Here is a 133,862-nt window from a genome sequence, read left to right as displayed (position 1 = left end):
GTTTGAATATGGAAATTTGTCTCTTAGGATTGTCTAGACTGTACATTAGATTTCCATTAAGTTAAAGTGGGTTAGAAAAAAATATTAAGGTTTAGAAATTCACAGTGGAAATTATTGAGCTTGCAACATCTATTTGCAATGCTATGCCCTCAAGTAGTCAACGCAAGTTCAAACAAATAACAGTGCTGCTATGACTTTCCCAATAGACAGCACTGCTGGAAACACTTCCTATACTTAATAAGTAAATGGGCTTTCCTGGGACCATAACAAAGCGTCTGACACATTTGTCTCACAGCAAGTAGCTGTGCTACAAGATGATTTTTCAGTTTGGCTTCTGTGAGCATAATAACAGCTCGGGAGTGCACATGTTAAAGTATTGCTGCAAAAAATAAATTCAAGAGTTTCTCTTTGAGAATGTGGGTGTGATTGCCTTTGCTTTGCTAGCATAAAGAAGCCATTTAATTGCATTGGTAACATTTTAAATTAGAACTATCCATAGGCATTTAGGTAGTGCTGTTGGACTGTGTTCATTTAACTGAGAGAAGAAAGAGACTCACTTTCTATAGAAGCCGAATAAGCCAAGTGTGTTTACGGGCATTCTGTTGGATGCACCAGGATGCTTTTCGTTGTCTCTGAAGTCAATCTTCTAAATAAACTGAGCAATGTCAAGTTTTACCAGGCCTGTACTTTTCTTTGGAAGTTAGTATAGCAGGTTTTCTCAATGTGAGCAAAAACCAGAGAAGCAGTACAGGGTTGCTTGAAAGACTACAATCTCATAGTCCTTTTAATCCCTCGATGTCTTTCACTGCCTCCCCCATGGCTACAAATATGTCCCTATTCAGCTGGGATAACAGGTGCTTAGCTTCGTCTGAGCACTGGAGCTCTCCCTCTGCAGGACACAGAGCGGTTCCTGAGGCTGAGCTCCATGGACATGTGTATTGGCAGCTGTTAAGAAGCAGACACAAGGCTCTTTAACAACTGCACATAATTCAGATGACTGCTCTGGAAATGTTACTGTCTAAATTAATGAGTTCACTTTCAGACAATGATAATTGAACTGAAATGGGAGAGTAAATATGTGCTAATATGCACTCTTATAACATCCTGCATTTACACTTGTGATAAAAAAAACCTGTAATTTCAATGGAACTTGGTAATACACTATTAAAATGTCCAGTTTTAGTGTATGCATGCTTCAGTAATAATGTGGAGACAAAGAACAGAGAAGTAACTGTCATGTTACCTGGAACCCCGAAGACAAATAGAAAAGTAGGTATAAAGAATATGAAAATATGGAAATGTTTCCAATTCCAGAGTCTGCTGGGGAAAAGGAAGAGAGGAGAACAACATTTCTCCAGCAATATGTGTCTGATTCAACAAAATACTTAAGTATATGATTACTGTTGCTTTCAATGACAATAGCATCATCAGCTTCTATTTGGTCATAGACTTATATTGTAAGCTCTAAAGCTCAACAGAAGTATTTCTGCAACTAAAATTCCCATTGAAAAAAGATGCTTTAGAATAAATACTTCTTTAGTATTTGAAAGCTCAAAAGTTTACAGTTAACCACTGAAACATCAAAAGACCAAACAAAAATGGAAATTTATTTGCTAATAAGAAATTCAAGTATAAAATTTGTGGGCGACTACAAAGAATATGTCTGGGTGTGGTAAAGTGTGTAAATAAAAATGGTGATGTACTCTGAGGTTTTGATAACAAACAGTAAACAGGAACAAACTATAATTTTAAATTGTTCTTCATTGATTGAGAGAAGTACTAAGAAACTTAAAATGCCTCAATTAATTCTCCCTGAAATTTTCATGGCTACAGCATATAGATTAACTTTGGAGGTAAAGTGGACGTCATCTACATAAATTCCAGAAAGGGAAATCATAAAATAAAACTCCATTTAGCAATACCTGTCTTTGTGTGATCCCTGAGGCAGTGTTTATTGGGAATATCATTTTCTTTGACAGCTGTCTCCCCCATTCTCAGTGGTTGATACTGTTCCTGCAAGGAAATCCTGGTGACTTTCCAAGCAGCAGCAGCCGAGCTGGTGATATTTACTGAATATGACAGACTAGAAGCTGGCTCATTCTTAGTATGTTCTGTAGCTGGGCTCTGTTGATACTCACTTTCCACACCTATTACATTAACAACACCATTGATTCATTGGCTTAATTTCAAGGGTCAAAAAAAAAATGAATCGTGTATCAGAGTTTTTCCACTAGCTGGCAAATTTTTCAATAAACCCTTTTATCATCCATTTTCCAATTCTATAAAATTGGAACTATTTGTCAAAAAAAAAAAGCCACTGAATGTGAGGCTAGGAAATTTTTATGTGTCTTAAATAGTTTACAATTTTATTTTCTAATAAAATACAGTTAAAACTATGTGGTGCTGCTTTTTTTTTTTTTTTTTTTAATTTGAGTTAATGTAAATTTGCCTAGGAGCTGTTCCCACAATTGACTTAAACAAGAGGAATACAGAAAACCCACCTGTGCTTTGTCATAATAGATAACAGAATTCCATGAGTAGAATTCTGGAGAAGAACAATGGGTGTCCGCTCCTCTAAGTAGAATGTGCTCTTTGTTTTGGAGAGCCCTCAGCTCTGATTGCTGAGATTTTGGGATACTTCAGTGCAACAATCAAGTCTTTTTCTAAATCAAGACTTAGATTTTGCTATGTTCTCTGCTCCCCAATTGAAATTTCCTGCGTCTCGTTTAACTATTTAACAGCGTTACTAACCATCCATTATATCCTGCCTTATTCTCTTTTAGATGAAAGACATGTTAAAAATAAAAAATAAAAAATGAAATAGAATTCTCTAGTCCCTATGACTGAATTGGAGAGATGATGTCAATGGAATTGCTGAATGGCCTCCTGTGGCTGTACAGACATCAAGGTAACACATTTCCAAATCCGAGGACATAAGTGTTTTGATCCTGTTTTGGGAATACTTCTTAATGCCTAAATGTCAATGTAGATTTAATATCTTGTGTGGTGGAGGATAAAGTTTAAAAAAAAAAAAATGGCAAAAAGAGTTATTTTGCTTATTTTACTTAGTTTCTGCTAACTTTAGTTTATTTGCTGAAGAATTTACATTGGCTAGACATGGAATGGATCTGTCTGTGCAAACACAAGTATTCTGAGGTTTATTTAAGCTGACCTCTTATTGGCAAATATATTTAACTGACAGCTCTCTTAAGGGACTAATTCCATTTCTGAAATAGACCCAAAAAAAGCTGGAGCAGAGCTGCCTTCAGGAAACCTAGGGTTCTTCAGCCTGGGGAGAGTTTGCTAGAGAATAATTGTCTTCTGCAGTAGCTTCATCCATTAGTACAACTTTCATCTCTGTGAACAGAAATGGATTGAGGCTTAAATACCTTTGGTATGTTGCTGGTTAAAACATTGGCAAGATGCAAGTTTCAGTTTAGCTTTGAGGATGGCAAACAAATCGTGAGACCAAGCTAGTCAGATAAATTTTTAAGTGTGATAATCCTGCTGTAGGCTCACTGTAACCACCTCACCTAATGTAAAAAAGAAATAACTAAATGAAGGTGTTGCACAGAAAGTGTTTTTATAAACAGCTCCTTACTAGCAATAAAAACCCGTATTTCTGCAAGTCTATTCTCATTTGTCTTCAGGTAAGAAAAAAAATTCAGTCAGAAAGTGCTAAACCAGAACCTTTAATCTAGCAAATTCCCTTCTGAAATACTATTTATTATGTGAGTTTTAATTCTCTGCAGTCACCTTCACTCAATGAATTACCAGGTTTGCTGCGTGTCTGATAGTCAGAGCCCATAACCCAGGTATTGGAACATGGGAAGTTCATCTCATATCGCCCCCGTTTACAAGGCAAAGAGAAACACAGCCCTTTCCAGCACTGATGTGACACAATCCCTCCCTCTGCCAGAGTAAAACCAGTTATGGAAAATAGGACTGCAGTTGGCAAAATGAAATCTGGCACTACTGTGAACATTAGGAATGAAACAGGAGAGGGAGGTATTGTCAGTCTCAGCTGGTTGTCATAAGAACAGCCCTGGGTTGTGCTCCCCAAAGGACAAGACCTTGTGGCACATTTGATGTTCTGCTTCTGGACTGCTCATGGGTAACAAGGGATAGAAAGTTGTGATGGAAGCAAGGAAGAACTGCCCATAGCAGGAGTTTGTCATGACATGGAAAATGCCTTAGTGAGACGTGAATACTGGGCATGAGTTAAATATATTAAGTGGACGTGATTTGTGTAAACTGAAGGCTCTTTTCTCCCTTGAGGGCTGTTTGCTTTCCTCTCTGCTTTTAGAGAGCTTCAGCTAGTAAACTTCATGCTTTGTAATTGCAGTGAAACTGCTTTCATCCATGGATCAATCTTTTGTCAGCCCTGACACAATGGCTGATGGCTTTAGTGTATCTCCACTGTCACCAAAAGGCGCTTCTTGGGAAATGAAACCCAGAGGCTCAATAATGTCACCTTTCCCATCACTTTAGCGTAGGGTTACAAGTGGGGAAAAGGACTGCCCTACCAGGCTCAGCAACATTCAGATTGCAGTCGCAGCTCTCTTGGGAGAAAATGGCTGATGGTTTATGAAACATGATGTGTGGAAATACAGGGTTTTATTGTTGTGAATTCTCAGGTAGGTACAAAAGCTGATGGCAGGACCCCTGAGCCCAGCAAGAGGATACCAAAGGTAGAAGCGTGCACAGCCTTTTACATTTCTATTCTCCATGGCATCTTGCCTTTTGTCCCTTCCTCCATCCCCTTTTTTCTTTCCTTCATTCTGCTTTTACTTTGCCATACGTTTCTCCCCCACCTACCTCCCATCCTTTCTTTTTTTCTAAACACAGGATCTGGACAAGTAAAAACACAGCTCTTATGGAGAACAGGAATTAAGGAGCCCTTCTACACTTCCTCTCTAGGGGTCTTCAGGAAACCTGTCCGCAGATGGCTCACAACACCAGTGCCAAAGCAGGCACCAGCCTTGCCATAGCTGCAGCTTTGGCCAACGGCAAAGAACACCAGTGCCAATGCCAGGTAGGAGAAAGTGGTCAGTCATCTGAGGCACCCAATACACTCATAATTTTTGTCACCTTAGATAGCAGTAGTGTAGTTTTTTATATACTGTGAGACCTAAACATGTAGCAGATAAGGGAAAATTTGGCATTATCACTATAGTTTATTTCCTGTTAATTGACACAAGGTCTCTGTTATCAAGTTTCTGAACAAAAGACGGGCCTGAGACAAAGAAAGCCCTTCTCAGGGTTGTTGTTGAGGTTCAAACTTGAGCATGGAAGATGCTTGCTTTATGCATTTCACTCAGTTTGCACCGACTCCCTTCTGGATGATCAATGTTTCATCTCACAGACCCCTCTTAAATAACTTGGGCAGATTTGAAATGTATCAATGCACGATGTGAACAAATGTCAAAGGAGAGGCAGAGCTATGGTCCCAAGATGAAGATGAAGGGAGTAGGTGAAGAGGAAGGCTTTGTGTGTTGTGTCAGCTGTCTGGCATGTTCTGTTGACAGCTGCACTTCTGTTTCTGCTGGAGCACAAGGTAATCTAGCATCAACCCCACAGTGACAGCACGCAGTTCTGCTCTCTCCCTTCATACGGACATCATTTTCCTCCTGGCAGCTGCTAGCTTCAGGCCTGGACCCTCTGTCTCCTTGATGCTGATGAATGTTGTACCACAGAGCCATCAGTCAATGAAGCTACTCTTAACTGCTCAAAGCTTCTGCCATGTTCAGTCCATCCCTTCTCCCTCCAGTTCACCTGTAGCTTTGATAGTAAGGCAAGAAGAATTAAGTGGGATTTTGCCAGTTTACTTTACAGCAGACTATCAGGAAGAAGCCCTGCCACTTTCCTGCTCATCTCTATGCTATTTTCACATATGTGGTTATGCATCCAACAGGGAAATAGAAGCGTTGCATTTACTGCAGAAAACTATTTTTAAAAAAAAACTATATAAACTATCTCTATATTGTAACCTCCTTAATATTAACATGTTTTATAGATGGAGGTGGCTGAACACCATGGTGTTCAAAAGAAAAGTTTAAGTGATACCAAGCAACTCTTAGGGGAAAGTCAGGAGAGAGGGAGAGCCATTCAAGTCAGCAATACCTCCCTTGAACGACTCCTTGTCAACGTGATGTGAAGGGAGGAGGAGGTGTATTTCCATCCTGGAGAGGATATACAAGGCAAAGAGGTCAGAAAGACATAGTGGAAGTAAGATGTGACCGTAGATGCGTTTTGATATCAAATTTTTGCCTCCAGGTTTCTAAACCAGTCCTTCCAAGCTGCTAACCATAACCCTCTATCCTGTCCCTTAGAGCACAACTGCTCTTTAAATTTTATAGGCTCCCTCTCGCCCATGAGCTGTTATTTAAAAATGAAGCAGGATACCAGCAACTTCTGCAAAACCACTGCGGACTGCAGGAATGCAAGCAGGTTTGATGACATTGTCCATTATCCTGATCGCTTATGTTGTCTTTGGCTTCAGATCATTTTGCATTTGGTACAGAAATACCAGCTCAGGTTCACGTGGTGCTGGCCAGCATGCATACCTGCACCCTACCCTGCAGTGCAATAACTGCCTTTTTATTCCCTGAAATGATCTCTGTGGCCATGACAGCCGAGCACAGTTCCAAGGTGACCGTTTTCATGTCCTTTTCAATCCATCTGTCTTTAAGTTTGCATGAGACAAAGGAACATCTCTCAATGCAGAGATGTAGGAGTATAAGTAGGAGTGAGACAGAGGTTTGGACTCTGAGTTTGCTTTAGTTCATTAACAAAATTGATCGTTTTTCCTACTTCAGATATAATAAAATAAAAAAATAAAATCCTGCAGTGGAATTTTGCCATGGCTTTGCCCAGTGGAAGCCTTTGAAACCTCAGAACTCAGTAGCTGGCTTTAACAACAACAGCTGCAAGGGGAGAAGCATCAGAGCATCCAGCCTGGCCTTCTGCTTATCACACACCACTAAATTGCCTTCCAGGGAGCCCAGTAGCTTGAGTTAGAATAACGTGTTGAAGTTGTCAGGGGGTTAAAACTCTGTGTTACTGACAAAACTCAGGAGAATATGAGGTGCTGTTAATGTGTACTTCCTTTCACAGCGATATAGACTGGAATTAGGTGAGGTAGATAACGAATAGGGCAGGCAGAATCCCATCCGATTATCACCAGGCTTGGCAGTAATTTTTGTCCTGGCTCTCTGCACAACATATAGGAACCAGGCGTTGTCACCCCACAGTATCTGCTGACATAGTGATGAAATAGTGCTGGGAGAATTGTATAACACATGGTGACTTTACAGCTGTTTCTAGCATGTGCTGTCATCCACCCCTTTTTATGAAATGTGGAGATTCCTTCTGAAAGTAAGACTAAAATATATGCTGCACGTTGTAATTATGTCTCTTAAAAGATGCTCTGTTTTATTCCATGGTAAAGCATAGTTACAAAAATAAGCAAGCCGGTGAGGTTCATTAGGGTAGAGTTAATTTTTTATTATCTCATAAGCCAGTGTATTTGTTTAAAATGATGGATTTGGTAAAGAGGTTACCTTTCTCTAGCACTGTTTGGGCAGTAATATTCTCTGATTTCAGCAGCTGATCTTTTTACATTGTCAACGGCTGTTTCTATGCGCTGCTTAATACCATCTATTTCTGAAAGGTCAGAGAACATTTAGCACGATTAAACATGGTTCTTTCCCTTATGCTCTCTCTTCCCCTATTTTGTTTCTTTTATTTACATTTTTCACCTTTACTTTTCATCATTCATTTCTCTGACTCCACTGATCCAACCATTTTTTTCTTTGTCCTTGTTTGTTTTTTTTTCTGTCACAGGTTACCCAACTGAAGATCAACAACAATGCAGATGTAAAAAGGTTTCTAGGAAAACAGATGCAGCTGCAAGAAGGTATCAGTAAGTAGTTTTTTAACTACAAGTTCCAGTTGTATCAAGCATCTGCTTCTCACTTCAGTGGAAACCAGCCACCATTTTACTTTTCCACCAACAGTTCCATCTGTGGTGGTAGGAGCACTGTTAGGGATGAGAGACAGAGGCAGTTGAGAGTGTTTTAAGACCACAGTCAGCAAGAAATCCGTAGGGCAGATTTGAGTTACAGCATGGTAAGAATGATGGTTCCTTTTTTGTGTTTGGGTTCCTTTTACTGATAAAACAGGCTAATTAGTAACTCAGTGAAGGACTGGTAGGTCACCAGGAGTGCTGAGAAAACAGGATATTCCCCAGAAGTGCAAGAGTATTCTCAACACTTTCCTCTGAGATTTTTTAGGATTAGCTCTTCACCACCTAGAATTCATGTGATGGGAGCATCATGGAATGGCAGTAAGATTAAATACTGAGTAGTCCTGTCATAATTAGCCTTTGACAGGTATATGTGAAACGTATCTAAGGATTTGTATATTAATGAGTCAGGGCTAATTTTATTAGGCAGGCTTGTTGGAACTGCCACTGTAACTGCTGGAGACTGAAGTTAGAGCCGTCTTTATGAATATGCCAATTATTTGTAGTAACTAGGCAAAACAGTGTGGACTTAATCTCATGAAACAGTGACCAAATTCATCTTTTGAAGAGTATTTCTGTGCCCCCTCAATGGCCTGACTTCCTGCAGCAGTTAGACTTGTGTGGCCTTACTGCCTTTTTTCCTCCATAATAACTCTTTTAACCAGGTTGCAGCCCAATTTGACAGAAGCGTAGCAGTCATGCAGAGGAGTTAGGTCCTACAGGTTTCTTGAAGATGCTGTGTCTGAGGGAATGGCTGCAATGTGAGTTACCATCATAGGCAACAGATAATCCAGACAGGAAAGCTCCTTTTTAAATGCCTCGGTCATGAGAAAATTGTCAGTAAAAGCTCAGGGTGGGCCACAAGGTGCACATTCTAGTGCATGTACAAGTGTGAATATTCCTTGCACCTTGTGATAATCTTTTTTTTTTAAAGATTAATAAAAAAAAATCTTTAAAAAGATTAAAAACAAAACAATTTGTTTTAGGAGGAAGAAACTGAGCAGCACCAATCAGTAAAGCGAGCTAGCAGTGAAGAGGAAAGCTCTGAGCTCCGTAGCGGTGAGCCCAAACCTGCACTGCAGGCATATTTAACTCTCACCAGATCTAACTCCGGCAGTAGCTCCCTGGAGAAGCTTAAACTAGTAACTACAGCATTAGGGGGTGGCAAAACCAGTAAGGCCATTATTGATAACCATCTAATCTGTGCTCAGAAGGAATGTTTGCTCTCAAATATAACTTCATTTCCTCCTGAGTATTCCCCAGCACTCTTCTTAGCAGAACATGGATATGTCTATTGAGTTTGCATTATACTGTTGTTTGTATCTACGTTTGGATGACAGGCACAGATTAGCTTGTAACGTGCCAGTCATTTAAAAACAGTTTTTCCAACACAAAAGCAAGGATTATGTTTTCAGGAATGGAACCTGTTATGTGTGCATTAGTGATTGCCAGGTTAGAGAGGAAAATAATTCTAAGTCATTTATTCATAAGTAGATGAAATCGAGTATTTTCAGTATCATACCTCCATTGTCCTCACTCCAAGTGGAACTCGTCTGTCTAATTGTTCAGATAGCTCAAAGCCATGGGTTGTCCCTTGGTCTCTCAAGGAACTGCAAACAATGTATTTAAATCACTCAAGTGCCTGATGGTTTTAACAACTTAAAAGCATTTGTCTGCTATAGGAGGGCTAATTTTTAATTTATTTTTTTAAACACATCTATCCAAAATGATGCCAGGCTTTTATATTCACAGCAGGGAGCATTGTGAGGTTTAAATATCCCTTTAATCACTAAGGATGTAATAAAAACAAGAAGAGTTCTTTGAGCTGCAGAGTGTTACCCAGGGAAAAATCTACTCTGGAGCTTACAAATGTGAGTTGAAGAGACAAACTGGGCAATAAAATCCACAACTACGGACCAAACCGGCTAAAAGTTGGTCTGTAGCTGCCCATCAGGAGCTGAGATTTGGAGGGGGGGGGAAGGCCATTCGGCACCTCTAGAGCCATAAGAGCCAGGTCATAAATGTTTCACAATCTGCTGGGTAGGGGGAGGGAACTGGGGGTCTGTGATCCTGCCTGGAGTTTGTACCCTGGCCCTTGGCAGCAACAAAGACTGAGTATGAGGAATTTGTTAATACAAGAAGAATGGAGGAAAATTCTAGACAAGTTAGGGACTGCAGAAAAATGGCTAAGAGGAAGCTGTGTTTGATCATGTAAAGTAGCGTACATTCATGACAACCTCATCCCCCTGCAGACTTGAGGAATCCGTGAAAACTGACAGGTGCTTTTTTTTCTGTTATTGATGATTTAGAAGGATTCTTACCTGAATCTGGCTATTGTGGACACCAGTATCGTGTTGCTACCAGGGGATGAGCAAGTTGGGTGAGAAAAAGTATGGTTTGGATTTTATCCAAGGACTTTCTGCTTAAAGTGGGTAGATATTTCCAGCTTTTTGTTACTGGCTTCAGACTTCCCTACAGATTACATGTCCCATCATAATACTCTATATCGGCTTTCAAAAACAGTTTTGCGGGATGTGCTGTGTGAATCTGTCTTGGTATTCACTTTGCTTTTATGGGAGATCCTATAAATAGCTCTGCAGGTTGGTTAGACATCCTGTGGGCCCTTCTTCCTGTGAGGTGTGGGCAGAGTAGTGTGCAACCTGTGGCTATATAACTTGTTATTTTTTAAGAATTGATAAATAATAATGTAAAGGAAAAAAATGCAGTCATAAAATACCTTAGTAAAATGAAACATGATTTGTTGTAAAATGCTCTGAATCAAAATCTTCTACATACAGTTTAATTGTTCTGTTCTCCAATGCTTTCTGTTGCTGTTCGTTATCTTTCTCAAATTCTCTACTCAGCTCTGTAGAGCTCACAAGTCTTTATTTTTAAATTCTAAAACCTTTAAATCTTCATTTTCATAAACTCTTTGAAGACAGTCCCTTTGATAGGGAATTATGCTCTGTTTACTGACTTCATGTTGTGATTAGAACCTTGCTATGATACAAAGTGTATGGAAACTTTCTTAGGATTCTCACAGAATAAATCTGCCTTGGCAAACCAAAATGCCTTGCAAACTGACTTGGATCATTCAGGTCGGGCTTTTTATCTGTTAATTTCTTGCCTTGATGAACACTTGCACGCCAACAGAAAGAATCCTTTGCAGAAACCAAAGCAGTATTACAGTGTATCTGCAATCTCAAAAGCCCAAAAAGTTTAGATACGAGCTTCTGGGTTCGGCGTGCTGCTTTTTCCTGTGAAGATCAGCTTTTTAGCAGACTGCTGAAGCATTGTCAGCTGGCCTTCCATTCAGCACAATCCATTCTGCCCAGGATTTTTTCCTGATCTCAGTTCATGGTTAAATTGAAACGCCAGCAATTTTTAAGCTCTGCCTAATGCTTCTCTTTGCGTTTTCCTGTGTATGCGTGTGTATCTGTACAAAAATATTTCTGCACGAGTGTTAACCCAGAGCTGTTCGCTGCCTGTTTTCTAAGGCTGATCCTTTATGCTTCCTTGCAGGGCCCCAGGTGTGCAGGGGCAGAGAGCATTCCCCAGCGCAGGAGAGGACGGGCAGCACTATGCAGCATTGTGCTTTTGGCACTTTCCTCTGCTGTGTGACAAAGCTGGTCTTGCTGCCTCTGAGCTGTAAAGTCCTTCAAAAAAGGTATCTTTTGTGGATTTGAGCGGGACAGAGTGCTGAGCCGCGTCTGGGAGACACAATGGGTTGACAGGAAAACAGTGCACCTAACATCAGGAGTCTGTGAAAACTTGAAAGAGCTCTAGACAGAAATATTTTGCATTTGACTCTGGACTGTAGCCTTTGAGGCCAAAATCAGCCTTCAGTGTTAAGTGGCTGTTAAGTATTTCCCTTCTTGTCTCAATGCTAACTAACTGCTGGGAGAAGTGGGTGCATATTCCAGGAGGGCTGGGGAGGGCGGATGTGATAAAGAGGAGACAGAAGAGCGTGTGCTTTTTAGTTCAGGAGCCACAGCTTTGTGGTCAGATACCTCAATCCACAAACCCGCGAGAGGAAAAGCCTCTGTTAAACTTCTAATGTACTACTTTTCATTTGCATGGGCAACTTTCACATGTTCCCTTCCCCAAAAGGTTCCCGGCACTGCTAAATGCAGCCCTCCTCAGGGTGGGCGCAGGCATGTGGCCAGTCCCCGCAGCACACTGCACCTCAGTCCAGAGACCCTGTTGTGAATTTAACATCGAGCTGTTACCAACAGGCCCTCTCCAACCAACTGTTTTGTTTTACCAAATGTGATTTTGCTTGCTGAGAATGCCGGGAAGATTTTGGGGTAATACAATTTGGGACTCAGCACGGGGCTTTCAGCCCTACAAAGGGCTGCCTTCAGTGGGGCCTCTTGCGTGGGTTCCAGTATGGGAATGGCTGAATGCAAATGCACATGTAGCACACCTTGAAGACAGACGACAGCTTTTACCAGGAAAAAAACATCCAACCCAGCTGCTTAAAGAAAAAAAATAAAATTAAAAAAGTACCATTTCTCACCATAAAAAGAAAATACTGTACTATGGGAACTGCTGTAAGGAACCAGGAAGGCACTGTTCCTTATGCCTACCACAACAAGAAATTTTAATTAATACTTTACCAGAGGATCTTAAAATACTTTGCAGGCTTTTACTGTTCCTGTAGCCTCCCCATAGAGAGACTGGCTTATAAACCTGCCTGACTTCAGACTGCCCATGCTGCCAGAGGCAGACCTCTCTATCCTGATAGATCCTCGTCAGTTCACTTAGCCAGTTCAGTGTCTGGTTGAAGTTGCACTTAGATCTCTTTCTGTATGCGATATTGGTCACTAACAAGGCCAGGGAGTTGCATACTTCAAGGCTAGCACAGCTGTAGGTACAACACTTCCATCATTTTTGTTTTCTCTGGAAAAATACTGCTTTTCCCCACTGCCCTGGGTGTGCGCAGTCAGGCCTCATTTGCTCTGCAGCAGGCTGAGCCTGTAGTTAAGGGACAGATTGGTGGGCTTTAAAGGTGACTGGAGAGTCTGAGGCTGCTTCAAGTTTTTAATTAAGTATGAAAATATGTAGCAGACTATTTTTTTTATTTTGAGTCCCATTAACGACACACTGTCTTCCCATATTTTCAGTACTCATCCTGTGCAGATGGCAGAGTACCCTTCGTAAAGAGCTGCCAAGATGCTCTGAGACCGTGGCCTACATGCACCTGGTAGGAATCTGCTGAGTTGCATTTAAATGGCAGAAAGGCAATCTTCATGTTGTAGAGGGGAGTATTTCTTAAATGCATTTTACGCATCTCCGTGTTACTTTATTTGGCTTGACAAACTCAGGCAGACACCACTGTTTCACTTAAGCCCACCTTTATTAAAGCTGTTGTGATAATGCTTTCTCACAACAGTGTGCACAGAGGGAAGCCTGAAGTGGCTGCGTTGCTGTCTGCCATACCAGGGTGCTAATACAGATCAGCAAGTGATCCAAGGCTGGCTCATTCCAAAGATTGTTATTACTAATCTGTTTTTTGTTGCATTTCAGCAGTCTTCTCCCTGAGAGTCACTTTCATGCCTTGTGCTTGAGCTTGTTCTTAGGGCAGAACGGTGTCCTGGAAATGCTGCCTGGATGGAGGTGGTGCATCCTGTGCAGCCACTGGCAGACTCGGATCCTGATAGCCACAGTCTGCAGCTGACACGCTGTTCTTATCTGTTCTGCGGTCTGAGAGCCCTCATCACCAGCCAGAGATGGTGAAGTGATCACCCTGTCTCAAAGAGCTCTCAGTTCAGAAGGTAGGAGTGGGGGAGGGTGTGTGTGCTGGCCAGTTCCCTCCCGGGCCTGTTGAGTGTGAAGGGTTAAAACTTCACGTGCAGGAGAAGTGCCAGAAAACATTTGCCTTACTACAAAACACAGAGGGGAATGTTTCTTTCTAATCACCTCCTCAAAGAGATGCAAAGCAAAAAGCTCTTGACTTCTGCTTTTGTCATCACAGGTCCCCTCCCTTCTGTGCTGCCCTAGCTCATCCCCTTCAGCGTAGCAGGAGAGCCTACTGTTAGAGCTAGGCAAAGCAGGATTTTTACCTGCTGCTTGTAAATGAGCTTGGAGCAGAGCTGTGTATGTCACTGGCTTACACATATCAGATCCACTCTCTCTCCCTTCCCTTTCCTCCCCCTATCCTTCGATTTGCCAGTGAATTGTTAGACACCAGCACGTTCACCTCTGATTTCCCAGCAAACTGCCCAGGGCACTCTGTGGGCAGACAGGAGGGTAATCTGCTACATCCCCCTTTGCTTGTGATGAATTTCATGGGGATTGCTCCTGTTAGCCACGCTTGCCAGGAATAGTAACAAATTCACTTTTTTTTTTTTTTTTTTTTTCACTTTTAAAACCTCTCCAGTGCAACTAGAATGGCTGGGAGAAAGCTAGTTGTTAACTAGTCATGGGTAATTAATGACTCCACCTTCCTCATCAATCAGCTGGGAAAAGCCAAAAGGATCTGAGTACTTGTAGCAAATGTGTGTTCTCTAGACATGCTGATCCGCAGTGTGCAAATGAAGTGGCAGCAGGAGACCATCTGATCCCCTTTCGTGGAAGAAGCAGTAAGTCATGATACACATCCCACGCTCTTGTCAGGTGAAGAGTCTGAAATTCCCAGCGCTGCTGCTGCTGTTGTGCAGATTCTAACTGTGTGGGATGTTGATCCATCTCACTGCTAGCTTGAATATGACCCAATTTTTGTTCCATTTTCCCTTTTCAGATTCTGATTATGGTCGTCTTTTCTGCTGTCTGCAGTTAAACTACTAGCATTACAAAAGCAGGACACAGGGAGCAGATTTGACGCTGCCTTCCCTTTTGTAGCAGAGCAGAAAAGCATTTCTGCATCCTGTTCAGTTTGTCTGGTAGTGGCTCTGCAAGTACAAGCAGAAGAGATTTGACCTTGATGCCATTTACAGTTGATCTTTTTCCTTCCAATGTATTTTTCTACACATGTAATAAATAATCTCCAGCTGAGCTACAAGTTGATGTTACCCCACTAGATGATAACTTCCTCCTCAGTGGTACTGAGCCCCTAGTTCTGGATGCCCCCGAGTTAGCTGAAGCTTGTGGTCTGCTGCATTATCCCGTAGTTTTAAAGGGTTGTCAGGAAGGCTGGATGTGGTCCTTCAAAGTTGCCAGGAGCCAGTGGACCATCTCCTGCTATAAAATCCTCCTCAGGACTTATCAAACTCTCTAACCCCTTTCTTTTAAATGTTCTTCCTTGCCACAATAAACACTGTCCTTTCTTGCCCCCATCCCCCACAGTAACAGAATGCCTAAAATTCGAAGTAATAGTGAAAAAGAGATGGGCCCTACTCTGATTAAATTCCTTTGTCCTCTTTGCGTGTTGTTTCATTGCCTGCTCCAAAAGGCAGAAAAAGTAGAACTAAAAGCATGTTCTTCTATAGGAACTGACTGTAAATAAATTCAGGATGTTTTGCCTGTCAGACTAAAAATCCGTCCCAATAATGTGATTCACAAAAAAATCCTGTCCCAATAATGTCATTCACAAAATAAAAAGTGTTTGTTTTATTGGGAGGAAAACTAGACCATGAATCAGCTGCAGCCTTCCAGCAATGCTCTTTGAAATGAAGAACTCCTAAATTTGTTGTGCAGGATCCATCTCTGGCCCATCGAGACTGATGTCCTGCTTTTGACCTCCTCTTTTTGAACACCATCTCGGACCTGTAAATGTTAGTATAGCCGTTTCTGTCCATGAATGTGTAGAACTCCCTTCTTCACTGAGGCGTAGCCACTGGTTTGTGACCTGAAGCATGAGGCTTGATTGCTGTCTCTTAGCACTTGTAAGCACTTGTAAGTACAAAAGCTAATGGTCACACTTGCTGAATAAACTAATTAAGGGAAAACACTGAAGTCCTTCAGCTTGTGCACAGCCTTTCGTTCAGTAAGAGCAGGCCTAAATAAAACCAGTGCCTGGTCCACACCTGAGACTTTTAGATCACTTGCACTGGTGCTGGAAGGTGCCAGCTGAAGAAATTTGCTGCCAGGAAAACGATGTGCTAGCATAGCTGTGTCATTAAAGCAACTGCAGCTTTCAGTGATGAAGCTCAGCAGAAAAAGGTATCGTGCAGAGCAGCCTCAGCTATGAGCTTGAGAATGTCTGATGCAGTGGTGAGGACCAAGCCAAAAAAAAAAAAAAAAAAAAAAACACAACAAAACAGAACAACAAAAAAACAATACAACAGGAAAATGAACGGTACAGTTAAAGTCTATGAATGGAGAGGTTGGTTAGGTAGGTAACACTGTACCATCACCTGCATTTCTGTGAGTGGAAAAGACATCTTTTGGTAAATGTATATGTTACCTCAGTATCCCAGATTTGAGCTGGGATAAAACTCTCAAAACTCAAGTTTTCCATGGACTGTTAATCACTCACTTGGGGAATAAACAACTCAATACAGTCCTGATTCTGATACCATAAATCAATGGTAAAGTGATTCTGTGCTTGGAGATGAAAATTATATCAAATCCTTGGAATGGACAAGAAAATTATATCAAATCCTTGGAACGGTCTTAAAATGTTTAAGGTTTTATTTAGTAGATAAGTCTTTAACTAATGTTTTTGGTTTTGTCTCTATTTGTTTAAAAGTGCGTTAGCAGTAAATCAAGGTGCATTTCCCCTGTAGGGTTTCCTGTATGTCAAAGCCATGTTAATTCTCTTTGATTTTCTTCCCTTAGCCCCAGCCATTGCTGCAGATCCTTCCTCTCTTTGTCCCTTTGGACATCAAAGGATTGCAAGGGGACAGCCCTGGCGAGAAGCTCCTCCCTGCTCATTAGCCTCCATAAAACAGGAACTCACCTTGGCTAGCTGTGCTTGGAGTCCCATCCTCATCTCAGTCACTCTTGACACTGGATCTCAGATGGAACGGCTTTTGCTTGCTGCAGGAAATCAGACCTGCTTTTGAACTGGACTATTTGGGCTCCCTTTTTACAGACTCTGGTGGCTGAGCAACTTCCTAGACTCCACAGTACATGGAAAAATGCAAGTTTTATCAGGTAGGTAAAGGACTCCCTCCTATTCCTTACTGCGTGGAAAGATCCTAGAGATACGCCAAGAATGCACAATAATTTTAGAAAGCGAACAAGCCATCCTGAAGGGATACCAGCATTTATAGTATGTGTGTGGCTAGAGATAATTTCTAAATTTTGTTGTAGGAATGGTTGAACAATTGTGGTTTTGAATGTTCTTTGGGAGCTGTGGAAGATCTTTTGCAGAGGTTCACTCACTCTTGTGCCCTAAACTCCCTTATCTGGGTCACCTTGTGCAATGTGATCATTCACTGAAGGATAAAGATGTTTTTTGCATATTGTCTGAAAAGTAGCACAATGAGTTCCTTTGGGTTTGAAGGCCATAGAAGGTATGGAAATATTTCATATGTTGCTAATAGTTCAGATGCAAACCGTCTGTTTTGCCTGCCCCTGTCTTTTTTCTGCCCTTTGATAATATAAACTCCAAGCAGACATACCCTGCAACTTCTACCAGCATTTTATGCCCAAACACAGCGGTGTGTTTTTTTTTTTCTTTTTCTTTTCCACAGGGTTTTATTTATGGTTTTCTTCATCAGTCCTTCTCACAGCAAGCTATTAACCTCTTTATTAACCTCTGTGCGGGGCATGATCAGTTGGGCACAATGGCAGATAATGCATCGGGAAACTAAGGACCAGTCCAGGGGCACTGAGTGTGTCTGTATAACCGAAACCCAGATTTAGTCCCATGTTTTCCTCTGTGCTGGAAGGAAACAAATGTTTGCCTAGTTTAGGTATGCAGTTCACCTACCCGTTAGAGGTGGCAGGGTATTCTCACCTTCTTTTCTCTATTGCAGTAATGAGTTGTTTCATAAGCAAAATACACGTACGATGACTTCCAACTTTGCCATTGTTTTGTTTTTTTTATAAAGCCATCTGTAGGGTGCTGATTGGATTCATACTGATTTCTGCCACATCAAGAGAACTTTAACTTAAGCAAAAGTGCAAAAATGAAAATCACGCGTTGCAGTATTTTGTTATGTTAAGGATTCCAGCTCTTCCAGAAGTCATCTGATTTTCTTATTGCGTTGTTTATGGTGTATGACCCTACACAGCAGAAATATGACTGCATGCATTTGAGAGGTGAAGCCATTGCACTTGTAGAAACACAGTCCTTTCGTTAGCGCCAAAAAAGCTTTTTGGCTCCAGGAAGTGAGGTTTCTTCCAGGTGTTCCTACTGGCATATATAAGGTCAGAAAACATGGGTTTAATTGATTATTGGCAAAAATAATTTATCAGATAGCTTTTCGTACTGATGTGTGTTTCTTCCCCGTGGACGCTAGATAGCTGTTAGCATGAGACTTCACTGAGAATAAAACAGAAACAATGTAATGATAACCAGTTTTGATGAAGATAAGAAATGTACCTTTTACCTTGTTGGAGTTTCCCACTATTGCAAACCTTATACTATACTTTATGGGAAGTCTGCAACAGATTTTCTGACATCATGTAATTGTCTCAGTGGTGGACAATTAATTGAGGGACTGCTTTCAGTGAGTGAATTAATCTCCAGCATCTTCTATCCAAAGATTTTTGTTCCTTTCCCTCAAAGCATTACTGAATTTACTCTCATTTTCCTTTCTCTCCATCTCCAAGATAGGAAAAAGATAGGTACAGCCTAATTTAGACAGAAACCAAAGCACAAACCGGTCTTGTTTGTATCAGGGCTTTAAAATCAAGCATGGAATAGAGTGAAGATCTCTTAATTTTCAGTGCTGGCCTTTATCATAGCAGCTCTACGCCTTCATCTTGGCATATGTTTCAAAATGTGCCATGTGCGGTAATAATATGGTAATAGTAATGAATAGTTTTACAGTAGCTTGGAACTAAAATTCTTGGAAGATGTTTAAGTTGCTTTCAAATAATCCTTAAAACCTAAGGTACGCAGAAGAGGAAACATCAGAAGTACAGACCTAACAAATCCAGCTCAGTGCTTGGCCGCCCTGCCACAAAGCTCTTAGTGGTGTAGTTCCAACACGCGGGCATCTTTATGGGGAAGACGTGAGCGTGAGCCTTGGCGTTAGTTGGATGGGCACAAACTAGGAGTGAATTTGCAAGCCAGCCTCTGGCTCTGCAAAGCACATCTGAAATAGATCCTGCAAATGGATCCACCACTGCAGAATCCCCTCGAAGTTGATTGCACATGACTTTGCTGTCAGCAGTGAGGGTCTACCAGAAGGCTCAGTCATTACGGTGGTCCAGATCCACATGCAAACTGTAAAGATCCTGTTTCTCAGCCTCTGACTGGGCACACAAAAGCTGTGACAAGAATGACATCAACAACATTTTAAAGTCTTTGCTGCAATGTTTATTGCATGCGCAGCTCTTTCTCCCTGTCACTCATACAGGTGTGTGGTGGGATCATTTTGGTAAAAACAGATGATAACGTCGGCCTTTGATTTTTAATTCAGTACTGAGCTCCTTTTACTTTCATTCTTTTTGATTTCTTTGTTGGAAGTCTCTCAGTAAGGACTCCTGAGATCTCCCTTGTTGTAGTCTCATTTAATGGCATTGGAATTTGCTTACAAAAATGTTAATTGTAAAATTCATTTGGGGAAAGGAGGGAGCATCTGTCGAGCTAATCAAAATCTGTTTGCATGTATTTGTGACTGGATGACTCCTGTGGGAAATCAGCCCAATTTTATTGTAACTCCTTTTGATACATGTGCTGCACTGAGCTACCCAATGCATCGTCTCGTGGCAGCTTTCATGTCTCTGCAAGAGGATATGAGGGAAGCTTTAGTAGGAAGATGTTAACAGGCTAATCTTAGTGAGCAAACTAGGTGTCACTTCTTAGCCAGTTCATTAATGTTGGATCAAAGCAGAAAAAAGGGTAAAGGGTTTTTTTTTTTTTGTTTGTTTGTTTTTTTTTAATGTCTAAAGACCTTTACAAACTGGCAGAATTATGTTTAAACGTTCCTTAATTCCTAATATAGTGGGAAGAGGCTTGCATTGAGTTGTTTTTGTGGCAATATGTCGCTTTGTGAAAGAAGCCGTTTTCTCTGGAAGTAGTTGCCTAATTTTCATGTTTATTCTTTTAAAGATATTACCCAGGAAAACTGTAACAAGGTGATAAAAACCCTTATTTCTGATGTACTGTGAATAAAATCCAATCTAGGCTAAGAGGCAGAAAAATCTCCCTTTTAAGCAAATAGCCATGGCTGGTAACACAACACCCAGCAGAAGTGGCCTGCCCTCGTTAAACTGAGGACAGTGCTGCCGCTGTGAGCACTCTCCGAGCCAAGCAGAGTTACTGATATGTCCTTCATACACAGAGCAGTGTTAGCAAAGCCTTGCTGGCTTTGAAATCAATCCACCAGTAGCTACACCAGGCCACACTTTTGGACCTAGAGTCTTTTCTGCCTGAGCTCTTCAGTAGGGCAGCAGCAGCAGCGATCTTGTGTGTGTTACAGTAGCTTTATGTGAAGAGCTCCTATGGAAGGTTTTTAATCCAAACGGCATTGCAGAGGAGGTAGGGACTGTCGGCACTGAAGTTTCTCCGGGGTAGTTTTCCCTTCCCCAGGAGCATGATTAGTCCTTTGCCTTCTGCTGCCGTCACAGGCATCTCAGTGGTCTCCATCTCCAAGCCCAGTTCAGATCAGCCATCCTTTTTTTTGGAATATTCCCTGGTCCAGGTCTGTCTCCTTCCTTTCTTGTCTCCATTTACATCTTGGTCTCCTGTCTATCCCTCTGTAGTCCTCTGGAGTGACTTTTCACCTCTGCTACCGAATATCTGTTGTTTTCTTCTACTGCTACAGTTAAAATATTTCCAATCCTTTTTCATTCTCTTGGTAAAGTGTTTTGTGTAACCCTGATCATACCAGAACAGGAATAAAAGCAGATTGTGGTTACCTAGCAGTCAGAGCTGTGGAATAAAGGAAATCAAGTTCAATTTGTTCAACACACAGATCTTTACAAAAGGACTTATCCCCTAAAACTAAACCTGTCAAAGAAGCCTTTATTCCTTCTGAGTCTACTAAGTAACAAAGAAGCCTTGAAAGGAAGATAATGGATTTTATTTAAGAGGTTTATTGTGGTGCGGACTACTGAGCTCTTGGCAGCACCTGGGCCTTTCCTGGGTAAAATCCATAACATTCACCTACCTGAGCTAAACCAGGGCTGTGCCCTGTGCACTGATGTGGGGCTGAGAAGTCCTGGGGGCAGGTAGGAGGAGTGAATGACCAGATGTAGAGCCCATCTGTTACAATAGCACGTGAAATTTGGTAACTGTGAGCACAGGTACTGGGAGGGCTGACGTGGGTGCTGCTTCTCAGAGCCCTGCCTCTGCGCAGGAGAGGCTGCTTCGTGCCGGCTCCCCTCCTGCCTGTCTGAAGTTACTGTTTTCTCTCCCTCCTAGACGTGAAAGCACCGTGTGATGCACTTCCTTCCCCCAGCCTGGAGCCCTACCCACAGAGCTCCATCGTGGTCACCCTGGAGGACATGGGGCTCTGGATGAAGTTTCATCAGATAGGAACTGAGATGATCATCACCAAATCTGGCAGGTGAGGGGAGCAGGACAGCTGCCCAAACCACACCCTTCCAATCTGTTTGCAAAACTCCAGCACTTTTTTTTTTTTTTTTCATGATAGCTCTTAAACTGTTAGCCAGTTATGCGCATCTCCCTGCCTCTGGCAGAAGACTTGTGTTTTCAGGATGTCCTAGAGGTCCAAACTGTGAAGTGCAAAAGGTCACTGTGGGGCTGATGTGTTGTGAAATCTTCTCTGCTCTTATCTCAGTACTTAACACCGATGTTCATCCTGTCGCTGGGAGGTTGCTCTGGAAAGTGCCCTGATTTTATTTTGCCTCCGTTGCGGGCAGGAGCAGTTGAGCAGTAAATACCTGGGTTTGATTCTGCAAGTGCAGATGAGAACGTGGCATAGAATGGTAATGATCAGTGCAAGCAGGCTACTCTAAAATTCAAATTTAAATCATGTGTTGGGGAGCTTGCAGTGAAGGAATATGAAATTGTAATGTATTGTGTCAACTGCTGTGAGCTAAAGCAATCCCTTTGGGTAGGGACGTAGCTGTTGAAGCTTTTTTGCAAAGTCAGAAGATAAAAGTGGTGGTAGGGAATACTGGAACGGAAAGCTAGATCTGTTCTCAGATGAGCACAACCCACGCTAGAAAATCCTTTAATCTGTGCTCCAGGTCTGTGCTAGCTGCATAAAGCTAGGAACTACATGCAAATTCCAAGTGCTTTCTTTAAGTTTTCCACTGTTGCATTACAGGAGTCAGAAGAACAAAAGCAATAACCATGTCAGGCCATCAGAGACTACTGTCCCCTTAGTGCCTATTCCACCTAAACCCATAGGATTAGACAATCAATACATCAATAAGATAGTAGAAACGTTCAGTAGCTGGCCTGTAGAAATACTGCTACCAGAACTTTGCACAGCAGTGAGTGAACGTGACCTGCTGCTTGGGTAGATCATGAAACAGTATCCACTTTATACAGAAATCCTTATACTGTATATTTAATTTCTCCTTCAGACGCATGTTTCCACAATGCAAAATCAAAGTCTCTGGCTTAATCCCATATGCCAAGTACCTCATGCTGGTAGATTTTGTGCCAGTGGACAACTTCAGGTACAAGGTAAGTACTTTAAATGATAGACGTTATGCTTTCCTTCCATTGTTGTTTGAAACAGATTAATCTTTATGCTTCACTGTCCAGGCTGATAAATAAATTGTCTTGGACAAAGTTCAGAAGTAATTGGTGGATTTTACGCCTCTCTGCAGTTATTTGTCACTTATGCTTGGGGAGCAGCTGGAGAGGTAACTAATCTTCATTGTAAGCAGTACTATTTTGATCGTGATTCATGTCAGACTTCTCTGACAACCACTGGGAGAAAGGGAGGAAAAATGAGGCCTAAACTTGGAGGTGTTTCGGTAACATGATCATGGCTCATGAGAGAAAATCTGCTACTTGTCAGGACTGCATGCCTCAGAGGAATCCACTAAATCATGCAGTGAAGCAAAGTTGCTGGGGGTCCTTATAACAAAAGTAGGTTTTTTAAGCTCTAGATTTCCATCTTTCCCTTCACAGTGGAATAAAGATCAGTGGGAAGTTGCTGGAAAAGCAGAGCCCCAGCTCCCTTGTCGCACCTACGTCCACCCAGATTCCCCAGCTCCTGGCAGCCACTGGATGAAAGAGCCTGTCTCCTTCCAAAAACTGAAGCTCACCAACAACACTCTGGATCAACATGGGCACGTAGGTTGCAGCTGGCCTTTGTGCCGTTCTCTCTTGGGATTAATTGTAGATAGATATTAAGTGAAATGAGATGTGCGAGAAATTAGATTGTGGAAATTAAAAGATATCCAAGGGCCCTCTCTTCCTTCCTCAGCCCGGCCTTTCTGCTCTCTTAACTACCTGCTAAGGAAGGTTTTAGTCTCTGCTGTCTAGGTGAAGACACCAGTTCTAGGCAGGAACCCCTGTTTTGAAAGGGATGTCCTGAGAGTCTCCACAGAAGACTTTGCACAGTGCATTAGCAGTGGTTGCACATGGAAACCTTCTCCTTTTGTTTCTGTGCCAGATCATCCTCCACTCCATGCACCGTTACAAGCCTCGCTTCCACATTGTGCAGGCAGATGACCTCTTCAGTGTCCGCTGGAGCATCTTCCAAGTCTTCAGCTTCCCTGAGACTGTCTTCACTTCTGTTACTGCCTACCAGAACGAGCAGGTACAGTGTGCAAGTCCTTTGACACATTGTTAAATATTCTGTCCTTAGAAATCATGTAGAGGGAGATGTCTCCTTCAGAGCTGGGTGCCTGTGATGGACAGGGGAAAGAAATCAGCACGTTATTGTTCTTGTAGAAAACGTCTACTCAGGGATTAGATGAATCCTGCACACTAATTGATCACTGACAGGGCACTTAATACAACAGAATCCCAAATGCAGTAAAAAGTAGAGAGAGAGGTCCAGATGTAGGTACCGGCCCTGTGTATGTGTCTGGTCAGATCAATATCACTCAAATTCCCACTGAACCTGTGAAAGTCACTTCTCTCTAGATCTTACTTCCTAATTAATAGAGGGAACTGCTGGGAGAGCTCAGATGCTGTGGCAAGGGCATCCCCCAAACACCTGCCCCTGCCCTTCTTCCCCCAAAACCTGTTGTGATAAATACTGAGGTGAAGGTCTTGAAATAATAATGAGCCCAACCAGTTACCACAATACTGAATCTTGGTCCTTTATTTTAAGATCACAAAGCTGAAGATTGACAACAATCCATTTGCTAAAGGTTTCCGGGAGCACGGGAAGAACACTCGGCGGTAAGCTGTTTTTTCCATCTCAGTTTATGTATAACCAGAGTTTACTTGTGAATTCTACACAAGTCCACAGAGCAAAGTATACCAGCTAGTTCTGCAGAGCTTTTTGCTCTGGACATTGCATTTATCCGTATCTGGGAATGATGCTGCGCAGAAGCTGCCCAAGAGGCTTGGGGAATGGGAGGAAACAGAGGATTTCCTACAGAAATGTGTGAAACGTGACAGATTTGATACCTTACATTGTGTTGTAGTTTGGATCTAGATTGGAATCTGACATGGGAATAGTGGTGATAAAGGTAAAAGGACTCCACAGTAGATTGTTCTGTCCCTGTGAGATCAGCTTGCTTCTGACGTTTGAAGGCTCTCACACCTCCTTTTCTCTTTTGTGGAAAAGTGTCTCTTCGAGCAGCAAGTTTTGTCTGCAAGAGGAAAGTCGAATACCAGTACAAGTGAGGTCTCTCTGGTCTGAGCGCAGCCAGTGGATGAGAGTTTAAACAAATAAGTAATCTTGAATGCAACCCACAAACTGGTAATAGAGAGGGAAAAAATGGTTTGTTTGTTTGTTTGTTTTTCCCCAAGCAGAAAATAGTACGAAAATATCTGAGATTTAGTTTTATCTTATGCCTGAAAAAAAAAAATCCTGAAGAAAAAAGGCCCAACCTGACTCTAGTTACTTAACCTTCAAAACTGTCAGAGATGTTCTTTCTCCTCATAATAGGATCATTTCTGACTAAGCTTTCCATTTAGGAAAAAGGCTGCTTTTAAGCAAAACACCCACCCTACTATACGCATATCTAGTAGTATGTGTATCCAACACTGGGTACAGTTACTAACTCAGTGCAAAAACCTGCTGAGGCTTCCACTCTGATTTTGCCTTTTGTACAAGCATGAAGGGAGCAGCAACCCCTTTACTGATTTATCCCCAGTATCCTGTGGGGCAAGAGCTCTCCCTGGAAGCTGATGCTTGTGGCAGGCAGCACAACTCTGTAAATCAACTGTGGCAAACATTCCCCATGGATCTGTCAAGTTGCTTTGTGAGCAGAAATATAACATGCAGGACATCAGAGAGGTTCATCCTATCTTTTTGTCTTCCAGGCCTTTGTCCAGCATCCCTTGTGTTATTTATCCGGGTAGAAAGCTAACTGCAAACTACTCCCATGCACTGTTTCTTTCCCAGGGAAGGACGAGCCAAATCCCAGAAGCCCAGTCCAGCCAAGGGCCAGAAGAGGAAGCTGCCTGAGGAAAAGGAGTCCGGTGCTGAGGAACGTGGTAATCTTGATAACAACAAACCCAGAGTCAGTCCCAAACACTGCCTAAGCCACAGGAAGGAAACCAGGCAGTGACATTGCTCTGCTCTGTCTGTTGTCTGGGGAGAGTGGCCTGGGCAGGGCACCCAAAGGGTGTTGCGTACGGCTTTGCAAAGCTGGAAAGTGGTGTTAATTCCCTAATTCAGGGAGGATGGCCAGGAATAAGGAATGACCGAGGGGGCAGCTTGAATGAGTAGGGAGAAGTGTGAGACAGGACCAGCGCATCCCTGTTTGAAGAATATTTTGCTCTATGCAGGTGAGAGGGAAGCAGTACAGCCCGCTCTTCCAACACTGCATTTTCTGACATGATGCTTCCAGAATGCAGAGAGTGCACCACTTGCCCCTGCCCACAGGTGGCAGCCCTGGAGGGAAGCCCCAGCACAGAAGTTTGGCCAAACAGAGCAGGGGACTGGGATGGGGAGCCAGAGAACATGCACAGTGACACGAATTCAGCTGCTTAAAATTTCTGATGCTTGCTTATGCTTTTTAATTGTAATCCTTGAAGGGCACCCACTTTGCACCCACGACAGCAGCCAGGAAAGCAGCTCAGAGAGATGTCTTTTAGTAGAATGAGCCAACAAATGATGACTGATCATCCTTTGTGAGACCTTTCCCTCTCTTAATTTCTGCCTGATATCCCCCCACACACATTCAGTTTGTGTTAGGATGAGGAAGGGGTTAGGAAGTCTTCTGACTGTGTATGGTCCACAGGAGCCTGCTCACATGTCACTTGTCATTAGTGACTGCTCATCAGCTCTCCATGCACCAGCCTCCCAGCCATGCTTTGTGACCACATGTGATCAAAGGCTGCTCTTTCAAAACATTTTCTTTTCAACAGTGATGCCAGCTTGCAGTGTCGCCCATGGCTTTCTTCTACCCATCTGCCTTGGTTCTTGTGTGTGCAGTTGTGCCAGCACTGGCGCTTGTACAGCTGGGTTGTGATGCAGATGGGGGAACTGATACCATTTTAAAGTAACCTTTACTCTTTTTGTTAGGTTATTTTTAAGCTTGATCATTCGGTGTTCCAGTTCAGGGCACTACTTGCAGTGGCACAGCTAGGGAGAGGGGACAGGGAAGGACTGAATGCCACAGTGTAAGGACAGAAAAAAGCAGCAAAGGGCTGGTTCCTTAAGGCAGTATGACTGCAGAAGAGGTAATAGTGTGTTTCCTTCCACCACTCTGCAATTAATTCCGCTGCTAATAAACCGTTGTGAGCCCTGGCTCTCTCTTCTCCTTTCTCATTTTTCCCTGTTCTTTCTTTCCCCACTGTGAGTCAGATTTCGAGAAAGATGAGAATGTGGATGTGAAGGAAGAGAGTAACCCCATTGCCGTCAGCAGTGGCTACCCCTTCTGGATCTCCGAGCAGAACGGCAGCCATGCCTTTACTGCAGCATCGCCGGCGACAGCCGACCAGAGGGAGGGTCCAGCCAGAGAGCAGCAAGTGCCTACCCCATCCTACCAGACATACCGGTAAGTCCCATCTCTCGGTGCTCGTGTCCAAAGTCACCCTTAAATTGATGGGAGTCCTCCTCTTCTACATGGTGTTTCCTAAGAAAAACAGCCAGAGTGAGTGAGGAAGGATATCTTTCTTTTGCATGCCATACTTGGGTGATAGGTACTCGAGCAGCATGGAGCTATCCCTGTAATAAAGCCTTTGTGTTACTTCTAGCCCACTGCTTCTGGGCATACTCATGTCTTAGTAGTGCTCTCTATTTCCCTGTCCTGAAATGCTTTCCCAGCCAACTTCATGTACCACAGAACTTGCCTGTCCTTTGGTGGGAGTGTGTTGGAGGAGTGGCAGGACTCCAGTGATGTTTCCCTCTTTGCCATTGCAAATTCAGACACGAGTTACAGTAAGCCCAGGCTAGAACTTAGCCAGAGCTAGGGCGGGCTGAGCTTACCTTCTCTGGCACTTAGCCCTTCTGTGTGGGTGACAGCTAGGTTTGGGCTAAAATCCACGTTAACAATAAGACAAAGCAGTAGGTGAGGCTGTATTTGCGTGGGAGTTAATGTGCAATCAGCCAACACGTGAAGGTGGAGAGTGACTGAGCTGATGCTCCTCTGCCCCCTTCTGATACGCAATGTGTGTAAGTGCATTGGAGAACAGGATGGCTCACTTTGCTTTCATGCAAGTATTCTCACGTGGGAAATCATTGTGAAATAGCTGACACATTGCACATTCCCACTCTGGGTCAAGGCTTCTGGAAGCAAGGCACACGGAGGGAGTAAGAAGCCTGTACAGAGACAAATGGTCCTTGTAGACATGCTTGTTTTGAATGGACAGCAGATGTTTGAAACAGTGAGGAGAAGAGGGCATGCTAAGGGCTTGCCCTGACTTTCCCTGAGGAATCTCTGTGGGTTTTCAGTGGTTTTCTGCTGCGGTAGGTTTGACTTGCTCTTCTCTCTGCCCTCGGGGCTCAGGTTCCATGAAGCTGGGGACAGCCAGCAGCTTCCTGCCCGCGACGTCGCCGCCTTGAATGACTTCCGAGCAAGGTGCCACCCCTTGGATCTTGCCACAGTGCCTGAGCACGACTCCAAACAGCTCCCAGAGGGCTTCACCAACCTGCCTCCGCTCCCCCCGCCTCTGCCCCCTCCCCAGGACTATACGGGAGTGGTGAACATGGCTCTGGACTCGGTGGGGAAACCTGGAGCCCGAGCGCCCATGTACAGTCCGTACGGCACCGAGCAAGGTCTTGGCCAGTGGATGGTGCCCTCCCACAGCCAGTACAGGGCAATGAGCTACTCGGCCTTCTCCACAGATTACAACACACAGGGGGCTTCAGGACATGCCCACGGGACCGTGGCAGAGTGGAGCCAGTACCCGCTGTTCCCCTATGCCTGCTGGTGAGCAGGGAAGAACCTTCTCCATGAAAAGACTAAAAGAAAATTGTAAATGAGGACAAATTTGCTCTGGGGTGTTAACCTTGAAGCCTTGTCTACACTAGACAAGGAGGCATTGCCACAGACGGGAGCATGGGACACCTTCAATTCCTTGTCTCCTTGCTCAACAGCCCTCGTGGTATTTCACAAGCAGCAGCAGAAGTGCTGGCAGCCCTGGCTATGGCAGTGCACATCTGGCTGAATCAGTGTGTTCTGCATTGTTTGTTTCCAACAGGAGTGGCACACAAGCTGTAAGAGCAGTAGTTAAAGAGCTGCCAAACCCTGTCCCAGTCTGCATTTGCATCTTGCATGTGGCAGCTTCCAAAATCCAATCCTCACAGGAAAATCAGTGCAAGGAGATAGGGGCTGAGGAGCTTCAGTTAGCCTTCCAGGTGGCCAAGAAGCTGTAGAAGATTTTTGCGAAGACAAGCAAAAAATGCAATCCCAGTGACTCTTTGAGCAGTTCCCTCACTTAGTATAGTCAAACTGAAGCTAGAGTCTTGCCTTTTTTTTCCAGGAGCATGTGACGGTAAAATATCCAGTGAAACGTGTTTGCAGGTCATGCAGGCAGGGAAGAGTTTGTCCTCTGCAAGAGAATCAGCAGCAAGGCTCTGTGTTGTGTCTGCGTGTCCCTCATGCCCACCCCTCTTCTGTCACCCCTAGATTCGAGGTTAGTGAAATACTTTTCCTTCTGCTGGTGGTGGAGGGAGGTCGTTCACAGAATTTGGGGCTGCTCCGGGAGCCTCCGAAGGCCTGTGCCTGGCCCGAATAGGGCCCTCAGCAATGGTGCTGGCCGTGTCACTCTGACCTCTTCCTTTCGAGGGAGAGGAAGTCTTTCGCTGTGAACTTCTTCCTTCCTCCACCCCCTGCCACCCCTGGGGAATTTAACTTATAGCTGTTGTGTGCTGTGCTATGAGAAAGCTTAGTCAGAAGACACTCCTGACCAGCCTGGCGCTGTGCTTTGCCCACATCCTTTAGCACAGTGAAAGCACCGTAGGCACGGAGCTGTGTGCCACGCTGCTCTCTGCCCCGCTGGAGAGCTCGGCACAGTCCTCGTGCTGCTGCTCGGGTGCCTGTAGGGATCTGCTTCCATGTCCAGTCAGCTGTCAGTGCTTTCACCTTCCTTACCTCTGGTCCCCTCTCCTGGAGGAGCTGTTCTGTCTGTGAGCAGCCTGCAAGGTGCCTGGCACAGAGGATTTATTTTTGTCCTTGTGTTCGAAGGGGGAAGTGTCCCCGTTTGCCCAAGTGGGGTCTTGTTTGAGACAGGCTCTTTGCTTCTCAGAGAGGATAGGTGTGTTCCTTGTTGTTATTTAGGGAATGTTTTCTTGTAACACTTGCAATAAACTGCTTTGTGGTCTGTAGCCGTCAGTAGGCAGTGAGGTGTGTCCTTTAGTCCGTTTGCCAGATGGCATCCTGTGTGTGTGTGTAGCAAGATGTTCTCTGAGCAGACCAGGCCAGCGCTGTGCGTGTGCATAGTGTAGAGGTGTTAAATTGTGTTTATTATTGTTAAAATGACTTTGAAGAGTAGCCCTACGTATTTGTGAAACTCCACTCCAATGACTACTTCCTTATTTAAATAGCATATTGCTAACCGGCCTTGCACCACAATTACATGTACAGAGCAGCCAAATACTTCCCCTCAGCCTCACAGGATGGGCGTGAGATGTGCAGCACACAAATAAAGGTCAGGCTTTGCCACAGTGCATGTGATGATGTCGGCTCGCTGCTCCTCCGGCAGCACCCTCGCCAGTATTGACCTGTACCCGCTGTGCACCACACGCCTGCGAACGCGAGTGATTCACTGCGGAGAAATCACTCGGGGAAGAAACGTGGAGGAGCTTGTTGTTAGCCCCAGAGCGCCGTGCTTTCCTGCTGCCCACAGGCCAGCTGCGTGCAAAGGGCAGCTGTAAAAGCCTGTCCTCTTCGGGCGAGGAGAGGTCATGTCTCTGAGTGTCGGTAGTTCACTTTGCCACCACTGCTTTTCTGAGTCTTGGAGATCAGGTGAGAAGCCTGCCGAGGAGTTGGCTAGTTCCTAGGTCAGGTCCTTTATCCTAGAAGTCGGGCTGTATTTCCCTAGGGTGCTAATGAGGATGGAAACCGTGCTGTGGTGAGTACGATGAGCTGAAGAGACCTGGGCTATTTCCAAACCTTCAGAGCAGCTCTGGGGGTGCTGCTGCCCCACAGGGCCTGTTGGTAGGGCTGGCTTGGCAGGCGGCCGCCGCGCCCGGGTGGAAGACCTAGCTGTGTGCATAGGAGGAGCCAGTAATTACTCATCAGCCTTCTGCTGCAGCAGGACTCCTTGCCCTTCAGTGAATCATCCTGCTCGTTAGCGAGGTACCTTCACTTGCCTCCCGCCCGCCTCTGGTTAGGGACTGCAGCTCTGCTGCTCTGTGAAGCCTTGGAAAATGTTGCCCGTAGGTGTGTGCGCTCTGGACTCTGCTGCTGCCTCCTCCCTTTGCAGTTTCCACTCTGTTTTCTTCAGCTGTGGCATTTAAAATCTGTACGAGCTTGACTGAAGTCCTGTTTTTGCACACATGTGAGATAATGTAATGCCTCCCTGACAGCTTCAATAAAAGGAAATGAGACATGCGGAAGGCAGGCCATTAAGAGCAATAAAATAAACTCTGAAATGTGGTTTTTGTGCATCTCTTTCCAGCACGCCAGTGGCTCCGCTGTGGTCATGTTACCTGGAGCCAGTTCCTACCTGGCACACGCTGTTGATCTCAGCGCTCGTTGTTCTCTGCAGCTTACTCAGCGAGCCCCAGGTTATCTGCTTGCAGTGCTCGCTATGACTCAGTCTTGTGCTAATTCTTTGCAGCAAGTTATTTTCTCTGTTTTCTGCTCCTCTCCCGCAGCAGAGTTACATAAGGATGGGGACAAACAGACTCGAAGTAGGATCTAGGTACATTTCCTATGGGAAATAAAGACCCTGATTTATTTTGGTTTCTCCTACTGGTTTTGCAGCCACAAGCCCAGTCTGAGGCTGTTTCAATGCAAGTGGGGATGGCAGAAAAACACCACCTCGCTGCTCCCCGACCACAGACAGTGGCAAGGCCTGGGGGAAGCACCCGTGGTGCTGCTGCCATGACCCCACGGGGTGCTCGCCTCTCCCCAGGCCCTCACAAGGCACTGCGGTTCCTCCCAGAGGCGCGGTCCCTTCTCGCCTGGCCCAGGATGTGGCCTCTGCACGCTCAGCCACCCCCTGGCCCTACAGAAGCACCCCGCTGAGGGCAGTGGGGGTGGCGGTGGCGGGGGGAGCATCCTGCTGTGCCCTTCCTGCCGTAGCGCATATCCTGGGTCACCTCCACGGGAGCTGAGCGAGCAGCAGCAGCCCCCTCCCAGGAATAACAACATCCTTCGAGTCAAATGTTTTTTTATTGCAGGGCTTGAAAGCCACTTAAACCGTGAGCCCCGCGTCGGGGTCCCATACGGAGCCTCTTAGCAGGGGGCACGCAGCATTTGGCTGACACCAGCAAACAGCAGCCGGCACCTGCTGGCCCCTGCTGCGTGGGGCTGTGCTGCTGCTGAGCCCAACACCTCCTGCCTGGCTCTGGCAGGAGCCTCAGCAGCGCTGCCAGCCCCTCTGTGCCCCCTCCTCAGCCCCCAGGTGTGCAGGGCGCGGGTGTCTTCACCTACCTGCATCTCGCCCAGGGGATTGAGGGGGCAGCGCTGAATTTAAACACCCAAGAGACGGCAGACAGAGGGGTCGGAGCATGCAGGCAGAGAGGAGGATGAGGGATTTTCCTCGAAGCGTGGGGAGGGGATGATTTGCTGCACTTTTCCCCTCTGCCCTGGGTGGTGCGTGCCCCAAAGCCCCCCTGCGGGCTGCGTGGGCTCCTGCAGCGCTCAGAGGTACGGTTTTGGTGTGGCGGCACGGGTGGGTGCCTGGCCCTGCCTGTTTCTCCAGGGCTCAGCTCTCGGTTCCCCCAGCTGCGAGGTGCAGGCGTGCTCCTGGCCAGGCTCCCAGCCGCTCCAGGTAAGCTGGTTTTGCTGCTGTGCTTTGTAGAGGTGTAATGAGGTGGAAATGTGGTTTCTCGAGGTTGCAGCCAGCGAATCTGAGCAAAGAAACCCAGGCAGAGCTAACGCTGCTGCTCGCAGGCTCCCAGGGCAAAGTAAAGCAAACCAGGGAAGTGTTTCTCCTCTGCAGCCGGTGTTCCCTGCGGCGTGCAGCGTGTGCTGCCCCGAACAAATGCTGAAGCATTGCTGAGAGCTGGGCCCAAGCAGCAGCTTTAGACAAAATTTTAAACAAGTGTGAAGGAATCCTTTAATGCAGCGGTAACGAGAGGCCCTGCGGCCACGACAAACAGCCAGTTGCTCTGTGCTTGCTGCTGGGCTTGATTTAGTGTTGTTCCTTTTTTGTTTTTCCAAGTCATGTGAGTTTGTTTTATGGCACGAAGTACTTTGCTGTAGGGTGCTGAATTACCTCTGACACTTCTGTAATACTCCATTATTTTTGCTTTGAATGTGCAGGTGTACGGCTCCAGCATTCCTGCCCAGACAGTGCCCCGCTCGGTGAGTGCAGTGGGTGGATTCAATTTCCATCCCCTACAGTTCTTTGGGGGCATGCTGAGATTTTCTTCTTCCTCTCTGATTTTTACTGAAGAGGGAAAAATTTTGTGCCTCTGTAAAGGAGAGTCAGAGAGAGTAGCTTTCAGCCACACAGCTAGGCACAGAGCAGGGCTCACTTTTGGTATCTTTCCCTCGTGTTGGAAAATGAGACCGTGCAGGTGAACTGCAGCAGCTCTCTGCAGGAGAAACCTCCTGCCAGCTGGCACTGCTGCTCCTCCAGCTCTGATCTGGGGGCCTCGCAAAGCACCGGGAGCTCTGCTACATCCTCACCGGCCGTGCTGAGGGGAGAGCTTCATGGAAATGCTGATACAGAGCAGAAGGGGGTGACCAGGCCTGATTTCGGTTATGCTGTGGGATTCATCCCCGTGCTGGCTCTGTTCTCACTGGGCAGCCTCTGCGCTCCCACAGCCTGGTTTTAGCTCTAATTTACCACCTCGAAGGGGCTCTGTGGAGAGCGAGCTTGTCCAGAGCAGCTCAGCCCCCAGCCAGCACAAGGCACTGGGGTGATTTGAAAATTGTGGGTGAGAACAGCAGGCCAGTACAGCCCATTTTTTAACCCATCTGCCTCTCCCGAGGAGACTCCTGATGCCGCGTGCTTTGTGCTGAGAGCAGCTTCGCACTGCTGCAGCGTGAGGCTGCATCTGAATTGCTGGGGATGCTCACAAACGAGATCTGCTTTATGGTTAGAAAACAAACAAACAAACAACAAAGCAGATGCAGGATAAATGATATTATGTTGCTAAAAGAAATGAGCCTGGAGCCCAGACTGTCCTCCAGCCCTGCAGACGTTTCTTTGCCCTCCCGAGGTGTGTGGGTAGAGGTACTGCCCCGCAGAAGGGCGGCTGTCTCCTGCCACATGTGGCCAGCTCGGCTGCTCTTTTGGGAAGGAAAGGAGGGCAGCCTCTGGCCCAAAGGCTGCCGGTCTCGCATGGAGCCTGGCCCCAAGTCTCTCATCCTTGGCTTCATCCTGCCCGTATGTCTGTTAATGGTCCTGCCCTGCCTCCATCCTCAGGGACTAATTGCCTCACACTTGAGCAAATGTGCTCGGTGTTTAAAAGGAGTCTATCGATCGGTGAGTGTTCCTGAAAGCCTCACAGGGCCCCATTTCCTTTGAAGTGTAAAAGCATCTGTCTGTCTGTCTCTCTGCTTTGCCAGCAGCCTCCTGCTCCATTTTGCATCCCCAGCTACAGGGGCGCATCCCAGGGACCTGCCCCCGGCCCCACACCGTGCTCGGGGCTCCCTGCCGCAGGAAGATGGGGCTCGAAGACACAGGTACAAACCCCAGTCCAGGTGGGGTGCTGAGCTCAGGACCGAGCTCTTTCTGAAGGCCGATTTCCAGTACCCCAAACTTTGGGAACACCCTTGCTATGCTCGGGGCAGAAGCTGATCGTGCATTCGTCTGCAGTGCTTAGAAAGGAGAAGAAACAGCCCCAGCATTTTCCCCGTCGTGGTGCTCAGCTTCTCCTGCCAGCCAGCACCGCTCAGAAAGGAAACAAGGTAAGGCCCGGGCTGCTTTGGGTGATGCACCGTGCAGGAGCTGACACGCACAGGGCTGCCCAGCACGGTTCTGACCTGTGTTGAGAAAATCCTGTTAAAATGCAACTGACTTCCCACCCCGTGCAGGCAACTTGGCCTGTAATTCTTCCCAGTTCCCTGACACTGGAACTGGCCCTGACCAGGCTGCTTGTCCCCACTGGGGCGTTTTAATTTAGGCACAGCCTTACAGGAGTGACCGTGCTTCTGGAGCCAGTACCCAAAGCCGTGTTACTGTGCCCAGGGTGGAGGAGAGAGGTGACCACAGCGAAATCCAGGCCTGAATTCCAGGGGCTGTGAGTAGCTGTGGCCACCCTGCACCTCCCAGATGGTGCCGTGGGTTTCCTATTTCAATGGGGCTTCGGCAGCACAGCGGTGGCACCTCACTGTTGGAGGCAGTAAATGGGCTCCCATCTGGTTTTAATGATCAGTAGCACTTTGGTGCTTGTTTATTCCCATGTTTTATGCTTCAGCAATAAAATACTGCTTTGGTTTGTTCAATCCATCTTGGTGCTGGATGGAGATGAGTTCACAGTCTCTGACAAAGAGGTCCCAGAGGTACGCAGGATGTTGCTTTTTTAGACAGCTGGGCAGGATCAGATGATACAGCGACAATTAGTTTGAGATACAAATGTCAGCAGGCAGCGGAGAAGGTAGGGAGGGCAGCTCACCATGTGCCTAGCAAAGAAATTGTATCCTTGGATTAAAGGAGGGGACTCAGCAGGGGCTTGGTTATGGAGCTGGGGCTGTGCTCGCTCCCTCCCGTCCCCCCACGACAGCACAGAGCTCTGATCCGGGGCTGGGATGAACGCAAAAACCAGGCAGTGGAGAGCCCCTGTTAGCAGCCACAGTGCTGGTGAGCCACTCGTCCCTCAGAAGGAGCAAGCAGTAACACTGTGTGCGCCTGTGGCACTTCTTATCAGGGGATTTCTGCAAGCACTAGGGATTTCAGCACAGCAAAATGCAGCTGTGTCCCACGGGGTAAGCAGGGACAGTCGGGAGAAGAGAGATTGCAGTTAAACCACAGAGGGGAGAAACAGGCTCTTTGCCTCCCTTCTGATGCTTACGGAGACCTGGAAGCCTTTTGCTTTCCCATCTCCCATTTGTCTCCTGCCCTGATGGCAGAGGAGCTTGGTCTCTTCCTTTTGCCAGGGCTTGGAGCTGTAGCAGGTAGCTAAAAAGCTTTCAGCAAACTAATTAAATCCCCCCCTGAGTTGCTCAGGGTCCATCCCCTCGGTGCCACTGCTGGCGCACTCGTGCTAATTTTCTCTGCAGGGTCTAATGGAGATTGAGCAAAGAAGGGAAGCTTCTCGGGCTGCTCTTACACGTCAGGATGAAGCACAGCGGGCAGCCACCGCTCCCTTCGGTCATCGCTTTGCCCGGGGTGGTGCTGGGGCTGCTGCCAGGGGCAGGGCTGGGCTCCTGCTTTAGGTTTCAGGCTGATGTGGGTCTGGAGTACGGCGCTGGGATGTGCGAGTCCTGGCAATGCGTGAAGTTAAACCCATCCCTTAATCTCCGCACCCTGCCCTCTGCGACGGGGCTCCCCCAGCACCACGTGTTGCCTCCCTCCAGCTTCCCAAGCACGGGGCTGTCAGCGTGGAGGGAGGTGACCTTTATAGAGCCGAGTGGTTTTACTGTAGCAAGGCTGAGAAGGGCTGCTTTGTGCTCACAAAGACAAGCCCAGCCTCTGCCTTTCAATCCCAGCTGAAGCAGGAGGCTGCCCCAGCAAACGTGAGCGGGGCTGTGGCTGCCCTGGCTCACCCGATGGCCTCGCAGCCCCCCAAGCTGGGGCAAGGCTGTGCTGGGCTGTGCTGCAAAGCAGAAATCCTGATCCCCGAGGGGGAAAGGAGCTCCCCTTGGGTGCTCTTGGTGGGCCCTTGTGGGGCTCTGGGTGGTGGCACCAGTGCCGTGCTCCGGGAAGGCTCCTCCCAGTGCTCCCAGCCTGGAGGGGGCAGCTGGGGGGGAAATTCCTGGGAATGGGGACTGGGACAGCCTCTGAGCTGCGGAGCTCACTCCCAGTGTCCAGACCATAAAGCACTTCACAGAGCCCTTCCAATTGCCTGCCCTATTAGTTTTATGGCGGGGGGATATTGTGAGGGCGCAGTTGATCTCGTTTTACCACCGTAATGAGAATGGAGGCGCAGTGGGGAGAGCCAGCCTCGCCGGCGGCCAGCCTGTGCTCCGGGCGCTTGGGACGGCTCCGTCACCTCCCTGCGGGCTGCCAGCCACCGCGGGGCCTCCGTCCCCTGCTGCCACAGCTGCGGCCCAGCCCCTGGCTGCCCTGCGTGGGCACGCTTTGGCCGGGGCAGTCATCACCCCATGGCCTCAGCTGTGGGTGCAGGCGGGTGGCTGCACAAGGCAGGGGCACAGTGCCACCCAGTGACTGCCAGGGGACGGCTGGGCCAGGACCCGGGCAGCACACGCAGGGGTTGCTGCAGAAGATTTTGGGGCCTGGGTGTCTCAGGGCAAGAGGGAGCACGGGGAAAGCCAAGCAGCAGCCGCGGTGCTTTGTAACCGGGGCGTGGAGCTCCCGCGCTGTCGCGACGTGTCTGCGGCGGGCGTTGGACGTGAGCGGGCTTGCTCAGACACTGCCAGCGATGGGGCCCAGGGCAAGTTGGGGCTGAGGCAGCTCGCGTGCAGGAGGGACCCTGGCAGCAAGGCGAGTGAGCGGAGGAGGAGGAGGAGGAGGAGGAGGTGCTGCTCTCCACAGGGAAGGAGGTGTCTGCGCATTGGAAAGCGCAGGCGAGCTCCCAGGGCAGCGTGGCTTCGGCAGGCTGTCAGAGCTGAACCCAGCGCCGGCCTGGGAGCAGCTCCCCGGCTCTGCTGGGTGCTCCAGGCAGCCCTGCGTGGGCAGGGGTTTGTGCTGGCAGCAGTGAGAGGGATGGAGGAGCCGTGAGGCTTTGCAAACTGCCTCGTTCGATGGATCACCAGTGTCATCTGTCTGTTACAAATATCCCTGAAACTCTCCTTTCTCCAGCCAGCCCGGCTGGCCCCTCACCTCGCTGCTGGGCTGCGATCCTGGAGTGCTCTGGGGCCTCGCTGTCCTCCCAGCGCACAGCACCCACCCACAGGGGGGATGCTGTGGCTGTGGCAGGCAGCTGGGACCCGGTCCCCAGCTCTCTCCGGGCCAAAGGAGCTGAGCTCTGCGCCATCCCAGCCCACTCTGTGCTCTCAACTTTGATTGCCTCTCTGTCCAGGAGGAGTGAGCAAGGCTGCGTGGAGCTGGAGAGCTGCTGAATGGCCTGGAGGGGCCCCAAACATCCACACTTCAGGCACCTGCACCTCTCGCAGCCTGGGACTCCTCACCCCAGAGCAGCCAGAGAGGGCGAGGAGGAGCAGCGCCGTGGAAGCTGTGCTGTGGCCATTCCCTCGCACACTGGAGACTTGGGCTTGGCAATTTGCTGGCTGAGGAAGGAGCTGCATCCACACCTCCTGCACTCTGGGCAAGTACCCTGCCTGCTGAAACAGCCCCAAAAAAGGTGGCCCAGCACCGCTGCTGCCATCTGTCCCCTGGGGAAGGTCCCAGCTGCAGTGTAAAGTCTGCATTGGTAGAGCCAGAGAGCCCTGGCAGGGCTTAGGGGAGAGCATGGCCAGTCCTGGAGGGTCCAGGCTACTGCAGGGGCTGCCTCAGAGCTGCTCAGCCTCCTCCAAAAGGCCCCCTTGGGGTTCAGGTGGCCCTGGCTTCAGATGATAGCCACATGTGGTGGCTTTCTGATTTACACCCAAGGTCAGCGCAGGACCTTTCTTCCTTTCTGCCCAAACCCTGCCTACATTCCTTGCTGGGTCGAGCCCTGTGTCAGGTTCCCAGGCTAGCAAGCATCAACAGGCAGCTTTAATGGTGGGGGAAAGGGAAAGCAGCCAGGTACAGTGGGGTGCGGTGTCAGCAGCTCCCCAAGTGGCTCCCTGTGCTGTAAATCGTTGCCCCAGCAATGCCCTGACATGTTTGCAGCAGGGACTGTCTCTTGGAGGAGACACAGACTATGGCTCTATTTTGGGTGATGACTACAGAGCTCAGAGTGTTTGGCAGCAGGGAGGGGCATTTAATCCGCCTGTCCTCCTCAAGGTACTCGTCTCCTTCCTCCACTCCCCTCCATTTTCCAAAGCTGTTTCAGTGCCACGCTGCCTTAGGGCTGCAGGACTGCAACGTGTGGCTGAAACCAGGCCACCGCAGTGAGGGAGGCAGGAGTCCCACACATTTGACGGATGGAAGTCCTACATCCTCACTGCCCTGTTAAGGACTGTGCAAGCTTTCTGTTCCCAGGCTAACATCTCTTTATTTTTATCTATTTAAATTCAGGCCAGCGTTGATAACACAATTGCCATGGTGGAGGTCTGTGGGCTACCACTGTTGTACAGCACAAACCCTTGCTCGGAGCCCAGCGTGCTGTCCCACCGGTTGGAGAGCTATTTCCATCCCATCAGCTACCTCTGCCTCAATCAAATGATGCCAAGTGCCCGTTCTGATGCAGGTGGGTTACTCAGCCCCGTACAGGCAGGAGCTGCTACTGAGTACTGGAAGAAAGCCTTACACTGCTACTGGGGACATCCTGTGGTTTGGGATGATTTCGAGCAGAAGTTTCTGACAGTGCCAATACGCTGTGTGTGCTGCTCAGCCCGGTGTTACCCTGTTCAGCTTAATTCCAGACCTGAGCTCATTTGAGCCTTTCAGTGGCCAACCCCCCAGGCTGAGGTGTCCCATGTCCAGGTGTTATTTCATGCAGGGAAATTCTCTTTTTAATGTTGGAGCTGGGTCTCCAAAGTGCTGAGTACTCACAGCTATCGCAGGTAGTCGGGGCAGCAGGAGGTATTCTTTCTTTGAAGGATGTGGCTCTTCCTGCCCTTAAGAAGGCCTGGTGAGATGAATGACACTGCCTCTGTGCCATGCCTGCATTAGGTTGGAGGCCCGGCAGGAAGCCAGCCCCGTGTGCTGTGTGTGTACCCAACGAGGAGCCAGTTCCCACTGTTCGTCAGCTGCCTCACCTGGGAAGAGAAAAGCTGTTCCTCTGCAAGGTCAGTCGATTAATGATAACACTGGTCACGAGATCAGGGCAAAAAAGAGAAAATCCAACATTTCAGAAATAGATTCAGCAAATAAAAGTCCCAGTGAGAGTCTCCTGCCTTGAACTACCTCCTAATTCAGATCAAATCAGTACAGTAACATAAAGTATAGTAAAAAAAACAACAAGCTCTGGGGCTGGAGTCTAGGCACACAAAGGCTTATAAATGATCAGGGGTGCTTCACCATAATGAGTAACGGGCAAGTTTGTATTGTTTTGTTTTTTTAATGACAAGTTAGGGACAGTGACAGTGCACTCTAGGACCCGGCTGGGATTGTCACTTCTTGTCAGGAGCACACTGGGGGTCTCATGGCCTGGCTTGGCTGCTGCAGGGCAGTGGGCAGAAGGAATAAGAGGAGTGCCAAGAGTTTCCATCTGGCCCCTGATGTTCACTTCTTTCAGTCCCTTCTGTCTTTTCCAAGTAGTGCCCCTGCCACTGACTCACTGCTCCCTGAGCCAGCCCCATCTTTGCAAAGCAGACCCCAACCAGTGCCCACTGCCCCCTCATCTGAGCAAGAGCCCTTCCTGCCCCAGGGCCTGAAGGGGATTCCTTAGAGAGCCAGACTGGGAAACAGCATACGAGAGGGCTGTTGAGTCACTGAGATCCACGCTTCCTCGTGTGTTTTAGTGCTTAAGTTCTAGAGCAAATGCAGGATTACAAGTGATGGATTTTTCAGCGCTGACTTTGAGCTGCCCTTGTTGGACCAGGCAGGACGAACAAAGCAGGAGCTGGGTCCCTGCGGATAGCCTGCATTTAGCCCTGCTCCCGATTGTCTGGCGTGCCAGCGGCAGGCTAGACTAATAACTTGTGCCGGGAGGGCTCTGGTTACAAAATGCCCGGAATGAAGCAAGCAGGTGCTGGGAAGGTTATCTGAGGAGAACGCCGCGGTAAGTCCCTGCTGCCGCTCGCTCACCCCGGCCTGCTTCAGGAACAGCGTGGGGGGCACCTTCCACAGGTGAGGCTGCATCCAGCGCCAGGAGCCGCTGGGTTTCTGGTGAGCAGTCACCACACCGCTGGGCAGCGGCAGGAGCTCAGCTGCCGGTTCCTGCAGGTGGTGCCCATCTGGGGACCCCACAAAGCAGAACTGGGCCTGAGGCACAGCACTGGGGTCCCCAGCTGCTGCTGCGGAGGGTGGTCCAGCTGGAGCAGCGCGGTGCTGACCAGATTCAGGCCGGGCACGCAATGGTCCCATTAAGAAGTTACAATAATTGATGCAACTTCTGCTTGCAGGCAAGCTTGTAGGGCTCAAATTTCAGAGCAGGAGGCTCACTCTGGGACAGCTGTGATGGTTTCTTTCCCTGCTGCCTTCCTGACCCTCATGGACTCACAGTCCTGCTGCAGGAGGGCTCAGCTGTTTGCATAGTGACCGTCACCGTTTGCAGCTCGTGGTATTAAGGTAACCTGAAATTGGAACTGCTTTACCTTAATACACTGAGCTGTGGCTTGTGGTCCAACAGCTGCTACAAGAGCAGCTGATACGCTCCCTCAAAAAAGGGCAGAGGACACGGGGCAGAAACCACTACAGCTGCTCGAAGGTGAGCCATCCCTGTTGGCAGAGTCCCGAAGAGCTTTCCTGCGTGCACATCACACTGGTTATTGTAAACCGTGTAAAAAAAGTTACAAGGAAACTTGTTCATGTGTTGTGACAGCATTTTATTTTAGTGTATTTAGGCATACTTGCTACTCGTGTAAGCGCAAGCCGGCGTAGAGCTGGTTGAAACTAAAGGGTTGTTTTCTATTGTACTGGTTTAGAAAGAAAACCTTTTATTTAAATGAAGGTGACAAACCAGCTCCTTCCACCTTGCTTGCACCTGGGCTTATGCTGGCTGCTGTTTGGCCTGACCTAGCCAAACTTGCTTAAATTTAAATAAGTGAAGGTCTGCATGCAGGTAAGCCACAACTAAACTCCGTTTGAGTCGTTGCTCATTTCTTGTTACCTTTGATGTTCTGCTGAGTAACCCTGGCTGTTCTGGAGCTGGAGGCAGCTGCAGCGTGGGTGCTCCTGGTACAAACCCTGAGCCCTGAGCACAGGCAGCGAGAGCTGTGGGCCCCACCCAGGGGTCAGCCTGGTGGCAGGAAGGGAAGGCAGAGGGAGCTGGGGGCAAGCTGGTGCTGCTGGCACTTGGGGCGAGGGCTGCCAGGAACCAGGCTGCCTTTTAAAATGCAGACAAATGGCAGTCCCTTGCACCCTAGTTGCTGCAGCTCACTCAGACTGTGTAATGCATCCCTTCTGATAACATTGCCAAAGTAACGCAACCCCCTCCCACCTCAAGTGGTAGGAAGAGGTCATTTATTTCTAAGCGCACGACAAAACAAGGCCATGCAGAGTTCTGTGGCCTTTTACCCCTATGTAGTGCAGATTTATACCAACCTGATGCATTTTGAGACAAATGCAAAGTTCTTCTGTTCAGAACACTGGTATTATTAAACTCCCCAAGCCTTCTGGCTCTGAAAGCACTTCGTCTCCCACTGCCCGATAACAGTGCATGTGGACATCTCAGGTTAATGTCAGAGAAACCCAATTTTACTGAAACAAAAACCAAGGCAGGCCCTGTCTGGGCTGGCTGGTGCAGGCAGCCCGCCCCTTCCTCAGAGGATGGGCAGCAACTGCCTCTGTGTGCGTTGCACACCTCTTACTGTAGCCAGGAGCGGTGCTGCTTCTGCACATGCGGTCAGAATTCGGGCTGTAGGAAGCAGACTGCTGGTAAAGCAGGGGCCTTGGTTTTGCTACATAAATAGTGAAGCAACATAAATAGTGAGGCAATGATGTCCTGAGAAGCAGCTGCAGTAAGCAGCTCAGCACTTTCAGTTTTTGCTAGAAAGGTACACAAAATAATTTGAAGCAGTTCTCAGGCTGCCTGTATGCACTTTCCTTGGTCTTGCTTGAGTATTTGAGATTTTTTTTTTCCTGAAGAAAGGTAACTTGCCAAATACGAGTATTTGCTACTACACTATACAGAGTTGGCTATAACATTTATTAAAACACTGTAGAAATCTGTACTGCAGAGAACACACCCACTAGCCTTCATTGCAGTGAGCACATACCCACGAAGAGGCCAGGGAAACAATGCAAGCTTTTAAGACTTCTCCCTTACAGCATTTACGTGTTTGAAGTTCTGCTTTTTTTAATCTCATGTAAGCTCACTTCAAGTTTCAACACATTGTGAATGATTTACCTGAATGATCTCAAATATTAAAAAGTTACCGTAATCTCTATTTTTGATCTGGATTGACTGTAAAAAGGCAAAAAGCTGACCTCCTGTTCTTGATTTACAAAAGCAGGGCTCTGTAACACCTTATGGTGACAACTTCAACAGGGGCTAGAAGGCTTCACTTGTCCCTACCTGCACCCGTCAGGCCTTAGTTACTAAAAAATAAGCTAAATTCAAAGCAAATGCTTAAATTGTTCTTACAGGCACAGTCAAGATAATTATCACAGTGAAAGAAGGTCATAATTTCCACACAGACTTTTAAAAGCCTCTACAAAAGAAGAGTTAAATGTAGTGACAGGAAGAGCGCTGGTGTCAGGTGCGAGGGGGAAGGAAACAGCGATTGGCGTTACCGGAGCTGCATCTTTCAGTTGAGCCTGCAGAGCACAGCAGAACAGTTGGAGAACACGCACAAGGATGGAGCATGACGGTGTCATTCACTCAGCATCAGTATTTTCTCCTGCTTACCTGTTGCTTTGACTCGGGAAAACTTCAGCTGGCACAGATTTACCTACGGAATAGGCCATGATACTGACACAGTAAGGACCTAAATACTCTGCCACTATCACCACAGGTTTAAGACTAAAGACAACAAGTGATACTGTAAGTTGAGGCAAGTTTTATTTAGACTGTACAAACAGGGCACTGGAAAAAAAAAAAACAGTGGCTTGATGTTGGGACCAGTTCTATGAAAAAAGTGGAGTAAGAAATTAAAAGGCACTAATCTTAAGAAAAGACACTCCATATATTCTAAGAATATAATTCATTTAATACTGTTAATTTTATAGCACAAAAAATAAAACAAGCTATGATCCCCAAAATAAATTTTAAAAGCTTACACTTTAATATTATTGCCTGAAGTTCATGGTCTTTAAATTACATATTGTGTTTTAAAGTTTACACAGTGAAGACTGTCTCGAATACAAGGCCACCTTTCCCACTGCAATAATTGTATCCTTGTCTCAAAAAACATTTTCATTTAACAGAACAGAAAATGACAGCTATACAAGAATGCTTTCACTGGTCCCAAAAGGCAGTCTTTTAGGCAGGTCTCACTTTCAAATGCAGGTATTGAGAAATATGCTTGAAAACTTGACTAGAAAACAAAAGGCAGCCCACTCGTTCCCAGGATGTTAATATAATATTAAAAAATTACTTTACAGGCACATGAAATGGCACAAAGAATGCTGTATTTCCCTTTACAAAAATAATGCTCAGGCTCTTCAGAGCCCCAGCCCAGACAGGATATTCCCTTTTGTTTATTCTTTCCAATTTGTAAACAATCATGAATTAAATTAGCGCTTATCCAGTGATGGACACTGATTAAAACAGTTTTCGTTTAAACTTTCGGACTGGTCAGAGGCTTCAATGTCTATATACACACATACACAACAGGAGGGAGTCAAACAGTAAGCCTTTCATGATAGTTAACTAGTGTGGCACCTGGTGATGAAACCGGCTGCTAGTTCAAAAGCATGGACGATTTTAATGGTGCATAGATCGAAGCTGTCACTTGCAGACTCATGCTTCATAGTACGAATACCTGACGCCCCCCGGGAACATCTACATGGATAGGTTAGCACTCGAATTCAGGAGGCTTCATAAAGCAACAGACAGCACACATGTAAGCAAGCAACAAGCGATTGAGAATCAAAAGAGTCCTTCAAAGAAAAACACCAACTGATCAAATGCAGTCTTTATATGAAAATATTCGTCTTATAGTAAAATGGCAAAGACACTTTGAAGCGAGTTTACAATCAGCTTAGGCTGGTCAGTATGCTACATTTAAACCGCATTGAACATCACCAATCTATACCGCTGCTACCGCGAGAAATACTGTTCGTCTGGGGCCCAAAACCAGGTTCACAGAGATGTACGAACTCTCATCTTTGCATCAGATCCCACTGCAAACAAATTTTGCATAGTTTTGAAGGAAAATAGTTTGCTTTTCTGCAGTATCAGAACATAATTGAACCTAAAACAATGCTTGTGTTCAAAGCGTATACCTTATTCAATGAGGAGATCAGTCAAGACACTTATTTTAGTGACAAAATCCAGGTTAAAAGTTGTGTTCAAGATCTCAAATCTCACAGTATTTATTCATGGACTTTAACATGCAAAAGAAGAATTCTACAACCAGTTTTCTGAAGAGCTACCTGCAGCTAGGTCAGGTCTGAAATAAGCTTTCTCTGCAGCAGACTGAGTTTAGTGCAGTTTCTGTATTCACATGATGACTCTCAGTAGTACAATCTATGTAGTAAACTTCAGGTGGAGTTGGGGCACAGAAGAATCACAACCTCCTCTAGTTAAGAGAGCTGCATAGCTTTTCTTTGCAAGACAACCTGTCAGCGCCTATTGTCAAGAAATTCTTTCAGCACCAAACACTTCAGTCAATGCTACGCTACTTCACAGTTAATTTGGTAGTAAAATGCTCTACAAGAACTTCTAGACTGTCAGCCACCTGATTAATACTACAGAAAATAACTAACAGATGAACCGAGTTTCTTAAAAAGAAAACCACAGCATTTTACATCTCTTGTTGTAAATGCCATTTTCGCATTTCTTCAGTGCCTTCCATTTAAGGGTCTCACAGCACCTTCACAGGAGTGAGAACAACGTTCTTTTACTAGGAAAAAGTGACACAAATCAACAAGAAAACATGCTGGAACTTAAGATGACAACTTCCATATAATTTAACACTTGTAAGAAGTGGTACAGTTCTGCAGGTGTCTGAAGTTTCTCATTTTGCTACAACTGACAGCCTTCACAAGTTGAAAAATGAATGTATTGTAGCACTGCTGTTTTCCTGTCAGATATTCCTGGCTTTCTGCAGCAGGCATTTTTCTTTATGCAGGCTGTCTGAAAAGGGAGGTTTCATAGTTACAGTCTTTGCAGACATGTTACTCTGTTAATTTGGCGTTATTTTTAAAAGAGCATTCCAGTTCACCTAGAAAACACATTTAAAGAGGAAGGTAGAAGACAGCACTGTACCTAAGCTTTCATATCCTGTAAATGGGCTAAGGACTTACCCTGCATGGCATTAATTATACTTACATAGCTACAGCCATGTAGATCCCTACTTTAGGTACAACAGTACAGCTTATGTACAGAAAAGGGGAAAAAACTATACTGATAAAAGACTTTGTGGCCTCCTCCAGCCTGAGCATTCACTTATCTGACAGGGAACCCAGGCAGCTGACTCCAATTCACCATTTTCTGGAGGGTGCTGGGAGTAGGAGGGATCTGGGGCATGTATAAGCCAGAGCCAACTCATTTGGAGGGGGTAAAAATTGTAGCATGCAGAGGATCTGTGATACAAGGGAGTGATGGGGAGAAAAAAAAGGCCCAAAATGAAGAAGAACACAGTTCTGGAAGAGAAGCACAGCAACGCGGAGACACCCTGGAAAAAAGGTACTGTGTTTAAGGAGTCTTAAGCGAGGTGGGGCTGGCTTAGCTAGGGAACTCTGGAGTGATAAGGGAACCTGCAGAGAAATAGGTATAAAAGGTTTATGCTTAAATAAGAGGATTCCATCAGTATTTACCAGGTTCTTCTGTCCTGGTCCTTTTGTACTTCTCCACGCTGTGGTGAACTGACTCTTCTGTCTACCAAGTAACAGCTTGGTGACAAGCACTGCTGTGGCAGTAAACCAGACTTTCAGCACAGCAGAGGAGCTGTACATAGACCAGGCCAAAGTGTTTCCCTTTAAAGCTCACTTACTATAGTTAGTGCTCGCAAAATCAACAGAAATGCGTTAAGTATGTCAAAAATGAGTTACGAGTATTAACCCCTCCTAAATTTCCTTATAAATAAATGCCTCAGCTTCAATGCAGCTCAATCAATGGTTATCTGTATTTAACACACACTGTTTCAAGAAGGTCAACAACAAGCTCAAAAGTTAACAGAAACGAGCAGTTACTAATACAACTGCTTAGAATACATAGCTTCAATTATTGTCCTTTAAAGAGACCATCATCGTAAATGTACTACCTTAGGACAGGTTCACTTAAAACTATGTCTTCTTCAGTCCTAAAATTGCATTTTTGTTGTTGCTTTTTGTTGGACAGTAACACGAGTTGCATGTTTGATCTAAGGTTAGGGCTCTTCCTACTAAGCAGGCCAGAACAAGCCCGTGGAAGTCTTAAGAAAGGTTTTCCTCCCATACTTGTCTGCCACACACCTTGCGGTTCAGTCTTCTCCAGCTTACAGCCCAATACAGTTTTAAAAATGAAACCAAATTCTGGTTGATGCAACTACGGCATGAAGGTCAGGCAGTGACTTGGGTTGTATGTATTCCAAATGTATATTAAAAGAACTGTCAAACTGCAGCAAGCTGGAAAATGGGCAATGCTAGCAACGTGCCATTTAGTCATTCCACCTCAAACAATGCTAATGATAGCCAGGAAAATGAAGCAGCAGTGTAAGTTGGGTAAAGGGAATCATTCATTCTCATCTGGGTTTTGAGGGTCAAATATTTTGACATGTGTGAAGGGGAAAAGCCCTTTCCGACCGTTGACTTCTCCTTCCCACTGACCGTTTATATTCATCCTTGTAACCTTCACAATATCTCCGACCTGCAGAATTAAAAAAAAATATAAAAAAAATCACACATAAGAATCTTACCTCAGATACAAATCTAATGAAGAACAATAAATACAATCCCATCACTTAAAAGAAAATTGATATAAGCTTCAAAAGGAAAGAAAAGTTAGTTTTACTCAACTAAAACACAGACACCATTCCTAAATGTGATGTCTGCATTTGCTTTGAAAACTTTAACTAATGGGATACTTACGTATTTCAATAAATTACTGAACCACGCCTTTTCCTGTAGGAAAGCTTACTTCATGCAGCCATATATTTAGCTTAGATGTAAACTGACATCACTAAAGCTACCATAAATAATGAGATGCAAACCCCATTCAAAATAGCACAGCCCTCACTGGGTTTAGCATTAACATGCTTATTTCAAAGAAAACTTAGCTTTTCAAAGAACGATTCCTGTGACAGAGAAACCACTACGTGAAGTTCTACTTCTGACTACCACAGCCTAAGAAACTTGTGTAGTTTTCTAAAACAATGATACACTTCTCAAATGTTTTTAATAAGCATTAGATATGCAGATAGTAGCTTTATCTGGTGCTTTCACCTCCACTTCCCATCAAAGAATTTGGAACAGGAACAACATGTCAGGCCTTTCCTATCATAACTGTCTCTTCTATTTGGTGGTGAAAGAAGAGAAAAGCTATGATAAAGCAAAACAAAAAATCCGCCCAAATTATACTTTACCACTGTTCAGTGTCTGTATTTAACCTGAATTAGGATAATTTACAAAGCAAAATACTCAACATGACAACCAGCTTTTGAGACTGACTAAACAGTCATTTCTCCCTCAAACACTTCAGAATAGCTGAAGCCGTGGCCTGTTGCAGCAGCTCTTGAACTACACCTCCCTTCCTGTTTACTTAATTGCATCTATGTGGTAACTATAGTAAATATTAGAAAAGTGACATTAGCAGCTCATAACTAACTTCACAAAAAAGGTAGAACCTGCCTATGACTAACGGCCAGCAGTTCATAAGCTTCCTCCCCAAATGAGGTCCAAGCAATTTGTAGCTGGGTTTCAGATTACCAAACTACTTCTGCAAAATCCAAAGGAAACTAGCTTTGGTCTTGAAGGAAAAATTAGATTTTATTCTTGACACGGTGTGTATATATAACAACTTGTCCACACTATCTAAATAGCATTAACATTTACAGCTGATGCAGATAGTTCAAGGGCCTTGGCAAAGGACCTTAGATTAAAACGTTTCAGATAAAATTTTTTTTAGTTTTCCAAAAAGGAAAAAAGCCGAGTCCACAAAATATCTTGCAGGAAACGCATCACCAGGTGATCCAAAGCCTGTTTAAAGCAGTTACCATTACTTCAATAGATATTTTTGACAACCACTCTGAAATATTCAGAAACCTTGAGCAAAGTTTAAGACACAACCACGAACTCTTTGGCAGTCACTCAGTGTTACATCTCTTAAAATAAGATGTCTCAAACATTGAAACTCTTTCCAGATATTTAAGCTTGACGTGTATTAGAATTGGACATTAACTCAAAATGTGTTGTTCTGTTCCCACCCAAATCCTCCCTCACCCTGCTTTTCTCATTACTTAGCGCTTTCCCCCTCCCCTTTCCCATCCGGAAATTCAAGACTCGCACTTGAGACAACTTTAATCCTGTGCTTTCAAGAGAGGAGAAAGTCCTCTGATCCCCACACAGTTTTGGGATATAATTGAGAGTCTCTTAAACTGTCAACTTTATGCATGCTGCTCATAAATTCAAACATGAAGCCAACATGTCCTACTGAGTAGTTAGACATTGCCCAGGTCATTTAGCACACACAGATAGCATTAATTTGACTGGCTTTCTTCTCTTGGTGGACTACTGCAGCACGCTTTGTGTTTTTGATAAAAAGCACAATTTGTCTGACTTCTCGTTAAATGGAAAGTCTAGAGAAAGCTTTAAATAGTAACAAGATGATTTAAACAGGAACCTAACAAAAGTCTCTTTAGGAAAAGGCTGATAACATCTATAAATAGTCAGTGTTGCACTGCTAGATTTAAAATAACCCTTGAAGACAGATTCAAGTTCCAGGTTTTAGACTCGAAATCATGAAGGCACATCTGACACAACAGTTAAAACCCAGCAGGAAACTGCATTTACCCCACACCACGCAAACAATCTATTTGGAAACACACTAATCTTATTCCTGGGATGGGGAGGGGAATCAGTAGTACACAGAATCAAACACGTGGACTTTTTTTTTTTGTCTGACAACTTAATTCCGGACACATGCTGTAGAGATCAATCCAAAATTAATTCAGAAGCTCTAGGAAAACATACTTCAGTTTGACTCTGATTTCTACAGCTTGAACAGGTTGGGAGTCTTAGTTTAGTTGAGCAAAAAATGATAGAAAATGGCAATTTAAGTATCACCTTGCAAAAAAACCAGTGCAGTCTAACAATGCAAAGTGTTCTTTACACTGCTGGGCAGGTAAAGTTGCTACAAATCAGTAGCAGCTGTTAAAGAGTGGTAGGTGAGAAAAGGTTCGCAAAAAACATAAAAAAAAAAATATACCAAGGACTTGAATAGTAGAGTGATTTGCAATAAACAGATCTCTTTTTTTCCCAAAGGAAAGCTGCCGAATATCCCCTCATGCTGTATTATTTACACAAAATACAGTCCCTTGAGAAAATTAAATGAAACAGCATGCTGAAACAAGATTTTTGGGGAAGGAATCTTGATGTCATGATAAAATCATTCTTGGATTTCATAAAGACTCTTTTTGAGAGCATCTCTAGAATCTGGTCAAGTAGTCTCTATGGGCATCCCTCCCAAGTACTAACTGCAAGCAGTATTTGGTAAAGTCTCTTTAAAGCCTGTCAGCTGAGGTGTGATCTCCTACTAAAGTTATTTAACATGCTATTGTTTTCAGAGAATATTTTGGGCTAGTCAGAAGGATTGTCTTATGATTAGGCACAGGACAGAGTCAGGAGTCCTGGTTCTATTGTCATTTCTGCCACAAACTTCCTGTATGATTCTGGACAGCTCATGGGCCCTTATCTATAAATTAGGCTAATGCTTCCTTAGTCTCAGCATCTCTCAGACAAATAACTCACTTGCAAAGCATGCCAGCATCACTAGATGGAAGTAGCACCTACTGAAGTGAGTAATATTTCTGAAATGCAGCCATTTGGTTCCACCCAAACGATAAAATCAAAGCGTATTTTAGATAGCATCCTTTCATTACGTCCCTGTTACAGCACGAATTCAAAGCCCCAGGGAAATGTGAGTTGTGGAACATGCCAGTCAGAAAGGTTACTTCATTCACTCCAGACTCCTCTGTACCTGTCTTCCACTTGAAGCTGATTCATACACTGCACAAGGTTCCTGCATGCCATTTGAGTCACGTAGCCCATTAATTCAGCATGTTTTAGACATATTCCATCAAAGAAATCACTTGATATCCCACTGTCCCCCAAAATGTATAAAACTAAACAAAAGAAGCAGAATTCAGTTGTATACCAAGGAGAACGAATCGATACTTTGAAGGAGCCGGTGCTCTAAGTATTAGAAGATTCTAGAAACCAAATGGCTGATAGCACACCTTTATTGCCCTGATCTTGATGCTGCGTGCCAGAACAATAACAGCTGATGCCTCAAGTCATTCTGACCTGAGGAAAGACCTTTGATCGTTCCTGAGATGTGAGAGCAGGTCGAAGGGCAGTGCAGAAGTGCTGAAACCCCAGATGCAGTTAACCTAGCCTCACCTAGAAAGAATGCTGCAGCGTGTACCTCAAGTAGAGCCAGAGCTGGGCTTAGAGCACCACAACAAAGAGCAGTTTTCATTGAATTGTGATAGCCTGTCCCCATCTGCTAAGCATGCTGTCACAACAGTCCAGAATCCGGAGAGCTCAGAACTCCCATGAACAGTCAGTCACTCTTTAGCCACACTAAAACTCATTTTAGCACAGGAACTCGTCTAGATTATCCCCATTGCTTTCAGTTTCATCTGAAAATAAACTCTGCAAACAGTTCTGAGGGTAAACATGTGTTAAATTGCGAGGCACTGACTGTTGTCCTGATGGGAACGATAAAGAATTCTGACTGGAAAAGGAAGCCCCAAAGGCTAAGAACGCACACAGCGTCCAATGTAATTGGCAGTTGCATTTTCAAAGATAGCATACTGAAAAGTTTGTGTGTATCAGCAGATACAGAAATCCTGCCACCAACATCACTTTCAATTCAATGGTTCTCCAAGCTAAAGCTCTGTGATCAACACTTAAAACCTAGAACCTATACTTGTGTAGTTAAAGCCAAATATTTATCTTGTCAGTTAGATGCATTTTAATGTTTAAAACAGCAATAGTGAATTTCCCTGACTTAAGAGAAGCATAACACTTGTTGTCTAGTGAAAATAGCAACCTAATTTCCTAATTAAGAAAGTTCTGCTACTAGCACATCTTGCCCTACTTGTCTCAACTTTAAAGAGAAGAAAGTTAACTATAACCTAATTGCAACGAGCTCAAGAGACACATTATGTCAGTTATATAACTGTGAGGAACAGGTATTTATTTCACCAAAACATCTCAGTGAAACATTAACTCCCTGATAGCACATGGATACATCTATGTGCTTGATATGCCACACACCGATAAGCTACTTCACACTATAATGTTGGCACAGGTTTGGGGAAAAAAATCACTATGATAAAAAAAAAAAGCTATAAAAATATAACGAAGCTCTGTATATATATATAAAACCTTAAGATTCCCTAACACTGTCATGTCAGATTTGGATGTGAACTCTAGGACTACCACTGACTTCAAAGTGGTTTATGACACTTACTACAATGCTTGCAGTATATTTAAGAACCATTATTTAAACACATGGTGTATTTAAAACATCCTTAAGTCATTCCACACCATTTGATAAAGGAATTTGTAGTTCACAACCTGAGCCAACCTTCAAACAGCTCACCAGTTTTTAAGGGAATTACCTACCATTAGTTTACCTACTGACCAGGCTAGGCACGAAGAACTCTGTTGTGTAGCTATTAGCAATTAATCATCTTCCTTGGATCCAAGCAAAAAGTCCAAATACCAACAGATAAACTCCTTTTTAAGGTAAAATGCAGCAGGTCTTAGGCTTCTGGGCACTGCATAGGCTGGTTTCAGATGAGGCTTCATTAGCAGGCTGGCTGAAGAACTCCAAGTTATAAATGATGAGAAACTCTAAGGTAGACTTTGCTGTTCTGTACCTTAGTGACAGAGCAAACAGTCCCTGCATCACCGTGCGGTGCTGGTTTGTGTAACCTTTGAACGCAGGGCTGTCCTCCTCATTTTCCCACGGAAAATCAGGGGTGAAGAGGCGCAGTACATAGTCCCGTAACGTAGAGTTCTAGTTCCCATAAACGCAGGACACTGCATCCCTGTCCTTCGTATTTCTTCCTCTAGAGCACCAGAAAGGAAGGAAACTGCCTCTTGGCTGAAAGCACACAACTAGAGGAACAGACCTGGGCTGATGCTTTTGTGTGTGTGTGTGTGCGTGCGTGCAGTATTCTTGAAAACACTACACACAGTAGTAATCAAAATCAGTAAAGTTGCAGTGAGAAACTGCAGACAATCATCCCGCTAAAAAGCATTAAATGTGAACGGCCTATGTAATTAATAGAACTGACCACAGTCATGTGTTAATCTTTCACATACAATAAACTTATCGTAGGCTTTACTAATTGTTCACTGCTGCAGTGGGATGCACAAAACTATATGCACAGTAACTGTACGTTTGGGGATGACAGCAATATCTAAAATTGGTATTTTAGCTTGTAAAGCAGATTACTGATGTTTTATCTTAGAGAATAAAAGTAGAGCATATAATGCAACAGGACCAAATCCCCATTTCGATGTTAGTCACTCCAGGAATATAAATATGGATGCTGAACAATTTTAGCCCAGTTAGGTCCAAGTTGTACCAAATGCCATGCTACCTACCTAGTATCCTTACAGGAAATCTATTGCAGACACTCTCAAACTTTCTTGCCCTTAAACTGTCATGCTTTAAATACTACTTCAAAGTTAAGTACTCCATCATTATCCAACCAACTAGATCTTGACAAGGATTTTCAAGAGAATATTCATTTTACAAGTTTAAAAAAAAACATTTCTCACATGAAAAATGTAATTACCTTCCTTAAAACCAGGTTTCTTCTCAGTAACAGTCTATGAATATTTATCTTCTCTGACAGCTTAGGTAAACAATAGCGTGCAACAGACAAACTGGACCTGAAAGCAGACAGTTTGTCCCATTTTCAAGCTGAACCTTGCAAAATGGCATCCCTCCACTTAAAAGAAGCTGAGCAGGTTACCACTCAATAGCTGTATTTACTCCTGATGGTGTTCTGGTTCTTGTAAGTAGTGTCTGTGTGCTGATCACATAAAGCTCCAGCCAGCAAGCAGGTATTTTGCTTTCTTACTTTTATCAGTTTAAATGAGATTACACACAATCAGTAGCTGTACAATTATAGGAACAATTATCAGTACAAGCTGAACCATGATTGAGAGGTCATACTGAGGCACAACACTGTACAATACTATTACTCTGAAAGAACACCATTAGCTTTCTTCCCCCAAACGCCCTCATAACCCATCCTTTCCCTACCATTAGCTACCTTCCGTGCTCTTACCAAAGAGAAGCTTCTAGTCTAAATGAACCCTATTATTTCTAAGAATGTTGAACTATGACCTCAAATGGTTCAGATTATTTAGTGAGAAGCAAAGCCCTGACAAGGTTGGGATTAATACATCAGAGCCCAGCAGGTGTTAGGCAAGCTGAAGGAAGATAATGAAAAGAATCTGGAATTTTCTTTAAGGATAGAACACATGACAAAAATGTTGCTATAATGAGGTTGTTAATGTTCCCTGTGCATGGAAGGAGAAGCTGTAACCACCAATTTTAATGAAAATGTAGATCAATTCCCAGAATTCTACTTCTGAAACCTCTTGAGAAGCCACAGTGTGACTAAGGTGAACCTGTGAAAAAATAGACTCCATAGGAAGACAAAATATACCAGGGGTGGGAGATGCAAAGACACGAAGCCATAAGCAATTGGAGATCAGTGGAACAGAAGAATATTTCAAACAGAATTTCAGCAACTTGAAGGTTCCAAAGAACTCTGACCTATATGTTGGTCACAGAATTAATCCTACCACTACATTCTGGCAGCTAAAATTAACTAGATCACTAAACAGCAAATCAGAAAAATCTATTTGAGAGCCATCCTTCCACACAGTTCTGCTACCCTGCAGCAAAGCAAGCTCCCTGAAGTAATTCCACGACACACTGATAACAACAGCATCAATTGCTGCCAAAACTATTCACACTTCTGAAAACAGAGCAAGGCAAGCGATCTTCTGTACGGTACAGCTGGCAGTGAATTTACATTTCTTCCTATGATAATTTTCACACCTTGTTCATGAATAGCAAGCAACTAGTTTTCCTAAGACTCAAAAAAAATCCAGTGATACATATTTAATTTCTAACCCTCTGAGAGTAATCACTTGTAGAAATTTTACAAGAGGAAAAAGCCTTAAGGTAACTTTTATTAGCGACTTCCAATTATTCATAAAACCTTAGTCTAAGTATCAGCTATAGCTAACAGCCTCAACTTGCAAACTAACAGGGCAAGGGCAACAGGCGAAGTTCAAAAGTATTTTTAAAACCACTATTTTACTTGCTAAAACGCTGTTGCTTCCTTTGCTTGTTTCCTTGCATTTGCTCCTTGAAGTATTTTACCACATTCAAATTTCATCACTCAGAACAACCACCAATAGCACTGCTTCCAGGTGAGACATTTCTGAAGCATGAGTTAACTAACTTTCAGTATAGTCAAAGCATGGGAGTAAGAGTGTCTGTATCCTACATATAGTTTCAAAAACTTCCATTCCATCATTTATGCCAATTTAATTACAATTGTAACATGAATTCTTTACCATTTAAAGAATAAAGCTCTAAAACCTTTAAGACGTCCCTAATAGAAAAAAAAAGTGTTTTGGCAAGCACAGGAACTTATTAGAAGCTCAACACAAGGTTAGAGGCTACACTACAGTCTTTCATCTTATAAATAAACGCACCCTTCCCCTCCCCTTCTAGGTCTTAAGACCATTTCTCAAATTCCAATTTTCAAAAAAAATCTAGAGTCCTTCAGAAGACTCTTCTGCTTCTTTGTATTTCTGATGTGCCCAGACACAAGCTCTCAACACTAGCGTACTTCATGCTACAGCTGAGGATCAAAAAATAAGTAAAAATCTGTTCATAAACAATCCTTACCTTTCTCTGAAGGACGCTACTGCCAGTTCTCAACCTGGAACACTGCAACAATTAAACACCCCTTTCCTTCCCCAAGGTAAGGTGGAGAAGCAGGTCATCCCCCCTAGCACTTACTCCCACAGTAGGATGTATACATTCTACTACCCTTGAGCGTATTTTCACTGTTGCAGAGGCAAGAAAACAGTAAATTAAGTATAGGTTCTGACATAACTTAGTCACTTTTCTCAAAGGAAGTGGTATAGATGAAGCAATTCTTGTAATCTTCCTTTAGAACCTAACAGAACTTCTCAGTCCCTCGACACAGCTGAGCAGACTCCATATGAAGTCATTTACACCAACTTTGCCACTAACAATTTTTTGTTTCTTATTCTACAAAACCATTGAACAAGTGTCAGACTTGAAAGGAAAAGAAACTTACCTCTAGTGCCAGTGCAGTCTTGTCATAAGCACAGGGTACTCTCTTCTGGATAGCTTTGGCATAGACTGGTCCATTCTGTGTTGACGGCAGAGGATTGATCACTGCTCCCGGTGTACTGGATACCGAGGGAAGGGGACTTGTGGTCTGAGGCTGAGCATAAGCATGGGCAGGTTCTGGAATACCGTAGCTGTTGGAATTCCTGTTTCCATGCTTCCCATGAGATCTGACTAGCTTTTCTACATAAGGAACAGGAATCATCCCAATCCGACCATCCTTGTTTCTGGCACTCCACCACTGTTCTTCTGGCTTCTCTACGATTGCCAGTATTTCACCCTTTTTAAATGGAAGATCCTCAGCATCATTGCCAGGAAAGTCATACAGAGTCCGAACATATTCCAAATTTTCTTCTGCAGTGGACATAGGGGCAGATCCAGATCCTGTTGGTGGACTTGGATACCTAAGTTTAAAAAAGTCAGTATTATCAATAGCTATCCCATAGCTATTGTTCTGTATTTCCAGTAACAAAGCCAACCACCACTTTTACACTAGGACCACCAAATGAAAGAGAACTACCTACGTTCACCTTTATAACAAAACTATTAGCTTGGTAACACTGGGAAACGTTTAACAAGTTTAACTCATACTCTCAAGCAATTACCTAAGTACCCATCTTATTTTCCCCAGAAATCCAATAAAAAACTATCGGGGATGCAAAAATTGGGAGAAATAATGCAAAATCTTATCTATTGGTTTACTTTTTCTTTTTTGGATCGTTTTGAAGATGTTAGGGTAGATTAAAATGATTTCTATAGCTTAAGTGACAAGAGGCCATGATACTTAAATGAAAAAGATTTGGGTGTCTTGGGGTGAGGAGGGGAAGGGCTCTCAGAGAGCTAACTAATCCTCTTCAGTTCTTTGCATTCACGTTTTTAACCTCAGCATCCACTTTCCTCAAGAATTCAGAAACTCTGAGTGCCAGACTTGAGGGAGCATAGTGGAAAAAGAGAAAAGTAAGAGGAGGATATGATAATCTCAAATCTTTCTGATTCTATAGGCAGTAGAGCATCTTTGTACCAGAAAGCTGCTGTTTATAGGTAGGGTTTTGGGGACACTCAGTCTTGTTAATACTGAAAACTGCTTTGTTTAAGAAAAGAAAGGCAGATTCTGTGTTTTTATGAGACAATACTTTATTTTCCTTTTTGGAAAGTAATATGGAATAAGCTCCCTAATCTTATTGTTACCTGTGATGCTCCTCTGAAAATGCCAACTTTTAAAGAAAAATGACAGCTAGCAATAACAGCTCTGACACAAGTGCCTGTCCACCCCTATTCTAAATCTAGTCCATTAATTTAAAAATAATAATCTGGGAATGCTACCCCTCATTCTCCCTCTTGCGTCAGGATGTTTCTTTTAAACAGAAATTCAAACCACCAACCATGTCATTGATTTTTCAAGAAGTTTAGAACAAAATTTATGCTAGAAGGAAAAACATCTAGTCAACCCCATTTGGAGTTTTATATATATCTATATAAATATAAAAGCATGTGAGTTCGCTGTATGCTTGGGGTTCCATCTGTCCCTGTATGCTGAGAGAACAACCAATGGCTGTACGGAATCAAACCTTGAAAATGAGGTGGCGTGTTCATGATGTCATGAAAACATTCACGAAATACTTCATGCAAGATTCTATACAAACACCAAGAGAGCAAGTGGCATCAGCTAAGTTTAAGCGTCTTGATAAAGCTCAGGAAGTCATTGCCATACATAACTGAGAAGAAGCTTTTACTGTCAGAGAGGCACAGCAGTATGCAGGTTAACGAGAACAGAGGTAAGCATAAAAATTGCTGTAGATTTGACTTTTTTCATCCAAACCATCCTGAAGTTTAAACATGCACAAAACCCTGGGCAGCTCCAGTTAAGTGTTCCTGCACCTGTGAAAGGTGAGTGAATTTTTCACCTATTCACTTCTTTAGCCTCCGCACAGCCACTACCCTGAAGATGTCTCAACAGCTTTATGAGTTCTTGAAGCTGGTGCTTTGTCACATTCCCCCCACCCACCACCTGAGAGCTTTACAGGAAGACTTTTGATCATGTGTGGTCAAAATTCAGTTTGACAACTTACTGTCAACCTTTGACAAGTTACTGACAGTTATTAAGAACTGGACTATGCCAAGATTAAAGTGTGGTTATAAAACTCAAAGTTATTTTTCCACCAAATAACTTGTCAATCTGAAAAAAAAATCTTAAACCGCAGAATTTAGAAGTAAACCAATTTTTATTTTCCATGTTATTTTTCTAGCTTTTATTTTCATTTTGTTCTATTCAGGAAGCCCCAAAGATGAAAGAAATATGTTCTAGACTTATCAATAAGCTGTTTAGTGATGCAAGCTGCAGGTATGTCCCCTGTTGGGCTCAGGACAAAGAATGATCTCATAGTCAAGTCATATTTTCCCATCCTCCTAGAAAAGCATTTCCCAGTGTAGTATATGCAGATACAAAGAGTGCCATAACCAAACCGAGATGCATGTTTTTACATTTTTTGGGGGAAATGTCACTCTAGAAGCTTGGGAAATGCTGTCCTAGAATGCATTAAAACTCAGTTAACAGGGTGAAGCAGTCTAATCACAAAGGTGTGTCATTGTGGATGCAGGGCCAGAGAGCAAGTTAAGCTCAGAGGCTGTACTTCAATCACCAAAAGGAAGATTTCTGAACCAGCTTCTCAACCTTCCTGGGAGCAGGACAATACCAGAAGGTTGATACAAAGCAAGACCACGCCCTCTCGCAAGGCAATTACAGGCAGCGACAGGGATGTACACACACTACCTTAGCATCCATCTACATGCAATGCAAGGCCAGGCCCCACGCACCATCTGGACAACGATGACCAAAAGAACAACCTATGTTGGTCATCGTGCTCCAGAGCGCTGAGGACGGTTATTAGGAAGGGTTCCTGGGGAGGGCCAGAAAGAAAGGCTTCCTTGCTGCATGCAGCACGGCCCTACCTCCAGCCTTAGGGTGCTGGGGCTGAGCCCCCCGCCTCGCAGCGCCAGGAGCAGAGCTGGCGGTGGGAGTGGCGACGGGAGGGTGGCACTCACCTGGGCGCAGGCTCGATGAGGGTGGTGGTGTCCAGGTAGTGGATCTTGTAGAACTCCAGCAGGGCGGGCAGGTGGTCGAACTCCTGGTCGCCGATCTTAAAGCGGCGGTTGGGCAGGGAGTTAATGATGTAGTGGGAAACCCGCGAGTTCTCGGACACCGAGAGCACGTAGTCCCCGGGGCAGGTGGACGAGTCCCGCACCAGGAACATGCCGTGCCGCTGCCCCTGCAACCGCGTCTGCGCCTCCGCCCGGGACACCGGGCCCACGTACCAGCTGGAGCGGTCCGACGAATCGAAACGGGCGGCGGAGGACATGGCTCCGGCCGGGGAAGGCTGAGGGCGAGAGGGAGGAAGGCGGCGAGCCCGAAGGCCCGGCAGGAGGAGGAGGAGGAGAGCCGGCGAAGGGAAGGGCCGGGCGGGGAGGCCCGGCAGGCGGAGCGGGGCTGGGGGCTAGGAGGAAGAGGCGAGCGGCCGGCCCAGCAGCGAGGAAGCCCGGGGGGGAAAGGAGGGCAGCGATGCGGCAGGAGGAAGCCCCGAGGAGCGGCTGGGCTGGGGCCGGCCGGAGCCGGCGGTCAGGGCCCCCGAGTCTCCCTCAGCGGCGGGGCGTGCGGGGCATCCTTCCCGCCTCTCCCTCAGGCCTGCGGCGGGCCCGGGCGGGCGGGTGGCGAAGAGCAGCGGCGGCCGGCGAGGGATAAAGCGGCGAGGGCGGCCGGCCGGCTGCGACAGCGGCCGGGAGAAGGGAAGGGAAGGAGGGAGGGCTCGGCCGGCCGGCAGCGGGGCGCTGGGAGGGGGCTCGGTGTCCCGGCGCTCGGTGCCGTCCCGTTCCCTCCCCTCACGGATCCGAGCACCAAAATGGCGGCGGCGCCGGGCGCACCGCCCCGCGCAGGCGCCTCGCGCCCGCCTGAGGGGAGCGCGGCGGGGGAGGGGCGGCGCCGCTGAGGGAGGCGGCCCTGGAGGTGGCGGGCGGCTCCGCGCCTCGGTCTCCTTATTTGACGGGCTGCAGGAGGTCAAACGAGCCCCCGGCGCAATAACTGGGGTCCTCCCTGCCTGTGTGTGTGGTGGGGGAGTAATATGTGTAATATGTGTGTGAAAGGCGGCAAGATGGGAGGGAGGGGGCACCGCCCGCCTCCCCGCGCCCGCTGTAGGCGCTCTGTGCCGCAGGTCGCCCCCAAATGCCCGCCTGGTCCCCTCAGGTGAAGGTGTCTGAGGGGACAGTGGCGCTCCTCTGCCTTCTCCTTGTCCTCCTGGGGCCTTCCTTGCTCGGTGCTGCCCGGGCTTTGCACCCCGCCATGCCTCGGGCTGCCTTGGGGCTTCCCTTCCCTCCCGGCTCTGCAGGGTGCAGGCTGCAGGCAGCTGTTGGCAGGGCTCGCCTTCCCTGAGGATGTGTTGCCCTATTAATGCCTATTTATTAAGGGCCAAAGTGGACCACCGCGATAATCTCTTCTGATCTAGATATCTATACAACTTCCTACAGGCTGAGAGAGAGTTTCACCCCTTTCCACTGCCGTTCCCAGACAACCGGGGTCAAAGCCCTTTGGGGCGTGGGCAGGGGAAGATGCTGCCGCAGCCGCTGAAGAGGAAGGAAGCCCCGGAAAGGACTCAGCAGGGCCCGCGGGCAGCAGCCGGGCAAGAGCTTGGCCTGCAGCACGCACGAGCTGCTCGAGGCTGGGAGGGAGGCCGGTTGGCGCGCCCTGACCTCAGCAGAGCAGCGCCAGCCTTGGCAGAGGGGCCTGCAGGCTCTGACGCAAATTCGGGAGAGCTGGCGGTGGTAAGCAGCACAGCCAGCTGCAATAGGTAAGGGCACGGCAACATAAACCGCACTAAGTCCCCAGGCGTACTTGAAACCTTGGCATATGCTGTGATTTTAGCTCAGTCTCGTGGCTTGGTTTGTGCTTTTGATTTCACTTTTTTCATTTTGCTTTTGAAGCTGTCAATGTGAAATGAAGCAGTGTTTGAAAGTAAACATTTCAAATGAAGAAACAGATTTGAGATGACTACCTTGAACCTGCCTAGTGAGGCTGTTTGCAGAGTTAACTCCAGCATTGCCATCCTTCTCCCACGCTGTTGTTTTCCAAAAGATCAGTCACAGTACAGTTATGGTTTTCACTTTGTTTTTCTTCCTACGTTGGCAGCCAGTGCCAACTGAGGTGTTTGGATTGGAACGTATGGGTTGTGCCTCTGTAGACATTTAGCAGAGTTCAGATAATCTAAAATGGAAGACCCACCTAGTTCAGATTCTTATGTTTCAGAAAAAAAATAACTCAGGAAAATCTCGTAATGTCACTAACACAAAAGGATCGTAAAGTAGACCCTGAATACATATGCAGGTATCGCTTCACCAGCTGCTAAGTATAGCCATCTCCTGGGTGGAAAACAACAGCTGTTTAATCATGTAAGAGCAATATTAGCAAAACAATAGACCCAGAGATGAACAGTACCAGCCGAAAACTCACATCTATGCAAAAATATTTGTTCTTCTAGGGAAGCTTACTTAGCAGCTGTACCTTTGATCCATCCCGGCTGGTTTAAGTACTTCTGTCTGCCAATGACAGTCAGTTTTAAACACTGGTAGACAGACTGCAGTAGATTAGAAGGCTATTTTTTTTCTGCCATTTGAACAGGTTTGGTTCATTTTCTTTGTGGCTATGGCAAACTGCAGAGATTAAAAGATAGTACTTGCACTTGAATTAACAAGCCAAATAATGTTTAAAAATAATTATAAAAGCCACAAATGAGCAGCAAAATCAGTAATATGTAGTACATAAAGAGGAAATAAAAATTCCTATTGCTGCATTTTACTGAATTATAATTTTTGTTATAGTATAATAAAAATCACATGTAGTAAGTCAAATATGTAGTAATCTTGCTTCCATTTCATGTGGATAATAGTAATATCTCAAAAGAGTTGACACATGTCAGGAAAAAATAGTATTTGATCATAAAACAGTCTCGGTGCAGTACTGCACGGGATGGGATCCCCAGCTGGAGAGGCAGCATACCCACCTTCCCATCCAGAGAAGATGCTAAGGCATGGAGAGGTTTTCAGTTTGGAAGGAACTGCCACAATTTTCTGTTCTGACTTGTGTTTGTGCGGGTTGTGTGTATCCTTCAAGTAATTCTCCCTTCAGTTTCAGTAACTGGTCAATAACTAGGCCAGATCTTTTAGGTAAAATATCCCTTTTTCTACTTATACAAAGAGAAAAAGCTGATTTGTTCAAGATCATTGTTATCAGATAAGACAAGGCATAAGCTTCCTAGACTACAATCATCTCAGACGTGTTACATCCCTACAACTACATTGTGTTTAGGAAGAGTGGAGAAATGTTGAAATTTTTAGGACAGTTTAATGGCGCCACTCTACATTTTTATTATGTATAAATAAGTTTATGTTCTTTGTCTTAGGTGTTGGCAGCTTCTACCCTCAGAGAACAGCCAAATATTTGCTGCAGTACAACTGAGGAGGTAAGGATCTCTTAAAGTGCATCAGCTGCTAATGAAATAAAAACTCCATTGGCAGAATATTCCCTTGAGTAGCTCCTGCTCCTCTTACCCCATGTCCAGCTGCCTCTTTCTCCTTTTGCCAGAAACTTCTGCCCCCATCAGTAGAGCTAAATGCCAAATAAATTGTGTCTGTGGCTGGTCTCCAGGTCAGGAGGAGTAACCTTGCATCAAGGGTATAGAATGAGAATCCTTATTTCTTTCTAATCAAGTATTGGGTATGTTTTCAAGGCAAAATTAACAATACTAATTTAAACGAAGAGGAAGTGGGAAAGGATATGTTGGATTTGGAGGTAGACAGCTGGAGAAGAAATAAGTAGTGAAAGCACTTATGAAACAAAAACTGAAGCAATTACAATCACTTGTACAAATATGGAAGCCTGAAAAACTTCAGGATATCATTTCACTAATTACAAATCTAGCAAATATGCCTCTACAGCTTTACCTCTGTGCTGGCAGGAAATAGGAAAACAGATCATCAAGAAACCTTGCTGTTATTCTTCTGGACTTCCTAGTGTATCAGCACTTTAAACTTTCGTATTTTGATCACTCTGTTCTGGAAGAGTTATTTGGCTACTCTTTTAGATCCCAGAAATAATTTAGTTTTCTTAGTTCACTGTTCATCTGTCTACAATGTCTTGTACTATGCTGTTGCTGAGGAAAACGAATGCTTCTTACCGTAAGTTACAAGACTGACATATCTAGGAGAGCAGTAAAAAACAAGAAACAGAATCAGGCTAAATTCCGTATAAGTGCATGTTTTTCTTGAGATAACACAGAGTTTATGTGGGCTAATGAAGGCTACATTCTTGAAGCAATATTCTTGATAGGAAAACAGATCAATAATAATCATAGCTCAGTATATCAATCTGTAATCTCTCCTGCAATTTCTTTATAAAGGTAACTGCAGTAAACAAGCAGAACAAAGCTCTTTATATCTGCTGAGTTAGATAAAACTGCCAATTTTAAAGCACAGCAATTTTACCATTGTTACCCTATGTGTTGGTTTGGAAAAAGTACGTGCTGGACTAAAGCAAGCTCCTGCTAGATGATTAGGATGGTTTAACCTAAATTAAACATCCTTGTTTTTTACCTAAACAAAATACATGCAAGTAAGATAGTGCATCTGGTAGCTTTCAATAGTCACATTATGCTCAGATAAAATTTTGGGGGTGAAAGCAAATGAAGCTTTGTTTTTAACAAATCCAAATACATAATACCTACCCTTAGGGTTAGTTCATGTAATGTAGATGTATCACACCGGTAACTTTAAATAAATAAATAACGCATCACTCCTCTGTAAGGTATATAATCAGCTTTAAGGAGCAGTTACTTCCTCATAACTGCATTCTAAGCTTTATATTGATTTGATTTGCACAGCATCCAACTGCAACGTTGAGTAAATAATGCAATCAAAAATTGCATATACTGATAAGTGGACAAACTGATTGCCTGACTATCTAAAAATCTGTATTCAAACACCAGAGGAGTGATATAGGGACGAATCCAGAAAAAAATCAAGACATTGCTTTAGCTTAATAATTTGTCACAAATATTTTACGTTCTCCTATGTAATCTAAGAATTAGCCTACCAGCTTGGTTATTTGCAATAGGAAGTAATACCCTCTAGTGGTATACACAGGAAAAGGAAAATAAGCCAGATAGAATGATTACATTTTTTCATATCATGAAATAGGCTAAAAAACATTTTGACTTGAAAAACATTAGTTATCACTGGTCTGTCAAGATATGCCAATTAAAATGTAGAATGCACTGCAGGCAATCCAGTTAGACTTGAGCTGTGTGCCTGGGTTTAGCTACAACAGCCGGATCTGGAACATGGCCTGGGTCACTACAAGTCTTGAATTGCTTGTTGAGTTTGTGGGAAAAGAGATTGCTACTGCAACATTTGCAGCCCAGAAAGAGTGGTTCTTGTAATGTCCAGAGAGGTCTGCCCTTATATATGAGGGGTAATTTAATTCCTATGCATTGAAAATAACTCTGTAGGCAAAATATGAGTCCTCAGACTCCAATATTGCAGTGTAACAAAGTCTGTATTTCCAGACAGCATGTGCAGTTCAGTGTTTGTTATCAAAAAGGATTTTCTGAGGAAGCTCATGAGGTTTTCCTGCATTTACCAGGTCTTTTGATTTATTTGCCAATTGGCAAAGGTTCAGAGATTGAGGTAAAAACTGACAGTGCTGGAGAAAAAATGTCCAACCCCCATCCCCAAAAAAGGCTGTGCAAATCCTCAGTCTTCTCCAGAAGCCCCATCTACTAATGAAGAGTCAACTAAATTCATTTTGAAATCATCTTTGTTTCCATAAACAAAAATCCCTATGTGATGATAATGTACAGGAATTTTTCCATTTCTCTGAAGTAGCAGGCCAATGTGTCTCTCTGATGTGATGGTAATTGACTAGTATCGTATTGTTCTGGTCATCAGTTTTGTTTCACCCTTCTCCTGCAACTCCATTTCTATAAGATTTAAAAGCTTTTGGAAAATTGTCATTATTTTCTGGTGGCACTGACTGTTCCCTGCCCCTCTGAGAAGAAGGATCCCATACTGTATCACACTGGTTTGGACTTTAAATAGCTTCTAAACTAATGTCAAGCAAGATGGTAGTCAGAAGCCAATTATTTTAAGATCTCCTGAAGGAAGGCTTTTCTATGCCTTATCTTTCTGAGCTGTAGTGATTCTGTGTTATTTTCCTGTCATTAGTTCAGCTCCCACAGGGCCTTGGATGAGTGGCATCTTCAATACCTCTACTATATCCTTATTACTTATTTTCTTATGCTGAGGAAAACTGATTTCTGCTCTCTTTATCTTTTTCTACAGTATATAAATGCCTTAATGAAGAGGCAAAGAAAATGAATGAAAATGAAGAGAACGAAAAAAAAGGCATAGATCCTAAGCTGGTTTAGCTTCACTGATATTCACGTGGTAATACGGGATCTAATTAAACTCACCAACTTTTAGATTCCATGTCATGGTTAATAAAACTGTGACAGTAGTTAAAAAGAAAAAAGTTCTGACAAGGATTTATTAATTTATGCTTGTGAACAAATGTGTCTGACAGTTGAATGATGAGATTGCCATATTCTGTACAGAGAGCTTTTTCTAGAAGTCTTCTTTCCACTGTGTTGACAGAACCTGCAGTATAGAAGTTCAGGAGTGGGTGTCAGTTCACAGACTCTAACCCAGTTATGAGGATGGCTGCATGCCCAGATGAAATGGAGGTTCAGACTTTCTTGCTACTGTTCCTGCTTCTGTATGTTCAATCTTGCTGAAAACCCAATCAGGCTGTCTGACACCTGGCACAGGAAGGAGACACTCGGTCTTACCTTCCTGAGTTAAGCTGGCTAGGTTTTATTACCAAAAAATAAAAAAAAATAAAATCAAAAAGCTATTTCAAGCTGAAAGCTGGAAGGAAAGAAGCTAGTCAAGCTGAGCCTTCTGTGCCATTTTTTCTGTTCATGCTGAGGGTTGAGAGAATTCTCCTTCAAAAGAAAAAAAAACTTCTATACTTTAACTGGGGGAAAATGGCAGTTCTGTGTTTACTTTAAAAATGCTGCTTTCCAGCAGGTGGGCAGACACTGACTGTAAGTGGCATTTTGTGCAAAACACTTGCAGAAGAGCAGATATTGACTGTGAATGGCATTTTGTGCAGAACACTTATTTTTCAAACTTTTAAATACAGATTTATATATATATATAAGAAAGACATATAAAATCTTTAAATGTTTTCTCCAAGCCTTAATTTCCTCATCAACCGGCAAAAAAATAAATACTAAAATTTTCTAATCTTCACTTGAATTGTCAAATTCTTCCCAGTCTGATACGCTCATGACTTCTGATGGAAGGTCAAGGTGATACTTCATGCGGTCTGCATGCCATTCTGAGAACCACTTCTCTGTTTCCATTAAAATAGCCCTGGGCAAAGTGAGGACACAGGCAGCCATCCCAGAAATATCATCCTCCAACTGCGGTCCATCCTCCCAACAGTCTCTCTCTGCATCGTAAATGTGGACATAGTCCATGCGGATTCCTCTGTTGTGGGATCTGCCTCCCAGGACGTAGATCCTGTTGTCTAAGACAGCAATACCTGGCTCTCCATGCCCCGCAGGAAGTGGACATACATTTGTCCACTGATCAGTGCTTGGCCTATAGCAGGCAACCTATAAAAAGAAAAAAAAAAAAAAAAAAAAAGATTAGTCAAAATTGAACTTGTATCTTAGTGACAGAGCCTGGCCGTATGGCAAACTATTCATGTAGCCGTGTGATACCATCAGCCTTCTGACAGGGTGTTGATAGTGGAGGGAGCGTATCACCATGCAGTAGAAGTACAATGCTCAGTGGAAAATGCTGTGCGTGGCTGCCATATAGCTCTGAATCACAACGTCTGACCCTGCTGCTGTGGGAACAGCTGTATGTCACTGCAAAAATGTATACAAAAGTGAGAGATGGGGACACATGCTAATATAAGCTCAGACATACTGCATCTGTTTTCATTAGGAAAAAATGTGCTGGAACATATAAATACGACAAGTCTGCTAAACTGTCTCTGCACCATATGTTGGAAAGTTTTAGACTTCACTGGGTATCTCCTTGGCTAACTCCATTTATTTGTAAGCACCTTTTTATCACTCAGATACACTTCTCACTTGATTAAATTCTATCTTCATTGGCATTGTAAGAGCAGTTACTTTTTTTTTTTTTCCTTTTCACATCTCTAGCAGTTCTAGAAGCTGGAATAAGACACAAGAAAATTCTCTCCAGCCATCACTGCCCATCAGGTACTGTATATTTAATCGCATTATACAACTGCTATCCAATCCATTCAATGCCCTTTCTAACATATCCTTATCAGCTTCTGTCCTGCAACTTCATATTGTCAATTCAAAAATTCTTGACTTGGAAAAAAAATGTGCATGGAAAGACAAGGTAAAGGAAATTCAGTTGATGTGCTAATTATGGGGTGCATGCATGCCAATGAATGTTATCCATCAAAGATGTTTTAAAATTGATGGGAATCCTAAGTGCTAGAGCTTTAATGCTGTGTGTGTTGGACAATGCATTCAAGACTGACAGCAGTGAATAAATCATTGCAAGTTCTGCGGTTAAGTGGAGCAGAGCTGGTGCTATTGCTGGGCAGACAATTTTACTTGTGTATTTAGTAGGAGGAAGACATTACATCAGAGTGCAAACATCCGTAAAGAATTGCCTCTTCCAAGAAAGACATAGGTGTGACATGCTCTCACCTGGTGAACGTCCCTTCTGTAGCCAGAGTCATTGTTGCTTCCTCCAATGACATAGAGCTTTCCTAGCAGTGCAGCCATGCCATGCCAAGCACGTCTCTCTGGACCATCTGCTAAAACTTCCCAGCGGTCAGTCTTTGGATCATAACATTGCAGCTCCTTCAAATAGTCCTCTCCTCTCCTCCCACAGGTAATATACATTTTCCCATCCAGTGCTGCTCCAGCATGTGCATATACCTGCATCACCACGTGGGAAAGCAAGAAGTTGAGGTCTGCATTTATGTATTTCTTCCAGCTTCAAAGTATGGAGTAGACATTAAGGGAGTGACATTCTTCATGACTTATGCAGGTATTAACATCTGGAAGGATTTTCTGTTGTTTTCTACAGACAATTCCTATCAAGGTGATTATGCTGAAAGTGTGTATTTCTTAATTAATTACACTAGAATTTCCAAGACTTCCAGAACTGCAGTGGGTTGTCATTCTTTATTGTTTCTTAATTAGAAGATCATTCATGCAATTACTTTTCTCCCTTGTCTACTTGGAAGCCTTTCCACTGGAGATTATTCTTATACAATTAATGTTTTCAGCAATGTGATATATCCTACTTTGTAGTACTCAATTGGATCTTTATATTCCCAGCAATGACATATTTATTGGTTGTCACATCGTGCAAGCTGTTTGTCTTCTGCCTCTGCATCCCCTTTGTAAAGCGGCAATATTTATGTTTTTAAGGTGTCCTGAGATTCTCAACTGAGAAACATTATGAAATTACAAATATTATTTTGTGCTGGTCATTTGCACCAAAGCTTTTAAAAGGTTTAGTAGAAATCAGTATAGTTTTTTGAAAGATTACTTAGGATCTTAGCTTTCTGCCCTAACCAATATTGTTTGTGTTCATCTTCCTCTTTTGCAATCTGAAAATGAAAATTCTTGCCTTTACTAGCTATATTAGACCTTAGAACAAACTTTTCCATTCATAACCCCCATTCCCTTGTTAGTACATCATTTCCTGGCTCCTGGGGTCACAACTGGCAATTGCTGTTTTAGGAGGATAAATGGTACTGATAACAAAAGATAGCTGTTCACTCACATATTTCAGATGAGTAATAGTTTCACTTTAGCTGATTGAGATGTGATTGTGCATGACATAAGCTATTGTCACCAGAACTTGTTACACAGTCTCAGTTCTGCGTCCAAAAATGAAGTAATCTATAAACACCGAGGTACCTTCCTACTAAGGCATGATTTCTTTTGATCAGGAACAAAGCACGTCGTCAGGGCTGTACATGAGAAGCTTGTACTACTGTGACTCATAGGTTACCTGGCCCAGGAGGAATGGAAACTTCCTGTTCCCAGTGGTTGTGTGTTCAATTTTAAATTATTTTAAGGATTAATACAGAAGAGGTGCAGGGAAAAACAGAAAGAAAGCAGGAAAAATAAACATTAAACCTAAAAATGAAAGTTCTATATTGTTATTCTTCTTTTTGGTATTTGTTTATTCTGTATACAGAGGCTACTGCTTCCCATCTGAATATCAGCAAATTGAAAGCTACACAGGAGAAAAGCATCTAAAAATATGAAATCAGGAATTGGGGAACTTTAGTGTTTGTGGCTAATGCACTCCTTACCTCCTTCTTCAGAGGTGTCACATATTCCCAAGTGTTGCTTTTAGGGTCATACCTCTCCACTTCCCTCAGGTCTTCATGGTAATCTCGGCCTGCGACAGCATATATATAGTTGTCCACAACACAAACGCTGAGGTCAGCATGCTCTTGCTGTAGGGACTGGATCTGGAACCATTTGTTGTGTCGTGGGTCATACCTTTTAAAAGAATGGGATCAAATAAAGTTATTCATACAGCCAAAGAATCATCGCTGGGATACAAGACAACCACACGTGGGTTACTGTACTGTCTTTGGTTGAAATTGAGCTCAGCTGTAAGTGGAGTGAAATCTGGCCTTGTCAGCATTATATTATTAGCCAAGTTCCTTTAGTCTATTTTTAGAAGATGTATTTTAGCTGATACAATCACGCTACAGAAGCCTAGGATTTCTACTGTCTTACACCACAGAGCTGTCAGGTACATATCAACATCTCTGCTTGCACAAAGCCATTCTACAAGGTAAAACATTCTAAAAATATCACAAAGACTGAATCTGGATCTTCAAGAGATCAAGACGGGTATAAGCATTTGGTGGCTTCTTTGATTCTCTTCTCCAAGTATGTGCTGCTTGAAGTGAGCCTCATGATTATTTTTCAGATAAAACTATATCTGGTCTGAAAATTTTAGCTACAGTGACAACTGGTTTTGAAGTGAAACTATGTGTGCCGTGAAACAAGGGCAATTCAGCTAAACCTAGTAAAAATGACTATGTTATAAAGACAAAAAGGTTTATATCTGTTTTTGCAATGTAATGGGCATTAAGCTCTAAACCGTTCCTTTCTCCTGCTCTTTTTCCTTGCACAGAACTTAAGAGAACCCTGGAATGCTGCTTCTGTGCACACATTTTCTCAATAATTGACCAAAAATAGCATTTTATTTAAAACCCTTTTTTGATAACTAACTCCCTTTGTATTGGGATGAGGTCTCCACATAGAGGACTTCTGGGAAATCCTAGTTCAAGAGCATCTAGACAATCTAGGATACTGGAGAATCCTAGTTTACTGCCTCCCACACCTTTAATACTTCCCCCTTTGGACAAAGAAGAGCAGGTTACAGATAAAACACTCTAGAATGAGTAGCTGTTTCTACCCAATCAGGCTTGGCTTTGTTCTGTAAGCACTGCTGGAATCTTCGCTATGATGCTCATTTCTTTATTTCCTATGATTTCTTTCAATGAGAGGCTCCTGTTCAGCTCTTATCTTTTTGCCAGCAAGCATACGGACTGCACTAACGGCTTACTGACTCAGAGATGGGCAACAGGGTGGAAATGAGAATAATAGCAGGATTATCCTTATCTTACCTCCAACACCTTGACTCTGCTCGAAAACCACTTACATTGTTGTCTCCGCCAATTAAATACACAAAATTATTGAGAACAGCAATCCCCTGGTTGGACATTCTGGGAGCTAGTGCAGCTGTAAAATGCCTCCACTCTCCCAGCAAGGGGTTCAAATACTTGGCTTGATCACTGAGAACAATGGATGGAGTAGAATGCATCCCTCCAAATCCCACTACACACTGGAACTCTGATCTCAGCTGTGTCTGGGAGCTCTGAAGCATTGGCTGAAGACATTCATTCTTGTGGTACATTAGTGCATCTGCGACTGTATCTTTTAAAGGACATGGACTTAATTTGTCATGTAGCCTTTGCAGGATCTGGGGTTCCATCAGAGGAAAACGAACTGTCTCAAGTAGCTTAAGGGGCTCCATCAGGGAGACCTGATCTGTCTCCAGTTGCTCTGGGGAATAATGGTAAAAAAGTGCCCCATCATAAACTTCAAACTCATAGTTAACCTCCAAACGGTTGCTACTGAGAAGGGAGTAGACCTTCTGCAAGGGTAGCTGTCGGTACACTTGTGTCCTTGAGAAAGCTGCAAAGTTCTTCAAAATGTAGGAGTCGAGCTGATCGCTCAAATGTCTCAAGTCATAGTGGTCAGCTAGTCTGTACACATCGAGGATGTTCTCTTCATCCACCCATGACATTAGAAAATCACAACAGAACTTAATGACTTCTGGAATCTGCAAGAGAAAGAGAGAAAATCTTTCATTTTAGACACCACTTGCCTTTCGCTCAAGAGACATGACAAAAGCATGAAGGAGCAAGAAAGCTGTCGATAAGAAGGCTGCTCTTCTCACAGTCTGACCACCGTGTTTACTTGTGCCCAATTCACGTTTCTCCAGAGAAAAAGAACAACTCAAGACGGATACGTAAGTAAATATAACGCAGATCTAGCCACACTACTTCAAGCCTTTGAGTTTTGTTTCAGGTGCAGCAGCAGCAATGCATCTTCTGGGGCACATGGGACACTGGACAGCCAGGCTGCCTGGTGTGTTAGCACGGCACCAAGATACAGGCTGCTCGGGAGGCAGTCATGTAAACAGAAAGCGCGAAGGGCATGGTGACAGCCAGGCTTACAGCTGCCTCTGGAAGTTGTTCTCTCAGAGTACTACAGACACGGTGTATCAAAGATAAACTATAACAAATATATCTGCATCACCCAAGAGCACAGGAAGTCATTTGAAAGGAAAATTAATGTTTCATATTGTCTTCTGAGAACAACCTGAAGTTGTATCTGTCAGGAGGACTAACAAATAGAAAAATAACTACTGTCCAAGAGCCCCTCTGCTAACAAACCAGTGCTAAGTGTGCAGAAATCAACCAAAGCACCCAGAAAGTTTAAGATTAGTACCAAAGCCTGGGCAGCAGTTAGTTGCAAGGGAAAATAGAGAAGAAAAAAAAGCCTTGAATTCACAAAAACTCTGCACTTTGTGCAGAAACCATGGTGGCAGGATTTCCTGTAGTGATGAGGTCAGGGAAGGTTATGTGCCTGTGGACTCAATCTGGGGAAGATCTTGGCAGGCTTGAGCAGCACAACAGTTTCTGAGCTGCAAGCTGTCCTTTACCATAGGTCAGAGGTATACTATTCTAGGGAGGCTTTCACATGCTGATCAGTAGAAGTGAGTGCTATATAAACTAATCCTTTAGCCCAATGGTTTGTAAGCGATAAAACCACTAGCACAAATGAGATGTGCAAGCACTCATTCATTGTTCCAACCCTTCTGTAGTTAGTTCCAGTTGATACAGCATGCCAAAGAGATTCTTCTTATTGGAACCATGGTTTCTTTCACCTCCCAGCCCTCCACCCAACCAGATATCCATGCTTTCTGTTTCTTTCAGTCTTGCTTTTGTTCCTTGCTTCTTTTTCGTCACATCTCCCAGTACCTCACCTGAAGCTGACAGGCTGCAGCTAAGGTTTCCTGTACAGTGTTCACGCTGAGTTCCAGCTCAGAAGTATAAATGAAGTTCAAGATTTTACACATTGCATTGTAGGAGATGCCATGAATATGGACTTCTTCTTGTTCCATCTCTCTCAGTCCTCCTGCAAACATTCCTCTGTAAAAAGAGACAATGAAATGTGCTATGGCAGATTTGCACTGAAGCTACATTCAATTTGCTTATCTCATGCTGTCCTGAGAACATAACAAAATATTCAGAAAGATAAATCCTAGTCAGACACTTCTATGGGATTACCTCTTCTCTAAGTCAATTAAATAAAAAGTACAGGCCTTTAGGACCTAAGAAAGTAATACCCCTCATTCTGTGGGAAAACAGTGGGGGCCATCTGAAAAGAACGGTTCACAGCTGAGGGATTTAAATACAGACCCAGAACATAGGGGTAATCAGGGGGTAAAGGCAGACACTAGGAATGGGAGAAGAGAAAAACAGAGGAACTTGGGTCCATAGGAGTTTTTTTCTAATCTAGAGCGGTTCTTGCAGTTACAAATTTGTCAGGATTGCTTTGGGATTTATATGTTTACTCTATGAAAATAAAGTTAGTTTAAGAAACTGCTAGTCAAATTGACCTGGGGATTGCCTTGTTGAATGGACAGCAAGGCACACTATAGGCATGTAACACAGGAATGACCTAGTCTGAGGGACTTCTTGTGTATTAGGAACCGATCACCACATTGGGCAAAGTCTTCCAATGCTACAGATATGTTAAAAGCCAGCACTTATGCAGATAGCCTCTCCTCTTTATATACCTGTAAGCATTATAGGCTGTGATTTCAGTGGAAGTAAGCTCACTGTGCACTAACGAGAGTTTTATTTCTACAGAGACATAATAGAGAGATGAATAAAGTTAACTTTAGTATTTTGAAACCCATTTAGCTCCACCTTATGGGTCTAATTTTACATCTGGAAGCAGTATGCTAAGTGTGCTACCACAGAAGATTTGAATATTGCTGTTTTGTGTTGCACTCAGACACATGCTTACTGCTGCTATATTGGAAATGTACCTGAAATAGTCACAGGATGCAGCTAGCAGTATCCGATGAGCCTCAATAGGTTTCTCTTCTACCACCAGAACTACATCGAAGAGGATGCTGCTGTCTCGAAGAGATACCAAGCCACTGAGCAAGGCCTGAGAGTGCTCTGCACTGCGGTATGTGTTGCTGGTGCGCTGCTGAAGGGAGGACTCAAGTTGAGCTTTGTGTGGCTGAGTCAGCTCCTGATCCTCCGCCATCCCAGGCAGAAAAGCTCAGCCACCAGCTGTAGCAGAATGAGATCTGTGAGACAACAGAATCAGCAAAGGTTTGTGCCTTTTACTTACAAATCGTCCTCTGACCCCTGCCTTTCACAGTAAATAAATCAAATAACCCTTCAGTCAGTGGAGAGCCATCAAACACAGCTCTACCCTGGAGAAATTATTCTGAATAATGATTTTGGAAATAGAAAGGTATACAACAGCATACCGAACTGACAGGTCACGGCATTGCAAACAAGTTTTCTTAGTCTTGGTTTTCCAGTCCAAGAGTATGCAGCATTTGGGGATTTTTTTTTTCTTAGCAAGAGTTTCACTTCCCAGCCCATAGCCAGAACCCCTTGTTTCCTTTGCATTTGTACACCATTTATAACAAAGAACAAATCTGTCAGAATTTTTGCCAAATTCCACATTGCCTCATGTCCTCACATAACTTTGCTGCAATGCAAACTGCAACTTCAGTCCTTCTCTTGATATTTTAAGGCAGAATCTGAAAATGCTCATCTCTCCTGTTTTTTGCTGTTTTCCTTAGCCGAGCATACTTCCATTTTCTGAAGTACTCTATGAAACTATAGGCTTTGAAGAGAGTTTCTTTATTGTGACAACTTCAAGCTAGCATCCACAACTGCTTTTTACTTCACTGTGGATCCCTGCAGAGAGAAGGTATTTCCTTCAGTGTAGATATTGTAGAGGTCTCTCCTGTACCTCTTTATACTACTGCCATTGACATGGCAGGAAGGTTCCTATAGCATATGGGGACATGCCTGTAAAAAGCTAGCTGGAAGTCATTGTTTCATATCTATGGTTAAGCTCTCAAAATCTCATTACTTCTCACATAGAGAGAAATCCTGTAATTTACCCTTTCAGGAAAGCATCCTGTAATTTACCCTTTCCATTGTCTTTGAAGAATGTGAGATGTTGTAGCAGTTAGATCTGATAGACTCTATCCAGTTGTCAGAGCACTCACACACACAGACACATGTGAAAACACATGAGGAAAAGGAAATACCTTAGCTGATACGGCCACTTAAGGCACAGTTATAATAGCCTCTGCTCAGTAGCTCTGGGAAATAGCTTAGTGGCACGGGGGATAGTCACAAGGGTTTATCAGCAGTCAGAGAAGCAAAAGCCGAACAAATCCAAACAATGAAGAAATGAACCCATTGTTTAGTTGTGCCAGCCATGGGCAGTGAATGCAGCGTTAGAAATCTCTCACAGTGCTGTGAAGTATTCTGGGTATGGTCAGTGAGGAAGGAGCTGTCTGGATGACACAAAGAAATACAAAAACATTTATTGTACTGCCTGAAGGAAGTTACCCTACACTGTCCAAAACAAAGGAAGCTAGGTGGCATTGCATAGTGCATGGGATGGGAATATGTATATATAATATATATATATTGCTTTTTGTCTGCTTTTTGCTAGCAAAACCAGGGCAGCAAGCTCAGAAGAGGAGCTCTGATAAGACTACCTTCTAGGAAGCACATTCAGGTCGATTATGCAGGGAAACTATCCATCATCAGCTGAAGAGATGAGTAACGGATTCTTTTTCATTACAGATAGACACTTTTTCCTAGAAATAAGATGACTGCTTTTAAAGCAGACAAAACGTTACTGTATCACTAGATTTGCTCCTGGGGAATACGAAAAGTGATGGATTGAGACGAGGGAGATAATACTGTAAGAAAGGCAAGTGAAGGAAGCGAGGTTTATCTGAGTTCCAGTTCTAGATATGGACCTGAGTTATCCCACAGCTACTAGCAATACCTAAACAAGCCAGCCCTTCCAGCAGATCTGTGGCAAGCCCAGTGTAGTCAAATTTAGCTGCTGGGAGTACAATTGAACAATCCCCCACAACTGATTTTTGGCTAGTGAACAGCTGAGCCTACATATTTGCTAGGCTCTGTTTTCTGAATTTTGGCAGTCCCTACTTCTTGTTCTCAAATTCTGCCCCTGGATTATATCTGGGCTCTCACTGCTGAGCTGGACCGTCCTCAGGGTGTTCTCCATGCAGTGCTGTCCACCAACACAAGAGCTGCCGTGCACATTTGGGGCACAGTGCCACCACGGTATGGAAAGTCACCACTCTGGAGCTACCTGTGAGTACTCTGCCATCCACAGTTATTTACTGCTACGTAATTTCAGATAGGTTGCTTGATGACTGAGGCTGCTGTGGAAAAAGGGTGGATTACTACTGATGAGGTACAGTGTGTGGCCTAAAACTTGGCAGTACTCAGAAGCTCTTTTTGTACCTGTATACATGATATCTTTTAATTACATTGTGGCTACTCAGAAAAGCTACATTCTGTTATTTGCAGGTACCTGCTCTCCTAAACCAGGCTTCAAAGCTCAGGAATAATTATGTCTATTATCATAGTTTTAACCAATGGTAAGAGACTACTCTAGAAAAATTCTCCCTGCTCTGATTTTCATGAATTGTTGCCTACTTATAAAATTAAAGATGGACATTTACGGTATTCATCTGTGGTGTCTGACTGACATAGGTGGTTAAGTCCTTTCTTTGATCCAAAAGCCAAGGAAAGCCATTAAACAGTGAGTGGGGGGCGGCCAGCAAGATTCATTTAGCTGATTAGTGTGTGCTCTCAGCTTCATAATAGCTGTACGAGAGGCAGCTGGGCTTGGGTGGGTACAGTTATGAAGGGCAGTTGTTGAAGCAAGGTTAGTGGGAGTGTGTTGTAGGCTCCTTTGAAAGAGAAGTGGGGGTGTTTTGGCATTCTGCTTTTCTGGATTAAGTGCAGTGTTCTTGGTGAGCTGATAGTTTTGTGCACCTCTCTGAATGCTGTGCTGTCTGTGAATTTGCTGAGGAGGGGAATCGGTGTTAGCACAGTGTCTTGTTGTGCAGGCTCTGTAGTCTAACTGCAGTCTTTCTCCTTGTGTGCTTTCTCCTGTGTGCTTTGTGTCTCTTGTTACTGACTGAAAATCCGATAGCCCAAACAGTGGAAGTATGCTGTGTTGCGTGTGGTGTACCAGCTAGGTGTGGGGAATCTGCTCATATATCTAGGAATTGTTATGCCTTACAAGTGTCTGTCAATCTTAAAAATAGCCAGGAACTCTACTGAATAACCTCTGTATGTTTTTAACTGTAAACAATTTAACCTTATCTCCTCAAAACTGTATTTTGTTCAGTCCTTACTTCCCCCTTTTTTTAAAAAAAAAAAAAAAAAAAAAAAAAAGAAAAAAGTTAAATGTAATACAAGCAGTACAGCTGTGAATGAAAGGACAGAACAGGTTTGTTCGGTTTCCTGCATGCCTCAGAAATCCTTCTATTTACTAGTCTTTCTTCCCCACCACTCAGGAATTTTGCTGCCTTGTAGGACTGGAGACCCCTTTTTCGCATGCTGACATATCTGCCCCTAGAAGCGAAGGAGCTGCAGGCAGGCTCTTGCTTCTGCTGGAAGTGCGCAGCCCCTGGAGCCATACAGCTGAGTTCCCTCTGGTGTGAGCCTCTCTACCATCAGCTTCTTGCTTGTACAGCGTTCTTGTGGCCTCTCTGTTTTACTTCTGTTATTGAGAAACTTGATCTGGGATTGAGCCAAGTTCCTAGAAATCTAATATTTTCTCTTTCCTTTCCTCTTGTGCAAGTTTATCAGTGCTGGGCAGCTGCTAACAGCGGTATTCGGGGGCTGAATGCTGCAGGACTGACCCAAAGGTGGAAGGGATGAGGAACTCAGCTGTTCTTCTTTAACAGTAGCAAAGATTTTTTAAAAAAAGTAATAATAAAGTATCATCTCATGTGCTGTGGAATGTGTCTCCAGAAAAATGGGAAGGCAAGTCCCTGTTCCAAGTACTCCGAAACTGCAGAGAAAATCAGCCTAGAGATTTTTCTTAGCTGGTTGCACAAAGTGTTTGAGACTGCAGTTATGCTGGTTTATGCTCCTTCTTTAGAGGGCACAGGTTAGTGTGCTGACACTAGTGGGGTACCACAATCGAATATCTAGTATGTAAAGAGGAAGGAAATGTATGGGGTCAATAATTGCATGTGTGCTTCTATAGGCAATGCTAATGTAGGAGGACTTGCTGTTTGGTTACTTCACATAAAAGAGACAAAAGAACAAAACAAAAAACCTCAATCACCCCCAAAAATCCTCAAAACAAAAATCTCAAAACCCTCAAAGGCACCTAGCAAGACGTGGCTGCTCTTCTTCAATAGACTGAAGCTTTCTATGTTCTGTGCCTGGATTCCATTTAGAAACCAGGAGAAAGCAGCCGTGCCTTCCGATGGTGGATACAGAAGAAACTTCTGAAGGAAATTAGTGTTTCCTGGTATTTCTTATACTGTATTCAAAGTTCACTGTGTCACTTGTGGTCTCTAGTAATAATGCTGTGGATAGAGGGGAAGCTAGGTATCTTGGTGGCTTGCTGATAGCTCTGTATGGTTGCCTTGTATTCAACTTTCATTACCACAGCCTGCTTCTGCAGAATACTTGCATGAAAAAAGTATGACTCCAGTGAGGTTTCTGATTATCCAGCTGAAGTAACTGTTTATCAATGAGAGCTGTGGCTTGGTGTTTTAACAACATTCTGTCTCTGATTGATGACAGATTTGCCTTCACACTAAAGTTTTGTGGCCTATGACTGAGGAGGTTGGCACTGGGACAGGAGGAGCTGAGGGAATAGGTTGTGGCCTGAGCATTCCACTGGCAAAACGGTGCGAGACTGATGTGCTGGCTTGCTCTTGTGCTCACTGAAAATCTTCATCTGTTCAAGAGCACAGGGTACAGGAATGGATGAGCTCAACTAGAATATGGAAAGGAGAAGTTAAAGGCCCAATAAACTAATGTGGTACTAGAGAAGGCAGCGTCTGTCCCACCTGGAGTTTTGAATGCAAAGCAATTGTAACACCAAGGTGTTTGTGTGCTGTTCCAGTAAAGAACATTCTGGGGAGTGGTAATTACAAGGCTTACGAGGTGTACCCTTCCTGAGCCTGAGAGCAAAGTCCTGCTTCCCTAAGATGTACCGTGCCTGGGAGCTCCTTCTAGCACTGGGTCTGGGCATGTCCTGAGCACATCCCGATGCCGTTACAGGTATGTACAGCCTTCAGCCCTAGGTGAGATGTGCTGTGCACTGATTGTGTGCTTTAAGCAGCAGGTAGGTGATTTACAGTGCTGTGTCTGTTACTGGTACTGCAGGGTATGGCAGATCCCTGGGTATGTATTTGCTCCTTCTGTGACTAGCATCCAAGTCAGACAGTGATGCTTACTAGCGTGTGCTGTGGGTGGTGGTTTTGTTGTTGTTGGTTCTGTACAGTTGTGCTGACAGCCCTGAGGCTCTACTGTAGAGAAATGGCTGGGTATGGGGGGAGTAGCCGAATGAGTTTCTATGGAAACTCAGACATTTTTGTCTTGGAGAGCTTCTGGCTGTCAAGTTACATCTCTGTACGAGGAGGTGTCTTATGCAGATTGTGATATTTTCCTGCGCATCAGCTGTGCCCAAAATAAAACAGAACTTGCTGGTGTTGGATATCCTAATCCTGTTTAGCTTACTGCCATACAGACAGTTGGTTCAAGCCTGGTGGGGGGTCTGATGCTTTCTTAGAATTGTGCAATAATTCTGGAGGTCTCTAATCCCATCTCCTGCTTGAAGCAGGGAAAATTTCAAAATCAGGTCAGGATGCCGAGAGCCTTGTCTAGTCAACCATGGAATAGCCATCCTTGGTATCTGGAAAACTGAGTGCTTGACCATCAGACTTTTCTTCTTTATCCCTTGTGAACTTCCATTCCTGCAATTGGATGCTTGCCTCTCATCCTCACCTGATCTCTACAAATAGGAGTCTGGCTCTGTCTCTTTCTGTAACAACCTATTACCTTAAAAAAACAGCAACTGGCTCTTCTCCCCTTAGCCTGCTATTCTCTGTATTGAACAAACCCAACCATTTGATGACTTTGAGTCTGGCTTTGCATGTGCTTGTATCTCCCTGGACCTGCTCCTGCCCTGTAAGGTGGTCCTCTGCTGACCTCACCGGCTCTTTGTTCGCTACAGAGCTGAAGGCTGGGTATTGTATCCCAGATGTGGGCTCACAAGCACTGAGCAAAGGGGAAAATAATCACTTTCCACAACCTATTGCTGTGCTCTCACTGACACAGGCCAACATGAACTTGGCTCCCTTTGCAGGAAAGAAGCACTGCTGAATCATTCAGCTTGTTGCCCTTCAGGATGTCCCAGCTTCTTTTCTTGCAAAGCTGAATTCTAGCTAGGTTTGTTTCCAACCTGTACTGTTCCTGACTCAGGTGCATGGTGCATGACTGCTTTTGCTGTTGAAATCTGTGGTTCCTCTCCGTCCATTCTTGCTAAGTTCCTCCCCCCATTTGCAGCTCTGTGCTCATTCTTGCAAGGCAGCCTCACAATCTTCTCTCATGCAGAGCAACCAGTATGGCACGCTGATTGTGCTTCCAGTGGTTCACACCCATTGAAACCCAAGTGCGTTGAAGGAAATGTAAAATCCATTCCCTAAGGCTTCCCACACCTTCATCTCTCCCAAGGGAGTAGGAAGAAGTGGGATCTATGCCAAGCTGATGGCCTGACAAGAAGGCAAGATACAAGACTAGAGCAAAATGCTAGTTATGCTGACTGTCGGGGATTGCAACTGTAAATAGGCAGAACCTGGCGAGGTACCAGGACTTTAACAGGGCAGAGGGCGCACAAACAAATAAATCAGCTAGTCAGGGAGTGTGCAGAGAGGGGAGGCAGCTGGGTGCCTGCCAAAATAGTTCAGAAGACAGATGTAATACCACAAACAATGTAAATTGAAAAGCAAAACTATTGTTCGGTTTAACTGGAGTGCAAATACTGGAATAATTCATCAATTATATAATTTGTAATGGGCACTTGTAAGTTTGTTCACTACAAAGACAATTGAGTATGCCATTATGCGTAGAAAAGACAAGCCAATTTCGTGCTTTTTCAAGACAACTGGAAAAGGGGAGGGCTGAAAGAAAAACAGCAGCTTTGCTTAGCAGTGCTTCTTTCAGAACTATCCCTCTGCATGCAAAACTGCAAAAAAATGTACTTCCTGAAATACCTTTCCACTTATAGAACCTTCCCCAAGTTGGGGAAATAACCTGAACAATTGCTTTTGACTGAGGTCCCCATAGAACGAAAGAAGCAAAGACATCTGGTACCATAAAACATCTCAGCATCAGTTCTGAACACGCAGCGATCACAGGTATGCTTTTGCTAGGTCTGTACGCACCATCTCTCTTTAAGTCATGCATGGAAATTTGCAAGCACATTCCTCTGAGCTGACTTTGAGTCATTTTCAGTTTCTAGCCTTGGTAGTACACTTGAAGTGTGGGAGGATACCTAAAGGCGTGGCTTGGGAAACAGCTTCTGCAAACCACACTGCCAAACATCTGTTTGTTTGTTTTTTGCAAGCTTATTACAAGGTGTTTCTAAGACACACTGAAAATAAAACATCTCATTTAAAATGGATATAGCAAAACTTGCACAAAATGTATCTCTATTTCTAAATAAAATGTAAAAAGAGGTGCCCCACCCCCCCCAGTGTGACCTAAAGAGCATCACCTTGCTAACTTCAATATTTTGCCATATCCATTAATTGCTAACTTCATTATTTCTTGCAACTTACCCAAATTCATGGGACTGATAAGTGATGCATTATGGGAAGGTGACCTGTGGCCCAAATGCTATGAAGGAGAAATAGTAAGGAACATTAAAATCCCTTCTCCTATGGCTTTGTCATCTCTAAGAGTTTGGTGATCTCTTGCCAGTTTTTTCTTGTTACTAATCTCAGAACAAGATTTGCTGGATACACTCGTCTTTAATCTTTCAATAATAACGTTCTGGTTTGGATGGAGCTGCTGCTTGTGTTTGAAGGAAGGAGTTAACCAGCTACGTTCAGGCAGCACGTACCTGTCCACCCTTAAAACAAGTGGCTTCCCATTAAGGCTCCAGCGTTCTGCAGGCTGGGCAGGAAGTGCAGTCCTCAATGTTTAGTTCTGTGTCCAGAGAGATCTGGCAAATCTGTAAAGGATATTTTCTTCTGATCAAATTGTTTTAATTTTCCCAAGAACTCTCAGAAAAAGCTCCTAAAACAAAATGTAACTTTTCCATAAATTGGAGTGACACTTTTTTTAAAAAATAAAGCTTCCATAGGATCAGACAAGTACTAACAATGCCAGAACTGAGAGCCTATAAATTATCTGATGGTACATGTCCTGCCAATCTTGAGACCTGGCTAATTGGCAGGGCTGCTTCGAGCTACTTCAACCACATCGTGAATTTTTAATTGTCTAAAATACATGGAGAGAGGGGGGGGGGGGAAAAAGTAATTCTGTGCCAACTGCAACAATTCAGTGACCGGGGGCAGAGCGAGCAGAGGGCTCTTGCAACACGTTCTAGCTCGGCTTTCCCTAGCAAATTAACCCAAAAAGGAACTAATTTGCACTATTCGCCGTGTGAGCTGTTCCTGGGGGGCCCTGGGCTCTTCTCCCCCCGTACCTGAGGTGTTGTCACACCGGGAGATCAGCGGGCGGCTCGGTGAGAGGGGAGGGGAGCTCCCTGGGGCCTCACAGCACGGAGAGGAGGCGCTGGGCTCCCGGTTACTGCGGGGAGCTGGGGGCTCAGCCCTGCCCGGCTTCCCCGGCCCCCACCGGCCCCGGGGGTGACCTCGGCGGGGCCTCCCCCGGCCGGCAGCAGCCGGGCTCCGACTGCGGCCTCCCCGGGGGCTCCCCACAGCCGCCGGGGCCCCTCCGCGCCCCCTCCTCCCCCCGGTGCCGCCTCCCCCGCGTCCCCCCCGCCCGCCCCCAGCCACCTACCGGGGGACAGCGGCGGCCTCCGCCAGCGGCTTCCGCCTCCGCGCGCCGGAACCCGGCGCGGCCCCGCCCGCCCGCCGAGGGAGGGGCGGTGGCGGCGGCGGCGGCTGGGGCCGGGCCGGGCGGGGGGAGCCGCAGCCGGGGCTGCCGGGGCCGTTCCCGCGGAGAGGGGGCGTGCGGCGGGACTACAAGTCCCAGCGTGCCGCGCGGCGGGCAGCTCTCGCGAGACCGGCGCCGGGACTTGGTTTCTCTACGGCCCTCAGCGCGCCGGAAGTCGAGGCGGGAGAGCCGCTTCCGGGCGTGGCGTGTGGCGGAGCGGCGGCGGCTGAGGGGCGGCGGGGATGGACGTGACCGGGCCCGAGACCGACTGGCGCAGCACCAACTTCCGCCAGAAGCTCGTCAGCCAGATGTGAGTGCGGGGACGGGGGTTCCCCCCTAGCCCGGCCCGGCCCTCCCGGGTCCCCCTGCCCCCGGTAGCGGCCCCCCGGCCTGCCCCGCAGCCGCCGGTATTGGGTTCTGCTCCGGCAGGGCCCGCGGGGCTGCCGCGTTTGGTTCTGTGCAAACCCCGGTATAGGCTTCTGTCTGGCTCTGACAGCGAAATTAGTGTCAGAGACTGAATTGGTTAGCTGTTGTGCTTTCCTAGGTCTGGAGCAGCGATCGCAGTCGGTGTCGGTGTCTGCACGATCGCGGCAAGGTTGTTTAGAAGAAAGTTCAGCTCGTTGTCTCCTCGGTCATCCTCTGTGACACGATCCCTTCGCTCGAGTCCCTTTGCCGCTCGCCATGCTCTTTCTGTCACGGGGAGGCTCTTACCCTGCAGAGGGTGCTCACTGTAGTGCTGAAAGCACTGCTCGGTGCTTCTAAAGCAACGTTAAAATTCTTATTTCTGTGCGCTTGAAAAGCTTGATTATGCTTTGTTTTAAATACCGATTCTCATAAGCAACGGTTTCTTTGTGATATATGACAAATATGCTGTTTGCACACGGTTTTAGTGCCTAGCGCTGGGCTTTCCTTGTGATGATGTCTCAGAATTAAAATATTACAGTGTTCATGAAAGAAATCGGACAGTGAGTGCTTGTCAAAGCTGTGCGAGCTTCTTTGGCATCAGAGCTGATGTTTTGCTGTCTAAACTCTCTGCAGCATCTATTGTCAGATGAATCTGTTGCATTTTCCTCTCCTTTTTTTACTTCTTCATCAAAGCAAAGCCCCCCCAAACTACTCTCTGATGCTGTGCAACTCCGGGGAAGTAAACCTGAGTCAGCTGAAACAAAGCTCAGTGCAATAACCTCTTGTTTGTGTGTTTGCTCTGCAAGCAGTCACTGTCTTTCTGTGAGCACCAAAAATGACAAATGTTTCAGGGGGAAGCTTATAGTAAGAGAAAAAGATTGAATAGGTCAATAGCAGTTAGGTTTTTAAAGGCTGATGGCACATGAAGAGATGTCGACTGTCTTACACTTTTAATTCTTGCAAGAAAGAATTACAATTTCCTCTGTTTAGTCTTGCATATGCGCACAGATGTATTTTTTATCTGTGTGCTTTTTGTTATCAATGTGTTGGCAGTCTTCCCTCCCTCCTCCCCCAGGATTGTGTTCTCTGAGTGATGTGTCTTCTTTGCACACCATCCTGCTGTGTAGTATCCTACAGATGTTTCCATTCCCTGTCTTATTTAAAGAGCAAGCACACTTGGTACTGGGATAACTGTGCAATGACTACAGTGGATTTTTTTTTAAATGTATTAACTTGTACTAGATATCAGCAGATGACTTGGTTTCATGCTGGCACTTGAAGTAAATGAAGGCTATCCAGGAGTAGAGTTTATAATAGACAGGTCCCTGGATGTCAACATATTTTCTTTTTTCCATAGTGACATTATCTGGCTAAACACTTCAGGGATACCGTGTGCAGTAGGTATCTTAGCGAACGTGTCTGTGTGTAGTTGGAGCACCGTGTGAGAGGTGATCTCGCTAGGAAATGATTCCCCTGGGAAGCCCCGCTCAGCGCTGGGTCCCTGTCAGATCACAGGCCCCAGCAGGACTCCCACAGCTGTGAGACCCAGGACTGCCAGAGCTCAGATGACAGAGGCCAGGGAGCAGCTTTGGTTCCTGCCACGTTGTTCCAAGAGAGCAACGATGCAGGAGTGTGAATGTTTGTGCTTTCAAGGCACCTTTTTATTCCAGCCCTCACAGCGAACAGGCACCTACCAGTGCCTTGGGAGCCTCTCTCTAAATGCCTTTCCTTAATACGCTTTTAAACGTTGGTATTGCCTGAAGGACAAAGCTGAGGTGGGTTGCGTGGTGGTAACCTCAGTGCCTTGCCGTGCAGTTCCTGCGCCGAGCTGCTTCTAGCCTGGGGTAAGGGGAATTGTGTCAAACAGGGTAACTTCAGCTGCGTGATGGTCAATAAAAGTGGTGTTCAGCTTTCTGCCTGGCTTTCATGCATACCTTCACGCTTAAGATCAAGTAGATCTTAGCTAATGGTTCAGTTAGATGAGAGGAAAGAGCATGCATGAGCATAAGTAAGGATGGGGAGGTGGAGAGCACGGGAAAGGAGGCAGAGGTGGGAGCAGAAACGAGCAGGCAGGAGGCGAGCAGAGCAGCTACAGTTTCTCAAGTGTGTGTGTGGGGGGAGATCATTTGCATTGCTGCTCTCTGTGAAATATGTCACAAAATCCGTTCATAAAGCAGCCTTATTTTTATATGCCAGCCTGGGCTGTCTGATGGGATTTCAGGAAAAAAAAAAAAGGGCCAAGAAGACAGCTGTGCCTCCTGTCCTGGTACTACAGAAAGGGAGGAGTCGGTCGCGTCAAAATAAGCATTTATAAAACTGTGAACTAAGAAGCTTCTGCCTCTGTAGTGCAAGTGTTTGGGTTGCCATGCAGTGAACCTGAAGGAGAAATTTGTTGAAGTTAAAAATAACTGAGGAAAAGTGTTTATTCTGAAGCTGGGTAGTGCTTCGGCCCTGCTGGTTGCACAGCCGCACAAACAGTGGCACTGGCGTAACCCGGCGGGGAGGCTTCTGAAGGAATCGCTCCTGCGGGAGGATTTTCTGCGCCTTTGAAGCTCTGAGGGGGTGGTTCTGTGTAGCAGGACGGGGATTTTCCTCACTGCAGAGCTGGAAAGAAAGAGAATGCCTTACGTTAAAAAAGAGAAGGCCTTACAAAGAGAAGGCCTTGCAGAGGTTGGATTGTCCTTAGCCTTCTCCTCTGTGGCTGAAGGTGGTGTCATGTGGGGCTGAGGCTGGTCCTAGGTGTCTGGGGACTCCTGATCTGGGTGTTCTTGCAGTGAGGGTTGTCATTAAATGTGCTGTGTCCAACCTGGAGCTAACAGAAACATTGTGTGGGGTGCTGTCGTGTACCCAAGATCAAGTAATTAACATTTAATGTATTTGCTGGTGTTTATCTGGAGGTTTTTTAAGCTTGTGATGTGGATGGCTGTGGTTAACGGCCTACCAGCACGCTTTTATTTTCCTTCCTGTTGTTTTAAGAAAGAAAGATTTATTTTGAGTGACCAGTCCGTTTCATGAGGCAGCATCTGGTGGTGTTAACGTGGGGTTGGTCCTAGAGCTCATTGCCCTTTCGTCTCACTGGAAGTCCTGGTGCAGTTCAGGGTGTGAAGGAGAGGAGAGCTGGTGGAGTGGTGAAGGAGAACGTGTTTTGCAAGATTTTTCTGCTAGACCAGTTGGCCTGAGTGAGAGGTTGCAGTTGTAGGGCTGGAAACGAACTTCTTGGTAAGGGAGGGGGAATTCCTGAAGCTGGCAGTGGTGCCGAATGCTTCATGGCACCAGTTTTGAGTGTTGTGGAGGAGCTGAAAAAGGCAGAGCTTTAGTACACATCTTACATGCTTAGTAAGTGCTTGTGAGGCAGATGAAGGCTGTATTGGCTGGAACATCTGGTTTTCAAAGTTGTGTTGAATTTCATTTCTGGAAGGATGTGATACCTTATTTGGTACACTTATAAAGTGTAAAGCTGTCTTTTTCTAGTGACTTTTCCAGCCTTTTAACTTAAGTGTTTTTGTGCTGATTGAAGATAAATGTGGGGACAAAGAAACAGACAAGGAGGAAGAAACCACACACAGCTGAACTTGTGGAATACGAAGAGATCCGGCATGGAGTGCTAGGCAGCATCAACAAGAAATGGTGGCTACACAGAATAAATAACTTGCTGTGTTTTTTTTCCAAACTTCCTGCTACGCCATGGATCACAGTCTCTGTATCAGCCACTCTAGTACTAGCTGCACGATACATCCTTTATTTGGGTCTGTGTCACTGGTCTTTCTGCCTGCTCAGTTCTTGGTGGCCTTGAAATGAGAGGCATTGTCGTTCGCTGTGGGACTAAGGCGGTGAGGAAGATTCAGAGAGAGTAGCGTGGGTTTAGAGGCAGCTTTTCTGAAAGAGAAAGTGTTGGAAAGAGGGAGGTGAAGGACTGGATGCTCTGCTTCTTCTGCAGCAGACTTCTTTTATGAGGAGCTCACTTTAAGGCTTGCTTGCACATGAAAGAGTAGTTACTCTGTGTTATGTTTGAATTTGGCTTCATTTTAAGTAACCTTCCTGCGTAACCAGCATTCTTAGTGTCCGTCAGGCCACGTGAGCAGGTTACCGTGAGGGACACATGCAGGTGGCTGTGCTCTGCTCCCTATTTCTTTGCAAGTTACACCAGGTAAGCTACATGCTACTAGGCTACAACTTTGCAAGGTAAAGGTGTGAGTTTGGACAGCTTCAGCTCCTTCACCTAAGTCTGTTGTTTCTGCTCTTCGTGCCTGTCTTGAGGGGGATACTGAGTTACTTCAGGACACTCGACTAGCTCACTGCTCACACAAGCAGCACTCACAAGGGAGGTGGTCAGAACTCCAGGGGGCAGAAAGCAGCAGTCCCACTTCAGGCTGCATGAAGCTTCCAAGGATCCCCACCCTAAGATGCATTTAGGGTAGGGTAGTTGCTCATTCAACAGCAGAGAAATGGGTTGCTGAGATGGTAATTACAAGGTGAAAGTATTTCCTGGTAACTTGCTTGTGGAATGCAGGCTGCAGCTACTAGGCTGTAACACAGAACAGGTTTTGCAGTGAAGTGAAATGTTTCCAAGAATGAGAATGCCCAGCAGATTTGAATAGGGCTGCTCTCCTGTCTGAGTCCTTGATTTAAGATGTTTTTTGTCTCAGTGCTTATGTTGCAGTGGAATTGCTTGGTTTTTGATGTGTTGAGGATACACGCTGGGGGGAAGGGATGCCAGGCAGGAGAGAGACTGGGCAGGCTGGAGAGCTGGGCCTGAGCCTCCTGGAGTTCAACAAGGCCAAGTGCAAGGTCCTGCACCTGGGCTGGGGCAATCCCAAGCACAAATCCAGGCTGGGTGGAGAACAGAATGAGAGCTGCCCTGAGGAGAGGGACCTGGGGGCACTGGTTGATGAGAAGCTTGACATGAGCTGGTGATATGTGCTTGTAGCCCAGAAAGCCACCCGTACTCTGGGCTGCACCAAAAGCAGACCCCACAGCATCTTTCTAGTACCTAAGGGGGGCAATAGGAAAACCGGGGAGGGACTCTGTGTCAGAGGGTGTGGTGACAGGACAGGAGTAATGGCTTTAAACTAAAAAAGGGATGTTTAGGTTAGATATAAGGAAGAAATTCTTCACTCTGAGGGTGGTGAGGCACTGCCACAGGCTGCCCAGAGAAGCTGTGGCTGCCCCATCCTTGGCAGTGCTCAAGGCCAGGCTGGACGGGCCTTTGGGACACCCGGTGTGGTGGGAGGCGGTGTGCCCATGGCACGGGTTGGAACTAGATGGTCTTTAAGGTCCCTTCCAACCCAAACTGTTCTGAGTCTGTGAACACCCCTTCTTTCCTACCAATTTCTTTAGCAGAGTGTTTTGGTGTGGGGGGTTTATTTCCTTTTCTTTCTCGTGCTTTCAATTTCTCATCCAGAGGGCAGATCTAGTTCCAGTTTACTAGTGGTGTGATGGCCCTGCACTTCTGATTGATAAATAGAAAAGAACAGTAAGGGGGTAAAAAAAGGTTTTTCTTACCAACTGTCCATCAGCAGGACCTTCTTCTTCTCTACTGCTCATTGCCTAAAGGCGTTTGATGTTTTACCAAGCAATTTTTATTATTCCACCTTATGTTTAGAGGATTCTTTTGGAAATGCCTGGTACTATGCAGGCTCGAGCCCGTAGTTCACTGAACATGGATTACATTAGAGGAAAGCTGAATGACTGGATTCATCAACAGGTCCTAGTATTTTGTCAAACTAACACTTCAAGCAGCAAATAGTGACTTGCTTAGCCGCTATTCTTGAATATCTGCAAAGAACTAATTTCTAAAAGGCAACAAAAAATGACTTTTTTCCGCAGTTATTTGAATAAGTTTTAAAGAGCAGCAATTTTAAGTAATGCCATTTTTGGTTTTTAATCTATACATGGATTTAACAATAAGAGAGGGGTAAAAAGCTGTTACACAGACATTCTAACTACAGAAAGTATTTTCTGATGTCCTCAGTTAATGCCCAGCATTGTTTTTTTCTTTTTCAGTGATGAAGCTATGAGGAAGGCTGGTGTTGCCCATAATAAGTCCAGCAAAGAGATGGAGAGCCACGTGTTTATGAAGGCTAAAACAAGGGTAAAGTATCTGGATGTGTGTGTGTTCCTTTTACCCTGAGGGGAAATGAAGTGTTTGGTGTCCAATACATGCAGCAGACTGGACTTCAGGCCAATAGAGCTTTGCTGATACTGCAGCATTTAATGCATACGTGGTTCTGTGCTTAATTAAGTCTTATCTAAAGACTTGTATGTAGTGAATTGCATAGAGTTTGTTTTATCTACAGTGTGGCATTATTCCATCTAACCAGTTTGGTGATCAGGAGAGACTGAGATATCAATAAAAAGGCTGTCTTGGGAGTAAGAAAAAAAGGAATTTCTCAGGTCTCTGTGAAAGTCTGTTTTTTGTGTACAATTCTAGGTGCTACCCAAACGTATAAGCTCTTCTTTCCTGGGGTTGTGTTATAAGAAATTGGATCCTATTGCTGTCTACAAAGAAGACATGTTTGAGATAGAACTTGGTGAAAGTTTTATAACGCTTATTTATGCCTGCTGATGGCATTCTCACTGGTGAGTGGTACTTAAAGGAGCAGGGAGGCTGTCTCAGCACTGTGGCAGATTCTCTTGTGCATTATGAAGCACATTAATAAATTGCAGCAAAGACTATTTGTCCTTTCACCTCTGGCACTTCTGCCATGTATAAGTCTTAAAAACAATTAAGTTAATATCTTTAATAATAATAACTTAGCATAAAAAAGTTCTTGTAGTATGAATATGACCTAGTTAAAGGACTGAAGTGAGTCAATGTACCCAATAAGAAATTTTGATCCTTAAGGAAAGAACTAGAATGGGTGAGAAAAGGAAAATGGATGTATTAGTATATAAGTAGGTATACACATTATGTTCCTGCTACTGTGACTGTCACAGTAGTTCTTTCCAGTGAATTTTATGGACTTTTGGGCTACTTGGACCATCAGCTACGCTGACCTTCTGGTAAAAAGCATTTCCACTTAGTTTGTGAACAGACTGGTCCTTGTAAGTGAACTAAAAGCTCGCAGGCCTTGTAAAGTAAAATCTGGTACACTGAGGAAGAATACTGAAGTACCAGAAAGTTGTGGTTGCTCTGTTTTTATTTCCTGCGCTGATACACTTTTTTTTTTTTTTTACCTTTAGGAGGAGTATCTTTCTCTTGTGGCCAGGCTTATTATCCATTTTCGAGATATCCGTAAGTAATTTTTATCCCAGTGACTGCTCATCGGGGGCGGAGGGGGAATAAAAGGAAATCTTCTGGCTTGTATGTGTGGGTCTGCGTGTGACTCCTCACAAGTTGCTCCAAAACTTCAACCAGTAATATATATGCTTAACTTCTAAATATTGTTTCTTTTATAACATCCATCTACAATTGAAGAGTCTTTGAGTGAGAAATAATTTAATGTTTTCAGTGTTTTTGTAGTGTTCTGAGTACAAAATTAGGTTATTTAATGTTTTATGTAATTACAAAGATAAAAATACCTTTTTTTCCACTCAGCTTGTTACAGCTATGATACAGCTGTCTGGAATTATGGGTTTGGATAAATTGTTTGGAGACGTAACTACAGTAGACAGTGATTTTTTTTTTTTTAATTATTATGTGACTATATTTCTTGGAGAGTGTATTTGAAATGTCAAATCTGTGTGATGAGATTAACAAAGATAATTAATGTGATGTTCTTTTGCAGACAATAAGAAATCTCAAGCCTCAGTCAGTGGTAAGAGGCCTTTTATTTATTTATTTATTTATTTATTTTCTGACTAGAACAGCTCAAAAAACAGGGCTGTGGTGTACTAAGAGGGCTGTGGATTTCCTAGCTGCAATATTACTATTGGTGGAGGAAAGGAAAGGTAGCACAGTAACCTTGTGATTTGTTCAGTTCTGAGGGTGACAGGCCTAGATGGTGTTTTGGATGCAGCACAGGGGACTTGTTTGTTTCCCTGTTTGTGCTTCTCTTAGCCCACAACACTGAGATTCTTGGAAGAACAAGAGTGATTGAAAATAACTTCCTGCTGGGCATTCAGGTTTCTCCCTGTCGTCAACTTTGGGTTTTTCACTGTGCTGCATTAGAGGCAAACATTGTGTCTGCGGGCTGTGTGCTCTACTCTGCCACTTGACTCTGGTTAGATCCAATCATGTATTCTATCTCTGTGCTAATTCTTACAGCAGTTATATTAGGAACGTAATATGATGTTCATAGTGATGATGATGAAAATGAATACATCATTTTTATCCCCCCATAAACTAACTGTGCAGTGGTTGGGGTTGATTAACACCTCACCTAGACAGTTAAAAACTGATATGTATTCCTAAGGAAGCGTTGCATTCTGTACCTAATTAATACTGCATCTGCACCCTGTGTTCTGTTTTGCCCTTCTGAATTGCCTTTCCTTCTTTGACTTCACTTTTCTACATGCCCAGGATTGAGACTGTGACAATTCTCTTGAAAGACAAAGTTTATCCTCTCTGTAAAAACATGATGTTATGGTGGGAACTTGAGGGAACTGCATTGCAAAGGACTTCATCTGGTTTGAGCACTGCTCCTCCTCAGGAGGAAGAGGCCAATGGAATCCGCAGTGGGAGCTCTGTTCTTCATATGCTTTTTTTGAGGTTACAGGTGGTACAGCTGCATGAAGTTTTGTTGGTAGCCAGTTTTGACTTGCATGTAAATTCAGAGGCAGCTAATGAGTTCCTTTTGTCTGATATATTTAGAATCTATTTGCAGATCTGAAGCACTTTAAACAATCTTCGCTCTGTTTACAGAGAGGCAAAGACCTGCCAGAAGCTTCCTGTGGTCTTGCAGGCAGAGCAGTGAGCAGTAGGTTCTCAGGATTTGCATCTAGTTGTGGTCTGAAGCCAGCAGATCAGAGAGTGGATGCTGGAAAGCAGAGGATTTGGGGGAGGCAATTGCATGGCTGGCTGCATAATGCTAACTGTTTTCTTTGTAGATCCCATGAATGCCTTGCAGAATCTGACTGGGGGTCCCCCAGCAGGGGCACCTGGAATGGGCATGGCTTCCCGAGCTCAAGGAGCACCGATGGCTGGGATGGGTGGCCTTGGCCCAATGGGGCAACAGATGAGTCTCCCAGGGCAGCAGCAGCCTCCTGGGACCTCGGGAATGGCCCCTCACGGTATGCCTGGTGTCTCTACAGCTACTCAGCAGAGTAAGTGTTTGGTTTGTTTCAACCACTGAAACTGTTGGATCAGTCTTTCAGTAAATAACTCTTTTCCACAAGGAGAGGGTACTGAAAGAATTTCATACTGCTGGCTAAGTCAGCCAAGGGAACTGTTGGAAGAGTTCATTTCAGACACTGCTACTTACTGGGATAGATGTCGTCCTTAGCATAGAGAGGAACAGCCTCTCTTCTATGAGCAAATGCTTCTCCTATCCTTCAAGATGTCAACTTCAGAACTTTGTTCTGTGAAACCCACGTATACATTCTATGGCTGTTATGCTTCCTGCTGGTGGCCTCTCTGCATATGTTTTCTTCAATAGCTTCTATTTCTTAGAGAATTCTGTGGAGACTAAGGTGTGATCCTGTTGTGGTCCTTCCAGGTGGCCACAGAGCCATACAATTTCTGCACATTTTTACATTTTTAATTCAGTTGCTGACTAAATACAGGCAGGGGGCTGTAGAGATAGTAGGCAGTGTCATCAATTCTGCTGTTAATGTACCTACTCCGTTTGAGGATGCAAAAGTATATGCTGCCAGTGATGAGTATTTTATACTTTAGCGATTATCTTTGATTATTGTAGAGTTATACTGTGTAACTGTCTCTTGTACTGTTCGGGTTTCGTGTGTTAAGCATAGCCTCCCTTCTTTTTAGCCCAACTTCAGCTTCAGCAGATAGCTCAGCAGCAACAGCAGCAGCAGCAGCAATTCCAGCAGCAACAGGTGGCTTTGCAGCAGCAGCAGTTCCAGGCCCAGCAGTCAGCCATGCAACAACAATTTCAGGTCCAGCAGCAGCAGGCAGCAGCAGCTGCAGCAGCCCAACAGCAGCAGCAGCAACAGCAGCAGTTACAAGCCGTCCAGCAGCAGCAGCAGCACATGCTGAAACTGCAGATGCAGCAGCAGCAAAACCAACAGCAGGTGATGACAAACAAGAATTACAATGGCAATCGGGGTGATCTGTGATCAGTTACTTGTCAAGTGAAATTTAGCTTGCATGGAAGTACTGAGTATCAGCTCTTCCCATTATTAATACACTTCCACTTTGGGATAGGACTTCAGTTTAGACTGGCAACATTACATTACAACCCAGAAGGAAGGCTTAACAATGAGGGTTTTTGGTTGCTTTCTTCTGCCATAATAGAGAACTAAAAACCTCTGTCTCTTTCTCTTTATAAACATCAGGACATTGTTTCATTCTGACAAGAACAGGGGTGTGGTAAAGAACTAAAAGCACTGTATTAAAAGCACTGTATTATTCTAGAAATAGTGGTTATTTTGTCATTGTGTGAATTACAGATTGCTACTTTAAAAAATGTGTACTGAGCACTTACATGCATCATCCTTAGGCACAAGAGCAGAAGAGGAAACTTCAGCTGTCATGCTCTTGTGCATTTCTGGTAAATGGCAGTGCTGATGCAGGCTGATTACATTTAAGAAGTGATTTTGAGCCCATTTGTAAAGGAAAAAGTGATGGACTTATCTTTGCTTTTGAAAACTATTTTAGTATAGTGAGAAAAGCTTGGAATAGTGAAACCACAGGACATGCACTACATAGAGTTGAGATATCTGGAGAGTGAGTTAATACGAGGTCTGGGCTTTCTATACAGGCTTGAAAACTCAGCCTGATATATCAGGATTCAGTTTGCTTTTCATCTACGCTATAAAAATAAGGCTACCATTGCACTGCTGGAAGCTTTAGCATCCTGGCTTTTCCTGCTTTTCAGATGCAACAGCAACAGCAGCAACAGCAACTACAGCGAATTGCCCAAATGCAGCAGCTGCAGGCAGCGCAGGCTATGCAGGCACAACAGCAGCAGCAGCAACAACAGCAACAAATCCCACAGCAGCAGCTACAGCAGCAGCCACCTCAACAAGTAATGCAACAGCAGATGCAACAGATGCAGCAGCAGCAACAACAACAGCAGCAGCAGCAACAGCAGCAGCAGCAGGTTGCTCAGGCACAACAGTCTCAGCTTCCACCACAATCCCAGCCTCAACCCCAGCCCATGGTATCTCAGGCACAGGCAATCTCGGGACAAATTCCTGGTCAGGTTATGCCTGTTACTCTCACACCACAGCAATTAAAAGCAATGCAGGTAAGGGCTGGTGACCATTTCATTGTTGGTTCATTATGATCCTCTAAAGAAATAAAAAGTTTCCTTGACTTTTGCTAATAACAAAATAAGAAAAAAGCATAGTTTTTTAAGAGATCTGTAGTTAGGTTGTTTGAGTATGGTGGTTTTAAAGCTTTATGTCTGGACCTGTCAGAAGAGAATGACTTAGTATCAGCGAAGAACAGGGATTCTATAAATGTGTGAAAACCATTTATGAATCTAAAAAAAATCACTGCCTTGATTATTTTTGTTCTTGAATATTAGCAAGTGCTTTGAGGCACCTAGTGCGTGTGGCTGGAGCCCGCGTTGGCTCTTTAGCACACTGGCTTTGCTTCTGCTGCCACGTTTAGAAGTTTTGGACAAAATTTAAGATACTAGTAGTTCCTGACTTGAAGAGAATGTGGACAAGATGATGGTTTTACTGTGAACGTCTTACTGCTTCATCTTAGAAGCTGAGTCATCCTGTTAATGTTGCAGCTTTTCAAACTTCCGCATTAGTCATGAGTGCTGTGTGCTGTTGAGCAAAAAGCTCAGATGTCATTCTGAAGCCTGCTTTTCTCTGAGTGTTGCTGGGGAGTAGTGAAGTGTCAGCCACTCTTGAGAAATTCTTGAACCCCCCATGGAATAGATGGAGTACCCACTATGTGCTCCTACCAGTTAAGCTAGTAGTTAGATGTCACGTACATCCCTCTGACCTGTCCTAATGAGTGCATAGACATTTGAAATGCTGGTCATTAATATATGTTTTAAATATTATGCTTGAGAGAAATCATCACATGGAGTTAACTGTTTGCCAGAAAGCTGACATATTTAGTATTGTCGTAAGAAGACCTTACAGTACAGAGAAGTTGCAGGAAGTCACGTCTTGAGCGCACAGTCTGTGAGAAAACTTCCAAATGTTAGAAGCATGGGAACTTGCTTTCATAAGGAAAGTTCATGAAACGCTTCTAGAGATGGATATGTGAAGCTGATCTTTTAGTCTTGTCTCCAAAACTCCCCTTTTTATGAGTATAGTCAAAGCAACTGAAAGAGAAATGTTACACACTGATCAGGTACATGTGTTTACTTTGTTCTTTTTATACTCAAGGTAAGAGCTCAGCTGGTCCAGCAGCAGCAGCAGCAGGCAGCAGCAGCAGTGCAAGCAGCTCAGGCTCAAGCTGCTCAGATGGGAGCTTCAGGGCAGGTAAGAGCCCTGGAGGCAGTGTCCTTAGGTACAGGCCTGTAGCAAGTGCATGCTAAAGACGAGCATGGAAATGGGTCTCTGGTGGCTTTCTAATGAGGTCTGAGCAGTCATTGCTATACAGAGGGGATGTGGGCTTTTATGCTGCTTCCCTTTTGCCCTGACTCAGAGGCAGGATTTCATGGACAACCTCTTTGTGCATGCTCTCTGTCCTGAGTAGGTAAGATTGTTGCCTGAAGTGATACACAAATGCACAACAGTAAGAGGGCCTTCTGTGGTCACACTGCAAGTTTGACTGTTGGTTTCTGGTGTGTATCGCCTCTCTTTTCGTTACACTTTCCTAGGTGACCGGTTTTTTGTCAACTGATTTCCATGCTGTGAATCTTTGCCTGCTATCTTAACTCACATGTGATCTACCTTCCATCTCCATGTACCAAGCATAAAAAGCAATATAGATAGTGAAATCTCTCAGTATTCCCCTTTCATTCCTTTCATTCTTTTTCTGAGTGAAATGAGCTGTAGATTTAGAATGCTCTTGTTCTGGATGTGAATTGTCAAGAAAAAATGGCATGTGTCACAAGTGCAGAGTTACGTTTAAAAAAAAAAAAGGCTGGTTGAAAGCTTATTGTCTAATACACTGTTCTTAACCTGCAATACAGCTGTAGCCCTAGTGATTGTTCCTTGATGTGTGTCTGGTGTGAAGGAGACACGGGGGAGAAAAACTGGGGATGGCTTGAGCTGAACCTCTCATCCCATTTTCCACAAGAATATGAAATAGTCTTTCATGGTTCTGCATGTTAAGTCGCACTTCTGAAGTTCTTATGCTTCCACTGAAGTTCTTATGCTTCAACTTCTTCACTGAAAGGGTTGTGAGGCATTGGAACAGGCTGCCCAGGGAAGTGGTGGAGTCACCATCCCTGGAGGGCTTTAAAAGACGTTTAGATGTAGAGCTTAGGGATATGGTTTAGTGGGGACTGTTAGCGTTAGGTCAGAGGTTGGACTCGATGATCTTGAGGTCTCTTCCAACCTAGAAATTTTGTGATTTTGTTTGTGATTTGTGGTTTGCCTCTGTAGTCTTTCATGCTGAGACATTTTACAGACACGGTAAGTACAATTATCACCACTTTGTATATGGAGAGACTGAGGCAGATAGATAAAAAGAGGTTGACCAGGATTAATGTCTGGCAATACAGGAAGATCTCTGCCATTTCAGGTATCGCACCATTTCCCCGTCATCACACAAGAAATGCTTTAGATTCTGTAAGACCATTAGAAGTTTTTGCATGGATAGAGGGATAACAATTGGTTCTTCAACATTCATCTCACAGACCACTATCAGGAATAGTGTCTTGTACCATGTTAACTCTCATGTGGCCCACATACTTGGTGGTGGCTATGTTCTGTTTCTGGTCCTTTTGCTTGAGCCAATGTAACATAGGATGTAAAAGCTGAGGAGTGGTAAGTACAGTTGGTACAGTGCTGGCAGTAATATAGAATTCTTCTACAGTTGAAATGCAAATTAAAGCTTTTCTTCGTTTCTTAAATAATTTCCAGGTGAAAGCTACAGGGACTTAGGCTGCCTAAAAGGAGACTGACTTCTTTTTTTTTTTTCTTTTTACTAACTTAATGGTAATGGTGCTTTTTCCAACCTCTAAACAGATGGATTTTGTTTACATAGTCACCTTAATTCTTGTCCCATTTAGGGAATTTATATGCCAGTGGCTTAACAGCACAGTGCATTTGAAAAGTTTTGGGTAATAAGATGGTTGACAGCTGGTTTTGCATTGCAACTTTATTTATAATGAGCAGGGATTGCTCATTATCTATTGCATATGGAGTTTAGAAAACTACGCAGCCAGACTTACGTTTGTGCTGTTACAATGTAAATCTACTAAAATTCACTAGACGCTGTGAAGTCCAATGATTAAACTGGTTTCTTATACTTGTATAAAAATTTTCTGTATATAATGTTTAGCTTTAAGTTGATGGTTGTGTACAATATTACAATGCAGCTTTGGCGTTGAGAACATGGTTACATTTTCTTTGATTTATAAGAAGCTTGAGAGTAGATTTCTCTTTGCATTTCTCTAGTCCATTTTCCACTAGCACTAGATTTTATTTTAATAAATCTGTCTTGATTTCCTTATTTGGTTTTGGGAAGCTTTTGTTATAAACAAACCCTGTCCTAATACTTGCTTGTTAAACTTAAGCTTGGTCTCTAGGGGCTTTCAGTCTGGGAATTTGGGTTGATGTGCCTGTGTTTTTTCCTTTTCCATAAAGTTTCTGTTCAGCATTCCTACATAAAAGTAAAACCAATCGTAAATTCAAACATGGATACATGTAAGTTTTGGAGTTCTCTGAAGGCATAAAGACACAGGTGAATGTTATCCTGCTTGGATGTCTAGTCCTTACAACTATGTAACTCAAAGGTGAAACTGATAAATAAGCAAAATAGTGTCCTAGTGACCACAGAGCGCTACAGAAGTGCTTGGAGCACCAGGAGAAACTCTGTAATCAACTGGAGTTAAGTATTAATAATGTTTAAATTACTGTTCTGCTGCAATTCGTTCAGGTGCTCAGAATGCAAATTGGCTGTTGCTCTTTGAAAAGCAGAGCTGGCCTGCCTTTAGTGGAGTGGTAGTGTCATGGTACGTGTATATTCCTACCAGAAGCTGCATATTGAAGGAATTCTGAATCCTTGGATTTTAGATACAAGAAAATTATAGGTTCAGGATTCTAATACTTACATTGCACTTCATTTTTTAATCAGATAATGAGGTCTGTATCTTACAGTGGAGAGATACTCCATTCTTCTGCTTGCTCCTTTTTTTTTTTTTTTTTTTTGAGTAAAATTCTCAATTCTGTAAATCGATTTCTCAATTTCAGCTGTGGAGAAGGATTTGCCTTCAGTTTAAATGCTTCTCAAAAGTACCTGAACACTTCTAGCTGTCTTCCATTTTTAGACTATCTGATGAACTCCTTTGTAGATGCATTGCTTTGCATAAAACAGATGCAATCTTTGAAATCCGCTTTCCCTGCTGCTTTGTTGAAGGGTGACTGGTTTCATAAATGTAAATATGCTGGAAGAAGGGAAAAATAAATTACTTTCATCAAGAGAGTGGAATTGGTGTCATTTTATATATACACTTCCTTTCCAAAGCACACGTTTCAAAAATATGTGAATAAAACTCAGAATTATGTGCATGTACACACATTCATTCAGCTACGATACAACAGCTGAAAGCCTTTGAATCAGAGTTGTCCCACTGGTGTTCAGTGGTTTGCCAGACAGTTAATATACTACTAATTTCCATGACCTTGGAGGAAGTGATCTAAATCTGCACACTTTGGTGGTGTGGCATGAAAAACGGGACCAAGATGGGACATGTGAGTCACCATAACATCCCTGGGATTTCACACGCTCCAGAGATCCATGTGCATTCACGAGGGTCTGAGATGGGGTGATTGTGCCTGGAAGGTTTTATTTTATTTTATTTTATTTTATTTTTGCCAGCGATTTCCTTTTTTTTTATTTTATTTTATTTTTTTGTTTTGTTAGGGTTGTGTTGCTTCACCAGCTCTCATGTTGATAAAGTAGCTCTTCACTGCACTTCGTAGCATCCACCTGTGCTTTGTGCCAGTGCTGGGTTGTTGTGTTTGCTTGTGGTGGCTGTTGCATGCTGTGTGTGTACATGTGCATGTGTGTGTGATGTCTGAAGCGCTCTCATTTGTTTTCCTTTTGAAATCCTGTCTCTGACCATCCCTCTTTGCCTGGATGGAAAGTGACCGCATTGCTCTGATGTTGTGAACTAACAGTTGTGCTGAATTTGACACTTATTTTCTTTATCAGTTATTGCTTTCTGTTTTCAGTCTTGCTATGTTGTATTTAATTTTATTTATTTTTAACAATTGTAAGCACATGCGTTCTCTGACTCTCTAGAGACATGTTGCTGGCTGCTTCAGTCCATTTGCACAGAACACTAAGCAAGAATGCCCCAAATCCTTTACTGAAAGGAGACTTCTTTTAACTCCTAGGTTAGTTAGAGCCTGTGTAGGTTCCTTGGTGACGTATACTCTGGGGGAAAAAAATAATAAAGTGGTCCAGAGACCTTTACTGTAGATCTTTAAAATATCAAACAGAAGCTCCTTTGCTGATAAGTGAATTAGCAAAGTTAGCTGAGTGCTACCTCAAAAATATGCTGTATTTCCCATAAATTTAAATTGTACTCTAATTGGCAGCATATGTGGTATAACATTAAAGCCTACCATTACTTAAAATTCATAGATATTATAGATACGTATGATTAAAACTGTGTGACTCATTCAGGCTGATGGGTCGGAAAGGCACTTCTAGACACTGCAGAGCAACATCCTAATCCTATTTTAGAGTAATTTCTAATTCAAAATTTAACCTGCAGTATTTGTTCTAAATGATTGTGCTTTTAGGGTGTGCTCAGTCTATACAACTGAAGAATCAAATAATGCAAGAATGAGCTCGAAGCAGATTACGGGCTCATAACAACAAGTCTTAGTGTAGCTTAGCAATAGAGGAATGGGCGTTTGTCAAAGTTACAGAAATTACAGGGAAATAATTGACTTATTCTGTGGGGTGCAAAAGGAAGGAAATAGCTTTTTCAAAAATAAGTCCTTTCTGTTGTCCTGGTGTTATAGTGTCATAGGTTACTCTGAAATTTTGCTCGCTGTTGGACAGCTCACTGGAGCATTGCTGGTAGCAGTTGCTGCTGAACTGTCTGCCAGAGTCTTTTAGAACGGAAGGTGGCATACGCAAATACTCCTAAATCCTGTGAGTCCAACAGTGTGGGAAGGTGCATCAGAAACCTATGGCATTATAGAGACAAAGAAGCTTCTTATATGGAGAATTCTTGACAGCTGTCTTGGAGAACTTATCTCTAAGAATTCTAGAAATTCAAGATGTTAGGCAAAATTAGGAAAAACCCTTCCTGCAAATAATAGCTTTGTCAGTCTTCGACCTACAAATCTGAATCTGCCTATCAGCACCATCGAGATATCTAGAATTCATTAGATGCTTTCTAAAAATAGATAGAAAAGGTGTAAAAAGGAGTTTGATTTATAAGCTAGCATGTTAGGTTAACCTTTAGAGAAAAGCTCACTAACCTTCCCTTCATGCTCCCCTCTCCCCTAATTCCTGGAGGTTGCATGTGCTTCTCATCCTGCCAGTGCACTGCATTTCTTGTTTTGCGATTACTTTTGTCTGTTGTCCCTCTGTCCTCAAAGATGATCACCGCACCTATGGCCCGAGGTGGGATGCAAATAAGACCACGGTTCCCGCCTACCACCGCAGTGTCTGCTACACCGCCAAGCTCCATTCCTTTGGGCGGACAGCAAATGCCACAGGTATTTACTGAGTCAAAGCACATTGTGTCAGGTATTGCACAAAGCATTCAATACGTGATTGTGTAGCACTTGCTTTCAAGCAAGGGGAAGTTCACTTTTTCATGGAACAACTAACTTGCCGGTGTTAGGGTGTTGGGCTCTTCAGGTTTTCCATGGATCCTTTTTTGGTTTAAACAACATGTTTTCTGATAGCATGGGATATCAAATAAAGCATTGCTAGAGTGGCGTAGATCTTTATTTTAGCATTTAGAATATTTAAATGTTTATAACTGATTTAGGTCACAAATTAGAGCTTCCAGGTTCCTGTTCAGTCTTTGAAATTCCACAATGAATGTGCATTTTGGAGAGTCTCCAGAAGTGCCGCAAGTCAGTACTGCAGTGCAGTGATTGAGTTCTGCCTTGGAACTTACTTATCATGTACTCGTGCTCTTTACAGGTGCTTCATTCATTAATAGCAAAGTTGGCTCGTTTCAGTTTGAGTAGCATCTTTGCATGCAATCAGGGACCAAGAAAAATGGAACTATTCTCTTCCTTCACAGTTGTGAAGGAGAAACTACCAAAAGGGCTCCACTTGTACCTGTATCAAAGAAGAACCTGTGTAGACTGGCTGACAGCACCTAGCCAGCTGTTGCTGGAAGATGCTTGAGGTCAGTGTACTGCATCTGCATGGTGTAGGTCCTGATCTTCTGAAGACCTCACAGCCCTGTTCAACAAGCAAAATCTTTAATTTGAGGGACAGGAGGAGAGCAGGAGTGGGGAGAACTGGACTGAAATAGAACTGAGTTCTTACCAGTTTTACTTCTTAACACTGCTGCCTTTTGCTTGTAGGTTTCTTTACTTTTGCATTTTTTCTTATTTCTGTTGCACCAAGTTTAGTAGAGACAGCCCATTCTTGTCAGGCGTTTACTAAGGTAGATAATGTGATCAGAAAGATTCTGCAGACCTAGGCAAGCACATCTGTCACTTCTGGTTTCAGATGGTGAGTCATTTCTATCCAGGTAACTATGTTAACTGAAATAAAACCCAGACATAGCTGTTGAATCGAAGGAGAATTTACTTTGAGCTTTGTTTGCTGTAGCAGTTTATGTACACTGAGACAATCACCTCCAGTATGAAGTATTCACAGTCTGATTTGGACTGACAGTGAGGCCTTCCGATGGGTATTTAAGTATCAGATTGGCTTATATTTGAGTCATAACAGAAGGGCTCTAGTTAAAGTGTTCAGTGCTGTAGGCTGACCTTTTAGTGCTGTCATGTCTGTGCTTGTTGAGGAGCTTTGATTTATGACACCAGACGAATCAGTAAATAAGGAGAGTTCTTAGTAGCATGTCAAGGACTGTGAAAATGTTGTAGAAAACTGAACAACCAAAGAAGGAAGAAGAAGAAAAAACTTATTTATGAAAAGGGCTCCTAAACATGTGGTAGGCTAAGCGAGTAAGTCATCATTTTGTTAGTGGGAAGCACTGTTTTAAAGACAGCTTGACGTGCCATGCAATTGATAGCTCTGGATCAGTGTGAATCTCTAGTGCTCTGTGCCAAAACATTTTGTCAGGTTCTAGGTGAATCGGAATTTAGAAATGTTATTTATGCCTCTTTAGTTTTGTAAATGCTTAAATAATATTATCTGTTGGATATGTTTAATTACCTTGTCATCAGAGCTCTTGAAGCTGTTCACAATAGGAGACAAATGGTTGTAGCTTACATCTGGTATTATTCATCTAAGACTCTGTCATCTCTTTACAGTATTAAGAAGTCTTTAGACCTCATGATAGATGGCTCTGAATGTCCTTTCACTTTAGATGAGAATCTTGGTATTACAGTGAAGAGTCTCTTTCACCAGAAGAACTAGCTGTTATATCCATATTGTTTGGCTATTTGTTTTTATCTCGTATGACACACTTCTTCTCTGTCCTTCTAACTTGGCTTAGTTAATTCTGCAGTGGTTTCTTTTTGTTCAGTAGGTTGTTGATTTCTCTTGCTATTAATTAGATTTTTTTTTTCTTAGCTGAAGTTTGGTTTTGCCTGAATAGTTACCATACATGAACTACACTCAATATTAGTTCTTGAACACTAAGGGAAAAAAAAAGTTCAGCAGTTCAGCACTTTTTAAACAGCTAAGGAAAGTTTCCTACACAATATTTGTGTTGGTCCAAGAAACCTACTGATAGGAATTTTGAAAGGTTAATCTTATGGTTAGAGTTTGTTTTAGCAATTAGATGACTAATGTATTAATCCCAGTCTCTCTGTTGTATTTCTAGTGTCAAAACCTCCAAGTTCTACCTACAAATCTATTGCAGTCTGCATTTATATGGACTTCCAATTTATGGTTGGTGCGGAAATCTTCAGCAAACCAAAAATCTAGGGAAAAAGTCAAACTGATTTAAATATTAAAATAAAGCAAGGTATATTATCGTGATTTGGAATATGGAAACCAGTATCTGAATTCTTTTGAAAAAAAGGTTTGGCAAAAGGCTTGGAAAACCTTTTGCAAAGGTTTTGCTTTGTCCCGCAAAGCAACATAATGGTGAACTTTAAACCCAGTTTGCTACAAAGTAGGCAAGGCTGTGCTTACTGGCTTAATATTGAAACTGTAAGTACAGTAGTTTAAAATGCTTTCTGGATTTTTACTTCAGATTCTTTCTGCTCTTCCTCATTATTACCCATTACTTCCTTATTGCAGACTCCTTTTCCTTGCTTTTAGTTTCTGCATATTGTACTGGCTTGCTACTGAGAGTCTCTGAAAAACTCAGTGTTGTCTACTGAGTGCTGTTCCTTGCCTGATACTTAGTTAAGTGGAGGTAGGCCTCATAGCTAAGTTTATCTTCCAGCATGTTATACTCTAAACACTAGGAATAGCTTTGATTTAGTGAATATTATTGAGTGCAAAATTTTGTCATGCAAACATAAGTAAGTTTTGGGCAGGACTTCAAAGATAGGTTTCAGTGTTGTGATCAGGTCACTGCAGGGTTGCTTCATGTTCAGCTGTGGTAGTTGTCAGTCTGTTGTAAAGAGCATTCCCTAGAAGTTGAAATTTCATTAAATTGTTATATTCTCAGTGCGTAGCCCGGAAACAATGTGGAAATCTAAAGCTGAAGGTATCTTTATATCTAAACCATACAAAGACATCTGAAATGATTGTGTAGCAAATTAACCACTTTCAAAGAAAAATAAGGCAGTAAGTTTGGAACTGCATACTTTTGAGTAAAAGTTACTGAAAGTATCACAGTTTTGTGTGATATTAGATATTAGCCTTTAGAGTTCTGAAATGAAACCAGCAGAGAGCAAACCTGTTGCAAGAAGGAAAGCTGTGTGCCTCTGTATGTACTTAATGAGAAGAGGTAATGCTGTTAAAAAGATGACAGCACTAATGTATTTTATGCTTATATCAGGTGCTGTATGTTCTTTTCTTTGCTTTTCTGCAACATTTGTAAACTAATGTAAAGGGACCTTGGTGTTGAAGTAGATACAGAGGCTTGAATCTGGGCACAAACCTTAATGCAATCTTTTTTGTTCCTTCCTTCCTTCCTAAAACACAAGGATTTAAGTTTTCAAAAGTGATTTTATGTAACCAGCTTGAGACGCTTTAAAGGTGCATGGTTTTCAAGAAGTGCTAAACCACTCAAAAGTGATCTTAGTTTGACTTGATGAAAATGCGTACAACACCTCTATGGGTAAGTTCTAAATCACTTGCTGTTTAGAAGAACATTAAATAGAATTGCAAAAAAATACAGGGAGTACTCTTTGGAGTGTTCATTCTAGCTTCTTTATGGTGCTGAGGTGGTTGGTTTCTATAGGAAGTAGATCATGCTTTTCAGTCTCAGAAATATTTTTCCAACTGCTGAGTGAACACAGGTTGTTAATGAATCTTGTTCTGGATGTTACTTTTGTAGAGGAGGTTGGGAAGGTAATGGAGCTAACGAAGGTTTTTTGGAAAAAAAACACATAGTATTGCAGGCTGTATTTGATTTTAAACTGTGCTGTAGTTAACTAGTATCTTCAAGTTTAGTAGTTTTACATTTGCACCTAGCTGAGGAGTGCTTGGGCCCATCATTTATTTATGTTTTTCTTACATAGCTGTAATGTGATATTCCATACAAAGCAAATTATGTTGCATTCAGTGTCCCCTGGAAACAGTTGGATGATTTAGGTAGATAAGTAATGACTGAATGAAGGACAGCACCAAACTGGCAGTGCCCATGAAGTGTTTAGGGCTGGTAGGGGACTTCTGCTTAAAAACAGTTTATACTGATGGAAAGAGTTGTTGGTTCATAAAGGTGCCAATTGAGGACTTGCAGAATGTTTGCATCAGTTACTGAGTCACAATATGTGGTCTTATAGGCTAGTGTGACTGATGACCTAAGCCTACATACATAAAAACATAAGAATTCTTTATGTGCTTTATGCTTATGTAATATCTGCATTACTATACCATGTTTCTGGCTGGTATAGGATGTTTTTTGTTTGTTTTTAATCGATGAAGGGGAAAAACGACCATGAAATGAACATATGTAAGTGGTTGCTCTAATCTGAGCATCATCTGGCTCTTGGACTTTATAGTGTGCAGAATAAACTTCGTTGTTGCCTGGAGTTTGGTGCTGTTCTGAAAACTCCTTATTTTTCTTTTTGCTCTTTAGGCATACCTTACCATTCTCCACAGGTCAGAACGCTGCTTCACACTTTTCCATCCAGACATTACACCCAGATTTGCAGAGCTGTATAGTTAAACAACGTGGTGGTGGTTTCGTTTACTTAATTGTTCTTCTTTCCTCTTGAAGAAAACCGCTTGAGAAGCTACAGACAAATCTGACATACCTTTGAAGGCTGTAATGAAAATACCAAAACAAGAAGGTTTTTTTAATGGCTGTTAATTCTCAAGTTAGAACTGTCTTTTTTCCCCTGCTCTTCTTCACCCTATTTCTAATAAAGCACAAGTTTTTCAGATGGTACTTCTGACGCTTTAACTTTAAATATGTTGGTTTGGGAAATGAGAAACAGTTATCTGATTGCATGCAGTTTTAACGCTTATTTCTAGTGAAGTCAATATGAAGTACTGCCATAATATCCTCAAGAGAGATACAGGTGAGACTGTTTCATTGTGTATGAGAACAGGAAACTAACGCTTTCATTTCTTGTAGGGCTGAGGATATGCTTCTCTCCATAGATAACTTTAATTTAGGTTCCCATCATCAACTCCCTTTTGTTGTTGTTGATCTTGTTCTTTTTCCTTGTTTCAGGTGAGCCAGAACAATATTACCATGATGTCATCCCCATCTCCTGTCCAACAAGCTCAGACACCCCAATCAATGCCTCCACCACCACAGCCACAGCCATCTCCTCAACCAGGCCAACCAACTTCTCAGCCAAACTCAAATGTGAGGTGAGCTAGACTATAACTTTTGAAGACCTTTGTCAAAACCATAAAGGTGAAGAGGTGAAGTTTTTAAAAGCATTCAACATGTCGTAGCAGTGGTTACTAAGAGCATATCTGTTTGCAGGCTGATCGTGCTTCCTTGTTAGACTTTGTCAGGTTTGATTTTACATTTTTTTTTTCTTTTTTTAAACTTATTCTTATTTTTCAGCTCTGGTCCAGCTCCATCACCCAGCAGCTTTCTTCCCAGTCCATCTCCACAACCATCTCAGAGCCCAGCAGCTGCACGAACACCTCAGAACTTTAGCGTCCCATCCCCAGGTCCTTTAAACACTCCAGGTAAATGTCCTGAGGTCTATAATGCAGACCATGAATTGGGGTATATTTTGATAACAGGCCTTTAGGAACTATTACAGTTACTATTTGGCATGACTGAAGCTTTAAAGAGCTTTGATAAGCAGCCAGCATTGCAAGTAGTGAGCTTGTTGTATGTATGATGTTACACAACATGAATATCTCCTATTGAAATCAAATGAAACCCATTTTCTCATCACTGAACCTATATAGTGGGTTTTTCCAACTTCCCTGTTGTTTTGAAAGAAAGAACAGTACTTTCTTTAATTAAGCAAGTTTTTACAACTGTAGTGATTCCTTGGTTACGTGCAGAAAGGAGTCCTTAGCAATGGCGTGAAGTCGTAAAGGAAATAACCGCTTAATGACTGCTTTCCTCTAAAACACCTTCCTAGGTGTACTGTGACACTTGTGCACTTCTTTACCCTGGTTGTAATAAACACTTTCTGATACTGTGAAATGAAGTAACATACTGGCTCCTTCTCATACCAGCGTTGTATGCTCTGCAGATTAGAAAGCATGGGCTTAAGGAATACTGCAGCAAATTCAGTGTTGATGTAGTGTTTAATGCACCAGAGTGAGGCAAAATGAGGACCTAGGAAATACGTGTATGAAAATGTGGACCTTTTCAGGAAAAAAATAAAAATAATAAATGGGAGTTGCTGTTCTGTCTGTAACGTCTGCTGTCTGACATAATTACTCTAAAAAGATGAGAGCGCTGGACAAGAACTTAAACTTTGACGCGCACCAGTTGTGGATTTATGTATTTGACCTGAGCTATGCTTTGAGTTTCTGCATTTCAAATCTAGAGTCTGAAACGTGAGAATGCTGTTCTGCACTATCTTTTATCATCCATGTGACATGCAATCTTTACTTCTTGGCAGGAAATCCAAACTCTGTCATGAGTCCAGCCAGTTCTAGCCAGTCAGAGGAGCAACAGTATCTGGAGAAACTCAAACAGTTATCAAAATACATTGAACCACTCCGTAGGATGATCAATAAAATAGATAAAAACGAAGGTGAGCTTCCTTGTATTTAGTCATGTGTTTCTTTGTCAACTCTCTCTTCTGATGGAAGAGCAGTGCATTGCCTTTTTGTGATGGTTTATTCCAGGGATTAAAAATGACAATGACAGTTACTCTTTCTTCCCCAGGAATGTAAAGATTTTACTGTGAAGAGTGGGTAAAATCATCATCCTTAAATTCCCACCAGTTTTCCTTCACTTCTGATGTTTTTGGGACACATTCTGTTAGAGCTTATGCAATGGGTATACTTATGGTGAGATAAAAGATCTTTGATCCTCACTGCTTTCTTCAGTGTTGGCTAACGTTTTCACTTGTAACAGCATCCTGTATTTCCGTCTGTAAGTGTGAAAGCTGTTCTTGTAGTCAATGTTTGTGTCTCTGATATTATTTCAGATAGGAAGAAGGACCTGAGTAAAATGAAGAGTCTCTTGGATATCCTGACTGACCCTTCAAAACGGTAACTTTTTTCATTTTGTCTGGATATCAGATTCCCTACCTCTTCCAGAAATTTATTGTTCAGCATCCAGCTATGTTGGCATTAAAGTTGGTTGAGGGGTTCAGGCAACAGAAACACTTAAGTTGAGTTGACTGTTTTGTGATGGTGGACTTTCTCCTCTTCTGCAGATGCCCTCTGAAGACACTGCAGAAATGTGAAATTGCTCTGGAAAAGCTGAAAAATGATATGGCTGTGGTACGTGCTTTGCTTTGCTTTAGCAAAAGATAAGTGATTCATTTTTATGTTACTTATGCCATTACAACTTCAAGTAGAGCTGGACAGAATAAGAAAATGGGGGAAAAAATGGGCAAACTTCACATAAATCACCTTGTAGGTGAGCTTTCAAGTCCTTGTGTTCTGTGCGAACACTTGAGTAATTTTTTCTGTGAATTTTTGCAGCTGATTTCAGGACATACTTCTGAAAGTGGAAAATGCAGACTTCTTAATGTTACCACATGCAATTTTGAGAGTTGTTTGCATTTTATGCGTTGGAAGTTTACTGCTGTAAAGTTGTAGAGATGTTTTTATTTGTGGTGACTATTAAGAGAAAATGTGGTCCTTTTGTGTTATAGCCTACTCCACCTCCTCCCCCAGTGCCCCCCACCAAACAGCAGTACTTGTGTCAGCCACTTTTGGATGCTGTCTTGGCCAACATCCGTTCACCAGTCTTCAACCATTCCCTTTACCGTACATTTATGCCGGCTATGACTGCAATTCATGGCCCGCCGATCACGTATGTATCCTTAACCAGATGTTTGTATTAAATGTTTGTTTTTTTAGGAAAAAAAATATTTGTTCAAATTGTTGAAAGAATGGATGGGTTTATGGCAAGGTTCGAGTTGTACCTTTTTCCTTTTTACACCTGTAAAATATCCGACAAATGTGGTGTTGGTATAATGTTTTCACCTCGTTCTTTTGTGTATTGTGTTTTACATAGGGCCCCAGTTGTCTCCCCTCGAAAGCGGAAATATGAAGAGGATGAAAGACAGACCATACCAAATGTCTTACAAGGGGAAGTTGCAAGGTTAAATCCTAAATTCCTGGTGAACCTGGACCCCTCGCATTGCAGTAATAATGGAACAGTTCATCTTATATGCAAGCTAGGTAAGTGAGAAGACACAAAGGGCTGAATTCAGAAAGAACTGTTGATCTTGATTCTAGAAATTTGAAGAAGTTTTTTTTTGCTTAGTCTTGAAATTTGCTAACCTGTGACTTCTGTGTGAAGTCTGTACTTATCAGTGTTGTAGAGCAGCTTCAGGGAATGCATGGAAATTTCATTCATGCTAAACAATCCGTTCCTCGTACTGAGGGTTGAAATCAGTGAACTCATACGTTGTCTTGAAAATTACTTATTGCTGGCAACAGTCTTGATTCTTGACTTGATTTGTGCTGATATGTGTGGATTGTTCCATCTCCAACAAGTCGGATGGAGAAATGGTGAGTTAATCTCTGGAAGGGTCTATCGCAATTTGTACTACTGATGACTGACAATGATGTACGTTCTAAAAAGGAACTCAGATCACAACTTTGTTGTTTCTATCTCAGCTAAGAAGACAGTGTTACTGTCTATGAACTTGTTTTCCCCATTGGAATCCAAAAGCAAAACAGATTTTTTCCTCCCATTGTTTGAGAAATCTGAACTGTTCTCATCTTAATGTTAGTACAGAAGGCACCTAATTCTCAAAAATGAGGTGTCCAATTTAGTGAAGGTCTGCTAATGAAATGATTGGCTGTGTGCAGAAATGCTTAAGAGATGGAGCTGTGTTTTGCCAGGCTTTCCTTACAAGGAATTAAGTGTCGTTAAAATGAGCAATGAGATTGCTGTACAACAGAAATGGAAAAGTACACCTTGGTTCCTTCTTGGTGCTCAGAGGTTAGAAACCATGCTGAATGATGTATGAAAAAAATGTACATACAGCAAAACATACTTTATTCTGATGGGAAGTGTGCTTACATTCTAGATGACAAGAATCTTCCAAACGTCCCGCCACTACAGCTCAGCGTTCCAGCAGACTATCCTGATCAGAGCCCTCTGTGGATAAAAAACCCTAGACAATATGGTATGAGGATGCTAGCGTGACATTTTGGGGGCATGTGTATGTAGTAGTGTTGGGGAAATTTGAGGACTGTGTGTGTGTATTTATAACTCTATCCATTATCTTCTTTTCCAGCAGCCAATCCCTTCTTGCAGTCAGTGTATCGATACATGACTTCAAAACTATTGCAACTTCCAGACAAGCATTCAGTCACAGCACTCTTAAACACCTGGGCACAAAGTATTCGTCAAGCCTGCCTCTCTGCTGCATAACATCTCACTTCCTAAATCGTGAATCAAGAAATAAGGTCTTGAAAGCTGGCCTTTTCCACGTGCCATTGGAAAACCACAGGCATTTTGGGGAGGTTACTTCAGAAGAAAGAAGCCTTATGTTGTTTTGTTTCTAGGTGTCGGGTTCACTAGAGAACCCGGTGTTAGATTTAGCTTTCATGCTTTTTATCTTCTGCCTCTGTGGACTTTTGCCAGCATTTTCAAATATACGAAATGTGTATATATGGTTCTTGAGACTGTATTAGGAGAAGTTTTTATTGTCTTCTTAGAGAAGAAATTATTTGTGGACTTCCATCAGGGAGTCTGATTGATAAAAGAGGAAGCAGGGAGAGAATGCTCTAATTTGCTTCAGTTTGCAGAGTGCCAGTATTTCTTTCACATTGTATGTTTTGTGACCTGATGCCATCCCAGAAATAAATAAGTTGCAGCTAGAATGTGCTTGCGAACTTCCCTGTTTTGGAAGGAATCTTTTGCCTATTAGCTTTGCCCAGGAATGGGATAAATTATAGCCTTTTAAGGGCATCCCTCAAATATGTGAGATAAATCTGGGTAATTATGTTGGGGAAGAGGGGAGACCAAATAGAAGAGAATATATTTAATAGCTTTTTTTAAATGATACTTTGTATAAATGGTTTTTGGTTAGCATGGACCACATTTCTCTTGCTCCACAAATGAGGTGATCAGAAAGAGGAGATATCAGTGTGCACACTGACTTCCCCTGTAAGAATATGTGTGTGTAAAGGTGGTGGTGAAACAACAGTTTAAAGTTTTAGTACCAGAAATCAATCCAGCAGCCTTGTAGCTATATGTTGTCTTTTACTGATGGAATAGAATCAATCTCTAAGGCATCTGGCTTACTTGGGGGAGTTGATGCAGTTTAGTGGAAATGCTTCCATACTACATGGTGTTGTTTTTAATTATTATCTTTTTTTGAGAGTGAAGGAAGAAACAGGAACAGAACTGACAACTAATGTTTTGTGCCTTGAGCAATGATGGGCACTCAAGCTGGTCACCAGCTACTATATAGTTGGGCACTTCTAATGAGAACATTTGCCATGAGTAACTATAAATTCATGCATAGTGTGATTGGTTTTTTTCCATTCTTGTAATTTGTTCACTCAACTTCCTAGTGCAGAAAAATTTCAAATTTCAGATTTTCCCATTACATCCTGCTCCACCTCTCTGTACTGTGCAGCAAACCTTAAAGAGTAGCTGGACTCTCTTACGGTAGTGTCATGAAATTGCAATGACCTATGTAAATCTGTGTGATGTCAACACTTCTAGGATTTTTTAAATGTGGGTACTTAGTAAGCACTGACTGAGGCAGCAGAATGCTATCAGTATTTTGTATATGAACTAATGCATTATCTGTTTGTTTCTATTGTAATAAATTTATTATTATTCCTGTGTTGGATGCTAACATTATGCTGCTCTTCCCATGTTGATCCTCAGATACCAGTTCTGTTGCATCCGTTGGATGATGATTACTTTGTTCTATGATAAGTGAAAGCTCATGCTTTGAAGGTCAGGAGAAGAAATCATAAATGGCTCTTCATTCCATGCAACACTATCTCTACTGTTCTCATAGTGAATTGGAAGACCTGGTCAAGAGATCAGTAATGGTGTCTACAAACAAAAGATGTAGTTTTTTAACAGGTACTGTTACGTGACTGCCTCTTTGCACCAAAAGAACCAGTGGCGTCAATCCAGTTCTGGTGGAGAGATGTTCACATCACAAAAGTTTTGTCTGTCTATAATTGTCATAACCCAAGAAATGAGGATGGAGACTTTTTTAAAGCTAAAACAGACGGTCTAAAACAGACATTTATAGCATTTGTTTCTTAATTTGGTTAAAGCATACCTGGAAATGGATGCAAAATATACTATAAATGTCCCTCAGGTTTACAATACTTCCCTTAGTGCAGTTTTCAAAGCTGTCATTGTGGTTTTCTTTCAAAAAAGACGTAAGATGTTATACTGAGAGGTTGATGTAGGGTAGGCATCCTACCGGGCCGCAACATTTCATTTGGGAAATAAATATTGAAAACTGGAAGTTGATCATGTGCCTGCAGCACGTAAGGTTAATAGCTTGATACCAACATAGATGGGTTTCTTTTCTGTTGATGCGCAAACTGTCATAAACCGGCATAGATATTTTCAAAATTAATGAATAAATGCAAGGTTATTCCCAAATCCTTGGAAAGGTGCACCAAGTTGGGAATAAATTATCATCAGCGTTTGGGTACTTTATCAGCTGTCAGGGGCACTGTGATTTCAAAAGCAATTCAGAAAATGCATGTTATGAACAATTCAGGGATTCGTACCTTTCAGAAATAGACAAGTATATTGTGAAATCAGAAAAACGGAAGCCTGATCCTTTCATTTCTTGAACAACTGGTGTACAAAATGAAGTCAATCAAACTTTACTTGAAATGAAGTGATAATAGCAGTTGAACATTTGTTGTTGAAGTCCAGCATAAAAGGTCAAAGGAGTCGTAAGGAAACAAGATGAAGAACAGGAGTGTTGACTTCAAGAACAGTTTGAAGATAGCTCCTTTTAATAGCCCGAGTTCTGTTTCTCAACAAAGTTGTTCACTAGTGTTTGTTTCATTGGTAGCAGAATTGCCTTTTTTTATAATGGGCACTGGGTGGCTATCAATCTGATTGCTAAATAAATATTGTGATTGCCTGAAACAATTTCCTTTTCAATTAGGAAAGGTAATAAGTTACAGTTCTTGTCCTACTGCTGAGCTGTGTGGTAGTGTCCTACCTGGCTGATTAGACTTCCAGCTTCAGAGAGAACTTTTTACCTCCCCAAAGTTTTGTTGTTTTGAATGAATTAGAGTTTTTCTTCCTGGAACCAAGGACGCTGTGGTGTTGGATGTTCCTGTTCTTCCAAATTTGTTAACGAAAGCACACCTCTTGTATGGGTGCAACAACTGCTCTGACCTAGTTCATTTTGTACAAAGGGAATAGCGTTACTGCTTGTAGAACCAAAGGCAAAATTTGATCATAAAAGGCATGAAATATACTAGAGAGAAATTTATAGCTAATGTTGACACATGCTAGTATAACTTAATTAATAGCAATAGTCTAAGTGAAAGGAATTCTTTATAATTCTATGCTGATAAAAAGCTATCTCCAAAAGAGGCTTATATTACCATGCATCCTCTCTGTTTCTCACCTATGAGTTTTCTGAGAATGTTTCATATAGACAACACCTCTATTTGAGAAGGGAATAGGAAGCTATAGGAAGCAGTGCAGTTCCTATCCTCTTGAGTCTTCTTTGTCAACAACAGGCTCAATATTGAGGCAGCAGTATGCCCTGGCAGCCACGAAGGCAAACCTCATTTTGGGGTGCATTAAATGCAGCATAACCAGCTGTCAAAAAAGTTGATTCTCCCACTACATTTAGTGTTGGTGTGGCCTTACCTTAAATATTGTATGCAGTTCTGAAACCCACAGTATAAAAAGCATCCAGAGGAGGGCAGTGAAGCTGGTAAAAGGACTGGAAAGTATGCCCTGCGAAGAGAGGCTGAGGATGCTTGGGTTGTCTAGTCTGAAAAGGAGGCTGAGGGTCAACCTTGTTGCTCAAGCAGGGCCAGTCTCTTCCTCCTGGTAACCAATGACAGCACACATGGGAATGACAAGTTTCTTACTGTGAGGAGGGTAGTCAAACACTGGAACAGGCTTCCTAATGAGGTGGTTGATGCCCCATGCCTGTCAGTATTCAAGAGGCATTTGGATAATGCTCTCATTAATATGCTTTAACTTTTGTTTAGCCCTAAAGTCATCAGGCAGTTGGACTTGGTCTTTTTAGGTCCCTTCTACTTGAATGATAATGTGAATCTTTGAGGAAGTGGGACTGGTAATAAATAAGCAAAGGCAGTTTTTGTAATGAGTACAGTTTCTTTGCGTGGATTCATGTTGGGAAGTGACAGAACATTAGTTTTCTTTTTTCAATTGTTCTGGAATTACTTTCCCTTAATTCTCTTTAACCCTCTGAAGTCACCTAGCTCCTTCTTTAGGCAGTCCTGCTTTTAAAGAGAGTGGGGGACTGCAAGGAGTTGACTTATTTATAACCTTGATAGGATTTCTCAAAGTAGAGTGAACTTGGTTATAAACATCTGATTGTATTACGTAGGTATGACTTCTCTTCTGTTTTTTCAAGTTCTCACCCTTTTTCAGGAGTGTTCCTGAGTGACAGTTTGGGCAAGCATGTAACTTCTGGATTACTGAATAAAAGTGTTTGTAGATGTATACTTTGTGAAAGAAACAAAGCAGTGGTTATGATTTCTCCCTAACCTAGTTTGAGGAACAACCTTAATGAATCGTACTTCTGAGGGAGCTGAATATGTGTGCAGGTTAAGCTGAAGGATGGAGTCCTGTAGATGCTGTAAAATGGCATGGAATAAGGTGAGTCACATCTGGATAACCTACTAAATACATGGACTGTGTAGTGCAACCAGATAAATGCTATCCTTCAGACCAACAGAGTTTAGGCCATGTCTCTAGAACAGGGGTTGCATTAATAGATAATGTAGAACAGATAACAATGACTTTCAAATATCTAGCATTCATAATGAAAAAGAAACCAGACCTTTAGTCTCAGTGTGATGGCACATTCTTCCCACGCTCAAAAAAAACACTCACATTCACTCAATTGCATAGGAAAGCTTTTATAAAAATAAAATTTACATTGATTATTCCACACAACCACAATTGTTTAAAAACTCAACTGACTTTAGTATTTAAAAATACTTTTAAGAAGATCTGATAATTCACACATTTTAGTCACTGAATATCCCAGGATGATTTATTTTACAAGTATAAGCTGAGAGAAGGAAATTAGTGTTCGTGTGGTTTCCATCCTTCATAGAAGAAAGTCATTATTACAGCATAAAGAAAATAGCCCAACAGGATAATGAATGTGCAACCTACTGGCCCAATGTAAAACCAGGATGCAATGAAGTACATCATTAGCAAGGAAACAAGAGTCCTGTAGCTAGCCAGAAACCTCAGACTGATTCTTGGTCCCCAGTTCTGGTTTGTTCTGTCCTTCAGCACAGGACTATACCTGATTTTCTGTATGATGTGGGGATTGGTAAGATGATAGCGACAAAATCTGCCAACAAAATCTTCCCTGGAGCAAAGCATATCCATCTGATCAGCAAACTGAGGTAAGAAAAGTTCAAACGTTAGTTTTCTACTGCAACTAATAAAGTGAGTCTAACTTACTTTTACAATTTCCTTTTATAGGATGAGGATACGAGATAGGAGTATTATAGGAGATTTTTTTTAAAGTATTTCAAATACAGTAAAGCAGTTCTTTCTAAGTGTGGACTTCCATCCTATATCACACCAATAGGAAGAAAAAGATTGCTTTTTCTTTCTTAGTTGCAAAAAAGAACAGGACTTTGCAATGAAAAATATAAAAAGTTGGTACTGTACTTACCCTTTCATTAAGTGCTGAGGATAAACGAAATAAGAGGCGGACAAGAGTGGCATTTTCATAGCTCCTGATGGGCTGAAGCTCAGTATCTCCTTGATACTGTACCTCAAATCTACGTAAGCCATTTATCATCTAGGAACAGGAAAATAAACCCTGTATCTTGTAGCTCCCATTTGAAATGCCTTTATAGTGGAACCTCTCTTAGCCCCCAGAAAAAATGCATTTCTCTTGCTGTAGAAGGTAACTTTTCTCAAAAACAATGTAGGGTAGCAATACGGAAACTTTCTTCTCTTACCTGGTACCTGCCAAGAGGTGTAAGAATGAGGCCATCCTCACTTTCAATGCAGTCTGGAAGCTGCTTTTTTCCATTCTCATCTTGAGCTGTCCCACACTTCATCATCATCTGGGTCAGTTGTGCTTCATTCAGCTACTCAAGAATAACACACTTCTAAAGCATATGTTTGATCTACTTTCATCTATTTCGTTTACCTTCACAAACTCCTTAACAGTGGAAGCCTTTGACAGCCAGCAAAAGAAAGCCTTAACATCACTTCCCTTAGAAATGAAAAGGAGAAAATCTCAACGTGGGCATTTATCAAATCCCAGAGAGGTGTTTTGATATCTCCTTACTCCTGAAGAGCTGTAAAATAGCTGTCTTCTCAGATCTGTATGAGTGAGTGTGGTAAAAAATTAATCTGTTCTAAGTTTAGTTAAAGAAACGGGCAATGTCTAGTTCCTCCATTCATCTATAGCTACAACTGTATGTTGTATTTTTGTAGTTCTTTACATTTAGTAGCTAGAAGACTCTTTTTAGAGTTTGAGCCATGCAGTGGCTATACATAAACATGAGAGTAGGCATAATTTAAGACTCAACTTTGGTATCAACTACTGTAGAGTCCAACAGAGTGGTCATAAAGTGTGCTTGATAGAAGTTCAGAGCATCTAGTTCCATTTATATTGAAAAGGGTTTTGAAGTATTTGGGTGAAGTAAAGCCTAAACAATGTTTAAAACAAAGTCTTCTAGCTGGATCACTGGATGGCTTTGTGACCCCACAAAGCACAAGAACTAGAAGTACATTTGAGGAATCCTGATTCTTATTCATGCTGCCACATGGGAAGTTATTAGAAAGATGTTACATACCTTAAAGATTTGGCATAAATATTCCAATGCTTTCTCTAAATATTCATCTGTTTTTTTGATGCTGTCTTGCCCAATTTCATCAAGGTCATTGCCAGTGTAGGAACCATTCATCTCTGATGGTGTAAATTTAAACCATGAAAAGAAGGAGTGGCTAGCACTTGTCTCTGCAGAATGGTCAGATATGGATTTTGCTGTCTGCTGTGCCTGACAGATTAACTGAGCCAGTTTTAATACCTAAAACAAACAAAAAGTTATTAAATATGGGGTGTAAAAGGCAACTAAGCATCAGTAGAGGGATAAAACTGCCTTGACGCTTGGCAGAGAGAGCAAATCCAGACAACTTGCTCTTTTAGCTCACATGGAATTGTGCTACGATTGTCAGTTGCATTTCCAGTTGCTGTTGAAGTACTTAAGAAGAGCTCTGCTTGTTTTTTATCTGCTTTTTTTCTAATGCTAGTTTCATCTGAATGGCTGATGGATACTGATCAATACAATAAATCAGAAGTTCACAGTAAGCATATTTGAAAAAAAGTACTATCAATATACTACTCTAAGGTAGCAAGCACTTAAATTAACTTATTTGGTAAAGAGTGGGTAGCTTTTTACACCTGTGCTAGATTGAGACCTCTCAGATTCCAAAAGTCACCATCAGCGATCTTCTAACTATATGGTACTGCCGATTGGAGTTTTCTACCTTATCATGTGGATGCTCAGCATTAAGATAACACCTGTCAAAATAGAAAGACTTTAAGAAATTTGCTTACCAAATTCCTGACTTCCGTGCCAAACATCTGTTTATACTGGAAGTCCTGTCCTTCCAGGCTGTAAACATGACTCTTCACCTTAAATGAGGCATCTGTAATAGTCGGAGGCCATGATGAGAAGAAGCTTCCAGAGAGCGTGGGGGTCATAAAAAGTCGGTGTTGACGATGAGGCATAACAAGTTCTGGCTCCAGGAATAACTGTTCTCCTAGAGTTTGAAAAGAGTAGTGCAGATGGTTATGCAATATTCTAGCTTTTGCTTGGGGGAAAGTCTAGCTGAAAGGATCTGAAAAGCAAATTGCCAAGCAGACTTAGGTAGATAGGTAGTTTTTCCATTTTAATCCTCTCCACACAGAACAGAAAATACTTTTGCATTTAAATCAAAGTGCATTTAAATGCAGACCACATAGCATTTTAAGCCTGTAATTGGTTTCCAACAAGGGCATTGGGGAATCATGACACTTAACACTTTGATACTTGTCAAATCTTGAGTCTCCCAAACTTGCTAATTATCCTGAAGTACATCCATGACTAGCTCTTTTGTTAAATATAGACACATTTAGAAGTATAAGAAATTCTAATCCTGAGCTAAATAACCAAGTAAAACCATTGTAAGAAATGCCACTTTATTGTAAACACACAGTATTGTGTTCTCCATTCTTCAAAGAAAAATTGCTGAAAGAAATCTAAGTGATGGTGACCACAAGTGAACTGTAGACATATTAAAACAAAAAAAGTGAAAACATGTAAATATTTGAATAGCTAAATGGCATGTAAAATAGGAGAGTAAATCTATTCAATGCTTCTGAGATAAGATGTAGCTGTTGAGAAGAGCATGAAACAGGATAGCATGAGATATCAGAATATCCATTTACCTTTCAGAATCATTTCAGCTAGGTTGGGCTGAGCAAAGACCTTGGCTACTCGGAACACCATGAGCGCATTTTTTGGACTGACCAAGTCTGTTCGAAGAGCTCTGTTCAGAAATCCTACAAACAGCTTAGTGTACATAAGTAGGTTTTCCTGAATGAAGGCAGCCCTAAAAAAGTGAGTACAGGATTTGTGAGTACAGTTATATAAACAATCATGATTTTGTCTTCTGGGAAGCAATTAAGGGAATGTTTTTATACTTTCTCTGAAAAGATCCCCTATTTGCACTGAAACAAAAGAATACTCTCAAAACAAAAGCTTGTATCATGAGATGTCATCTCTTTTCCTGTACAGGAAGCTAATTCAGATTGGTGGATGCTTCCTGAAATCCTGCTATTAGACTCAGGATCTGCATAAACTTGAGGCTTGTTTCAGATTACCCACAGCTGCTTTCCTACTTACCATTTCTCAGACACACTTCGAGGTAAGAGCTCTGCAGTTTGAGGTGGTTTTTCAGGAGCATACCTCCAAGGCTGCAAGTAACTTAACCACATCTCAAGAACCTAAGCAAAAATCATAGAACAACAAGTGAGTAGTGATAGTTCTTTAAAAGGAAGATGGAAAGATTTTTTGGTTAGCTATTATAAGTACTGGTCTGATTTTCTTTTCCTGCTTGCAGAAAGTAGTATTTATACTATCTTTCTACGTTAAATTAATACTATATTACTTCTGTTTATGATGTTATTAGGTGAGACCCATAATTAGGTTAGAACCTCTAAGTATGTAACTGTTTTAAGAGTAAGACCTGTTTCTGTTCAATCAAGAACTGTTTTCAGTGTCAGAAAACTGAGCCAATGCCATGTAGTAATTCTCACCAAAATGTATTAGACATAAGATGACAAACTGGTATGCTTTTCCTAACATTAAATAGTAGTGTTATATAAACTATTTCACTGCTTTATGGAAAAAATAAATAAATTTGAAGACCAATAGAGAGCTGCTAAGCAGCAAAAACTAAGTACTAGTTTTGTTGACTACATGCTCAGGAAGATATGTAGATACATACTGCTCTGAAAGAGGCATCCAGGGGCCAGTGGCCAAAGCAATGTTGCAGAAAGATATAAAGTTTCTGCTGGACAAACCGAGGAATCACAACCCTGCAAGAAGATTCAAATATTGTCAAATCAGCAGCAAATCTCTAAAACAACTACCCATCCCCTTTCCACAAATGCAAATACAGAAAGGACTGACCCAATTTTGTTCTTTCTTAACTGAAGCTATTTCTGGCCACTGAATTTCAGTTCAACTGCATCTGTAAAATTCTCCATTAACCTTAACCAGAATCCTCTGGTAGCATTTTCTTTTCTTTGACTCATACCCTATCAGTTTAACAGCAAGACCCCTGTATTTTGAGGCTGACGTCCCATCTAATGGACGTAAGAAACATTGTTTGTTAGCTGTCACATACGCTGAATAATGTACTTCTGTACTTCAACACCTCAAGGAAAGCAGTTTGTCAGGGAGAAGATCTGTATGTTCCATAGACAGGCTGCTCATGTACTTACGTACCTTTTAAACTCCTCCAGTGGGCTGGCTGTGTGGGAGTGAGCTGAAGGGGAGAGAGGCTCTGGTTTCAGGCTGTTGCTGAAAGCATGCAAATGCTTTACGAGAAGTCTTACCACTAGCACATGCTCTTCAGTGGGTTTAAATGACTCCTAGATTTGAAGCAAAAGACAGGAAGATAGCATTATATGTTAACTCTCCAGGAGATAATTCAGGAAAATTAAATTTTCAGATCAAAAATTCAAACACAAGAAATACTCTCTCGTGCAGGCTCTTCAGTGTAGTTTGGTGCCAGGTGACTTTAGACAGACTTGCTCCCTAGGACAAACTGCATCAATCTTTTGCTTGGTTCACTAAGAAACACTAAGAAACATTGGTTCACTAAGAAACAATCAAGTATTTATGATGTGATTGTAAGAAGCATCTACAGTGTCTCTGGGCATTGAATTTCAAGCCAGCATTCTCTGTGTGAGCATAACAAAACAGAATGCATAGATTTCCACTTACCCCATCTGAAAAAAGGATTCAGCTGTTCATTATGGTTATAAGTTCACTGCTGCAAACAGCACAACAAATCCTTTGTTATGCTCTTGGCTGACTTTCCTAAGAATTCTCCTTCCTATGCTATTACTCATCTGTCTTATACAAAAGGATAATCATAGGAAGAGTTACAGTAAGAATATGAACTGCTTCAAGTCCTGCATGATTCTGCTACTTCTAACATTGTTATAGGTAGAAGTAGCCCAGGCGGAAATAGCACAAAGAGTGATGGTGAGCCACAGTGATGTTGCTAACATGACTGAGTGTATGATATAGCAGCAAGATGAATGAGGTTAAAAAAAAAAAAAAAAAAGGAACTAGTTCTTCTGGGTGAGTGCACAACACTAGAGCTCGTCTGCTGCACAGCCTAGGGACAAAGCACTAACTCCTTTGCTACTGTAATCTGCTTTAGGAGCAGTGAACTAACCTCAATCCGCTACTGAAGGTGGTTTATAAGATAGATACCATTTGTATTCTAAATCTCACAGCTCTCATTTATACAAAGTCAAGAGGAATGTAGAAGAAACTAAAGTTACAGCTGCAAGTATAATGGACGATGCTGGAAGAGTGTATTAGACAGTAGCTGCGAGGTATTTCCAGGATTCCACAATGAAGCTATGCTGAGGTAAGATTTTAAATACGACTGTAGGGGACTGGCAGGCATATTATACAAAAAGCCTCTGCTTCCTGAATTCAGCAGTAATTTCACTGCTATGGTTCTATATACACACATATATAAACTATATTGTATATGGGTCCATGTCCTTTTTGTCTGCAATGCCTGAGGCAAAGCAGATGTCTTTCTACATTCCTCATCAGGTCAAACTTTTTTCTGAAGGTTTTACTACACCGTAAAGTTCACTCCAGGAAAAGATTCAAGGCATGATGACAGACCTCTTAATATGGTAGATCTGAGTTTTCTCTAGGGGAGCAGATAACATGTTACCAGTTCTAATGCAGGTCTTCTACTTACCAGCTCCTGGTAAGTAAGCATGTTTTCTAGTCCTACCAAGCTTAGATAAAGATTCCTAAAAGTAATTAGATTTAGTACCCTGCTATAGGCCTTGAATGGGTGTCACTTCCTAAAAATTCTAGACTCCCCTTGAAGGTGCCTTTGGAACTTGCAAAGCCACCATTTCAATACAAGGTTTCAGATCACATTAGTAGTTTCTCCACATACAAGTTCTTACTTCCTCCTAGCCAGAATCACCATGACGAATGTTACTGTTTTAAAAGTATTGTTCCTCATAAATGTTTTGGTTGTCAAACCTTAGCTTACAGGATATGTTTTTTTTCTTCAACACGTTAATTAGATAAATATAGTTTGTTTGTTTTTTTTTTTTAAAAAAGAGAGTTAAAGCCAACTATTAGTTCCTGTTTTCCTTTTTAAGTAGTACCTTGAGATTTCATAGTACTTAATACAAAAATAAAGGATTTAACAGCAGGAAAATTCAATATAGTGCTAAAGAGCTTTATAGTATAGTAAGAGCTTTATACTGTATATGATTAGCCCTCCCCTTTCCCAAAATGAAAACCCAATGAATAAAGAGCTGGAGTAAGGAAAGAGGAATCAACAATCCGTTCCAACAGGAATGTTTTTACATGCACATTTCCTGAACAATCTGCAAATGTACCACGTGTGTCATTTTGCAAACACTACTACAAATTTGGCACTATCCAACGGTATTTCACTGGCCAAAAAGAAACTAGACATTACCTACTTTCATTTTACTTTACAGCCATGCAAATTCTGAACTTCCACACAAAATTTGCTTAAATAATTGGCTTGTGAGGCCAGTTCAGGCACCAAAAGATGTTAGCATAGCTGATAAAAAAAAAAAAAAAACTCCTTCTACGATGCATTATAAGAATGCATCTCTAAAAACTGAGTTTCCAGTTAGTCCTAATATGCTAGACTTTAACTGTTTTCTCCATGAGCTTTGCTAGTAGCCCTCGCTATCTGCTTTCACTAAAAATTTAGTAAATCTCAATGTGGTGTACTCAAGTTGTAAAACCACATTTTATCTGTACAGCAGCTTTTTCTGCTAGCGCCAATACACTTTGCAGATTATAAGATGGAACAAGATTTTAAAAAAGGAAACAAAATGAAAAGATGATAATACTTGGTATGCGTGGAGGGCCTGGTAGCTGGATTGGGCAGGACTACCGTGGTGTTTACTGGAGATACTGAGTCGGTAGTGGAGAACCTCCAGCTGAGACAACAGAAACAAAAAAGGAAGGGGGGAGGGAAAAAAGGAGAGAAGAGAGCAAGAGAAAAAAAAAGTGAGAATGAGCCCAAGGAAGAAGGGTGGGGGGAAAAAAATGAACATCACAAATACTGTCAGGGACAACATATCACAGTAACAACTGCAGCCACAGTATCCTCTTCTTTTTGGTGTTCATTAGCATGATTTCACAATGTTTCATACCCTTTATCAACCTGCAAATACAAGTGGGATCAGGGGTCAAAGAATGTGCAGCTGTGGCCTGTTTTTTGCACAGAGAGCCTCAGAGCAAATAGTGGTAGGGGATATGGAGCTTTTGCCAAATATACTACAGACAGACCTGCATCAGGTCTGCAGGAACGACTGATCCAAACTGAGTTTGAAAGCTTTGTCGTCAGTGGAGAAGCAGGGTTTGTATACTGGGAAGAAATTGAAATTAATATTTTGTTCTTCCCAAAGATGAAGAGGAGGAAAAGGTTGGCTTTTTAAAATCACTGTGAGCCTGTCCAGTAAGTTTCCAGTTCAGAGAAATCGTCAGTCCTCTGCTTCTACTTATAGGCTATCTGTGAGGGCTGCAGGTCTTGCGAATTTCCTTAGGAGGAGAAATTGCTTTTACTGTTAGGGAAACATGAGTGTCTAAAAAGATAAGTGGCAAACCCAACATACAGCACATTGAAAGCTAGATGCCTTTGCATCAGCATAAACGCTGAAATCCCTGCAAGCCTCTGCCAGACCCCTTCTTGGTAATGTACAGAGTATTTTTTGGACAATGTGATGGTGAACAGGATACTGTAGCGACAGTGACACACATGTATGAAATTATGAAAAAACATAAAACAAAATGTACACTACACAGATCCCAATGACTACTGTTAGGCAGCTAAACTAACTCTCCAGATCACACCTCTGCTATCATTGATCAGCCCCTACTCAATTTCCTCTAGTGCCAGTTGGTATCTTTTGGTTTTATACTTTTCTAGGAGTGGTAGAATTGTTACTGTAAGCTCTTTGACAGCTCAAACACATCATCCACTGCATAATCAACAGCAAGAACCTGTTGTCTAATGGGTGTTCCACATGCAGTGCTGGGGTTTCTGGCACATGGCATTGGAAGGTCAGGAAGCATTACGTAAAGTGTCAATCTCTTAAGAGTTCAGTGTGATTACAGCAGAATGAAATAGGAAAAAAGATGCTGCACGCTTGGGCTCTGGAACATCTGAGGAGAAAGTGAATGGAGAATGTAAAAAAACAGGGAAACAGCTCAATTAATGGAGAAAGCAGTGAAACTCAGCATAACAAATAGTGACAGCCTATGTTCCCACCAGACACAGAAAAAATTCAAAGCAGGAAAAGTAGAAAAGAAAGCATATCTTCTCAAAAGGAATCTTTACTATTCGTTCCCTCCCTTCTAAAGAGATGTCTGTGATGAGATGACAAGTTTTAAGAGGAACCTATCATTCCTTGAAGCACTTCACAGGAAGAAGTTGGATATCTGGGATTTGAGTTGGCCCATCAATACAAGTCTGGCTGCTGGACAAAGAAAGAACAAGTTCTGTGGAACCCCATACCACCCTCCAATACAGGTGTGTAACCATTTCAAGTCACTAATAGTGAAACAGGTCCCAGATTCAGGGATCAGTGGTCACTAATTGCCCCTCCCAACCACACAAGGCTAAGTGGCATCAAGTGAGTCTGCATAGTTATTGATCATTTTAAGAACAAGGTTTAGGGTGTTCTTGGATTTCCAGTTGAACCCTTTAACCCTTATGTTAAAACAAAATTTGTATTTCTGTGTATTTTCCTTCCTCGTCTGAGGAACTATGAAACAAGCTATTATCCTGAAACTAATGTACAAAGCTTTTAAGTAACACTGACTTATGAACAGTCCTGTCCCCTGCTCAACTGGAACCTTTCCTCAGTCCTGCAAGAGGGGTCCTTTGTCCATTTTTCGATGTCATGGGGAATTAGTCCCTTACTCAGATGTTTGTAGCCTTAAAGAGTGAAGGCCCTGCTTTTTTGTTTATTTTTTTTAATTCAAGTCCACAATTGCTTCCTGTAAGGGATGAAAGTAAAATATCATGTAGTTGTGGCCTCCAGTTGTGGTTTAACACACCTTGCAGAGGAGCACAAAGTGATGACTTTTAGAAAACTTTAAGCTCCTCCAAATCCCTACTTCACCATCAAAGTTGCTGTCTAAATTGTTGTTTCTTAATAAAGAGAACATCTGAAATACAGAGGGTGAACAGAGGAGAGAAGTTTAAAGCAATCATCATTTCTGGTTTAAGCACAGCGCTTGATGCACAGAGACTAGACAGACAGACAGACGACAGGTACTTCAAGCAAAGCCTTCCCATCACCAGTGCATAGCCATGCTGCTGGGGGTCTCAAGTGGAGACTTTGCAACATTAGTAAGAGTTTGCAGTTTAACCTTAACTTTAAAAATAAAAGACAGAACCCATTGCACTTCAGCTCTTCCCCAGCAAAACATGCGTTTGCTATTTTTAATGCCTGGTGAAGTGGAAGATTAGAATTTCGCAGTTGATCAACCTGCATGTTTCACACGGGAGTAAATCCTGTGTAGCTTTTACATTTTTTCTTCTCCTTCTATAAAGTCCCACTACATCTCAAGAGGGAATTCTGAGGATCAAAAATTTCTCCTCCAAATTCCCATTGCATTTATAGTGCCTAGTGTTAGCCTCGAGAGCACTTAGTTTTCAAATGCAATAGCTTTACTGGACGGCCACGACAAACTGCTTAAAACAGTGCAATGTAAGAGAACTTGCAAGATGTTTTGAACTCTGTAGCTACAGAGCTGCTTCTGACACCATTTTATGGTGAAAATCCTGTTTTGGAATACAAAATAACAAAAATGGTTTATTCACTTATTATTAAACAGTCATTCAGTTTTATTTCCCTTTCGCATTTGGCTTTATGCTATAAAACGGTTACAGATTTTAGAAATAACTCATGGGTATTTCAGGAACACTGAATTGCTATTACTGCTGGACATTAATTTTAGATTATTTTAGTAGCATTGTTGCCCCAGCAGGATTTAATATGGTATTATAATACGATATTTCCACTCACTTAGTGCTTTGATTGTTGTGACCATCCCACAAACTCATCTTTAAAAAACAAAACAAAACAAAACAAAAAAACAACGAAACAAGTTCTGCAATGAAGGGAAGTCTGGATGACACACTTACTCACAACATTTTCTGTAACTGGAGACTAGCATTTTTGACACACTGACACAGATACTTTGACAAGTTCTTTCTTTCCTTTGAACAATATACCAAAAAAACCAACAACAACAACAAAAAAAACACCTCTACTTAGAATAGAAGGTTTTACCCTAAGATAAGAAGTCAACCACCAGGTGATGTTCATGAATGAAGTACAAGCTGTTACCTTGACATGAGGGGACTGCATTTTCTGATACATTTCCAGTGAATAATGATGAAGCCACATTTCAACAAATATCTGTAAAAGAAATATTTTCTGAGCTAAGGGAAAAGAGAAATAATCTAAGTCATGTCAGTTACAAACTACATACAGAAAACCACAGTATCTAATTTGAAAACTAAGCTGTAATTGTAAATAGACAGGCACCTATTCAGAGATGTTTTGGGTTATCATATAAAATCATGGCAAATGACTGAGTTAGCACAGTTTAGAGGTGCTAACACATCGGTAATTCAGTTCAGCTAAACAGTAGCAAGTTGTTTGAGAAAAACTGTTAAGTCCAGATTCTCCTTTCAACCCCTGATGGTGAACGGAAGCAACTTTTCTGCTTTTGCCCTTTGCTTAGAGCATAGAATTGATGTAAGTTTTTTTTTTTTTTTTTTTTTTTTTTTTTTTTTTAAGTTTGCATTTTTTTTTCCAGAGAATTTTCTACATAGAGACTGGTTGTTAGGTATTCAATCTAACAAAAAGATATGAAGTGCCTTTCTATATTACAACTTAACAGTTTAACAGTACTACTTTGTTTCACTAACAGAAAAGAACAGCTGCACTGCCCAGTGCTCCATACAAGCTAGAGCAAAACAGACTAACTCTATATGTTTTAAAAAGAAGACATCCCTCAGCAACAAGAAATGTTTTTACCTCCTGCCCTAAATCCAACTTACTTGAAGCAGTGTTTCTGATCTCCAGATCTCCTGGGAAGCAGGGTCAGCATTGACAGAAGGCTGATGGGCAATGTGCCGTTTCAGCAAGCTGGTGTGGTGCATGCCATAGGAAGTGAAAGGCACTGCTGGAGACCTTTAATGACAAATTAATAAAAGTACTGAAGTCATTAAGCCTCAGGACAGGGAGATGTATCATTGCTTTTGATCACTGGTTTGTAAAGTGGGAAAGAGTTGTTAAGAAGTAAAACTTGATAATACAGCATGTAATGATTAGTCATTTTAATTTAAAAAACAAAGCACATCATTATTCATACTGCATTGAACCAGCTTGACCCAGACCTTATGTCATGTTCAGTAACATTATTTATTTATTTATTTATTTTACTTTCTCCAGTTGTATATTTTTTCCCTTTTCCTTTCGTATTCATGAAATGTATTCAAAATGCAATTATAAAAGATATTACTACTCTTTTTTTTTGTTAGTATAAGCTTGCTAACACTGATAATACTCCAAACGTAGTGATTTCATTATATGATTTTATAATTAATATGTCCCAGCTTTTTATATTGGGAAGTTATAGATACAACTGGAATCAATCAAAAGATGATTCTTTGTTGCTTGTACATACCTTTTCTGTTCCAATGACAGATACATTTCAGACTTTCAAATGAAACCTCTATGTTAAAATAGAGTGAATATAACACAGAATCATAGAACAGCTTGGGCTAGAAGGGACCTTAAAGACCATCTAGTTCCTACCCCCTTGCCACAGACAGGGATGCCACCCATGAGTTCAGGCTGCCTGGGGTCTCACCCAACCTTGGTCTTGAACACCTCCAGGGATGGGGTATCCACAACCTCTCTAGGTAACCTGATCCTGTGCCTCACTGCCCTCTGAGTGAAGAATTTCCTCCTAACCTCTAATCTAAATCTCCCCTCTTTCAGTTTAAAACCATTCTCCCTTGTCCTATCATTATCTGCCCGAGCAAAAGTTGCTCTCCATCTTTTTTTTTTATTTATTATTATAAGCCCCCTTTAAGTATTGAAAAGCTGCAAGGAGATCTCCCTGGAACAAATATAGAATTTATATAAATATATATTTTTATTTCTGTAATAAATACATAGTGATGATAGAGTAGAGGTGTTCTCTTCCTGTTAGAAATTTAGTTCCAACAAGCCACATTTTATAAGGAGTGCTCCCCAAATCTGCCTCTGGCACTGTAGTCATTACCTGGGAGTCGGGGAAGGGATGGCTCCACCAGGATTTGAAGAAGGTGGAGGAAGGACACTTCCTTCTGTGGGTAGGAAACACTTCAGGTACGTGTCCACCAAGATGAAGTAAGCACTGTTGGAAGGGCTGATGTGATGGGCGATGGGTGAGTTCTGAAACAGAGACACAGGTTATGCTTGGAGTTATAAACTGTTCCTAGTGGTGACTTAAAGTGAGCATCTGCTACACAGCCTTATCCATTCAGCATAAATAGTCAAAAGCCCAACAAAGACACTTTGGAGCAAAGTTAAAGCAACTAGTTGTATAGGAACCACTGCTGTGAATGTAATGAAGTATGAGAAGAGTGCATTGCAAGTGACTCAGCTAACAACAGGAAAAGGAACCAAATAACCAAACACCACAGCGCACTGCTGTGATTTTGACTGTATAAATGGTGTTAGTGGAGGAAGGGGTAGGAAACCCACTGGGAGGCCACTGCACGCCGTTTGTACATTGCTGGACAGACTGCATGCTGGTGCATACAAGTATTTTGTCTATCACCCAATCTTACATCATCTCCTTAGAGAACTGAACCAAAGCAGTAACAGCAATAGTTCTGTCCGTACTTTTAGGATTTAATTTAGCTAGATAGCACCTCAGAAGGCTCTTAAAGCATTGTGAAGACAGGCTTAGGCTATTTAAGGGAAAAAATTGTGACGTGTACTTACCTTCTGTGTAATTAAACTAATTGCAAAGTAAAACATGTAATATTCAAATGGATCTGGAAGAATAGAGTCAAGGATTAGATTAAAAAAACAGGTACAGCTGTTAGATAGCTAGAGATGCTGACTGGATGTTAAGTTTGTTTTGTCAGGGGTAAATTAATTTGTTAGGGACTTAACAGCAAATTCAGCTTTGACTTCTTGTTTTCCAACTGACTTCAACATACTAGTAAGTTAAGTTTTCTCTATGTGGCAAGATGTGTTTGCATTACACTTCTTAGCACATTAGACTAACTGAAACCAGTGCAGTGGCAGCTAGATGGCTTCTAACAAGCACACAAGCTGCAAATTTAATGTGTCTTTTGGCTTTTTCTATGCTATTACATAAAGTAAGAGTAGTTACAAAAATGAAAATAGTGAAATACCGGCCCTAGTAAAGTCACTGGACTTTTGTTTTTGACTTGAATAAGGCCAGAATTTCCCTAAAGGTTTATACAAAGAGGACAAATTTATTTTTCATTGGCTTCTAAACATGTCTGACTTGTCCAGACTTTTCAGCATGACAGTGATTTACCATAAACATATAATAAATACATAACAATTACTTTGTAACATCCCAATTTTAGACAATTAAAAGGAATTAAATATCCAACTGCTGAAAGGATACTAAGAGCCAAATTCAAACCTAAGCCACCAGATGAAGGAAACTGGACTTTATTGTGGTATAGAGAGCATTCTGGTAGGACTTGCTCTTGTATTGAAGCCTTCACAGGACCCTAAAAGACAGAGTAATGAGATATCAGTCAGGCTACTCAGCATATTCACAGTGTATGTTTTCAGATTGTGAAGCTCTGCTGCATTCCAGGAGCATGTCAATATTCATCTCAGTGGGATTTTACTGCATTGCAGTATTTCCTTGTGCAAATCCATGCTCTTTAGATAACTACCAATTTTTTCACAGAAAACGAGTATTTCAATGCAAGGAAAAAAAAAAGCCTTCATAAAGACACTTCTAGTTGTAGTGAGAACAGCAGGAGACTGATGTCTTTATGACAGCTTTGTTAGGGCAGCTGAGCTGTGGACTAGCAATTGCTGAATACTTAACTGATGTTTCTTTTTTTAAAGGCTATAGAAATATCTAGATCAATTTCTAAATAGCACGTAAGTGGTCAAAATATTAGAAATACAGTGAAAGAACTCTGCAGATAAACACTTTTGTATAGTTGTTATGTGTTATACTTCATATCCAGGACAGTAGTAGGCCTTCAAACACATGGGCTAAAGTGCTGCCAGAGAACTCACTGTTCCCTGATGAGCTTGGAAAACTATTTTCAATTCCACAACTACTGGTACACCACTTTCTCTGGGGACAGGATTAGAATCACAGTGCACCTTTCCTGGCTGAACAGCACAAATATCTAGCTGCAGACAGCCATCATCTCCTACAGTTTATGGTCAGGAATTCTCCTTTCCAGGCTACCATTTAAGGATGCTCTAAGACTGGAGCACTAAGGCTATCAACACGACTTATTATCAAATGCTACATAGAAAGCGTGTACAATGTTCCATCCAATAGCTGCAAAACCAACTACATTCTCTTCTTACAAATTTTTCAGTTACTTACTGGAAGATATGAGACTGGGAAATCATATCTGTACTCTTCTGCTTGGAGTTTGTATACCAGCTTCATCATTGGACCACTGCAAACAAGCATTGGAAAGAAAATCCATAGTAAGTACCCTCTTCTGTCTCACTATTGTAATTATGTTTGCAGTAACGGAGAAAAGTTAAGTGCTGGTTATTCATTCACCAGACCTTTTTCTGTACTGAAATGCATGAGTTTACCTGGGGTCCAGGAAATCCAAAGCCACAGAATATTCAGTAGGATTTGTTCTTCCTTGCAAACAGCGAAGATTCCAGCCTACGATAATGCCGTCCAGGCTACCAAAAATGCTCTCCACCAACCATGGGAAGATGCTGTGTAGTTCCTTTAGGGAAAACAGACACCAATAATGTATGTGCTTCCTTACTTGAACAATCTCTCTTGTAGGCTCCAGAGTGCACACAGATAGTCTGCCAGCTGTTAACAGGACCCTAGTTAACAGAATTAGTTATTACTGTTTCTAGATTATCACTATCTGGGCAGAGCTTCCATTCAAAGTAATTTATTATGTTACAGCAGTTACAGGAATTCTGTCCTGACTTCTCATCTAACTCAGGATGCCACAATACTGATCAGTATCACATGCAATTGTTTGTTAGAGCGTGAACATTAGTTCCCCCCATAAAGAAGGCTGAAAGCTATACAAGTGCAGTCGGCTGAAACAACTATTTAGCGACTGGATAAGCTGTTTTTTGTTTTTAATTCTCGGAAATACCGGATTCCCACTGCTTCACCAGAGGTTCTCAAAGCTCTGGGTAATGGGAGCAGGAGCAATGCCGGGGGCACACCGCCGGCCGCTCACCTTGGCGGGGAACTCCTCGATCACCGTCTCTAGGTCGTGGCACCTCTGCGCGAAGGGCTTGTTCACGCAGTCCGCCTTCAGCGTGGCCTGTCGGAAAGCACACGGGGAATCAGGGCACGGCGCCGCAGGACACAACGCTTACAAAAACGAGCCCGCGCCACCGCGCCCGGCATCCCTGAGGTAACACCGCCCATAAACTTGCAATCGGCGGTGCCCACCCCGCAGCTACTTCACGGGGCTGCTCCCTCAACCGCCACCGCGGCCCCGACCCACCAGCAGGAAGCTGGGCTGCTGCAGGTGCGGGCCGGCCATGGTGCGCTGTGGTGCCGTGCCGTGCCGTGCCGTGCCGTGCCTCCCTCCCGCTCCCTGCCGCTTCTCCTCAGCGTCACCGCTCCCGGGCGGCGCAGGGCGCTGACGCCATCTTTGTCCCGCCTCCCCTACCGGGGCAGGGGCTGCAGGTTGCCATGGCGACGGGCCGGCGGCTTCCATGCCTAAGATGGCGGCCGCGCTGAGGGGAGGGGGCGCCATTGTGCTCCTTGCGTGCCTTGCACTGGTGTGAGGGTCAAAAGGTGCTAAAATGTAACCGTGGCCCCAGGCTAATGGCAGTCAGACGTTAATTACGTGGGGTTTGGGGCATGATGGACTCCAAGCGGAGTCCAGCGTTTGCTCAGATGGCGGTGTTTGTAGGGAATCTTGTGAGCGAGGTGTGTGCGGCCTGGACAGAGCAGAGAGACCTCGCTGATCAGACGTGTGTGTCCCCAGTGTTCAAAGGGATAGCTTTCTTCCAAACTGGGGGCAACTTAAAAACAGAGCGTATTAGAGAAAAATATCAGAATGCTGTGACAGAAAACTTGGAGTTCTTAAATAAAAAGGACTGTATTAAGTGGCCAGAAAGCTACATCAGAAAAGGAGGCAGCTATGATGCGAGACACCAACGGAGATGAGAGCAGTATCCATCAGTTGAGCTATGGGAAGCAATAATTGCATATTTCAGGTTAAGAGAGTTGCTGAGGGAAGCTGGAGTCACCTGGAAAGGATAGATGGTGAGACATATGGAAAATCATTTTTCAGAGTATACTGAGGGCAAAAGAAATCCTTCTGCTGGTAATATCCCACTGATAGGTAGACAAGGTGAAGCTAAAATTGGTAACAATGCAGAAGAGTGTTTGGTACCTGTTTATAATTCATGTTTAAAAGGAACCAAGATGGTATCTTTAATTGCAAAGCACCAGTAATTTGTGTGCAGGAAAACTGGATGGATAGAGAAATACTCTACTGCTCATTTTCCAAAAGAAATGGGAATTTCAGGGAAATTCCAGAAAACCAGAGGAATACTCATGTTTTTCCAGTCTTTAGAGAGGAAATTCCAACCAAATGTCTAGAAAATAATAATGAATTGTCTGAAATACCAAAGTCAGCTACTCACCAAAGTCAACTGTGCCAGGGGAGTTTTAGGTTAGATGTTAGGAAGAACTTCTTTACCGAAAGGGTTGTTAGGCATTGGAACAGGCTGCCCAGGGAAGTGGTGGAGTCACCATCCCTGGAAGTCTTTAAAAGACGTTTAGACGTAGAGCTTAGGGATATGGTTTAGTGGGGATTGTTAGCGTTAGGTAGAGGTTGGACTCGATGATCTTGAGGTCTCTTCCAACCTAGAAATTCTGTGATTCTGTGATTATTAACATCAGTAAGCATGATTACAGAAAATAATCCTGCTCAGAGAAGTTTGGTTTTGTTTGTGATAAGATTTACAATTTTTGTCAAAA

General features: G+C 43.1%; 5 protein-coding genes and 2 long non-coding RNA genes across 14 annotated transcripts; 4 read left to right on the top strand and 3 right to left on the bottom strand.

Moving 5' to 3' along the window:
* The first annotated feature begins 11,558 nt into the window (after positions 1 to 11,558).
* On the top strand, positions 11,559 to 13,712 carry LOC309884716. Its single transcript, XR_014318669.1, has 3 exons — positions 11,559 to 11,693; positions 13,153 to 13,232; positions 13,609 to 13,712. It is a non-coding gene; the product is annotated as an uncharacterized lncRNA (long non-coding RNA).
* Positions 13,713 to 14,321: 609 nt separating this feature from the next.
* On the top strand, positions 14,322 to 28,650 carry LOC309884956 (T-box-containing protein TBX6L). The gene is made up of 10 exons (XM_082774449.1): positions 14,322 to 14,610; positions 16,748 to 17,065; positions 21,453 to 21,597; positions 22,586 to 22,688; positions 23,142 to 23,306; positions 23,629 to 23,775; positions 24,295 to 24,365; positions 25,540 to 25,631; positions 26,947 to 27,139; positions 28,091 to 28,650. The coding sequence occupies exons 2-10, from the start codon at positions 17,050 to 17,052 to the stop codon at positions 28,515 to 28,517; spliced, it is 1,359 nt and encodes a 452-aa protein (XP_082630575.1). The 5' UTR covers positions 14,322 to 14,610; positions 16,748 to 17,049; the 3' UTR covers positions 28,518 to 28,650.
* Positions 28,651 to 38,956: 10,306 nt separating this feature from the next.
* Positions 38,957 to 44,963, top strand: LOC309884752. Its single transcript, XR_014318681.1, has 3 exons — positions 38,957 to 39,120; positions 39,546 to 39,661; positions 43,125 to 44,963. It is a non-coding gene; the product is annotated as an uncharacterized lncRNA (long non-coding RNA).
* Positions 43,548 to 60,175, bottom strand: CRKL (CRK like proto-oncogene, adaptor protein). The gene is made up of 3 exons (XM_082774008.1): positions 59,311 to 60,175; positions 56,216 to 56,672; positions 43,548 to 47,490 (listed from the first exon to the last, which is right to left on the bottom strand). Exons 1-3 carry the CDS (start codon positions 59,622 to 59,624, stop codon positions 47,356 to 47,358), a joined length of 906 nt encoding a protein of 301 aa, XP_082630134.1. The 5' UTR covers positions 59,625 to 60,175; the 3' UTR covers positions 43,548 to 47,355.
* A 4,936-nt stretch (positions 60,176 to 65,111) lies between these two features.
* On the bottom strand, positions 65,112 to 83,220 carry KLHL22 (kelch like family member 22). 3 transcript variants are annotated; one of them, XM_082773756.1, is made up of 8 exons: positions 83,069 to 83,220; positions 82,164 to 82,274; positions 74,032 to 74,284; positions 72,961 to 73,126; positions 71,033 to 71,751; positions 69,698 to 69,890; positions 68,070 to 68,303; positions 65,112 to 66,986 (listed from the first exon to the last, which is right to left on the bottom strand). In XM_082773756.1, the coding sequence occupies exons 3-8, from the start codon at positions 74,256 to 74,258 to the stop codon at positions 66,609 to 66,611; spliced, it is 1,917 nt and encodes a 638-aa protein (XP_082629882.1). In that variant the 5' UTR covers positions 74,259 to 74,284; positions 82,164 to 82,274; positions 83,069 to 83,220; the 3' UTR covers positions 65,112 to 66,608. The 3 variants fall into 3 exon arrangements, with proteins under 3 accessions (XP_082629882.1, XP_082629880.1, XP_082629881.1); XM_082773754.1 differs by having other exon boundaries at positions 65,114 to 66,986; positions 74,032 to 74,301; XM_082773755.1 differs by lacking the exon at positions 83,069 to 83,220 and adding an exon at positions 82,752 to 83,000 and having other exon boundaries at positions 65,114 to 66,986; positions 74,032 to 74,301.
* A 63-nt stretch (positions 83,221 to 83,283) lies between these two features.
* On the top strand, positions 83,284 to 115,240 carry MED15 (mediator complex subunit 15). Of its 4 annotated transcripts, none has more exons than XM_082773750.1 (18): positions 83,284 to 83,474; positions 89,573 to 89,660; positions 90,752 to 90,803; positions 91,297 to 91,326; positions 92,558 to 92,773; positions 93,438 to 93,700; positions 94,507 to 94,878; positions 95,984 to 96,079; positions 101,333 to 101,452; positions 106,687 to 106,829; positions 107,032 to 107,159; positions 108,056 to 108,190; positions 108,590 to 108,653; positions 108,821 to 108,887; positions 109,265 to 109,425; positions 109,630 to 109,796; positions 110,654 to 110,752; positions 110,867 to 115,240. In XM_082773750.1, the coding sequence occupies exons 1-18, from the start codon at positions 83,407 to 83,409 to the stop codon at positions 110,998 to 111,000; spliced, it is 2,403 nt and encodes an 800-aa protein (XP_082629876.1). In that variant the 5' UTR covers positions 83,284 to 83,406; the 3' UTR covers positions 111,001 to 115,240. The 4 variants fall into 4 exon arrangements, with proteins under 4 accessions (XP_082629876.1, XP_082629875.1, XP_082629877.1 ...); XM_082773749.1 differs by having other exon boundaries at positions 110,864 to 115,239; XM_082773751.1 differs by lacking the exon at positions 101,333 to 101,452 and having other exon boundaries at positions 110,864 to 115,238.
* A 448-nt stretch (positions 115,241 to 115,688) lies between these two features.
* Positions 115,689 to 132,503, bottom strand: SMPD4 (sphingomyelin phosphodiesterase 4). 3 transcript variants are annotated; one of them, XM_082773905.1, is made up of 19 exons: positions 132,373 to 132,503; positions 132,100 to 132,186; positions 131,480 to 131,622; positions 131,259 to 131,334; positions 130,302 to 130,410; positions 129,641 to 129,693; positions 128,934 to 129,085; positions 127,702 to 127,834; positions 126,983 to 127,054; positions 123,470 to 123,559; positions 120,813 to 120,958; positions 120,310 to 120,400; positions 119,706 to 119,806; positions 119,249 to 119,412; positions 118,376 to 118,581; positions 117,612 to 117,845; positions 116,766 to 116,897; positions 116,474 to 116,602; positions 115,689 to 116,193 (listed from the first exon to the last, which is right to left on the bottom strand). In XM_082773905.1, exons 1-19 carry the CDS (start codon positions 132,409 to 132,411, stop codon positions 115,867 to 115,869), a joined length of 2,484 nt encoding a protein of 827 aa, XP_082630031.1. In that variant the 5' UTR covers positions 132,412 to 132,503; the 3' UTR covers positions 115,689 to 115,866. The 3 variants fall into 3 exon arrangements, with proteins under 3 accessions (XP_082630031.1, XP_082630032.1, XP_082630033.1); XM_082773906.1 differs by having other exon boundaries at positions 130,320 to 130,410; XM_082773907.1 differs by lacking the exon at positions 123,470 to 123,559.
* Positions 132,504 to 133,862: the final 1,359 nt, after the last annotated feature.

Source organism: Aythya marila, assembly GCF_965140915.1.
Source record: "Aythya marila genome assembly, chromosome: 17".
Taxonomy (NCBI): Eukaryota; Metazoa; Chordata; class Aves; order Anseriformes; family Anatidae; genus Aythya; species Aythya marila.
This window is presented reverse-complemented; position numbering and strand designations above follow the sequence as displayed.

Bases quoted from the DNA above. Each gene is read 5' to 3' on its own strand.
- KLHL22 (XM_082773756.1), bottom strand. From the start codon at position 74,258: ATGGCGGAGGATCAGGAGCTGACTCAGCCACACAAAGCTCAACTTGAG. The intron at 68,304-69,697 runs GTAAGGAGTGCA...GTGGTGATGCAG, and splicing joins TGACACCTCTGAAGAAGGAG to GTATATGCACATGCTGGAGC. The intron at 66,987-68,069 runs GTGAGAGCATGT...TTCTTTTTATAG, and splicing joins ACAGAAGGGACGTTCACCAG to GTTGCCTGCTATAGGCCAAG.
- MED15 (XM_082773749.1), top strand. From the start codon at position 83,407: ATGGACGTGACCGGGCCCGAGACCGACTGGCGCAGCACCAACTTCCGC. The intron at 91,327-92,557 runs GTAAGAGGCCTT...TTTTCTTTGTAG, and splicing joins ATCTCAAGCCTCAGTCAGTG to ATCCCATGAATGCCTTGCAG. The intron at 108,654-108,820 runs GTAACTTTTTTC...CCTCTTCTGCAG, and splicing joins CTGACTGACCCTTCAAAACG to ATGCCCTCTGAAGACACTGC.
- LOC309884956 (XM_082774449.1), top strand. The intron at 22,689-23,141 runs GTAAGTACTTTA...TTCCCTTCACAG, and splicing joins TGGACAACTTCAGGTACAAG to TGGAATAAAGATCAGTGGGA. The intron at 23,776-24,294 runs GTACAGTGTGCA...CTTTATTTTAAG, and splicing joins CTGCCTACCAGAACGAGCAG to ATCACAAAGCTGAAGATTGA.
- CRKL (XM_082774008.1), bottom strand. From the start codon at position 59,624: ATGTCCTCCGCCGCCCGTTTCGATTCGTCGGACCGCTCCAGCTGGTAC. The intron at 56,673-59,310 runs GTGAGTGCCACC...TTTTAAACTTAG, and splicing joins CTCATCGAGCCTGCGCCCAG to GTATCCAAGTCCACCAACAG. The intron at 47,491-56,215 runs GTAAGTTTCTTT...TTAATTCTGCAG, and splicing joins AGACTGCACTGGCACTAGAG to GTCGGAGATATTGTGAAGGT.
- SMPD4 (XM_082773905.1), bottom strand. From the start codon at position 132,411: ATGGCCGGCCCGCACCTGCAGCAGCCCAGCTTCCTGCTG. The intron at 120,401-120,812 runs GTACGTAAGTAC...ATCTTCTTGCAG, and splicing joins CCACTGGAGGAGTTTAAAAG to GGTTGTGATTCCTCGGTTTG. The intron at 116,603-116,765 runs GTAAGAGAAGAA...TCCTGTTCCTAG, and splicing joins CACCTCTTGGCAGGTACCAG to ATGATAAATGGCTTACGTAG.